Below are 125,127 nucleotides of genomic sequence, written 5' to 3'. Positions count from 1 at the left end.
TATTATAATAGTATTGTTTATAAAGAAGGGAAGGAAAAAAACGATATTAATGATTATTATAATTGTAAATTCAAAATTATTTTCCAGAATTATTATTTTTAAAGAAGGGAAGGAAAAACAATATTAATGATTATTATAATTGTAAATTCAAAATTATTTTCCAGAATTATTATTTTTCTTGAAAGACTTTTTTCAAGTAATTTACTTTTTATAAAAAAAAACCAACTTGGTTTTTATTTTCTTTTTACAATTTTTTTTGCTAATTTTTGAGTAACTTCTTCCGAAGTTGCTCATCACCTTTTAACTATGTTCTTGCAGAAATCAAGCTAATTTCCTCAGATCTCAAGGAGTTAAATTAGTTATGTGAAATCGGATAATTGTTAATTTCTGTTGTCATTTTCTTCTGTAACTCAAATGTCTGAAGATATATTGTCAAACGCTGATCTGTTTTTTTTCTGTGATTATTTTTTGTGCTTACTTTGATAGCATCTTTTACACCGTATACCGTCACAGAAGCTAAGATGATGTGCTGTGTATTCGGACTGCATCAAAACAGGTTTTATCCACCTAAAAAGACCCAACTAAAAAAATAATATCAGTTTAAGCGTCGCTATATTTGGAAATTTTCACCTCTTAACCGTACAAACTATTCTATCCCAGCAGCAGCAAACCAGCAACTCCCATGTTCTGCGAAGTAAATTACAGTTTTTGTCAAAGGAGTCTGGTTGCTTTCAGATTACAGCTTTAATCCTGATGGAAAAGGGCTGGCTAACGGCGAGGTGGAGCGGCGGCTAAAAACTAACCAACTGAGTCAGCGTTTGCTAAGCACCATTTCATTTTACGTGCATGACTCAGGTGTTTTCTACCTCGGAAGTTATTGTAAACAAACGAGCAAAAAGGGCCAATGATTTAGGCAAGACAATCTGTTTTTAGTTAGAATAAAACACCTTAAACCTTGAATTTTTGTCATATTTTAAATATTTTTCCATTTCCTTATAATCCCTCTGATTACCGCAGTTTTCCATAGTGTCCCTTCGTGTGTCTCTAATTAGTCCAAATCCGTCTCTCTCCCTCCGCCTGTCTACGAGCCAGATTCTCTGTTGGCATTTGGCTGAAATAACTCGCAGGACGGGGATGGAGAAAAAGAAAAAACAGGAATCTCTCCAGAGCTTGTGGCTGAGTGTAATCCTTCCCTGCCAAGTCGCAAACATCAGCATGTAATTATTCTGACAGCTGCTGCACTTCAATTAACTGTAATGTACACCAGAGAAATATTATTAGTAGCAGTCAGGGAGGCAGTTTGCCAGCAACATGCTGTAAAAAATACAGACACATACAAGATAACAGCAAATTAAAGACTTAAGGTGATGACGAATACAAACTATTTTCAGAGTTGTGTACTGTAATGAGGATTACAGATGCTTGAACCAGTGAGTATGTTTAATATTATTGTACTGTAGGACCTATAGAAACACGGCTGAAGATTTTTAAGGGTTGATTGTTTATTTTTTTACACCCTATGCTGAAAATCTACTTCATTATGGACCATTCATTGCACTGTATCGTTTCTAAAAACACTTCTAGTGTCATTAGTGGACATAAATGTATGCACCATAAAACCGTTATTAAAATATCATATATATTAACATTATTTTCCACTGACTTCAGTTTCAGTCCTAATCATAATTGCCAATTTCATTCAGTCAATTTTCATCATAAGTCAATGTAATTCTTTATTAATAAAAAAAAAACCAGTTTTAACAAAAATTGAATCATTTTTCTTTCAATAAATGCTAAGTAGATTTTTTTCCTGCAGTCTGGGATATGCCAAAGATTAGCAACAACACGGGCTGTAATGCATTTATATTTTTCATGCAGTTTCAAATTTGAACAAAATCTCCCTCTAAATAATTTCAGGCACAAAAATGGTATTTTTTTCACTTTCACTGACTTATATTTTTAAACCAACTTCAGTCCAAATACATACATAACAACATAACTACCACATATTAATTCACTCAGTTGTAACCCTTTATATGCCAGTGTGTTTAAATGACGCCACAGTTGTTATTTTATGAAAATGACACAAAATGTTATTATTTTCCCTACACTAAATGCTATGTGAAATTTTTGTTTTTATTTTTTCACAGTCTGGGATATGTCAATGATTAGTAACAACACTGAATTTGATCAAATATTATTTTTTTGTATAGTTACATATATAAGAAAAACCAAAACCTTCAAAGACAAAAAGGCCGTACAAAAAAAAAGCCATAAAAATACTAATAAATAATTATACATCTAAATTGCAAAATTTGTTTTTTTTTTTAAATCATTTTCTGCACTTTTTTCCCGGTCATTTTCGGGTGAGTTTTTGCTTTATACATTTCTACTTTTGCTCATTTTAAGGAAATTTTCTTGTAATTTTTTTACTATTTTTTTCCCCTTTTTCGGCCATGTGGTGTTAAGTTGCTCGTGGCCTTCTCCCCATTTGCTCAGGTTTCATAGGGTTAACACAGCCAAAATTATTGAAAAAGTAAAAAGCCAAAAGCCACAAAATGTCCCAGAGGATGCACAAGGGTTAAGAATAATTGTCAGAAGCTCACCCTTAGCGACACTTCACTAACAAAGACTCGTATTTGAGCCTCACAGCTGCCGCTCGGGTGCAGATTCTGCTCCTCTGCGTCTTTGTAACGGCTGCATTCCTCCACACTCACGGTGTTTCCTTCCTCTTTTTGGATGCTGTGCTCAATTGGGTGTGAAGGAGTGTTAATGTGTCTATCATGTTCGGGAGGAAGAGGGAGCAGCGTGATGTGGGGAGACGGTAATTGCTTTCTTGGGAGTTGGACCTTTGCAGACGTACGGGGAGAAAGTTACGACCGCACATAAAAGCCTACTGTAAAAAGGCTCTACGTGGTGGATTAGGAGCACGCCATTTTGTCTCAGATATTTATTTAACTTTGGCAGGCTTATGTCACGAACAAACGTGGAGATGCACTCATTGGCGTGTCCACACGTCTGTTGGTCGCCAGCAGAGCAGACCGTCAGGACACAACAGTCGCACTTGTGCGAGGCCTGAAGCCCGACCTCAGCCAAAGCGTGGCAGCATAACTTCATCACGCCACTGAGAATCTGCAGGCGCCCTCTGAGGTCATAACGATGCCATTTAAGACACCGGAGTGATCCAATGAAAACCCGCCGTTTTATGTTCGCTGCAGCTCCCACTTCAAACATTACACAGAAGTATGATGTCAATTGGTCTCGGATAATTTGGCTCAATCGTGTAACTGTCTACTCGAAAGTATGTAAAAATAAATACGACCAATGTTGAACAAAATCTTCATCCCTGCATGAAATATTCATAACTTACAACACGGTAAGGCGCATGCTGAAAGTTTACTGGAGTGAATTATACACACCAAAAGGTTTTCGGTTCATTACAGATGACTGCAAATCTAAAACATTACCTAACTGATTCCTATTTCCTCTTATTGGCACAATTAACCCTTCGAAACCTGAGCAACAAGGCTCGATTTATTTCAAATACTTGGGAAGAGGGTGATGAGCAACTTAACAGGAAAATGGCCCAAAAATGAGCAAGAAATTAGTAAAAGGTTACAAGAAAATTATTAACAAATAAGGAGGAAAAAAAAGATGTAAAAAGGACAAATAATAATAATAATATTAATAATAATAATAATAATAATTAATAATAATAATTTAATACATTTTACCATTTTGTAACATTATTCTAATAAATAATGAACTCCTATTTTTCAGATCATTTGTTTTTCACCTTTTACTATTTTTTTTTTTTTTTTTTTGCAGTTTGCAGGACATTTCTTGCATAGTTGCTCATTGTGTTTTTTTTCCCCGAATTTTCCACCGATGATGTCATTTTTTTACAATATTTGGCATATGGAGAAAATACGTGCTATTTCCACAAAGTACACTGTCACAATCCATGTTGCTGCAAATCACTGACATATCCCAGACTGTGATGGTAATAATAATAATAATAATAAAATCTCTTTTGCATGTAGTATATTGAAAATATTCTGTTTTGTATGGGGGTTTTTTTCGATCTAAAAATATAGTGGCATCAAAACTGAAACTCAAGGGTTAAAATTCTGTAAATTAATGAATATTTGATTTTTATGATTAGGACCAATGTTGATCAAAAAATAACTTAATGAAAGTGGAAAATAAAATGTAATGTATAATATTTTTTAAAGCTTGATTTAAAAAGTGCATTTTGTGTGCAGTGATACGAGTGTAAAGCAGACCCTAAAAATCCATGACTTTTCCAAAACTTTCAATGATTTCCAAAACTAATTCCATGACTTTTCCAGGCCTGAAAAATGTGATTGTGAAATTCCATGACGTTTCCAGGTTTTCCATGACCATATGGGGGAAATCTATAAATTAATGCAAGATTAATGCTGAATTTGGCAAAAAGCGACTTCTTCAGGATATTTGAAGATTCAATCAAATTTCTCCAACACACGCTTGATGGATTTTTGGCTCTTTTGACCTGTGACACACACACACACACACACACACACACACACACACACACACACACACACACACACACACACAGTGCCAAACTACCCAAACAAAAAGAGATATATGTCCTTTCACAGTGTTTTTTTAAAGGTCTCCTGGCTGCCGACTGTAGGTGTGTTCCAGCTAATATCAACAGTGGAGCTTGTGAACGCATCACAGAGGGACAGGAGTCAATGGTGTGTGATAGCATGTAGCGTTCTCCGACCGCTGCTGAGGAATGTGAGCGAGGAATTTACTGCACCTAACGGGGATGCTTCTGCTCCATGTGTTTTTCAGCTTTTGAAAGCATTGAAACTCAAACTCCCCACCGATGCTGCTGAATTATGAACAGGGACGAGAGTTATGGAGCCCTTTAATATGTTTAACGGTTGAACAAGTGCCGCTCGGATTTTAGCCATAACCTTCAAAAGTTTCGACTGCAGACAGAGAGAAGAAATTATCACATGTGTTTGCTTACAGATTATCGAGTTATGATTGCGCATGGCGAAGTCATTACTGTATATCCAAACAGTCTTACATAAGAGTGTTTGGATGTCGGAAGGAAAAACATACGTGGATGACAGCAAAGTCGAAACCACAGAGTCGTTGTCAAACAGAGCCGGGCTGCGTGCCAGCATGTTGTCATGTAGTCACACTAAAAGACGCCGCTAAGCTTCTGTCAGACCCACTTTTTATAATTGTTCACAGACCCTCGTTCCCTCAAAATGCAGGGTTCATACACACTTCTAGCAAAAGATTTCCATGACTTTTCCATGACTTTTAGGCAAATTTTCAAGACCATACATTCTCTGAAATGACCATCAATACTCTTTATTGGTTCTTTTTTATTTATATATATTTTTGTTTTAAATATATCTTATTAAAAAATATATATTGAACTCAGGAAAGTATTAAAATTGAATATTCCAATATAACATAGGAACTGTTTGTTATTTATGGCATGTATGAGGCATGTTAAATCATATTTTATTTTTTCCTTTTTTCCGGACATTTGAGGCAGACAACGGAAACTAGATATACGCCCAAATGATGTCCCAGATGTAAATGTCTGTTTCTGAACGTCTGACTCTGTATATCTGATCCTGAATGTCAATAAAAAATAAATTAAAAAAAAAAAAATCATATTTTAGACACTATGGAAGGACTTATGGGTTGCTTTTTTTAGGGGGGAATAAATCTTTAAATATCTGTATTTTGTATTCATTTTACTTCGGCTGGTTTGAAAGCCATGTTTTCTTTAAAAAATAAACTAAAATAAAATAAAAAGCCATTTTTTGTCTTTTTTAAATATTTTTTAAGGAAAAAAAGGATTTTTTTCTCTAAAAACTTTTTAAAGAAAAAAAATTTAATTTGAATGATTTTTAAATTAAATGTCTTTTTTTTCTTAAAAAAAAACACATTTTTATGGCATTTTTTCTTTAGTCATTTTTTCTTCAATGATTTTTGGTGATTTGAAAGAAAACATGCAGTAACAATGTGAAAACAGAAACTATTATTGGATTTCAAAATTTCCATTGGTCCTTGATTACATCAGATGTTATTATACGGGTTTGTGAGACAAAATTCCATGACTTTTCCAGAACTTTCAGGGTACACTTAGTTTTCCAACACTTTTTTTTTGAAATGGGGACAAACACTGACATATATGAACACTGTGACTGGATTATTCCTGCTTGTGCTGCAGACAGCACAAAGATGCACGATCCTGACGCTCAAATGCACACATTTTCTGTATGCAAGGATCGATTTCATTTTCCAGTTTTTGTTTTAACTGCATCACGAGCCAATTTGTCCTGAAATCCATTTGGGCTCAGCAGGACTCACAGTCTAACACCAAGCACAGTTTGGTGGTTTCGCTGGTTAATAGCAACCGTGCAATTACACCCATAAATTTCCAGAATCCCCCACTAAAACACGCATTAATATCTGCTGACACCATTTTCGGTGAAACCACAAGAGATTTGAGCACCTCATGGAGAAAATATGAGAGCATGTCAGAGTGCTTAACACAAACTTTTACTAGTAAATCTGACGACCACATTTGCTGATATTCTTGTGCAATATTTTTCATATCCTGGAGAGCTACTGAGCCTCTGCGAGCTTCTCCCCTCGCTGAGCTCTCTCTCTGGAGAAGCGATTGGACGACGGGGCAGCCAATGGGCGTCTGAGCAGCAGGTTATTTGAACTCTCCTCACACAGCTCAACTAAACCAGACAACATCCTCTGACTTTTCAAACATTATTCTCTCCTAAGAGCCTGTCATCATCTCAGAGGACGACCGGACACTTTCTTAATCTTTTTTTTTATTATCTTTGCGTTAATTCTATCCAGGATGGGAATCTGTTTCCTCTGTTCACATCTGGAGGTCTGCTCGTGCACCTGTTGATCTGTTGACTCTTGTGTGTTTAACAATGAACAAAGTTGCTGAGATGAAGTCTGACGCTCTGCTGCACTTGGAGGACAACATGAGAGCGGAGGACAGGAGCAGACTGAACTGTGCGGACTTACCAAAGAGCAGTTTAACAGACGGGCAGAACGCAGAGCTGCTGCGATGCCAGGAGACCACCGACGACAGCTCGGCTATCAAATACAGGAGATACGGGTACGCCCTTTTTGTCTGTGCTGGAAATGTCTGTTTCGAACAGTTAAAAAAGTGGTCGGATTTTAATTTATGGTAGTAAAATGTATGTGAATATGCAGGAAAATGTTCCTGTTCTGCCTTTTCATTAATTTTTTTTGCACTTCTTTAGAATTGGAAGTTGCAAAAAAAAATATTTAGCACTGTGTTGTTTCAAAGTGTGAGCAGAGGGGATTGTGGGTGGTCTTTGTGAATCTATGAGGCAACTTGTGATTCCTCCAGGTCTCGTCTGGGCGGGGTCAAAGTTCGCCACAAGAGACAGGTGCTGCAGGACATGGCCCGGCCGCTTAAACACTGGCTGTACAAACATCGGGACAACCCCTATCCCACCAAGACGGAGAAGGTCCTGCTGGCTCTGGGCTCGCACATGACGCTAGTGCAGGTTCGTGCAAGAAAGCAGGGAGGGTGCGATGACGGAAAAGTGACTTAAAGGGATAGTTCATGTTTTTTTAAGAGGAGTCATTTGGGGTTCTTATCCACAGATGCACGCCTCCGGTTTGGAGAAGCAGGCTGAGTGCGACATTTAAGCAAAGCAATGTGCTGCTGTGACAAAGTCAGCAACAAAACATATTTTACCCATCTACATTTTTTTCTTTATTGAGAGTTTTTTCATTGCTTTAGCCACCAGACATCAGCTGCTGGTCTACATCTGCTTCAATCAGTTTGTTAGTTATTAGCTATTTTGTGACTTTGGTAAATCCAAACTAAGCCTTTTAAATGCTAAAGAGACACAATAATGCAAAGAAAATAACTGACTGAAGCAGCGGTGGACCAGCAGCTCCTGTTTCAGCAAAGTTAACCCTTTGAAACCTGAGCAAATTGCCTTGATTCAGCAACTTAAAAACACATAGACCAAAAACAGACAAGACGTAAGTAAAAAGTTACAAGAAAATTACCTGAAAATAAGCAAAAAAAGGAGAGTAAAAACAAAAACTAACAGGAAAATAACTCATGTAATGACCCAAAAATTCGCTACAAACAATTTTTACTAAATATTACTAAAATATTACCTGAAAGTTAACAATAAAAGTAAAAAAAAAAATTAAAAAAATCATACAAAAAAATTCTTGAAAATAATTTTAAAAATATAACAAGAATAATCATAAATATATTTTTATGAACAATTTTTCCCTTTTTTAAATATAATTTTCTCTCTTTTAAAAACTACTCTTTTTTAGGTTGCATGTTGCCTTTTCTCGTGTTTTTGAAATAAATCAAACCAATCTGCTCAGGTTTTTCTCAGTGGAGTCTGGCTTTGAAGAGAGCGGCTTCATTTTCCTGTTAGAGACCCTCTGACATTAAGGTTAAGCAGTTAAAAATTCTCTCAGTAAAGTGTACACTTAACAAACATTCATTTTCCTTTTTTTGGCTAAAATACGTTCTGTTGTTGCGCCCGTCCACAGCTGTGCATTGCTTAGCTTCCTCCAGGCTGCTTCTCCAAAGTGGAGGCGCGCTGACAGACATCTCAAAAAAACCGAACTGTCCCTTTAAAGGACGTGCTGATATTAAATCTGGTGTGTGCTGTTGCATAACGAGGTGCATCTGTGCAGGTTTCAAACTGGTTTGCGAACGCCCGGCGGAGGCTGAAGAACACGGTGAGACAGCCAGACCTGAGCTGGGCCCTGAGGATCAAACTGTACAACAAATACATCCAGGGGAACGCTGAGAGACTGAGCGTGTGCAGCGATGACACCGACTCGGACGGTACGGGCCGCGAGATCATCTCTCAGTGTTTACTGCTTTTGTTTTTATAGATGGAACTATGGACCTAAAACTGTCCCCAATGAAACAGCAGTATTTATCATATTTTTAACACCTTTACCCTTTGAAAACTAAACCAACTGGCTTGATTTCTTAAAAAACAAACATGGGAAGAAGACAATGAGCAACTTAACAGGAAATTAGCAAAAAAAAAAAAAAAGAGAGAGAGAGAGAGAGAGAGAAAAAGGTTACCAAAGAATCACCTGAAAAATAGCAAAAAAGAAAGATTTAAAAAATACAAAAGAAATCACTTGAAAATTAGCAAGAAAAACAAAGTTTGAAAAAATAACAAGGCAAAATTTGCAGAAAAAGAGAAAGAGAAAAAAAGGTTACAAAAAAACACCTGAAATATAGCACACAAAAAAAGAGAGTAAAGAAATACAAAAAATCACTTGAAAATTAACAAGAAATAAAGTAAAAAAAACAAAACAACACAAGAAAATGGCTTGGAAAAAGTGACATTCAAATTATATTATTTTAATAATCATAGAAATAGTTTTCTGGACATTTTCCCTATTTTTAAAAATAATTTTCTAATAATTATCTTTCTCTCTTTTTTAATTTTTTTTTGTTTTTGTTTTTGTTTATGTTTTCAAAAGACAATAAACAGAAATGCTTGAGAGAAGCGTCTGAATTCAGCACAAGAAAACTGATCCACGTTTTAAAGGGTTAAATGATCACTGGAATCTGTGCAACATAAAAAAAGTTACATTTGTTTTGTTTTTGCTGCTATAGATGAAGAGTGTCCCCTACAAACTCCCATCAGCCAATCAGACTTCAGATCATCTTCCCACAAGAACGCGCTCCAGAAGCAGAGCGGCGTCCTCGCCATGGCGGACTCCGCCAACAGTGACGACAGCACGTCGCCCCCGTCCAAGTACAAGAGCAGTTTACTGAACCGGTACCTGAACGACACCCTGCGGCACATGATGGCAGCGAACGCCGATAACGTCGCCTCAGCCCGCAAGAGGAGGAGCCACTCCGAGTCGTTCAGCTCCAACGAGTGCGATCGAGACGTCGTCTCGCCGGCGTCGTCCTACGAGACAGAGGCCAACTTCGTCTACCAGATGGGTGAGCGATATCATCGTTTGTCTCTGTGCACGACAACATTACACGTTAAAGCAGCTGCAGATGATTTTGGCGACCCCTATGGACGAAAGCGCAGCGTTTCCACCCTCACTTCGTGTTGTTTAGATCTTCATCTGCATTGATTTTGGAAGTGAGTGAAAGATATTTTTAAAGGTTTAGTGTGTAGTGTTGAGTGCCATCTAGTGGTGACGCTGCAGATTGCAAACAACTGAAACTTTTTGTGCAAAGTGATGCAGTAAAGCGTAAACACAAATGGCTCTACAGCGAGTGCTGTGGATTATAAATGAATATTTTTGACCGTTACATTCTGTTTCAGCCAAAATAACCCCCTGAATCCCACACACTGGACCCTTGAGATTATTTTACTTTTTTTAAACACACTATTTGCAGGTCACAGCAGTGAGGTAACGTATCCAAATGTAATAACTGCAATATGAATGGTGGTATGGTGAAACAAAATAAACCTGGTTTTAGCCACCAGCGTAAATTCATATATTGATGTAAAACCAATAAAATTCAGGAATAAAATAGAAATATTACAGATATGTCAAGGAGGAAGAGGTGCAATTCATAACTGGTTTTAAATTCTTCACAATCCAGCAATCTGTCCAATGACAACAGGCTGACTCCTGTTTTCGCGGTCCTCTGTCAACGTCCCTTTTAGCGTTTCTTTTTTTTTTTTTTTTGTTCTTGGGTAAAGTCTTTTCCCTTTGCTGATCCTGTTCAAATTTCAGCCATAATCCCAAAATAAAATGTCAAGAAAAATCATCTCCTGCCTCTCTTCAATGTATCCTCATACAACAATTTGTACGACGTCTAACTGATTAGTGTCCCGTAAACAGCGCCGTCAAGTTACGTGCATAACATAAAGTTACATACTTAGTGTGGAGTGATGTAGTTCAGGTTTAGGCAAGTGTGGTTTACCAAAATCTGCACTGAATATGAGTACACAGAATCAGAGACAGAGTGTGAATTTGGGAGTAAAGTAGATGATAGCAGACCTCGTCCACTGAAATCATGAAATAATCTTCCTTGTTAATTGCAGATTTATGTTGAATGTGCTGTAAAATGACACTTTAACTACCCTGCTTCCACTCAGTTCCTTTTTAACACACCACAGCGTACAGTAAAATAAGAACAGACCCAACAGAAACGGCTCCTCAGAGCACCCCGACGTTAATAAATCTCTGGCATTTCACTGAAAGTCAGAAGCTCTGCGAGATTCAATTATGAAGTTACAGCGAATCTGGGAGGGAGTTTGACACCTGGGTGCCCTTTCAGACCTATAGGGAGCCCAGCTCACTGACAACCCTCAAATCCGCTGAAGGTACGGGAGCCAAAGCCTTTGCAAACATCACTAATAAAGACTCATGCAGACGCTGAAATCCCTCATTTTAAAATTGGACGGAGCTCACGCTGGCTGCCGCCGCACACCGCAAATATCATTTCCATATACGAGAATGTGCCATTTGTTCCGCTTCAGCTTCTTGCCATGGTGGAAATGTCCAGTCCAGTCTCAAGGACAATTACAGCATGTCTGAGACTTTATTCTTCCCAGGGTGAGAAGTGGGAACCTCGGCCAAACGCAGAAGTGGAGCAGTCTGTCAGTAAAGCGCAGAAGACGTCTCGTAGAGCGACTGTCAGAGCTGCCACTCATCTGTGAGACAACGCAGGTCGCTCGTGTCCATCTGGCCTTTTCCCGTCCCCGTTTGAGGTGCAGCTTCGCTTCCCTGACTCATGTGTGCTTTGGCAGGCGGCTGCTCCCAAGTGTTACTTTCCCACTCAGAATCAATCTAAATGTACATTACATTATGAGAGCTGTGAAAAGATTTTTGAAAGCGGCTCTGCTCTTTAGCATATCTCATCAGTTTCACTCTGAAAATGAAACAAGGCATGCTTTAAGTTCCTTTCTTTTATTATTTTAGGATCACTTTTCAGGCAAAAACTGAATCCTGGTCCCCGTTTAAAGACGTTATTTAATGGAAATTTTTATAGTCTGTGACGAGGTTCAATCTGTATCCGGGAAACTCAGGTTAACCTCAAACTGGCCTACAGACATGAATAATTAGGATAATTCATCACGCAGGCTTTATTTTAAACCAACGGTGAAAGAGTTAACCCTTTGACACCAGAGAAAATTGGCTTGATTTCTTCCAAAACAATGTGATGAAGGCAGTGAGCAACAAAAGAAGAAATGACCCAAAAATAAGCAAGAAATTAGTTTTTAAAAAATACAATAAAAATGCTTTAAAATTAGTTTGAAAAAATGAATGTGGCCTGAAAAAAGGTGCATCAAAAATTAAATCTAATAATTCTGTAAAATGATTGTAAATATGTCTTTATGATAATTAGCTGTAAACAGAGATTTTTTATTTTTCCCTGAACATTTTCCCCCAGCTTTTTTTTTTTAAAAAAAAATCTTAAACGATTAATTTCTTTACTAAAGTGTTTCTAAAAGATATCGCACAAATTTTCTCAAGTTTAAAGGTTTATTTACTTGTGAAAGGCGTCTGAAAGCAGCACAAGGAAAGTTGTGTTGATCCAGATTTCAAAGGGTTAAAATATTGACCCTAATTTTAACTTCTTCGTATACGATGCTAACTTGCGGACGGCAGCTACAGTTGCGTCATTCTCACCGAACAATGATTACAACAACAACAAAAAACAAAACACCCCACAGAAGTGTAATATTGCTTACGTGCAATATCCAAACTGCAGGAGCAGATCTGCAGCCTTCAGGGAAATACGAGGATTCAGAGATTATTTTGGGGAATAATTTCACATTCTGGGAAGTGTTCATTTTCTTGCCGAGACTTAAACCAATACAGTTTTCATGTTTTTAAGCTTAATATGAAGCTACAGCAAGCAGACAGTTAGCTTAGCTTAGCATAAAGAGAAAACAGCTATTTAACTCAGCTCGAAGGTACAACTAGCACCTCTAAATCAGAAATACTTTATTGATCCCCGGGGAGAAACTGCGGTTTGTTACAGTCGCTCTGATGCCACCAGAATTATAGTGGGTAGAAATAAGCACCAACACCAGAATATAAGAATATAAAATATAAAATATAAAAACAGTAAGAGCAAACAATTGGCACAGTATGGAAACATTTAAGTAATGTTAAAAAAAAACATGCAAATAAGGTGCATAAATATACAACTATACTAAAATGTATCAAACTAGTACGCAAGGTAAAAAGTTCACTAAAATCCATGACTCTCCCTGCACCATAAATAAACATATATGTGTTTGTATTCACACTAACTGGATTCAAAGCAACAAACAGCACAGAGAGAGTGGCTCAGAATAAAAGGAAAATTCAAAATAAAATCTCCTCTTTTTTCAGCCTATTTCTCACAGACATAACTGAGCCCATTTATCATCAATATGAAACTATTTATTCAAACTTCTCAAATTCAGCTCCTGAGAATCAGCTTTCTTCTTCTTTCAGCATCATAATAATTTAAGATCTTCAAAATGCTTGTTTTTCTTTCTCACTGCACTGATATGTATTTGTCTGAAATGATCAGCACTGGAGATAACCAGAAGTTAAATAATATTAATAACAATAACAGTAATAATAATGATAATAATAACAGGCCTGTAACAGAGCCTGCAGGATTTCTCAGTGATCAAATTCAAGTCTCTTTTCTGTGTATTTTATCTGTTCTCAGAGATTTCTCAATTCTGAGAAGCCTACGAGCACAACAAAAGAATTTCTGCTGATTTATTCTTTTGCTCTTTCTTTCTACAAAAAGGTTAGGACAAATAGATCAATAAAAATATATTTTATTTCTGACGAGACAAAGAAAGTGAGCAAAATTTTCCGCTGAGTGGGGTGTTTTTTGGTTTGTTTGTTGTTTTTATCTTGACTCTCTGTCCACCATAAATAACCATACAGCCTCGGTATTGGGGCCTATGCAACGATCAAACAGCACAGAAGGAGTGAGACAATTCACCAAAACAAACAATATCCTCAGAAAAATGCAAATCCTCCTTTAAATGCCTCATCACAAACTGTGTGCACTTCAGCAGCCACACAAACAAAACCTAATAAACCTTCACAGGGCACTCAGCCAGCATTACAAACACGTGCATTTATAACCATTTCCCCAAATAAACCCTCACAAGCACATCAGAGGCAGCAGCGGCCGGAACATTTTCACTATGATTTGACTCGGCGGCAAATATTAGATTTTAAAACTTACCGTTTGATGATCGAGAGTGAAAAGTTGAAAATCCTGAAGATGAAAAAGTCTTTTCACTGCTGTCATGCCTTCAGGAGATTAGTCCAAATGGGTTTTTACGACATTTTAAAGTGAGACATGTAGACTAATGTGCTTATCTCGGTTTTAAACGCAGATTTGTTTGTTTCCTGGCGGAAGCGTGCGTCGCACCTGATGTGTTCGAGTACCGTCGGAAATCGGATAATTTAACGATAATGTCCAGAAAACAAATTTCATATTTACTATTTTTAAAATGAATTTTTGAATTCTGCTACAGGTGTTTTAATCTATTTTTTTCATTTCTTGCATCACTTAATTTCAGCTTATGTTCTTACGTTTCTATTTTTTTTAATTAATTTCTTTCTAATCTTTTGGCCATGTCTTGTTAAGTTGCCCGTTGCCTTCTGTCCATTTTTTTTAAAGGAAATCAAACCATTTTGCCCAGTGTAAAGGGTTAAAAGAAAACCTTTCATACTGGAGCTGGGGGCTTAGAGGGTATTTAAAATGAAATATAACCTTTTAAATTTGCACGTCTCTCCCGTGAGCCAAAATATAAAATAAAATAAAAAAATAAAAAACAGCTACTTCCAGTGCTCAAAAAAACATTTGATATGTCTGCTCCATTTTTTAACCTCCAGACAACTGGCATAGCATAAAGAGAGGAAGCAGGAGGAGACGCCTAGCCCGACTCAGTCCAGGATAAAAAATATATACTGGTATATATTCTTACTGGGTTATTGGGCTTTTGGTCTAATGGGACATTTTCAGTATTAGGGTTTCAGAATAAAGGACCATCAGAACAATCAACAGTCTCTTTTCTCAACTGGTCGCAGTAACTTTGCTTCTTATCCGCTGATTTAACAAATAACGTAATTTAATGAGCTTCAGCTGCATTTTGGCTGGTAAATTGATTTTTTGCAGCTCAGTAGTTCACTCTGTTGGTTGTTGGTTCATTGGTCGTTCGGTCAGTCCACAAAAATGTCCATGTTGGCGTCCACAGTTTCCCTTGGAGACTGATACTTGGTATGAGGGTCAAGTGTGTGTGTGTGTGTGTGTGTGTGTGTGTGTGTGTGTGTAGCACAGTGTGTGTGTGTGTGTGTGGCACAGACTGAATAAATAATGGAAGTAGCTACCATGTCGTCACCCATTGGTTTTTGGAGTATCGGTTTGAAGCCTTGAGTTCTCATTTTGGTTTTCTGGAGTCAGAGCTGATGATATCTGGAGGAGAAGGTGAAGCTGTGGAGGAGCGAGGGATGGATCTGACTGACCACCAAGGTCACTAAGGTTGGCCCCGCCCTTCACTATGTGTAGCTTTTGGCTGTAATAAAACGTAAAAAGGGAGTTTTATAAAAATTCACCTCTTGAACAGTTGTCATGGATGTTGAAATTAACACTAGAGACCAAACTGTGTTTTGAACCAGGCTGTAAACATGTTCAATTCTGCTGTAAAGTTTTAGCACGGGGGTCTATGGGGACTGAGGCTGGTTTGGAGTCGGCCTCTAGTGGCCATTAGAGGAACTGCAATTTTAGGTACTTCTGCGTTGACTTTATTTTTCAGCCGCGAGTTCGGCAATGGTGTGAAGTTGTGTTTGTGTTCATGTCAGCTGGTTGAAAGGAGGAAGTGTGTTAGCGGTCTATCCCGAAAAGGTACATGACGGATTCACAGACTTCAAAAAAGTTCGTGGAAAGATTGTTTATGAGCCAAAGAACAGCTGATTACCCAGTTAGTGGGGAACGTTCCCACAACATTGACTAACGTTACCTACAAACTGCAATAATGTTCTAAAGAAAACATTTTAATCTAATGTTCAAAGAATGTTTTAAGGAAATTTATCATTTCAAAGAATGTTCCTTTAACGTTAAACGCTGACTAAGACGAGATTTTATAACTGAAACTCTGAGAATATTTTGGTGCAGTTGCAAAGTGACAGCTCATCAAATGTTTTTTTTTATAAAATGTTCCCACAATGTTACATGAGAACAAAGGAAGAACATTTTCAAAGCAACATTCATAAAATGTTATTTAGGCCAAAGATAACAGACCTTTTTATGAATGTAATTAAATTAAATGTAATTAACAATTTAAAAATAACACATTTTTAACGTTATTTTCTGTTATATAGAGAATGTTACCCGAACTTTAAGAAGAACATTCTGGGAACTAAAAGAAAACTTGCAGCTGAGAACGTTTCTAAAACATTGCATTGGTTGCATTGAACCATTCTCAGATCTTTTTTTGGGGTTACTTGATGTCATCACCACACACTTTGCAGCTGAAATGTTTGTGCAAACTTTTAATGCATCCCTGCTGGTCATATTAAGAGTGTTTTGCAATCCAGTACGGCTCCTCTGTGGAGGTGAAGTGGAAAGTGAAGCTGCCAGATTCATGACAGGCACTAACGCCATTAACACGCTTATACTCCGCTCAGGAGACGGCTAAAAGTCACCCTCAGCTGATGGACTAATAAGTGATGCCACCACACAGTGACTTACAAAGACATTTTAACCCCTCAAAATCTGGATTGACATCAGTTTTTTTGTGCTGCTTTCAGATAAGCAAATTAGTTTAATTTCTTTGAAAACATGGGTTAAAAGGCAATGAGGAACTTGGCAAGAAATGTCTGAGAAACTGCAAGAAATAAGTAGAGGGTGACAAGAAGACATAACTCAACAAAGGGCAAAATAAAATTAAAAAAAATGTCCAAAAAAACTAGATTTATAACTATTATAATTATATATTTAAAATCATCTTTCATCATTTAAAAAAAAAAAAAAAATTAATACATATTTTTTACTCAATATTCAGCAATTTTGGGGTCATTTTCTTGTTTATTTTTGTTTTTACTTTTCCTTTCTGCACATTTTCAGGGATTTATTTTCAATTAAATTTTTTATTTTTACTAATTTATTGGTAATTTTTTGGGGTCCTGACTTATTAAATTGTTCACTGTCTTCTCACCATGTATTTGAAAGAAAACAAAGCACTTTGCTCATTTTTCAAAGGATTAAACATGATCCGTCTGCGTCCCACAGGCAGTAAAAGTATAACGGAAAAGTATAGCGATGTTAATTTTTACTGTACAGGAATGTGAGGATGTTTTTACGCCATAAAATATGTTACTTGCATCAACATCAGTATTTCCCTCAAAAAGGCTGGAGAGCCATAAAAGTGACCAGAATCGTGTTTTATTGGACGCAGAGCGATGAAAAAACAAATCTGGACAACGCCTCGCTGCGTTTTCCATCCATTTTGTTTCAAATGAAAACATGCATGCTGAGGGGGAGTCTCCTGTTCGCGAATACGCGTCCGCATTGAGGAAATAAGATGTTTCAGTATTTTTTCAGGACGCAGTTGTTTCCAGCATGGATCCCAGTGACTCACCTGTGAGATGACTGATGGGATTTGAGCTGATATTGTAGGAAAACGCCCAGATAATTAAATCAGCTCATGTAGACATTATTTCATTAAGAGTGGTTTAAATGAGACACGGTCCAATGTCCCCCAGCTCCACATCCTCCTAATATGACTCATTACGGAGACCTTTCAAAAGATTTTATGTCCTTAACAATGTTTTTCTTTAGGTCAAATGTTCAGTGTATGTTTCCCTGGATCGGTGTGCTGAGTGTGCTGAATTTTCCTTCCTTCTTTTGCATTTTGAACTGCAAAACCTTTACAGATCTCTTACAATATTATCTTGGATCAAGAGACATAGGAACATTGAATTATAGGGATGCCCCAGACAAAATTAATGGTAGTAAATATAATGCTAAATCATCACATAATGTGCAGAAAATTGTTAATGTTTTATACAAATTGCAACACACTGTTAAGCCATAAACTAAAAGACTCTTATTTTCCTTTTTTATGGCTTATAATTATGCGATTTTAGTAGCAGAAGAAGGTAGGGGTGAGCCGATTAATAGGTGTCGTAACTCAGGCTCCTGCTGATGCAGGGAGAGAGAGAGATCCTGCCTCGCTCCAGTGTAATCAATTATTTATTATTATTATTATATTTATTGCAATTTTTAATTATTGTTTTACATGATATTTATGCTTTTTTTACATCATATTTATGCTATTTTTTTAAAATATTATTTGCAATAATAATTGAATTATTTTTTTAATCTAAGTTTTAAGCATAATCAATCAGTGTTATTGACTCATAATCATAATCAATCATCAATGATTAATTTCTCGCCAAGACATGAGAGGGGTGACACCTCTCAGAGGTTGATATCAATGTTGTTTTCTAACTCTCAGGGAAAAAAAGGAAATAAAAGTATTTCCCAAACAGCCCAGCTGCCCAGAAAAAAATGTTGGCATCGTACGTTTCTGCAAACCACGAATATGTTAACAAAACCGTGTGTTTCACTGAGTTGTTGCAGTTTTAAAGCCACCAAATTTGGGTGTTTTATAGTCATCCATCTGTGTTTTTCCAGTAGATTTTTTAGGCTCCAAGCGCAGGTGTTTTTTAAATGACCCCTCAGTGTTTTTTCAGCATTTTTATCGCCACCGAACAAGTTTTTTTTGTTTGTTTTGTTTTATTTTGTTTTGCAGTAAATGTCGTGGTTTGGTTTTGGTTTTGGTTTTTGGATTAACCTGCCTGTTTTCCAGCATCTGTTTAGGCTCTAAATGTGGGTGTTTTGGAATGAGTGGCCTGTGTTGTTACAGCAGATTTTTAGGTAACAAACATGAGCGCTATGTGTAGAAACCCATCAGTGTTTTTCCAGCAGATTTTTAGTCACCAAGCATGGGTGTTTTGGAGTGACCCCTCTGTCATAAACAGCTTTTTTAGGTTCCAAATTAGGGTGCTTTTGAGAGATCTGTCAATGCTTTTCGGGGGTCTTCTTATTTCCCAAACATGGTTGTTTTATAGTAACCAGTCAGCGTTTTTCCAGCAGCTTTTAGGCTCCAGACGTGGGTGTTTTGCAGCTACCCATCAGCAGAGAATAGTGCCACAAAAATTGGCTCTTTTTTTACACAGATATCACTGCTTTTCATGCTGACTTTTGACTTATCCGCTACATAATAAAGTGCAAATGTAAGATATCTGTGCTTCGCAGAGATGCACGATGCGGACATTTTAAAATATTTTAATATTCCACATTTTTGAATATAAAAGCTCAAACATGAAATTATAACTATTCTGCAGCTCAGTGTAATGTGTATAAAGAAAGCAGTGAGCAGCTTCATTACCCTTGTAAAGTTTAGTTGAAACTGATCCCTGCTGTAAATTTGAGACTCACCAGAGGTAAAACAATGTTTATTCACGGTAATAAATACAACAGAGGTACTGAAGTACTTTCTTGGCAAAGCATGTTATGGCTAAAGAGAGAAACGCTCGGGGACGTTCAGTAGCAAAAAAGTATAAAACGGCAAAATGATTTACTATCAGCAGGCAGTTGCTCTTGGCTCCAGGCTGGCTAAAGAAATCAGAGACGGGGATGTTTCGGGCTGTTAGCATTGAAAGTCTGCGTTTCACAGTGGGCCTCTAATTTCCCTGTCTATTGCTCTCTGATGAAAAATCACTTTTGACCAGCCTCTATCTGCTCCAATGAAAAAAGGCAATATTCCAAAACTGAGATGGAAAATAAGTCCTACACATGATGCACAGACCTCAAATAGAGATTGTGCAAGCAACGTGATATTACTCAAAAGTCCTATTTATTCTGCTCCTGCCTCGGAAAACAGCCAGAGATACTGTAGTTTCATTTCAGAGCCCGGAGAGAAAGACTACTCTCATGTTTTTATTCATATGACACTCCCCTGCCCGCTGGTAAAAGTTAATCAAGTGTCTTGGTCAAAAAAGATGGAGATGTGCAGGAGCAGGTTTTGGAAAGGAAAAAACACACACACGGACCAACTTTACAGGTGCTAGCAGAGCTCTGGAAACCTGAAAGCACAGTCAGTCCTCATGACACGATGCAGATATCAGATTTTTTTTCCCCACTCTTTAAAACTGAAGAGAAAACACTGTGTTGCATTTGTGTTGGCGAGAGCAGCGGAGCACAGTCAGACTGGTGCACCTCACCGAGTCAAAGCTTGTAAAACAAATCCAAAGAGACATCCTGGACAAGTAGTGACTGCAAGGCAGCAATTAAAATATATATTGGAGGGGACACAGCCACCAATAAAAAAATAAATTAAAAAAAAAAAACAGCTAGGCTACAACACACCACGCATAGCTGTCCAAAATGATAATTAGCAAATGTAATCATAATCACAAACTAACTTTACAAATGCCATTTTTATCATCAAATATTATCAGTTCAAGTATTGTGATATGGTTTGTACCAATGTTGTTTTCGTACCCCAGCAGAGGTTTTTGCTCAACTGCTGCGGGAACAATCAATTTTGAACACTGCACTGTCTCTCTGTGTCATAACTTGAAAATGTATTAATCAGTCCCTCCTGGATTTGGCAGGCTGTTTTAGGATTCTTGTGGCTTGAAACGCCTGATTTCATGACAAATTTTCTAAAGAAGTTTTTAATGCGTGTTGCAATGTGTACAGGCATTTCTTTCCAACGAAATTTCAGGGGCAAAGGAATATTACAAAAATATTCTCTAACAAGTAAACACGAGGTAACACAGCAGCAGCGGCTAACATCCAACACTGAGCCATAAAACGAGTTTAAATAAACTCATCCAGACACCAAAACGGCTCTTTCATTAAACCAGTGTTCAAAGGCAACCCAACCAGGCAAAGAGCTCACACTCCCACAGTTGTTGTCTCATGATAGACAGAGGGCCTTTTTAGACAGAGATCCCACAACAAAGTCCCTTCTTTCAGCAGCCTTTGCATTTTTACACAGAACCAAACGACAGCAGCATCATCCTGCTCCAGTTTGTGATTACAGACAGCATGCCGGCATTGTGGAATCAAAATTCAATTTTATTTACAAAGCTCAATATCTCAAATCACAATTTGCATCAAAGGGCTTTGCAGCACACGGCATCCCATCACCTTTGGACCCTCACACAAGACAAAACTCCCCAAAAAAACCCTTTAGAAGAAGAAGCTTGACAAGTAACACAACAGCGGCCTCAAATGTGACATAACATACGCACCGGTAGCATTTTTCTAAACAATAACAACGTCATAACATGAAAAAAAAACAATAATTTACAATCTCTGTTGTATGGCGGCTGACCTTGTCCTCATGAATCTTATTGTTTTCACAATTTGCAGACAATTATGACCACTGTTCTTCTTTTCTAAATTAGCTGCTACCTGCTAACAGCTACTTTCCAAATCTCCCATGGTCAGTTGCACACAAAACACGTTATCAAAACATCACACGTGCCGATTACGCTCTGATCCTTCTAGCTGTGTTGTTTATGCAGACACTGTTTCTGTGCTGAGGCAACACCGCCTCCTCTTTATGCTATCATACAAAACATTGAGGCGACATAACGGCACGATATTCCCACCCTGAACAGGCAGCGTAAAAAGTGCTAGAGAGAGACAGATGAGATTGTGAAAGTCAAATTTGTCGTAAAGTTGCAATGCTTAGACTAAATTGCAAGGTCGTGCAGAATGCATGGGGATTGGCTGAATTTGCAGTTATTATTGCAACACTGCAGCATCCTGGAGGGGCTGATTAAAAAGTGGAAAAATGTAAAATGAGTACAATTTGGGCTAAATCACTGTTGACTGTGATAAATTTATGAAAATGAAACATTTATGAATGTTTATGCTTTCGCAATGTTGTGCTAAATTCCTGTAATGTTAGCTCAGTAACATACATCACATGCATTAGCATGGGGCTCCAGACCCCCCCCAGCAGATTTTGTGCCCCCTAACGGCCCTTCTCTACAGCCTTGAACTGTACGCACAAAATCTAATATCCAGAGATGCACACTCTTGCTTTTGGGAACACCTTTCAAAGCAGATGCTGCATGATTGCCCATGAATACACAAAGATACTCACACACATGCTGCAAATTATAAACTCATGCGTTAATACTTGGTATCACTAACATACAGCCATAAAGCCTAATCCAGCATTGATTATATATTGTTTGCAATTTCACTGCTATCAAGTAAACTGATTCATGGCACATTTTGAGTCGTTTTCTTCTCTCTTGCAGACACAATGGACTATACTTCAACTCAATGTGACAGGTAAGTGCAATTATTCATTGCTCAATCTGCAATCGAATCAGCTGTTTGCACTTTTCAACTTTCATCAGCTTGAAAAGAAATACGCTTCATAATCCCTCTTGGAAGTTGCTCTTGAAATTGGACCGTCACCCCTAATTCATCCACATTATTCTGGCTTTATATCAAGAGGCAAAACAAAAATTGCTCTTGATTTTTTCCAGGTTAATTTAGGCTGGAGGTGAGATGGTGTTTAATAATCCACATCACATGCAGCTGTTTTTCTTTGATATATTCACAGGGCAGCAGCAGCAGGGCCGAGGCCAGCAGAGACGAGGCGATCAGGGCTGGCGGGAGATCCACGCCGCCGTGGCTCTCACCAACTTGGCCCAGGGGCAGAGCTGCACGGCGGAGCAGAGCAGCGTGACAGCGCCCAGAGCTGGCACGGGGCAGAGCTGCACCCGGGAGCCCTTCTCAGTTACGAGAACCACTATCATGGACAGGATGTGTGTCACAGGACCCACCGCCGCTCTGAGGCAGAGCTGCACCGTGGGGCCCACTCTCACCAGCCGCATCATCCAGAAGTCCTCTCACATCTCTGAGGTCCAGACTGTTAACGTGGCCCTGGCAAACAGCGTGTAGGCATTTCATTTGAGCATCTGGTCCATCGTTCCATATAGGAATACCAGATGCTTAAGTGCCTCACAGTATCTGTACAGCCTCTGTTATTTTGTAATGCTGATAAACTTTGACGTTTTCAATCATTTTTTACTTTGTAAAATGGAAAAACTAACCTAATGCAGTTGAATATTTTCTATAGTTTTTTGCCATGTTTCTAATGTCTTCCTATTGCCGTCTGTTGCAGTAAGTTATATTAACTTCAATGAGACTGGATGATCGTCCAATGCTTTAAGTCTGACAGCAGCTATTTGAATAAACCCAATGTGAAATCTTTTGACCAGTCGTTTGCTTTAAATCACTGCTTTGCAGCGGCGGGAGCTGCAGTTATGTTCTGCTGGACTGTATTTAGTGGTAGTTTTCATGTGTGCAATTGTGGGTCTCCTAGTTTCATTCTATACTTTCACATAGCTTTTTAAAAGGTTGTAATATGGGCAGAAGGGTGCAGACACGGTGGACTGAGCACAGAGACGCTTCTTTAAGTAGAGTACTGTGCTTTAAGCTTTTCTGAAGAGCAAGAGATGGTTGGACATTTTTTGTATTTGTTGAAAAACATGTCAAATTGAGTTTTCCAGCCCAGAACTTTACTGTATGAACGAACTTTTCGGCACTTTAACAGCCGACAGGTAGTTAGCAACAAGCCAGTGAACACAGAGTGGTGTGGTGGAGACCAAACACTGAGCTAAAAGGACGTTCATCACTACAAATGTGGCTCCAAATGAATGCCACGTGAGCTCTAATGGGCTTAAACTTTTAAAATATTGTCAACTTTTCTTTCTTTCATTCCAACCAAAATTTAACATCTGTCCAATGTAACTAAACCTGAGAGAATGCGGACGCAGTCGTGGCCGGGGAAGAGGCCAACTCGGCACACCAATTTTGCAGCCAGAGCTTAAGGTAAGTATTAGTATTTACTAGCAACATTTACTAGTTCTGCATATTAGTGCATCATTTCATGCTCCACTTCTGTTGGTTAGCAGACGTAGGTCGTAACAGCAGTCAAATATTGAGATTCTGATCCAAAATTTCCAGGATATGGAGCATCCAAGCAATTTCAATACCAAAAAAATCAAGCTGTTTTGGCTTCATGCACCACTGAAAGGGACCCCGGCTCCAGCACTGTATCCACTTCTCTTTATACATCCATGGTAAACAGTCATATAGCAGTCTGGCCATTATTGCTGTGTTTGCAGCTTGTTTCTGCTTCCCCCTAGTGGCCTAAAAGTTAGTTAATTTAAGTTCAAGTTTTTGGAGGTGTTCCTGATGAAACTGTGAATGTATTGCAATAAGATAAAATGTTAAGTTGCTCACAAATTCAATGGGATGTCGCTGTGACGAATAGATCTTCTGTATTTTATTGAACAGCAAACATCCTCAGATGATAAGAGACACACACAACTGTCATCTGTTTCTGATGTTTGAACACGACTTCAAATGCCAAATGAGATCTCAGGAATTTCCTGACCTCAATATGCAGCCAAAAACTCGTGTTACTGGAAATATAGAGTACACGATAAGCCTCGGGAGGACGTCTGACAGGGAGACTTGCGGTGAGCGTCCTCCATCTGGGGACATCCTGACACCAAACATAAGCTTGTAATCACACAAAGTCCTCAGGGACTATTTCACAAAACATGATTAACAGATTTTTCCACTCCCGCTTTTGGTCTGTTTTTTGACATTTTGAGCAAAGAATGTTTTCAGTCTTGCATGTACGGCAGACGAGTCATCAACAAAGTATTATGGAAAGAGCACCTCACTCCTGTTTCCACTGTAAACCTGCTTTTGATTAGTCGAGCTCCTGCACAACACGGAGACGTAATGGCAGCTCTCAAATGGCAATTAAGCAATAATTAGTCTGAGCGACCGCATCTCGAGGCTGTCGTTTATTTCAGTTTGAAACAATACAAACTTAACTGGACCTCAATGTCATTCAATGTTAAGGCAGATATCAATTTAACATATTGCTGGGTATGATTCAAGAGGCGCACAGCAAACGCAACAGGAAAAAAGGACAGGGATAAAGGTCAACATGATTTTAGACAACAGAAGAAATTCAAACAAATAATACATCAAATCCATATCATACAGCAGACAGGGAAGCTCTTAGGAATGCTCTCATACTATAATGTGTGAGAAATGCCTACAATGAGTCAGTGGGACATTATATGGACCACAGCACCACACAGAAACTGCAAAATAAATGGGAGAAAACAAGCTCACAGGGTCAAAGCAGAGACTACACGAACAAACTGCTTCCTTCGTTTTGCCAGATGAGATCAGGCAAAAAAGAGCTGCGAGCTCAAGTAAGTAAATATTTTATTGCAATAGCTCTTAAAGGAATACTCCACCCGCATAATGACCATTTGTATATCAAATACTTCCACACGGTACATTGAATTTCTGAAAAAAATTGAATCATGGGGGTCCAAGTTTAACAGCAGCAAAACATCACTTAACTAACTAACAACTCGTGCAGCATAATCCAGGTCTCAATTATCCAGTCGTACATCCCAAACACATTTTCACTAAACAATCCAAACTATAACATCTCTGCCTACAGGCAGCATGCTGCGTGCTTACTCTGCCGCACATGAGACTAAATGAGATTGACTGTACTGAACTCTTTAAAAATCAGGCTGAACAAATAGATGGGTTTCAGTCCAAATATAGTGCAAATGTTCACCACATTTTCAAAAAACTGTAATAAGAAAATGCTTTTTTTTTTTAAAATGTTGGGAGTTGGTTCATCAAGATAAGCTGTGGGTGGCGCCAATTCTCCAGTTAGAAGTCAGAAAAAGGAGGCGCAACAGCATTATATATATATATATATATATATATATATATATATAAGATTAAGATTTTAAGATTTTCTTGTACTTTTTGCTAATTTGTTGTAAATTTTGGGGTAGTTTCTTCTTGTTAAGTTGCTCGTTGCCTTCTTCCCAGTTTTGAAAAAAGTCAATCCAGTCTACTCAAGTTTTAAAGGGTTAAAATTACTTTTCCGAAACTTTTGGTCAGTTTTTGCTTATTCCATGTCTTTTCCAGGCCTGGAAAACATGTTTGTGAAATTCCATGATCTTGTCATGACCGTGGGAACCTGGACATAAAAACAGGTGGATGAAAACGCGACTGTTGATATACAAATGGTCATTTTGCAGGTAAAATTCTCTTTTAATACTGTAAACCTGTCACTTGAAGCTGTTGGGTCCAGATCAGACATGCAAAGACAAAGATTCGATTGCAGGAAATCCTAAAAGACAACGGCTACTTGTCTTGCATGAAAGACGGTACATCTGAAGCCTCTGAAACACATAATTTGATGGAAATCACCATCAAACGAATAAGAACTGGATTAACAGTAAAAATGAAGTTGTGTCAGTAACTGTAACCATTGTGAAATGTCGCATTTGGGATCATTCACAGTGTTGCGGTGCATAACGACAGATCACTCAAAGTCTTTTGCACCGAGTGACGTGTCATAAATGAAATAGAGTTTGCAAATGTCAGAACATTTTGTACTTTGCAGTTTTAGATAAGCAAAAGCAGAGAAGTATATTTTCTCTATGGAGGATTTGAAGGACTTATGTTTTGATTATCATGAATTTTTGGGGGTAAAATTTGACAAGCTACGTACTGTAAAACCTACAAATTGGTTCATGTAATAGGCACTACGCTATTCACCTGATGTCTTAATGTACAACAGAATCACTGCTGCCAATAAGAGAAATTGAAACCAGACGTACGCGTATGACGCAGCGTACACTTGGCGGTTCTGTCAATTAAAAACACTATACTTCCTTAGGCAAGAGGCTATTTTTGCATGATCCTTCCATTCATGTTTTTAACAGAAAGTAGTGACAGATGATGGTTGGAAAGGAAGTGTGCAAACAGCAAAGTCCTTTCGACCCGCAGCAGTACTACTCCAACATTTAACTTTTTTTAAAAAAGTACTCATCCAGCTCCACCTCTCTCTCTCTCTCTCACTGTTTCTGGTCCGTAGTCGCTCCTATCAGGTTCCCGTCTGTCCGGTTTCAGGGTATGGAACAGTATCCGCCACACGCCCTGCCGCTGCCCTGCTCCTGCGCCCCCAGACGGACACTCTGACCCTGGTTTTCGCTCTCCCAGAGCCCCGGAGTCTGCAGGATCTTCTCCACGAGCTCCTCAAAGGCACACTGGACGCCGTCTTTGGTCTTTGCACTGGCCTCTGCACAAAATCAAGATAACAATAGTAATATAATAAGAACCTGAACACCTTTACAAACAGATGTTTACAACGTGACAGACAGGGTCTCAGGGAGTTCAAAATAAACATCAACAAACATGCCAAACAGAGGAAGGTCGAGAGAAGTCAAACAAAAGGACAAGAAGAAAATGCAAACACAAAAGGTCAACAAAAAAAAAGCTAAATAAAAGGAATAAAAGTAGGAAAACTGGTGGATCCCAAAAGGTAGTTCAAGTACTAAATGGATGAAGTTTTTTTTTAAATGTAAGACTAAAAGTCATAAAAAAAAAAAATAATAATAATAATAACAATAATAATAATAATAATGATAATAATATGAGAAATAATATTAATAAATAATTTCTTTTTGTTTGTTTTTCATTACCTGAGGGTATGAAAGGCTGAGATGTGGTGAGAACAGATTAAGTTAATTTGTGCATTTTCATTGAAAAAACAACATTTCAGACAAAAAGCTGGAAAAAATCATTTTCAAGAGCGAAATAAATTTTTAGATTTTTTGTGTTTTCTTTCCCTCTTATGTCAACTCAGAGACACCGGCGGACAATGAGAGCGGAGCAGACATTTGGAGACACCGGCAGAGACACCGGAGGAGACACCGGCGGAGACACCGGCAGACATCACATGACATCACATAAAACCAAGTCTGTAAAAGTGAATTTTAATAAGTGATCTAAAAGAAGCCACTGATTCTGTGTGAGACTTATCTCCTCAGGCAGGTCGCTCCAGAGCTGAGGGCCCCTCGATCAAGATTTATGACACAGGCCAAAAAGATTACTTTCCAAAATGTTACAAAAAAAACATTACGTGAGCTTTTAAATCCAAAACATCTTCTTCTTCTTTTTTTTTTTTTACGGCGTACTAAAACTAAAACGACAGGCTTTAAAAATGTTCCCGGTGTTGACAAACATGACATATATAAAGTATGAAATGACTTCATTTAAGCAGCCGGAGACATCCAGCAGGATGAAGACATCCTCACAGCGGATTAAATCCACGACATCCTCTTGCCCAACCCTTTTCAAAACCCCTTAATTTAGCCTTTCTAAAATGGAAACTCCACAGAAAATGTTAACGTAATTTCCCAGAGAGGGGCAGATTGGAGATGAGAATCAGGAACACGTGTAGACATGGATCCGATAAATGAAAGCCCGCTAGATGTTAATCATAATGCAGTTCTGCTGGAGCGGCCGCATCTTTCAGCGCGAGACACTCGAAGATGCCAGCTCAGTATAAACAAGGCAACAAACCCAAAGTGACTGCATGACTTACTAAGTGATGTCCCGACTGCGTCCAAGTGCACAATTACAGCTCTGACTTTTAAACGCAGCACGGTGAGTTTTAATGGCTGTACAGTAAGTCACATTTTATGGCTCTATTAGTTTAAATGACCGTGTCTGATTTTACCCACCAATAAAAAAGCATGGAGTGTTTCCTCGCAAACTTCAGCCCCTCGTTTCTGTCCACTTCATGGTCATCCTGAAAAACCAAACACACTTCCTGTGTAATTTTCTCTGCGTGGAACACACATAATAAATGATTAGACATCATGGACAAGTGAGGCAACACCAAAAGCTGCTGAGCACATTTAGAAAACACTTTGGAGTATTTCTGGTGTCGCATGAGTTTTATTTTTTTACGTATAAAGCCGTGGCTGACATTAAAGGGGACTATTATGCTAATTTTCAGGTTCATATGTGTATTTAAGGGTTCTGCTGGACCATTTCATGCTTTAATGTTCAATAACACTTTATTTTACTCATACAAGGCGGGTTTCCATTAACCCATAAATTTAAAAACTTTATTTTGCAAAACTGCAATGGAAACACTTTTTAGTCTTTTCTAGGTCACATGATGCTGTGTCTTTGTGCTTGTCCGTAGGAACTGGCTCCCTCATGATGCAGCAGGAGCTACAAGAGCTGTTGTCGCATCACGTAACTCTGAGAAAGTCGAGCGGATCATCTGAAAGTTTTGAATCCACAATTCATCCGTGAAATCGTGGACTATCAGCTCCCAGAAATCCTTCATACGAGGCCGCTCCCACATATAAGGGGCTCGCCTTTCCATTATCGCTTGCATAACACACCTTCATCATCTTTGATCGGAAATTATGACCGTTAGTGTGATGGCTGCAATATAAATAAAGCTGCTAATGTCTTGAACATCCATCGCCATCCTTCTTAACCAACTTAACCGCTTAAACACCAAGAATATCATGAACATGACATCACAGGTCGTAACAACGAGCTCAAGAGTTCAATTTAAAGGCAGCATTTGTAACATAAACAAGTCTGTCACAGCTGACATCAGTTTGTCTCGACGGAAGAAAAAACAAACGATGGAAACAGAGTATTCAGAAGTTTTACTCACACACATTACTTTTAATTATATTTACCTCATCACTTGAAACTTTGGCCACATTTCATATAAATATCTGACATCTAAAAAAAGAAAGAAAAAGCATAATAGATCCCCTCTAAGGCCAAATTTGAGCCTTTGGCCGGTTTATCCAAAACAGAGCTGTTTAAACTGTTTAAAAATATGCTGCACGTGTGAAGCTGTTAGAAGCATCAGACTCACCCGATCAATTTTGTTCCCAACGAGCATTTTCACAATGTCATTGCGTGTTGTGTAGGTTTCCAGCTCATTCAGCCAGTTTTCAAGCTTCGTAAAAGTGTCGCGCTTTGTCACGTCATACACTGTTAAAACCAGAAAAACAAAAAAAGCAGTTAGACACGAGTGTGATAACATTTTATTATGATGAATATTTAGCTGCTGATTCACAGTTTTTATCCAAAGACACTTTCAGACTAATGTGTAAAGAAAGTGCTATAATAACCAGAGGATGTGATTCTTTCATGAAAAGAGAAAATTGTTTCTCGGTCGGTCTGGTATAAACGTGTTTTTTTTTAAACCATCAGTGTTTACCCAGAATGACTCCCTGTGCACCGCGGTAGTAGCTGGGTGTCAGGGTGCGAAATCTTTCCTGTCCGGCTGTGTCCTGCAAAAGTAAAAGACACCAAACTTTGAACAATAATAATAATAATAATAATAATAAACCTAATACATATAGCACTTTTCTTAACAAGATTACAAAATGCTTTTCACTAAAACAACAGATGAAAACAAGTCAGCAATAGAATGACAATAAAATAAAATGCAAACAACACAGTGATCATATATTAATACTGTGGGAAATTACTGAGGGATGATAAAACTTAGCAACATATTAAATATTCATAAATGCTACAAAAGAAAGTCTTAGGAAACTTTTCAGACCAACGGGTACACGAGGAAGCGTCCACACTCAGACTGAGTTTTACACGTGTTACAAAAGTCAGACTACGGAGCTAATCATTGTGAGTGAGCTCAGCACCTGTCATTATTTTTCTTGTTTTGACTGAGGAGGAGTTCAAATATTTTGAAACCTTTATTGATCAAAAGTTTTACTGCCAACACAGAATACATTTTTAAAGTACTGCAGTGCTTGTATCTAATCAGCAAATTAGATTCAAGCAAAAGCATTTCAGAGACTGTTTACAGAGTGTTGTTTAAAGTATTTTAACTTTTAACATGTGCACATGGTATGTGCACCTGGAGGCGAAGAGCAAAGATGGATTGTTCAGAATTACAAATATGGCCAGAAAATAATATTGAGAAAGAGCAGAAACAACTGGGATGTGTTCATAAAACGCAGTGGAAACCAGGGCCAAAAAAAATGTGGCTGATCCTGTTTGTCCTCTTTTTCGAGGATTCATAAAATCGCCTTCAGGATGACACAACAGAGCTGCTGCAGCAACCAGCATTTACAAAGTCCTTCATACCAGATGTCAGTTTTTCAACCAACAGAATACTCTTTTAATAAAAGCAATGCAGTACTTGTGTATTTGATCAGGAAATTATATTCATATAATATAAGTAAAAACATTCTGGAAACTGTGCACTTAAGTTTTGTTGAAACGTTTAACATGTTTTTGTGGTTGGTAAAAACTAAAAATTCTGGTTTATTCCCTTTTTCACCCTTTAAAACCTGAGCAAATTGATTTGATTTCTTTCAAAAACATGGGGAGAAGGCTATGAGCAACATAACAAGATGTGGCCCAAAATTTATCAAGAAATTAATTAAAAAAAAAAAAAAAGAATTACATGAAACTTAGCCATAAAAATGTAACAAAAAAAGAGGAAATTATCATGATAATAACGTTGAAATCAAGGATTTTTTTCAGGCACTTTTCTCTGAACCACATGTGACTTCACAAAGTCCTCTTTTCCTCATTAAGTATTTTGAGCTCCTCCGCACAAACTCATTTCTCCTAAAAAGGGAAATAAATGTGTAGGAGTTCAGTGTTTTGGGCTGAGGTTATGTTATGGCCTCCCTGTGTGTGCTTGCTGTGTTTTTATTTGACTACATGTTTTTCAGTCACCTTCCGTGTTCCTGCTGAGCAACGTCGCCATCTGGCGGATAAACACTGCAGATAAATCGTGTTTTTCTTGACAACTACAAATACTGAAAAGCAGAAAGTGACTTCAGTCTTACCCAGATGGCGAGTTTGGCTTTGTTTCCATCTATTGCGAGTGTCTTTACTTTGAAATCCACACCTGATCAGACACGAGAGGAAGACAGGAAAGAGAAAGGGCGTTAAATAACAAGCAGCGTGTATTATAAGTGTTATGTTCGTGTGTGTGTGTGTGTGTGTGTGTGTGTGTGTGTGTGTGTGTGTGTGTGTGTGTGTGTGTGTGTGTGTGTGTGTGTGTGTGTAACCTATTGTCGCTGACTGCTCTGGGTCAAAAGTATCATCTGTGAACCTCAGGAGGAGACTGACTGTTTGGAGAGATAAAATCGCATGGAAATGAGACGACACAATAGGCTTTTGTGAGCTGACTAAAAGGCTTTCACAATAATATTAACACAACAACAATAACACAGCTTTAAGCTGACTTTTCACTCAACAAACAGCAGTGTAAAGTTTTACTGATGCCTCTATGACGGTGACGTTATTTGTCACTTATTTGTCAACCTGTTAGCAGTAAGAATTTGTCAAAAGAAGGACAAAAACATCAGCAGCTAGCCGTATGAGCAGCTGCTGAGCGGAGGCTTTGCAACTTACGTAACAAGAAGAACATAAACAGTCTCAGCAGCTAGCTAACAGCTCGCTAAAAACACACACAAACCTCGACTTCCCGACTCCGCTTTCGCCAATTATCAACAGTTTCAGCGTCGTCAGCACGTCGTCATCCATATTCCTGCCGGAGGTAGTTTGACTCGCAGTCGGCGACGCTTTAATCGATTAATTTTACTCGTTTTTTGGGGAGCAGCAGGCAGCTAGCGGCTCCGGTGACAGCCTGCTGTTCACGCAACTTCCGCCCAAGCGTCCGACGCGTGACGTCACGGAGGATCACGAGGTAACATAACATAACATAACATAACGTAACATAAAATAAAATAAAATAAAATAAAATATAAAAAAAATAAACATAACATAACATAACATAACATAACATAACATAACATAACATAACATAACATAACATAAAATAAAATAAAATAACACAAAATAGAATAAAATAAAATAAAATAAAATAAAATAACATAACATAACATAACATAACATAACATAACATTACATAAAATAAAATTAAATTAAATTAAATTAAATAAAATAACATAACATAACATAACATAACATAAAATAGTGTGCGTCTGTACATCTGTTTATTTTCTTCTCATTTTTTATTTATGTATTCACCTGTTCATTCATTTTCTGGTCTGCTTATAATATTTGCACACTGTTTTTTTATAGGAATCTTTCAGATATCGTTTTATCTATTTGGTGGATACATTGTAAATTATCTTTTAAATATTATATTTATGTCATTATTATGGATTTATCAGGGTTTTTGTGACACTTAAAAAAAGCCTTTTCACATGTCTGTGTTTTTGACCACTGACTTCTGAAAGTACATCACAAAATGTGACACTGTGTTCATGGGTTGTACATGTATTTTAAACAGCTGCATATTCTTATCCTAGCTGTCCACTTCAGCCTGAAGCAAAACTGGATGAGGGATTCAGAGGAAGTCGGTGGGCAGGCAGAAAACAAACTAAACAAAGATCCTTAATGCATCTTTGTTCTGTGTTGCTACATTTCACCAATCTTTTAAAAAAGGCCCCAAAGTTTTCTGTTACCTCAGCCATCAGAAGGAATCACCTGGGGGTTAAGCAACTGGAAACCACTGACAGTGAGCACTGAAACGGAACCAGCGAGCCGCAATACACCAACTGGTCTTCAATGGGCTCTTTGACTGAGTCTTTCTTCAAACCTCATCAGCTTCTGTTCATTACAGAGCCGGCGACCCTGTTATTATGCAAATCTCATCTCATGAAGGAGCTGCAGCACAATAAATACAGCTGCTTCTGAACACTCACAGCTCTCTCTAATGTTGACACGGCAGAGAAAAGCTCTTTTATATTCCTTAAAGTAGCTTTTTGGCTGAAAACCAAACAGAAATCCAGATTTTCAAGGAGCAGGTTTTCTCAGCTATGGCCAGATTCCACTCAGACTGCATAGAGAAACCCCTGCGCATCTGTTTTGAGATGATGGGTCATTTCATCGCATCTCATCCTTGGTGGTTCTTAATCGCCCCCCTTATTCTCTCTGCAAGTCTTGGGAGTGGATTTTATCTTCTGGAGGACAGAATGTCAAACGACATCGAAGAGCAGTTCACACCTGTCGATGGACGAGCCAAACTGGAGAGGAAATACATCCAAGAGACGTTTCCAGGAAACGATTCCATGTTTTCACGGTTAAGACTGAGTACGGATGGGAATTATGCAGCTCTCATAGCTACGAGTGACAAAAATATTCTGACTGTGGAGTCACTCCGGGACATCCTAGACTTGGACTATAAAGTGAGGAGCATGGTCGTGCAGTTTGACAGCCAGTCATTCGGGTATGTGGATGTTTGTGCTGAAGCGATGGGATCCTGCACCTCCAACGACATTTTAGACATTATTGAACACAAAAGCAACAATATAGACACAGTGAATTTGACATATCCGTGGTACTTCTCTGATTTTAGGAGGTTCCCTTTATATCTAAGTCTGGGGAGTGTTAAACTGTGCAAAGAGAGCTCAAATGTTGAAAGTGCGAGAGCCATTCAGCTCCGTTACTATTTACGTGAGGAAAACAAAACAAAGACTGATGTTTGGTTGGAAAGCTTCATTAATTTGGTCTCAAACATATCGTCAACTTCTGTCCAGGTAAGCAGAACTTAAATATATTTTTTAAATGATCTGCTTTTGTTTTATTAAAGGAGCACTGTGTAAGATTTGGGGGATTGTAGATTACAGCTGTAACTTCTCCTGGTTAGATCTCTTCAGTGTTAATTGTTCAGGAGGTTTGTACCAGGAAGCCGAATTATCCACATAGGTCTCGTCCTCTCTAAAATAAATGGACGTTGTAATAAAAATTGCTAAAAACACAGAATAAAGCAGATTCCCATTAAAAAACAATGTTTCTTCTATGCAGTTTGGTCTGTCATAGAGGGAATGCTAGCCCAGCGCCTGCTCATGTGTGCTCACGTTATTTCTGATCCAGATGTTCAGGTGGATTTTATCGGTGGCTGAAATATCAGCAGAGGTCTCCAGAGCAAACTGTTGAGGTGATTAAAATCAGTGAAATCACAAGAATGAAGCTGTTTAATGTTACAAATCAGATTTTTTTTGCTGCTGTTTGGCTTGTAACAGCATGAAGCGTGAACCCAGCACCTGCTAATGTGTGTTCACCATTTTTCTCTGATAACGTTAAGATCCAGACTTTCAGAAAGTTTTTCCAGTAGCTGAATTCTCTGCCACAGCCTCTTCCTCTCCAAAACAAACAAACCAGGTGATCGAAACAGGTTAAAAAGCTGAATAAAGCAGTTACACGTTTAAATCAGTGTTTCTCCTATGCTGTTTGGCAAGTCACATGAAGGATGCTAGCCTAGCACCTGCTAATGCATGCTCAACTTATTTCTCATCCAGACATTTAGGAGGTTTTTTCCAGGAGCCAAATGATCCGCAAAAGACTCTTCCTCTCTAAAACAAATGGACCTGGCAGTTAAAACTGTTGAAAATACTGAACAAAGCGGTTTCACGTTAAAAATCAGTGTTTTCTCAATGCTGTTTGTCTGCAAACTATTGCGGCCAATACGAAAACAATAATTCCCTTATCTAGAGGTAGTGTTTGGTTTAACCATTCTAGTTTCATGTAGAAACATGTTGGACTCCGTAAATGAGGATGTGCTCCCTGTGTAGATATACACAGCTCACTCTAAGGTTACGAAAACACAACCACTTCTTTTCAGGTGATTATAAACCAAAGAAAACATACTTGTATTACATTTAATTTCTACCAAAATATCCCCCGAATATCCCCCGTTAAATGTACTAATAATCTTTCCAGGTGTCATTCTCCACCTCCATGTCAATGCAGTGGGAATTTAAAAAGTCTCCAGCCTCCGTCATCTATTTATTCTCCATCACCTATGCCATCGCCATCACATTCTCCATCATGTCTTGTTGGAGGTTGGTGAAGAAAAGTCTGAACATCATTTGTGATGAATTTGGGATGTTTGGCTCTTTTACATCTCTGATTTTCTCTCAGGTTGGATAATGTGAGGACGAAGGTGTGGGTGGCGGCCTGTGGGGTGCTCTCCACAGGTCTGGCAGTCCTGAGTGGTTTTGGTGCGCTGTTGTTGTTGGATCAACCTTTTGTCATGACTGTTGCCTCCTGTCCTTTCATGATATTAGGTAGGTTGTGTTAAAAATTCATAATAATTGTAATGTATGCGATGCAGTACTGTCCAAGAATAAATAAAAGAATAAAATTAGAAAGTACTCAAAAAACATGACTTTTTATTAATCTAAAATAATAATACCTGCATTGCAATGACACTGCAAATTTTTGATTTAAAAAGAAAATTACATATTTTGATATTTCTACTTTCCAGCACCAAGTTGCAATATTACAGAATACATTTCAATCATTTTTTAGACCAGATGTAATTTCATAAGCCATGTTCAAATCTCACAGTCTGGTATTAATACTGTTGTTGATATGCAAACTGGTTATTTTACTGTGCTATGGGTGGTAATTGAGGTTATTCGTGTTTATGTGTTTTGGTGCATGCATGTCTACAGCTGAGAAAGAAGAGAGAAAAGATGGAGCAAATAACAGGAATATGTAGGATATGGATAATGATAAGAGGGATATATACAATATGCAAATAATATTGCAGATACATAATAGTTAATAAAACAATAATACTTAAAAAAAGGAAAAATAAAAAAATAAACAAATAAATATAAGTTAAAATAATAGAATAAATAAATAAATAATCTATAAATGTTCCTAGTTCTTGCAGTGCAAACAATTTTTTTTAAAATGGGTTTTTAAAGCTAAGAAAGTTCCTCAGGCCCAAATTAATCTATTGATTGTCATGATGAACAGAAATATTAGAATCAAATGGCTGCCTGGAACAAAAGTGAAATTATCCCCGGACAATAGTCTATAGCCTGAAAATGCAAAGTAGTCAACACATCATTTGTTAAAGAGCTAACACTTTCAAAAACAGGGGGATAAAACATTTTTTAAAGTAAATCTAGGCAAATATTTTGTCAAAAAGAAAGTCTCGAGGACCAATCTCAGTTAATGTTGCACAACAAACAGTGAGAGTCGCATTTTAAACTCTCCTTTTTTCTGACTTTTATTCGAAAGGTATTGGACTCGATGATATGTTCATCATGATCTCTAGCTGGCAGAGGACCCGCGTCCTGGACAGCGTCCCCGACCGGCTGGCTGAGACCTACAAAGATGCTGCCGTCTCCATCTCCATCACCACCCTGACCGACGCTCTGGCGCTCTTCCTGGGCTGCAGCTCGCCCTTCGGCTCCGTCCGGTCCTTCTGCCTGTACGCCGGGATTTCTATCTGCTTCTGCTACCTGTACGCCATCACATTCTTGGGGGCGTTTATGGCTTTGAACGGACGGAGGGAGGCAGAGAACAAACACTGGTTCACCCGTGCCAAAATCCCAGAAGATTTACCCTCCGGGAGTTCAAACGCCTTCGGTGTGTGTTGCGTTGGAGGGAGATACGATCGGATCACCGAGAGGGAAGAAACAGGGCCCACGAGCCAGATGTTTGAGTGCTTCTATGGTCCGTTTCTAACTCACAAATGGATTAAAGCATGTGTATTCTTCATTTATGCATGCTATCTGGCTGTTAGCATCTATGGTTGCTGTATCTTACAGGAGGGACTTGACAGAAGGAATCTAGCTTTGGACGATTCCTACATCGTCAATTACTACAACAATCAAGAGGATCACTTCTCTGAGTACAGCCTTAATGTGATGGTAGCAGTGAAGCAGCCGTTTGCGTACTGGGATGAGGACGAACTGAAGAATCTGTGCATTTCGGATTTTGAGAATTTGAGCTTTGTCAACAGCACTTTTGCTTGGTTTCTTTCTTTTAAAGAGTTTGCAAACGCAACCAATCTAAATATAAGTTCTCAGGAGGCTTTCCAAACACATCTGACCCGTTTCTTAGAACTCAAATCCGTGTTTAGACAAGATATCAACTTCACCGCAGACAAAAAGATTCAGGCTTCTCGGTTTTTCATTCAGACGCTGAACAAAACCTCAACGAAAGACATGATGATAAGACTCAGGAGGATAGCTGAAGAGTGCCCAGTAGAGCTCCTGGTGTACCACCCTGCTTTCATCTACTTCGACCAGTATACCGTCATCCAGGACAACACCATTCAGACCATCCTGGTGGCTGTGGTCGTGATGCTGGTCGTCTCGCTCATCCTCATACCCAATCCTCTTTGCTCCCTGTGGGTGGCGTTCGCAGTTGTTTCGGTCATCGTCGGAGTGACGGGGTTCATGGCGCTGTGGGGTGTAAACCTGGACTCGATCTCCATGATCAACCTCGTCATGTGCATCGGGTTTTCTGTCGACTTTTCATCACATATTTCTTATGCTTTTGTTTCCAGCTCAAAGAGTGACGTCAATGAGAAAGCTGCGGATGCTTTGGCACGTTTAGGTTATCCGATATTTCAAGGAGCGATGTCCACTATTTTAGGAGTGGTGGTGCTGTCCGTGTCCGGGAGTTACATCTTCAGGACGTTCTTCAAGATCGTGTTTCTTGTGATTGCATTTGGGCTGCTCCACGGGTTAGTGTTCATCCCAGTGTTTCTGACTCTGTTTGGGGCCTGCGGGAAGTGGTGGTAAAGTGGGACTGTAGCTACAGTTTGTGAATGAAGTTTTGAAAACCAAACTGAAATTTGAATATTTCACACTTTTTCTTAAAAGAAATATCATTTAAAATGACACAGCAGCTGCTGTGAATAATCTACCGTTTTCAGTGGAACAGTTATTTTCTAAAGATATTTTTGTAAACTGTTAAAATGCCAGTAAGTAACATCATGCCAGCTTTGCCCATTTTTTTTTGTTTTTTAATATTTTGTCTTTTGTTATGTACTGTCAGTCATCTGCCTAAACCTTCAGAGACCGTTAAGCGCATTTCACACGCTTTTGATTCTTAATTTTTGAAAATTCAGATATTGAACCAATCAAATTACAGCGCTGACACAGTTGGAAGCAAAAATGTAAACTGACAAGAGAATAATTACACAGAGGGCTCCATCAGGGTATAAAAATAAATAAAATGTAAAAATAATCCTTTTTGTTAATCGTTATTTTGACCAAATAAGTGCAGAGGTCAGCATATGCTAGGATACATAAACGTTTTAATTTTAGCTTGACTTATTTTGAGATTTATTCAGTCTTGTTTAAACATTTGAATCCTGTGCATTGTATCTAATGTGTAATAAAGTTGTGTGCATTTTATAGTTACATAAAGACAAATTTGAAGGAAACTCCTTCTCAGATTCCAGACACCCAAAAAAATCTAGTTTTGGTTTGATTTTATTCATCTTGGCTGCACAAACATTCATCAATCATTTGCTGTCACATTGTTGAGAGACTTTGTCAATCAACAGCAGAGAGCCATTCAATGTCATCTCAGCATAAAAGCGTAACTATACATCTATATACAACGTTCCCATTACACCCACATCATATATGTACAGCTTACCATGGATAAAAGGCCAATTAACAGAAGAAATAGTGTCTGAAATAGAGGAAAAAAACAACAGAAAAGGGAACACTATGAATTACAACATACATTGGTGGTACTTTTGACAGGAGATATACTTTTAATTAAATGTTCAAAAAGCTAAAATACGGACTACAAACACTGCTGCTGTAATATTCACTTAGAAACTGGAAACATTTTAACAGAGGCATGTCTCTGCAAGTTTCTAACTTAAATCTGTGTTGAAAAAATGTTTTATTTCATGCCAAAGATATCAGTTTAGAGCTGACATCTTAACTTCCTGTATAAACACTGGCATCTTTCTTCCACTGCACTGTGCAAAATGCGCTGAAACAGAAACATACAGCTGTCAGAAATCTCTGTTTCAAGTAACGACAAAAGGAGACGCCACAGGACAATAACTGATAACTGGCCTTGTTGTTTGTCCGAATAATCTAAAGAGTCTTTAATCCACAAATTTGTACTTACAAGAAAAAATAATAATCTTCTAAGTCTCTAAATAATTTAGGCCAACATTACAACTTAAAAAACAAAGATCCCAATGATCTATCACGACACACACGCGGCTTTTATTTGTTGCATGCTGTTTGAGGCTGAGCAGCAGCTTTTGATTGATCTGTACACGCAGCATAAACGAAATAAATTACACGAAGAGTGCACAAGTGCTTTTTGAACACTTACCCAAAGTGCGGAGACGTTATAGTTTAACTTTATACACTTCCTTCTCCAAAAGGAAAGAAAAAAAATACATGTACAGTACATTCCCCAAAAGGCCACCTTAAGAAAAGTAACAGGGACATAATGCAGAGGGGCAGGAGATGAGATTTAGGTGAAGTCTGTTGGGTGCAGTGATTAAACAGAGGCTCTTTGGGTTAAAGATGCTGCTCCCACTGACAAAACAGGAATCTAAACAGACTTTGTTGAACAAAATTTGACCAAATTTCAACTCCATTTGTTTTTATAAAGAAATCCTACATCGATGCTTTTTTACATTCATGTGTTATTTCCTCTCACCAACTTATAAAGTGACCTGAGCAGCATCCTTTAAATTTCATCACATAGTGAATCTGTGCAACATTACCTCTGAACACAAGAAAGTCACGTTTAAGTGCGACACGAAACGAAAAACTACCAATCTGGGAATACTGGTGAGATTACAGGAAGGTGACACCATGACGACGTGACACAGTCCCACATGAGCATTTGTTAAGAGACTTCTTACTCTGATTAACTGCTCACGATCTGAGTCCATCCCTCCTTCACGACCCCTGAGCTTCTTCAAATCCCTCCCCCAGCCCGTCAATACCTCCTGATTGTTGCCCTCCTGTCACGTTTCATCTGGTCTCCAGCGTCTTGCCCTCCAGGACCAGCTGGATCTCTTTGGCGTCCAGAGTCTCGTACATGAGCAGAGCGTCTGCCAGGTTTTTGTGCTCTTTGGTGTGAGACTTCAGCAGAGCTTTGGCTCGCTCGTAAGACTCCTGGAGAGGGTAAGAGAAAAGATGGTTATAAAATAGGTTTAACAAGAGCTGCTTGGAGTTGTGTTTTGTTCTGCTGTCCTAAAAAAACACCACACAGACCTTTAATAAGATCCTGACTTCCTGCTCCACAGCTGCTTGTGTCTCTGGGCTCTGGGCCGTCATGTCGGTGTAAGTCATCACACCCAGCTGAGGGGACAACAAGAGGAAACTAATAAATGCACGCACAATTATGGCAAGGCTGTAGACTGTGATGCATGTGCAGTACGAATATTAACAGCTTTTAAAGTCCTTCTCAAGTTATCCTACCTTTTCACACATTCCATATCTGGTCACCATCATCTTAGCGATCTTTGTGGCGCTGTCAAAGTCGCTTGATGCACCTGGAAAAACAGATCCAACATGAGACGCATTTCAACTCAAAGTTTAAGGGACTTTTTCACCCAGTAAATGCTTTTCGAGGAGCTAAAAGGTTCGCTCAGCCCACTGTTATCTGCATTTCAACTGTGGTTCAAAGACCCCTGATGATCAGGCAAATTATTCCAGTAACGTATGAAAAAGCAGCGTGAGAGGATGAGGGCTGCTGCTGACTGCAGGACTGAACACACTCTGCAGCCTGCAGCTCAGTTTCACCAGAAAACATGTTAAAAATCCTCTCAGGTTTACTGCTGCTGAGTATTACTTTTAGTTGACGTCACAAATAAAATGCAGAGCAGGGGGAAAAAAAGAGCGTCTGGTCAGTAAATCGTCTGCTGAGTGTTTGATGATTATTTAATTGTGCTGTAGAATGTAGCCGTTGCAAAACCATCAGAAAATAACAATTAATTTCTCCCACTCACTGGCTTTCTCACACCTCAGAGCTGTCTCTTTCTCTCCACTCGCTGCTGCAATCTCTCTCTCTTTTCCTCTGTCTTTTCTTAAATGAGGCAGGAAGCCGACAGCAAAGCATAACTTTATTTATGTTATTACACCAAAAAAATTCCAAACCTCACACTGAAATGTCCAGTACTTTCAGAAAGTACTATCCCCCAACCAGGGACTTTTTGGTGTGCAAAACAATGTCCCCAGAACTCATTAAAGTACCTGTCCCTGCAGTCAAAATTCAATGAGTGTCTTGTCCCAGGGGACAGTTCATGCAGTCGATAAGTTGCCTTTTTAAATTCTAGCCTTTCAACCACCTTCTTCATGTAAAAGAATCAAAAGTTTCCCACATTGTACCTCTTATGTTAAAACATTTTTTGACCCGTTTAGGAACTCTTTCTTACCGGTTGTGATGTACTCATGGCCGAATATAATCTCCTCTGCCACACGGCCGCCCATGCTGACGTCCATCTGAGCCAGCAGCTGAGAGCGAGTCTCACTCCAGCGATCGTTTTCGGGGAGCATCGACACCTGAGGAGACGTAGAGGATGGAGTAAAAAATTAAGAGATGATAGGCTGTACGAACATTAAGGGAATGACGATTTGCACTAAAACTTGTGCATGCAGAGTTTAATGATTTAGTTTCTAATCTCTGGGTTTCCTTACATGTCCCAGACTGGGGCCTCTGGGCATGATGGTGGCCTTGTTAATCGGCATGGCGTCTTTGGTGTAGTAAGCTACAATGGCATGGCCTGATTCGTGGTACGCTGTGATGAGCTTGTTCTTCTTGTCTATTTCTGCACTCCTTCTCTCAGGGCCTAGAAAAAAAAGATACAAACAACATACAATCAGGACAAGGATTAGCAGAAAGATTAATCTTATGATCAAATTTGCAGGGAAACAGTGAAAGCCTCCTCAGTTCTCACCCATGAGGATTTTGTCTTTAGCAAACTCCAGCTCCTTTAAGGTCACCATGTCTTTGCCATCGACCGCTGCCTTCAGGGCAGCCTGGTTGACCAGATTTTCCAGGTCAGCGCCAGAGAAGCCCACTGTGCCCCGGGCAATTATTTTGGCCTCAATGGCTGCAGAGATAACATGCGACATCAGCAAAGATCTCACGGTATTTAAAAGGAGTCGACTACTGGGCGACTAATCTAATAAAATCAAAGTATATAGCAAACGTTCAGCCAATGAAGTCAGCTTAAAAAATGTGTTCTGTGTGTTCAGTGTCAGGACAACCGCACCACGGCATACACACAACTGTGGGCTCTGTCTTTTAGTGGTTTAAATATCTTAAACCTACAGAGCTCCGGAGGTGACATGGACGTGTGTTTGTTTTTTTTAAACACATGTGAGAATTACTACATGCGTCATTAGAGGCTGCAAAGTGTATTTTATTTGTTGCATTTGTCTTTTTTAAACAGGTAAAGGGGACTGGGTGGGCTATAATCTTTCAAATATAATCACTATTAATGAAATTAAGAAATTCTAAGACAGAAACAGCCTTTTAATGACAAGACAGGAGCTGCTATCACTTTTTGGCAGGTAAAAAAAGTGCATTTTATGTGTTTTGCAGTTGTAATAGTGATTCATGCGCGTGTTTAAAAAAAGAAAAAATCACATCCATCCATGTCAGAAATACCATACCAATAAATTTGTAAAAACAAAAATATATATATGTATTGTGGCAGATTCAGGATTATCAGATGCTGGTGTCACACCTGGATCCACTTTAATCTTCTTCAGATACCAGTTGAGGATCTCTGTGCGTCCCTTCACGTCTGGTTTGGGGACAGTCACCTGCATGTCGAAACGTCCCGGGCGGATCAGGGCGCTAAAAAACGAGATCAGCTGGTTAGTAAAATGCCAGCATCAACACAGTGCCGCTGCATCTAAAACAGCCTCTGGGTTTTTAGTCATTTCTTTGTTACTGAGAAGGAGAGCAGCAACTCTGAGGGTTGCAAAACTCGACGTAAATGTGCATCGTAAGCTGTGACATTTTCACAGGACGGAGAAAGATTCAGAGGTAAACATACTTATCCAAAGCCTCTGGGAAGTTGGTTGCTCCGATGATGATCACGCCTTCATTTGGCTTAAACCTGCAAAATAATATCACAGCGTGCATTCAAGTCAGTGTCTGCAATGCAAAAACTTTTTTCCACCATACAATAACCGTTATTCTGGCATTGTGTAGTTGTCTAATTCTCTCTTAGCTTGTTTTTATTTTCTTTTTTGTTGCTCTTTAATGTTTTATGTAGTGCACTTTGAATTGCCTTGCTGGTGAAATTGACCACATAAATAAACTTGGCCTACTTTAATTTATTTTTTGCTTCCAACGCCGACATGTACTGTATACATTTGTAATTCAAATATTATCTGTAGCTGTATAAGCCAAATACAGGTCAAGGTGCAAACAGTCAACAGGGTCCCTTAAAGGCTTGATTTTATTTGTCATACATTTAATTTACTGGCTTAGTTAAGAAAAAACATTCTTTTGTGGGTATTTTATGGATTCTTTATAAAAATGTATTTATATTTACAATACCAAAATATCACATTATCACACTATCACATCATAAAATTAAATATATCACAAGTGAAGATTTTAACCATAGCAGCAACTCTTCTGTGCACACATGCATTGTAAAGCGGTCTCTGTGAACATTTTCAAACGACAGCTAAAAACCTTTTTATGTAGTCTGGCTTTGAATTTATGTAATTTTAGTAATTATTATTTTATATAAATTCTCTAATTTTTACTACTCTTACTGGTCTCTGTACTTTTTACTTTTTATAAAAGTCTTTTATGTCTGTGTTTTGTTTGTCTTATTATTATTATTATTATTATAAACCTCCCATTAATGCGAAGACAAAAATTGCTTACAACAACTCCTCACTCGCTGCATGTGGAAAATATAAAAAATGCAACATGTAATTTTAGGAGATTACCCGTCCATCTCAGCAAGCAGCTGGTTGATCGTCTGTCTGGAGTAAGGGTGCATGGGAGACTCGATCCTTTTCCCACCAACACTGTCCAGTTCATCAATGAAGATCACACAGGGAGCATTAGCTTTAGCCTCCCCTAAAAAAAAAAAAAAGAAAAAAATTTAAAAAAAACAACCAAAAAAGGAAACCAAAACATTCAGCAGTATTATACAGCATATTAAACTGTAATAATTACTGTTCTTTGCCGCAATCATGCAGCACATGTATCAGCTGAACTCAAACTGCTCTCAAATGGTTTCTAATTGTAACTAAATTAAAAAGGCACTTTATTATTAAGTTGTATTTCCAGCTAATATTTGAGAATTTTCATTTTTTTAATTTTGTATTTAAATATTCTGTTGAGTACTTGTGAATTTCACCTCAATGAATTATTTTTATTTGCTGTTATCTTTATTTTCCTGTGGAAATTATCTTTTTTGCACTTCATTGCTTTTGTCATTTAAAGTCATTTTAACTGTTAATCTTATTTTATCTTGGTTTATATTGTTTACTGTGGTGAATCTGAAGCTACCCTGTAATTTTTTTCTAGACAGTAAAAGATGAGTTTTGATGATGCTTCATAGAACTTTTTGGGCATGATTTGTAACTAGTTGTGTCGCCGGATGTCAGGTGACGATTCATGTGTAAAATCTGTTGTTTAGGAGCTGAGGTGCAGAACGTGAGATGCAATTTATGCATCATTTTTGTCTTCTCCAGACCGAATTAAATGCCCGAAACCAGTCCTTGTGTCAGCCTCCATGCCCTAACCACATCCTTCACATAAAGAAAGGGAAACAAAAAGGTTGATTTTGATATTAAATATTAATAAAATCTCACTGAAAAGGTTCCTGATGCGGCTGGCTCCCACTCCAACAAACATCTCGTCAAACTCAGACCCTGAGGCGTAGTAGAACGGCACATCCGCCTCTCCCGCCACCGCTCTGGCCAGGAGGGTCTTTCCCGTCCCCGGAGGACCAACCAGTAAAACCCCTGAAGAAGAGGAGAAGGAAATGAGGAGTAATGAGAAAGAAATGCAGAAACAGACCTCTGAATGGAATCGTGCAATCACCACCTGAGCTGTAAACTCATCAAACTTTAACAAATATGCAAGTGAAGAATTTATGGAAATCACAGAACTTTTTGTCCAGTTTCAAATACAATATAAAGGACCGCCCTACCTTTTGGCAGCTTTCCTCCCAAAGCTGTGAACTTCTGCGGGTTCTTCAGGAACTCCACCACTTCCTGCAGCTCGTTCTTTGCTTCCTCCACCCCTTTGACGTGCTCAAAGGTCACGTTTTTCATCTGGACGGGGTCGACGGCAGAGTCCAGGCCTGATGTGGTTCGGAACCGTACTATCCAAAATGGTTAGATTAAAGTTCGAAATCACACTGCATGGCACGGTTAATGAACTCACACAAACACACACACACACACGCAGTGTCTGTTACTGAGGATTATTTAAAAGCTGCACCAAACGCATTTATAAGTGATTCAAAACTGCATGTTAGAGTTTGTTGCTGTTGTTGCCTGCAAAGTGCAGAAAGTGGCCGAGTTATAACGAGCATTATTCTTCTGTTTAAGAGTTAATACTCGAGCTGCAAAGATGAATCGATTAATTGCTGACTCATGACTGATGAAGGCCTAATGGCTGAAACGCACAGGCATGCTTTTATCGTTATAATGAGGCTCTGGCCCTCTTGAGTGCCTCAGATTTTTCCAATAATCCAGAAGGCTGTAGATCCCCAAACTGAAGAGCACCAGAGGGACACCTGCTTCTTTTTCCACAGCCGAGCAGCACTCCTTTCACTTTGTTTTTTTCAAGTCAGAAGAAGGTGTTTTATTTTGTTTTTGTTTTGTTTTTAGGGGTTCAAAGAACCACATCACTTTACTTTGGATCAACCTGAACACACAGACGCTGCTGCCATGAACATACTTTGCAAGGGGGTTTAGCAATGAGGAAATACTCCTGAAAATGTCTCTTCAAAGTCCGGATGCTGATAATAAGCTCTTGATTCTGGGCTACAATCAGGAGTATTTCCTTATCGCTAAGTTTATTTGCTGTGGGATTAATACACGGAAGATGCTCAATTTGAGTAATTTTTTCAGAGAAAAATGTCTAATTCCAGCTTCTAAAATGAGAATATTTTCTTTTTTCTGGTTAACTAAATTTCTTTGGGTTGTGGACAAAACAAGACATTTCAGGATGTCATCTTGGGCTTTGGGAAATACTGATAAAGATTTCTCACCATTTTCTAACATTTTATAGTACAAGCAACTAATCGATTAATCGAGAAAGTAATCAAAAGATGAATGAAGCAATGAAGCAAATCGTCAGTTGCAGCCTTCGTGAATGTGTGTTCAATATGCATCGATTAGTTAAGCAGTCAAATGCTGAGCTTCATTTTTAAGATTAATATCTTCATATATTAAAATGTTAACACTTCAGAGGTGCTTTCATGTACGTCATGAAATTCAAAAGCAGCTTTAGAGGAGAAAAGGAGCCTTTACCCGATATGAAGGGGGTCTTGGAGATACCGTAGAGTCCAACAAGCAGCAGCACCAGCAGGATGAGACGAGTCCTCCTCAGAGAGTCTGAGCAGGAAAACTACACATCAGTACTGTTTAAAGCTTAAAGCCTCTGGAAACAAAATAGTAAGAATACACAAATCATATCAAAGTGGAGTTTCTCATTATGTATCTACAAAAATCTGAGTCAAAATAAATATTCCCAGCTATTGGAAAGTAGAGTTCAAATCAGCTCATTTTGAGGATAAAAGCATTTTTAAAGACTGTGTGGGCATGACAGATCATGCTTTGATTGACACATCCTTTGGTCCCACCTTTGTCAACTGTCTCTCGTCTCCATGACGACAGCCATGGAGCAAAGAAGAGTCAGTGTGGTACAGCTCTGTCTTTTCCAGCCCTCTGACTCTGGCTGCGTTCGTAAATCCAATCTGATGCTCTACACTAAAGTGAGAGAGCTGCGGTTCGAAGCCACGGAGCGCTCTGTTTCTCCGTGAATCAACAAACGGCTAAGTTCATCACACGTTTGGCGTTTTGCTGCTGCTTCTCCTCAGACAGAGTCGCCCAGAGTCGCTCTGACACGCCCAGAGTGTGCTGCTCTGCAATACATGCAAAGAAAGTTCCAGTGTGGGAGGAACTTTTACTTTGTAAAACCTCAGGGAGCTATTTTTATTCATTTTTTTAATTTAAATTTTCACTGAACTTAATAATAAAAAGTTGCAGGAAACTCGCTGTATATGATGTTGAAAGTTTCTGTTTTGATAAAACATTTGCTAAATACATGTAAACACAGTTTTGTGTTGGAGTTTGTTGTATTCCAAAATTCAAAATTTTGACAGATTTTTATTTTTATTGTAAATGCATACCAGCTCCAAATATCAGTTATCGTCTCATTAACTGGTATTGGCCCTGAAATACCACTGTCGGTTCACCCCTACAAAGGAGAGTTGAGGGATTTCAGTTTGGCATTTTAAATTAATATCAACTGACACCTGACTTTGAATTTTTGATTGGCTTTATCCATATTATGTGATATGGATCGGGGATAACCACGCCCAAATCAACCCAGCTTCAGGAAACTGAAAAAACTAAAATGACAATATTTCAAATTTGGATTGAGGCTAATGTCTGATCATGTTTCAAGCTTTTTAATATGCCCTAAATTACATATTAAAAAGGTTTTGGGTGATTTGGGGTCCCAGAAGCTTTAAAAATAGAATAAAGGTTGAGTGATTTGTATTAAAACTTGCCTTGTGTGCGCTGTGTCAGCGCTTGGGCTTTCAGAAAACCCTCGGCGAAGCCCTTCTTGAACGCATCCTGCTGTCCGTCAGGTAAGTTCTTGCTCTTCAACAGGCTGTCGAGACTTTCAACTTCAAACCCCTTGTCACGTGTCAGGAAGCCCTGCAGCACGAGGTAATGTTGGTCAGCTTTATTCACAAAACTGAAATACACCACGACCTTTATCACACCTTTACTCTCAAGGCTACGATCTTGACACGCTTTGCAGGCCTGAAAACTGGAGTTGCACCTGCTCTGCCTTTATTTTTAGATTCCTGAAAGGGCAGAAAAGCTGGAGGCTCCTTCTGTGTTTGTGTCAACCTCAAAGCAAGCTGCTGTCAATTTTCTGAGGTAGCTGCATAACCGATAACTGATTAACTAAGAGAAAACATACTAACTGGTAACTATTTTAGTCATGAAATTTTAGGCCCGTTGACTCGGGGTAGACAAAACACCAATTGGCAACTCTTGCCCTCAATGTTTCTTGTGTGAAAGAGATCCAATGGGAGGCAGGCCCATCTCTGCTTCTATCTGACTAGAAAGCAGAGAAGAAAATGGCAATAATGTGGTGCAGCAGAAACATTCATTTTTTTAAGATCATCTGTCTCGTATACTATGATTAAGTTCTTGTTATACAGGTTACCAACTGTAGCTTAAAGCGTGAAAGCGTGTGAACATCTGAGTATTTACCCTCATGAAAGATGGTGTGAACCCTTCAGATTCCAGGGGGCGTTCAGGGGCTGACTGCAGTCGTCTGGTTTTGTTCCTTAAAGTTTTAAAGCCTCTGCTCGGGACCCAAACTGAAAATAAACAATAAGCATTTTAAAAAGACAACAGTGTTTCCACAGCGTTTAACTTTGCCAGATTAAATCAGAATGACAATCAGCTGGAATATTTATTATTCTGTCTGTAATGTCATTTACATACAAACCAGCTCTAATAATTCATTAGTAACAGCTGAAAGCTCCAGTATTTTACTGCATAATTACCTGGCCAGTGTTGCAGCTCTGTGCACACAGTCTGAAGAGGTGAAGGGTGCTGCCTGGTATAAGACAGGGGCATTGCACCACACGAGAAGCCTGGCAACAGAGGACAAAGTTAAACTGTTAACTCTAAGATACCTTTGGGAAAAAGTGGTAGCAGGGGCCTTGTTGCTTGTAATTCGAGACCTGAAAAAATTGGGTTGATTTCTTTAAAAAACATGGGAAAATAAATGAGCAACAAAAAAAGAAATGACTCAGAAATATATAAATAAATAAATAAAAGACCTAAAAATCAGTGTAAAAACAAAGAAAAAAAGTCAAAGTTAAAAACAAACAAGGATCTTGCCTAAAATTGTTTAAAATATTCTAATTTAAAAATTAAAATAATTTTCAAACATGATTTTAATGTGTTATTTTGATACTTAAAAATACTGCTTTTTCCCCAGCTTTTTTTATACCTAGACATTTATCCCTAGCTTTAAAAAAAATCTACATATTTTTTGCAATTTGTAGAACATTTCTTGTCACATTAACCCATGTTTTTGAAAGAAATCAAACCAATGTGCTCAGATTTCAAAGGTTTAAATAGTTGTGAAAGGCGTGTGAAAGCAACAAAAAAAAGTGATGTCACTCCAGGTTTCAACAGGCTGAGAGAGTGAAAGGATCTTGGGTTGCTTATCATCTCCACTAACTGAAAACTCTGTAATTTTACACAGTCAAGTGAAACACAATATTTTATCATCATACTTAAGCTTAAACAACACATTTAAACGCAGACTGCTGGATTCATTCATCGGAGATCATGAGAAAGTCGGGCAGGAGCACCAGCACCAGTACGGAGGGCCAGTTTAACACAAAGATGGAGATCCTCACCATGCTTATTGTAGTAAAAGGAGTATGAAGACAGATGTGACGTGTTCCAGGCCGTCTGTCCACCCAGTGGAAGTGGCGCCTCTTGCGAACTCAAGCGTGGTAACACACTGTTCACCAGCTCATCCAGCTGCCGCACTCCCAGGTCTGATAAGCCGAGCTCACGCAGGTTCCACGTGGGCTGCACACGCGTACATTACAACATGTAGTGGATGAGATTTGATTTACATTCCTCGCAAAGTTATTCTAGAACAAGTTTTTTATAAAAACATTTTTTTTTTATTGCAAAAAGAAAATAGTTTATTTTTATCTTCTTAAAATTATTTTAAAAATCAAAAAGAAATCAAAAATATTACTTAACAAGGTCAACAAAAAAGAATTAGCAAGAAATTGGTGAAAAGTTACAAGAAAATTATACTTGAAAAAACAAACAAGAAAATAAATCAAAAACTTGCCAGACAGTGCTACCAAAACATGAGCGAGACCAAACAATGGTAGATTTCAGAATAAAAACAATAAAGCCAATAAAACTAAACAATAAAAATGAAATGAAAATGACAAAAAGACAATATCACACCAAAAGTAAGCCTATAAAGATGGGTTTTTAAGAGGTGATGCAAAAGAAGTCACTGATCCGGGGAGACTCGTGCAGGTTCGTAAAAAGCCGAGGGGCCCTGATAGCAAAGGCTTAATTATCTTTAGATTTAAGCCAAGACTTTGAGACGGTAAGAAAGGCCTCATCTGGACATCTACAGCTGCAAACTGGCTCATATGGCATCAACATTTCTATTATGTAGCTTTGGGCCAGATGTTTAAAAGGGATCATCAAACTTTAATATAAATTCTAAAACGAACAGGGAGTGTGAGAGTATTGATTTAATTCTGGAGAAAAATTGATTATTTTAATGGCAGCATTGTACTGTCTCTGAATAGACACAGCAGTTACAGTTAAAGTCCCACTGAAGTTTACCTCTGTGCGGTGTAGGTCTGACTCTGAGGCATGCTCCTTGTGTTTTCTTGATTTGCAGGAGGTGCTGCTGCTGCTGCTGCTGCTGCTCCCCACGGAGCTCTTCATCGAGTGGAGGACATTGATGAGGTGGCTCAGAGGTACAGTCACCTGTAAGCAGACAGTCAGTAAATCACAGCTATCATTCATGTAAAATTATCGTCCCGCATCATATTGAATGTGAACGTGTGTATGTAGGGGTAGGAATAAATAAGTGCATTTCTTCCTACTCTTCTCGAACATGTGTTATTTGTTTATTGAGATTAATGTATAGGTTTTGTATAGGTCTCCTTTTATTTGTTGTTTTTTTTAATTGTGCTTGGCTGTCAGGCTTTTATTTGAGTGTTTTGTTTTGATTTTCTTCTTTTTTTTTAATGTTCGTGGTAAAGATTCATTCAAATTCAAATTTGTTATGTAGTCTGAAGGGAGATTACATTGAGACAACAGAAACTACTCACATGAAAAGTACATCAGCTAGCTGGTGTTACGGTCAGCATGATCTAAATAAAGCTTATAATCTACCCAGCACCAAAAAAAACAACAAAAAAGCCACATACAGGTGATTACCACCTGTCACTAGAAAGGTTGGCTGAACTGTTTTTATATAAATACATAAATCCATTATTTTTCTTTAGAAATCAGTCAGTTCATATATGACTTAAGCAAAGTTAGAGATTCAATCAGATAACAAAAAACAAACAAAACAAAACGGAACACTGCAAACGAGACAATAATAACAAAAAAGAAAGAAGAAACAAACCATGCAGGACAAACGATAAACAGCTATATATATATATATATATTATATATATATATAAACATGTGGACTAGCGAACCAAAGTATCCGACAAAAAAATATGATTTTAAAAGTGTCCAGTGTTTTCTCAGCTTTGTCATCTTTCAGTCCATGTAGTGTTTATAAATTATGTCTATATCTATTTTGAATGTATGTATTTTCGGTTTCTTTTGAATCCATATACATTTAAGAAATACGTTAATTTAAAAACATATTTTTCTCGACTATTAACTCCATTCTCATACAAAATTATCATTATCAATATCTCTTGAACCAGTCAATGCTTTTAAGAAATGTTCTGTTTCTATCCAAAGTAATAACAAAAATACTTTCACTTTCATTCTTACATAAGACACAAGCTTCATCCACATTTCTACATTTATGAAGTGATACTTATAATATTTATAAACGTGTAAATCACCAGTCAAACACGTCGCTCATTGACGCAGTTCCGCATCTGACAGCAGCTAAGGACACTGAGCGCTGACCACAACAGAAGCTAACGTTAGCTCAAACTTATCCCAACTCTCAGTCTTTATTTAGCTCAATAACAGGTAAATAGAAAGATGACAATATTGCCACAATGTCCACTGACGTGAAGGTAAATCCTTGTCAAATCAACAGAGGTCGACAGCAGTTTGGGTCTTAAGAGAACAAGCTAAGGTTAAATTAGCTCGCTAGCAGGCTAACGCTAAACTCAGCGGAGTTAGAACCAAAACAACAACAGTGCTAACGTTAGCTCGGCCTAACGGCTCTTACCTGCGGCTGGACAGTCATTGACAGAGAAAACATTTTTTAATCCTCGCTGGTACACGACAGCCGATACGCTACGCAACTTTCCCCGCTGCCCCTGGGAGTTAAAGGTCCGTATTTCTGCCGCTTTATCTCTCTGTAGCAGGCATAGCAGGACGAGCTGCGAACTTCAGCGGCACCAAATAAACCGGAAGTGACCTCGAGGTGTTGCGACAAATTTGGTATCCTCGGTAAAATGTGTTCCCGTTTTTCTTGGCTAAGTTTATAGTTCCGCTAAACTTTTAAATCCCGAGCAAACTGGTTAGATTTCTTTCAAAAACATGGGGGAAATGCCATTAATAACTTGGTAAGAAATGTTACACAAATTAGTAGATTAAAAACTATATATAAAGAAATAAAAGCTTGGGCAAAACTATTTTTTAATATTATTAAGGCATTATTTCTTTCTTTCTATTGCGCGATTATTTAAATTTTGTACACACACACACACACATATTGTTTTAGAGAAGTTGTAATGAGGACATAATATATACATGTATTGCTTTATGTCGCTGTATGAAGATACAAAGAATACAGAAAACATGTACAATGTTTTAAAACAGCAAAAAAGTCAAAACAAAATGGCTTATTCTGACTGAAGTCAACATTTAGTGTGAAACACGAAATCATATAACCATAACAAAAGGTAGCTCAAACAATCAGTACTGAGCTTTGGACATATTTTGAATGCTACCTGTTGTAAACACACCAGAAGATTAGTATAGTAAATCCCATACTGCCTGAGAGTGTGAATTGTTTCAATATGAAATGTTAATTTACTCAGCAGAATATTAGGTGAGAAGACATATATGTGTTAAAACAGCATGCTGTTGGGGGTTTAAATGACTACATGTTGAAACAGCCACTGAATGAATATGTACTTTTTTTAACGTCAGTATGAATAAAACCAAAGTGAGGTCAGCCTGCAATCATGGCAGAGCAAAATATGCCTTACCTTTATGAATGATGTTTTTATATATTTCATTTCCAGCTGCTTCAAAGTGCATTTTTCCCCCCGTGGGATTGCACCTACATGAAAATCAAAATGTATTTAATCTATCACTTTTTCACCTGTATGCTATGATTTTAATAAAGTGCAGTTCATGTTAAGTCAATGGACACGTGCATTCAAACTTATGTGTTGACCCAAATGACTCAGACAGGACTTTTTCTCATTAGTTGCTGCAACTGTGTGACTTTTCTTTCTAAACATGGGCTCATATTCTCCACAGGCAGCATGAGGACCTCTAGTCCCCAGAGAGATGGAGGTAAGGGTAAAGGACTGTTATTTTAGCTAAGGACACAAAGCATTATTTACGATGGACATGAAACATTTCTCATCAGTCAGGGAAAGATTACACAGCTCGATTAAATTCTATGCAAAAAAAATCAAGGTTTTTTTACAGATCAACACTAAGGATTTTTGCTTAGTTCAATGTCACTTTGACTCTGCTGCCACCCCCTGGTCACACATCAAAAATAAACTCCAGAATAACCAAAACAAGTTTGTCACGCTCATTTCCATTTTGATTCGGCATTTTTTTGGCAACTTATTTGGCCTCCAGTTGGAAGAATAGTCATACACGTTTTACTGCTGCCCCCGTCCACAGCAGAACATGTGGCATGACTCCTGCCTGCTGACTCACATCTACTGGACTCATAAAGGGCTCCCACATGTTTTTCCAAAACTTTCCCATAACTTTTTATTAATATTTTATCCCATTTCCATGACTTTGAAACATGCATATCCCATGCATTGCGAATAAACAATACTCAATTTATGGCCTGCAGGCCAAATCTAAGGTGCCAGAGTGCATGAAACAGCATCAAAATAGAGCTAAATCAAAAAAAGTGCATGTGGAGGATCCCTGCACCCCCCAGACTGAGGTCCCAGTTAAGACCCGAATGTCCTTAAAATCCTAAAGATTTCCTGAAATCCCTAAAACATCCTAAAATCCGAGAAATGCCATCATTTTTTTCTCTCTTCTTTTCTTTGCTGGAATCCTAATTAGGGACAGGAGTTGGAAACCAGCAATAGCTATAATGTCTTATTAATTAAATTATTTACATTGTCCCTAACAAATAAACTATATAAATAAATAAATAAATAAATCCTAGAAATGGCCTAAAATCTGAAATGTCTAAAAATCCCCCAAAAAGTCCTGAAGTCCTAGAACCATGCTAAAATCCAAGAAATGCCCTAAAATCCTAAAAATGTCCTAAAGTCTGAAGAATGTCCTAAATTCTGACAAATATCCTAAAATCTGAGAAATGTCCTAAAATCCTAGAAACATGCCAAAATCCGAGAAATGTGATAAAATCTTAGAAACGTCCAAAAATTCTAGAAAAGCGTCACAATTCAAGAAATGTCATAAAATCTGAGAAAAGTCCTGAAATCCTAGAAACATGTATGAGGCTGCTGCGACAAAGCAGCTCGAGCATCTCTACCAGGTAAAGCGGTACTACGTGTATTTTATAATCATCAGATAAATTAACCTCAGGACAAGAAATACACACAGCTGTGTTCATTGTTTCAATGAGCTGTTTATTACAAAAAGACTGTACATAAATTTCAATGAACACATCCTATGTACAAACTGAGAGGAGAAGACAAATATTGGATTTTGTTCCCATGAACATTTAAGTTACTGATTTTTTTTTTAACCCCCCACATTTCATCATTAAGAAAACACACATCAAAGAAAGGCGCCTTGACCTGTGATGCCCTGAAATGCTAGACGTTAAGTGGTAAACATTACAAAGTTCTGCACGTCAGTGGTTGTCTCATGATTTCTCTATGAAAAAAGTATAAATAAATCCTTAACATACAAACTGCTAGCGAACCTTCTTCAGCAGTCTCTGACACAAAAAAACGACGCAAAGCTAAAAATACATTAGGTAGAAAAAGTTTTCACAAAAATTACTTCATGATGGAAAAAATACAATCAAGAATGGGATGTAGTGGCAAATCATTCACTGTTATGACGAAACCTTCATGCACGATGAATACTGCTCGTTTGACCGAGTCATTGTCCTTTCTAGTCCGAGTGGAAACCTGAAACCTGAAAATGTTACAGCTGGATGATTTCCTCCCTCACCACATCAGCTAGTCTGCATCCATTTCAAAATAAAAGCTTGCGTTCAATGCCCATTAGTCCCAAAGTAGATATGATTATGTTTGTTTATGCGACTTGTTAGGGACTGTGCGTTATTTTTGAGCGAGGAGGGGGTGATGCATAGCGGGGGAGGCACTTCAAATAATTCTTTAGGGAGGGAGTTTTTTAATCACGCTTTTGTTGTAAAAACAAAAAAAAGAAGTCAGAATTGCACCATTATCATAGTTTAAACAGAAATTATTAGCAGCTGATAAAGTTATCTGTGTACAAAAAGCTCGTTAGTATCATGGAGTCAATGGTCAAAATAAAATATAGAAACACTGAAGATTGTAACGTTTTTCTTAATATGATTTACTTTCCAAAGTTTTATCGACATTATGCCGGCGAATCACGGTCAGTCTCTCGTTTTTGGCTGATGTTCAGGTGCTCACTCAAAACTACAGAGAGAAAGCAGCCTCTTACACTGCCTGTTAACGGCGGGAATATCGCGTCGTTACCCCGCCTCGGCCTTCTGTATATACGGTACGATGGCAGAATTAGGGTACAGAGTTGTGTCGCCTTTGAGCCACGACGAGGGGTTTTAACAGCTCCGTAAATGAGTTGTTTCGTTGTGAGTAAAAGTGCAAAGGCGGCACAAACAAAAAGGGACTTCATAGCAGCTCTACAGTGTGATCTCTGAGCAAAAAAGGGCTTAAAATATTTTTTTTTGAAAGTTACATTCATAACTTTTAAGAAATCAGCAGTTTGTTTTGGTGATGGCTTTCTCCGTGCTGTTTGCTTTTTGCATTGGCTCCATAACTATATTTTTGGTGAAAATGGTTATTTATGGCGTAGAGAAGATAATGCTGTATTTGTAGCTCCAGAAAGGGTCGATGAAGTCACAACCAAACAACCCCTCGTCCTCTGATAAATAAAGTACAGTCCCTTACAAACAGCCGACATAAATATTAGCTTCCATCTAAAAGTGGGTTTAATTCGCACCAACAATCACTTCGTAAGAGCAGGCATCTTATTTTGTAAAAGTAGTAGAAATGAGAAGAGACGTTTTCGTATCGGCACTATTTTTAAGACCTCGGGATTGAAATTCATTCCTTCACTGCAGCTGTCATTCATACGCAGCACAGACTTTATCTGCGTGTAGCTCGACAAAAAAACAAACTGTAAGACTGAATCTAGCTTTAGTACATTACTGCTGAAGCCTACATTCACTAAAATTCAGAGGTGATTGACGACAAATCTGATGCACGAGACTAAAATCCCTTGTTAAGTTTCTGCAGTGCGTAGAGCAGTCTTAGTTTGAGGTTGTTTGGGTTGGTGATTATGGTTATTGAGCACCAATGTAAAGCACCACACCAGCAACCACTGAAAGAACGAGTGTAAAGGTTAGTTCTGGATAGCAACCTTCGTGTAAAAAAAATCTAATCAGTGACGGAAATCGTAACAGTTGTTGATAACTAATCAGTGCAGCTATTCCAACACAAAGGAAATCGACATGAAAACACACAAAGTTAGTCCTTCCTCTGCTTCTTATGTCGAAGCAATCTCAGAGCTCTGCTACAGTAGCTGGACAGCATCACCGAATATAGTGATCAAAAATGATATAGCTGTGACTCAACATAGAAAAATAAATGTTTATACACGGCCACTTTGCCCCCGTAAAGTTAAAATGGCACTGTGAGTGATGGATAAAATTGATATTCAAGTAAAAAATGAACAAAATTAAAAAAAAAACCTAACAAAAAACGACATCCAATCTCGGCATCACCTCCACTGACGCTGATGGGAGCTCACAGGTGAAACACACTAACCGACAAATGTACTGTACTGGCAGCTTCTCACGTTACAGTTTATATACAAGTTAGAGAACAGAAAGAAACTCCACCAGAAAGAAGAAACTGTTGTCTTTTTTTTGTAATTCATTCTATACACTCAGTTCACCCTTTTTAAACAGCATCAGCTACGGAAGCCCATTTACGCCCGCGTGACAGGAAAAAAACATCATGCAGGTCATCGTGCGAAATGTTCTAAAATACTGACTCACTTTTCTCTAAGTGACATTGTTTCTCATTACTTTGAGAAAATTTCTCTTTTTATTAAGTTTCCCATTATTTTAAGAAACTAACTCATTAGTTTGAGATAAGAGTTATTTGTTTGAGAAAGTTTCTCATTATTTGGAGAAAGTTTCTCATTATTTTGAGATAAGTCGTTTTTTGAGAAAGTTTCATATTTTAAAAATTTCTCATTATTTTGAGATAAGAGTTATTTGTTTGAGAAAGTTTCTCATTATTTTGAGAAAGTTTCTCATTATTTTCAGTAGTTTCTCATTATTTTGAGATACTAAATTACTGTTTGAAAGTTTCTGATTACTTTGAGATGAGTATTTTTTTTGAGAAACCTTCACATCATTTTGATACCAGTCTTTGTTTTGAGATAAACCTGAAAGTTTCTGATTATTTTCGGAAGTCATGATATTAAAAAGCCTACTCATTATTTGAGATAAGTCATTATTTTGAGAAAATTATGAGAACATTTTGAGAAGTCTTTTTAAAGTTTCTCATTACTTTGAGAAGTTATTTTGAGAGAGTTTCTCATCATATTGAGATAATTTGAGAAAGTTTGTCATCATTTCAAGAGTTTTTCACTATTTTGTGGTAAGTAATTTGTTTCACAAAGTGTCTATTTTTTTCAAAATAGGTCGATATTTTGAGAAGTTGGTCTTTTTTTTGTTTGTTTGTTGTATTTTTACAAAGTTTAACATTATTTTGAGATATTAACTCATTTTGTTTTTATAACGTTTCTCTATTTTGAGATATTAACTTATTACTTCTAAAAAGTGTCGCATATATTGACTTACAGGACCTTTTTTTCGTCACACGGGAGGTAATGAGCTTCCATACGTCCCTACAGACACAGAGCATAGTAAATACACAACTCAAGGTTGCTTTTGTTCCCCCTTTAACATCTTGTGATTTGGACATCGACGGCATCGAACATTCAGTCGTGTCCTAATGCACTTGTTGATGCCAGTTTGTCCTTTTAATCTTTTATTTTTTTTGTAAGGTAAAGATGGATGTTTTTGAAAGGAGGGAAGGGTTGGTCTGCTGGTCTACAGTGCAAATAAACGGGTAGGAGCATGTGCGCAGCATTTTATCCTAAAAATGCTACACTGCCTCATCTAGTTACGAAATCCTAGTAATACTTCACTGTCTAGATCCACTGCATACTGTAAATACTGGACATGATGGCTGCACATACACAAATTAATACTAAGTCTAGATCACTTGGCTTTCTTAAAATTCTGTAATTTCTTATGAGGCAAAATGTGACTGTTAAAAGTTTGAAAAGTGCTACCTGACCACCACAGATGTAACAGTGGAAGCTAGAAGGCGTTTTTCTCCTCCCTTTCGTCAACAGTGTAAACTAACAGACCGTAGTCCAAAGCTTCAGCCACCTCCTTTTTTGTGCGACACTTTTTTTTTTTGAGCATAATAAACCGTGCAAGCACAAGTTCCCCCCAAAAGAAAAAACTATTTGTAAATCAATCATGGCACTTCATTAAAAACGGGGGCTGTTTGAAGTGCAGTCACTGGACTGCACACATCTGTACATCTTCACGGTTTTACCTTTGTTCAAAACTGCAGTGCCTTTTTGGGTGTTTTTTAATATTTTTTTAGTCAGCATAGTGCATGATAGACTCGACATAATTTCCTGGAAAGAGTCCGGTGACGCCGTTACAGACCCCTTCGAACCAGCCGTCATCGTTTTTCTTGATTATATAGATGATGGCTCCTTCCATGAAGGACAGCTCATCCTCCTTGTCCTTACTGTAGTCATAGATGGCCACGACTGAGAAAAATAGAATTAAAAGAAGGTAATGTTACAAAAATACAAACAAAAATTTAGCTTTTTATTTTTCCAGAAAAAAAGGAAAACTGTCACTAACCTTTCTCTAAATAAGCCTTGGGGGCCCAGTGGGGGTCTCCGTCAGCATAGGGATCGCTATAATGAACCACTGCAGCCTCCTCTTCCTCATAGTCCACAGGTGGGGGAGGAGGAGGGGGAGAGGGCTCCTCAAACACACCCATGTCCTCTGGGGGAGGTGGAGGAGGCGGGGCGGGGCTGTCTGTTACTGCAACACACAGCAGAGGAGATGGAGAATCAGAGAGAGGACGGAAAAATCAAGAGAGAGGAAAGAGTGCACAGATAATGTGTTTGCTCTGCTGATTTAATCTCTCACTGCACTAAATTAATTCTTTTTTTTGTTGCAGCTGCGTGATCACATTTTTGAAATGCAATGCTTTTTCACGATTTATTTATTTATTTGATGTATCAGGTAAGATTCCTACATGGAAGAGCAATCTGTAGCAATGATTTGATCCTATAATTACATTTGGAAAAAACAAATGTCACAGTGGGGCCATATTTCCATTTTCCTAAAAGTGTCCAGACTTTAAACTAGTATTAATATTTTCATATTAATTATTCTGTATTGACAGCCATCACCGAGACCACGGCTGCTTTCAGCCCCGAGCAAAATGAGGCACAGCATTTATTTCCACTATACTGACATTTTTATGGTGTTTACAAAAACCTGGTTAGTATGAATTAGTCATGGTATGTTCGATGACTTGCTATAGATTGACTTTTTGGCAAAATTTTTGATGACATGCAGTGGTATGACTTTTTGGCAAACTTTTGGACGATATGCTACTGCATGACTTTTTTGTGCAATTTTGGATGACATGCTATAATGTGACTTTTTGGTGAGATACTGGACTACATGCTTCAGTATGATGCTTTGGTGCGATTTCTGACGACATCCTGCAGTATTACTTTTTGGCACGATTTTAGACAACATGCTGTTGTATGACTTTTTGGACAGAATTGGATCTACATGCTATATTATTACTTATGGCGCAAGTTTGGATGAAATGCTGTAGTATGACTTTTTGGTGTGATTTAGGACCAAATGCTATAGTTTGACTTTTAAGATCAATTTTGGTTGAGATAGTATAGTATGACTTTGGCCAGCATGCTATAGTATATCATTTTGGGGTTATTGTGGACGACATACTATATTATGACTTTTTGGCGCTCTTTTAGATGACATAGTATAGTATGAGTTTTTGGCACAATTTTGGACCACATGTTATAGTATGACTCATTGGTGAGATTTTGGATGACATGTCATAGTATGACTTTCTGGCATGGATTTTAACCACATGCTATGATATGACTTATTGGTGCTATTTTTGACTCCATGCTATAGTATGAATTTTCGGCGCAATTTTGTACGACACTATGACTTTCTTATGCTATTTTCAATGGCTTAATTTAATATGACATTTTCATGCTATTTCATACAATATTCCATAATATATCCCTGGTGAGGGAGAACTGGGGGGTTCCCCGGCCTTTAAAAAAGGCACCTACAGCTTGCTCACATTTTACTGGAATTTTGAAGGGTAAGCGTGAACACCTTTGTAAAAACAATATGGACAGGTACAATTCAAGCTACATTAAAAGATGGTCATTTTGAGGCAGATTACCTTAAAACTTTCACAAACGTGTATGATTGGTAGTTTAGTTTTACCCCTGATAAATAGCAGTGGCATTTTAAGCATAGACTTAGAAACATAACCTGAATGTTCCCTTGAGTCAATTTTGGGTGAATGTGTGAATTTACTCATACAGCCAAAGTGCTCCTGGGTCTGAGGGCTAAAAGTTCAGCAGAAAAGGAATCATCACATCTGTCTGCATGTCAACACAAGCAGGTGGTATATTTGGTGGACTGGTGTTTAATTCAGAGGGTGATTATTAAAGCCTGACTCTCCTCCACTGGCTCTGCAGTCTTCAGTCCTTTATACACATCTGTGCATGTGATACAAGTGTTCTCCTGGAGTGAGTCCCTCTTCAGGCTCACACCCAAAAGTGCAGGGATAAAAGGAAAGCTGCACCTCATATCTAACTAATTCATAAGCCCGCTCTTGAATTAAACAAACTGCAAAAATGCAGCAGAGGTCTGAATTTAATGGATCCCCTCAATTCAAATCTGTTTATGTACTGTTTTTCCCATTGGTCTTACAACCAACTTCAAATCTGTTTCAGGCATTAAGAGCTAAAAAAGCTTCACTATATAACAATAGCTGTCTTGGATTTTATTAGTCCAGTCCATTACAACTCCTTAAAGGCTGTGTAAATGCAGCAAACATTACATTAAGTCAGAGTCTGCTGTATATTTGGCAATAACAATATCTAATCAATCATTGCTTAGAAAAAAACCTGCCTGTATTGTAATTTACTATTATTACAGACAGAAAAAGCAAGACATTCTCTATTATAAATGCATTAAAAAAGCATGTCTGGAAACCCAGTTTTATGTGATATCAACATTTCTCAGTCCATTGCTGTAATGTTTTTGCACTTGTGAAACATTTGTGTGTTCAGTGCCTTGACCTCATTTTAACTGCGGCACTCTTTTCTTTGTCTGTTCGATCCAGGCAGAAAGTGCTAGTCATACTAACTACCCAGTTCTTCCTGCATTTACATATTAATCTCCATTTCTGGTGCAGGAAATGTAAAAAGAAAAAGTCTCTACTGAGAAAGTTTTTCCAGAAACTGGCTGTGTAGAAGAATAAAAACAGAGGCTTGATTACTAAAGGTTTACAATTCTTTATAAAAAATGTGCTAATGTGCCTGTTTTAAGGCATAAGCTGTTCCTTATTAGACTGTATGACTCATATCCAGCAGTGTGCTTCAGTTTCGTGTGACGGCAGCCTGCCGTTGTGTTTCACCAGACAGATACAGACAGTCAGATCGCCACGCGGCTGCATCTCTGCAGACAGGCGGATGGTGAATCAGGACACGGCATCAGGTCACATTTCTCTCCTCAGCGGACAGAAAGATCAGGACGCACGCTTTCAGTGATCCATCACCATGGCAACAGACGGTCATCCGAGGGGCGTGTGCTCCCCCTTCGACCCCCGAATACAGTGCAAGGAAAGGTGTGCCGAGTGAAGCAAGCCACAGAGAAGAGTGTAAAAAGTGAAGCAGTGTGTGGAAAGCACTGATAAAAGATGTGATGAAAAGGTGTCTCTTCAAAGTTATGCTTACACACATTGAGACCTAAATATTGGCAATATGACCTAAAATCTGTACCGAGACAAATTAACACATTTGATGATGATTATTGTACCAATCTGTTACTTCATTTCTAATGCTGGCTTATTGAACACCTGGTTACACGTCTTTGGCTGCTGTAGGTTTTCTCACTTCAGAGAAAACTGTGATTTGAGTAAATTATGGTCAATAAGAGATTTATAATATATGTTACTCAATACATTAACTTTACACTGACACTGTAACACTGACAGTACACTGCTACACTGACCACGGACGCTGCCGAACACTGTGGAGCAGGTATAAAATCCCAGCTGGCTTACGTGACGTGTTGCATCCGTGCCCTGTTTATTTCAGCAGTTATTGTTGGGCCCTGCTCGTGTGTAGTTCATACAGTGGATCTGATTGTACTCATGCATGCATATGTACTTATGAGAGTGTGCATGCATGTGTACTTACTGCTCTCCTGCATTCTGGCCACAAAGCCGGTCAGAGGGATCTGTGGGGTCAGCTGGACCATTGGAGGAGGAGGCGGAGGAGCCACAGACACTGGAGCAACAACACCCAGGGAGGCAGACAAAGCAGCAGAGAGACAGAGAGCGACGGAGGTGGTGGGCAGGGAGACAGACAATGACAAGAGAAGAGCAAATAGACACAACAGAGGAGATGAAGTCCAAACACAGAATGGAAAAAAGAGAGGATAAAAAAAGAAAACAAAAAGCCTGTGAGTGAGCGAAACAGTGCAGGAAGCATTGCTGAGCAACTCATTTACACATCTCCAATCAGTGTCCTTTTGTGCTGCAGTTTTCAAGCTGGGCTAAAGAGGCATTCGTCTCATCTCAGTCTGAGAATCTACCTCATCAGCATCCATTTCGCATCAAAAGCAAAGGCTGTAGCCACAGTCTGAGAGCTGCAAAGCACTACACAGACCCAAAATCACGACGGTAGCAAGACGCAGCTCAGTGGCTGTGTGGTAGGAATAACAAAGCAGAGATCCCAAAGCACTTTCAGGTAGAGCTGCAGCTTCTCTTATATCATTAAATGCAGAAAGTGGTGCGTGGTATATCTGGATCAAGAGCAAAATTCGGTTCAATCACACCCTTCACTGCAGTGATACTTAACTTACGGCCCAATTTCTAATTCAAAATAAATATAAAGTGAGTCACACAGGGAACTATGTGTAATTTGTACTTTTAGTGTACATAAAGTGCATAAAACAGCATCAAATGTTCTGAAAACGTCCTAATGTTCTCTAATGTCCTCAAATCCTACAAATGTCTTTAAATCTGAGAAATGTCCTAAAATTCTAAAAATGTCCTAAAATCCAAGAAATGTTCTAAAATCCATGAAATATCCTAAAATCTTGGAAAGATCCTAAATCCAGAGTAATGTCCTAAAATCCTAAAAATGTTCTAAAATCCTTGAAACATCCTTAAATTCTAGAAATGTGCCCAAATCCCAGAAATGTGCTAAAATTCTAGAAATATCCTAAAATCCTAGCAATGTGTTTAAGTCCTAGAGATGTAATAAAATCCAAAATTCCAAAAGTTATAGAAACATCATAAAATCTGAAAAAATACTAAAATCATAGACACATATTTGGGGTTGCTGCGAGTGTCACTTTGCAAAAGTGTCCCACAAGCAAAGTAAGCTGAGTGTCCCTGTTTTACTGAATGTCACAGCATTCCTAAAATCTCCATGTGCTGCCTCTGACAGTGTTTTTGCTGTATTGTTTTAAAACAGGAGGTACATGAATAGACAAAGACAAACACAGCTGTCCTCACTCAAAGACATGATGTCACGCACATGCACGCCAGGTCTGACTCATGAATCACATGTAATGGAGGAGCGTCTGTAATCTCGCTGGGCAGTAATGTCTTTTTATTCCACCCTGTCCTCTCCACAGACACACATCCATCCACAGCTTTAGCACGCCTCCTGAGATCAATGAGCTCCCTCAGGTGCCGGAACTAGCTTTTTGCTCTGTAAAAACCTCCATTACATTCGCCAGGAATACAAATGTATCTTTCACTTTAATTAAATTTCAATGAGTCGACATCACAGAGATCATATGATGTCCCAGTTTAAGTCCCTGGTTGATGCGGCTCTGCATCATTGTCTCTCTTCTCTCAGACAAGACAGACATCCTCCTCCTTCTGTGCCAAGGAAGACGCTCGTCCTTTGAGAGGAAGAAGCCATTAGAGGAGAATGGCTCAGAGTGATGCCTGCCAAAATAAATTCTACTCTTCTGACAGAAAATATGCATATGTCCTGGGTTTCCCCTTGTCTGGTAGCTATTTATTGTAAGTGTCGTGTCTCCTGAACGAGAAGCCCCCTCCAGCTGACTAAAACAATAATGTCATAACTCAATTACTAATGTAATGAAACACTGTGCACAGCAGGGCTGAGGTGGGAAGGTTTCAACAACCCTGACATCAGTAATTATCATTCATAATTAATTTTCATTAACTTCTGGAAGGGGCTAGCCCGTGCATATATTTTAGACCCAGAGGACTCAAAAACACTGGCAATAGTCAAGAACGGATGATACAATTATACAGCCTTTATCTCTGCTTTATCTACTGTAAAGGCTCTTTTTAGCTCCCTTTATGTGCCAAAAATAGATGTATCCGTTTCGAACGTCCCTGCCCTCATACTTTTATGCGTGATATATGATAACATTGATACAGCCAACAGATGGCACTAGAGGGTAGAGACGAAAGTTTCTGGCAACAACAAAAGAGACGATAGTTGAGGAGGTGGTTAAAATTGACCTTTTAACAGAGGAAGCATTGTAGACAGCAGTGGTCAGTAAGACTATTTATAATTATTATTAAAAATAAATAAAAAAAGAATGATTTTTTAATATGATAATTCAATAACCTAAATAGCGTGACCAACTATCCCTGACAATAAGTGCAGCACACTGTTTATAAAATACAAACGTTCTTGATGAAAACACGTATTAGACCTGAGTTACCGGAGTTTTGTGGGTAGGCAGGACCTCCGTTGATGTGAGGCTGCTGGGAGGAGACGGAGGGCGCGCGGCGGTACGTGCCAGTGGCCGACACCATAGAGGCCGAGGAGGTGGTGGAGGAGTTGTGACGGGAGATCTGGCGGGAGATGGTGCCGAACTGGGACATTGGTATGGGGCCCAAGCCGGGGCCCTGGGGCACTGAGGCTGAGGACGTCGCCACTGCAGGAGAGGAGAGATAAAGGCTCATAACACTAAAATCTCAGCCTGAGGAGTCACTTTTGGTATAATAAAAGGGTTTACATTTGATTTACTTCAGTCAACACCATCAAACATCAAATAACCTACATTAAAAAAAAACCTTTAATGCAAAAACACTGATAATTTATTCTTAATCACATTAATATTTTTTAAAGAAATTAGGAAAGAAAATTATGAAAATGAGCAAAAAGAGAAAAGCAAAAAACTGACCCGCAAGAATGTTGGTTTATTTTAAAATAAATGTGTCATATTTTCTTCATTATAATTTTCAAATGAATTAGTACTAATAATAAATATTGCTTTCCAGACATGTTTCCCAACTAACTTTGAGGTCACCTTCTTTTCACTTATTACTAATTTCTTAAAATTTCTGGGGCAAATATTTGCCAAGTTGGTCACTGCCTTTTTTTCCCTACATTTTTTCAAATAAAATTATATCACTTTGCTCATTTTTTCAAGGGTTAAAAAGCTTGTGAAAGGCATCTGAATGCAGCAAAACTGATGTCAAGAGTTAAGAGGTTACCAAACAAGCTAAGGTTCTAAAATAAGGCCTGAATAAAGCTAAATGCTGACAATTGTTATTGGATTTATAAAAATGTCTTTAATATTAAGTGAAATTTTATGAGTGGAACTATTTTTCTCAAGAAATTGTTATTGTCACAGTATTATCTGTCTGCATTTGAAATAATGTGATGATGTTGAGTGAGACAAAATGCCCAGGACAATAATGGAGAATATAAAGAGCCTGCAAAAATCCATAACTGTAAAACGGCAGAGCGAACACCTGTGATGGGCAGTGAGGTCACAGCTGCTGGGACTCACCTTGCCCCATACTGGGAGGGGACGGAGTGGGAACTGCTAAAGGGATACCGACCCCACTGCCTCCGCTGTTCTCCCTGCCGCCACTTCCACCACTGCTGCCACTGCAGAGAGAGGGAGAGAGACGAGTCTCTGTGGTGATCATTAGAGGATGTGCGAGACAAACTTAATTACACGACAGTGTTTGACATCCCATCATTATTCCCTCATATGTCATTCTGTCATAACAATGTTCTCGTCACTGTGGCAACAGATTCACAGCTCTGTGGATGTGCACCGTCTGGCACACTCGCACATGAATACTGGGCACTAATCTGGGAGCACACAGTCACATTCACAGTTACACAGTGTAACAACAACAAAACGAGAGCCAAGCCTTGTTCTGAACGCTACAGGGACCGTGTTCAAATCTCAAAGGCTCAGACTAACAGGAGCTGTTACACTTTGTCTATAATTGCTGGATTGTACATTAAACAAATAATTTATCACTTTGAATTGGAAATATTAGTGTAGTTATCATAAGCAAGCAATAGCAGATAAGCTTGGAGACAATTAATTTTATAGGCAAAGTCTGTATTTTACTAAAATTTTCTCACATTTTAAGCTAGATATGATGTCAAGGCTCTGTGAACCATCCACTTCTCGCACGACAAGTGCTGAATTTGGACCCAAAATGCTGTCAAAACTTTCATTATAATTGCAGAGGAAGCCTCCATATTTCTCAAAAAGGTAAAGCGGCAGAGAGGAGGGCGCTTAGACAAAAAAATACAACCCCATATCACAGAGATGCCAATTGACATGGGACTAATATAGAAATATGGTAAGTAATTTGCTATGGAGCTTTTACTTAACTAATTATGGACATGGCAAATTTACAAGGGATTAAAATAACAGATGACCTCCACAATTATTACAAATTACCAGAAGTCCCCAGGTAATACTAGTCCTGTGCGAACAGGGCTTAAGAGAATAAAATTGTCCAGTAATTACAGATATAACTGAGCAGTTGAAGATTAAATATTACAATTTAAAAGCCAAGTGCACCCACACAGGTTTTTATTTCACCCGATCTGACAGATTATGTGTCCTCTCAGGATTAGGATCTGTGGGTCTGTTGCAAATTTAAAGCTATACATAAAAGTAAAATACCCTAACAGAAGCTAAGATGAAAGTGGGGATGATAAGAAAGGTCAATCAATAAACATCGTCTGTGCATGCACACACAGTCTACTGAAAACACTTGTGGGGGAAAATGTGGCTTTTAGAGCCTTTAGTGAAATAAGTCACAGGTAAAGGTTTGTTTTCTCAGAGGACATGTTGACGTGTCGCAGCAGGAAAGGCACGGGTGTCAACAATTTAATTAACAATGGTTAAAGTCCATTTAGTTGTAAAGATCACCATTTAACTTTATACTTTATTTAAAATCTTAAAAGCATTTTATTAAACTTTATCATAACAGTAGTTTATGTGCATTTATTTTATGGCAGTAGCTACTGTAACTGTAGATCATTTAATAATTTTGTATTTTAGTCGTTAACAGTAGTTTAGAGATTTCAAAATATTGATATATATTATGTAACACGATATAGCCATATCATCCAGCTCTAGCTACATGTCTATTTTACACTGCATGTTTCCAGGTTTTTTGTTGAAGTCTGGTTTAATGTGAATTGTTGTCAGGTTGGTCTCCACTCTGATGATAATTGTAGGCGTCATTTCTACCTGTGTGTCCTGGGCCTCTGGTTGAGAGAGGCTGTGCGTGCAGGGCTGTGCTGGTTGCCCAGTCGAGCCGGGCTCGTCATGTAGTCATTGGGCACCACTGGAGGCTTCACCGGCTCCAGGGTCTTGTAGGGAGTGTTACGCCTGGACAGAGATAAACAGACAGAAAACACAGTCAATATCAATGTTTTTTCTGTTTGTAAAGGAATACAAACACAGAATGAGAAGAATCAAAATCATTTTAACACTTTCCCCACCACTGATGAGATTTTCTGTCATTTACAACACAACAGTCATTTAATGATCTTACTGTAGGGGAGAGAACAAACATTTCTGTGTCCCAAAACAACGAGCAAGACGATCCCAAAGTAACAGGAGGAGAGGACTGCTAACTTGAAGACTTTATCACTATTAGTGTCTTTTCAGACCGTCTTAGTGATGTAATATTTTTTAAAGGCAACAAGAGACTCATTTAGCAACTTATTCAGATCATCAGGGAACGAGGAGGAAATATACTGTCATTTATTCTCATGCTCGCTGCTCACAATAACCGCAGAGCACCGCTGTCAGTGGCCATCAGGACAGCGTCTCCCTCAGTCTGTGTGTGTGTGTGTGTGAGACGGTGACAGGCAGGACGAGAGGAGACACTGCCCGCAGTGTGGGTTTGGTTATAGTGACTTTATTACCTGGTTATGTTGAAAGAATAAACTGATCTCTGACTGTATGATTCCTGCCAACTCCCAACAAGCAGAACGATATGTAAATATGCAGAGTTTGCAAAAAAGCCCTTGCTTGCTGACATTTTGGGGATTGTTCCACTCTATAAGCTCGAACAAGATATTATTTTCAGTATAATTTTTGTTCAATTCAAGTTGACATAAGAAAATAAGAGGGGGGAAAAAAAGACTTGAAAATGATTTTCTTTGACAAAAAAGTGATTTTCTCCATTTTTTGCCCCATATGTTTTTTTTGCCAGGGGGAAGGGGTAAAATGAAAATGCACAAATTCAGGTGTTGCTAAAAAAGGAATGGAGGAAGCTGGAATACAATTTAGTTTTTTTGTATTCATTGTTTATATATTCGAAACACAAAATATTCTTGGGGTCTTGAAAGATTAGTAAATATGACCAAAAATGCTGATGCTGGCTGGCAACTTAGTAGTAGCCTAATACTCTGGTGGGGAACGTGTTAAAAAATACTATTACGGCTGTATGTCCTTACCCCAGGGTACCACGACCTGCCATGGGGGGACTTGGGGGTTTCTGTGTGGGTGGGGTGGTCCTGGAAAGCGTCCCTCCTCTTCCTGCCGCATTGTTCCCATGTTGCTGGAAGAGCAAAGACGAGTTAAAATGCTGCTTTTGTATCATCTGAGGAGCTGACACCAGTGTTTCCCCTGCCAATGAATATTAAGGCCGAGGAGTCACTTAAACCCATAATGATCGAGCCAAACTTGAATTAGTTTCAAATGAGCATCTCATCTGAAGTTCCAACCAGGCACAATTCTTTGGAGAAACACTGGCACAAAGGCTTTTCTGTCCACAGACAAATACAAAGACACAGAACAGGAGACAAAGACTGATATGAAAGGAGAAAGAGAACAGAAGGAGGCACTTAGTGGGTGACTGTTGAGAAATTATGCATGTAAAATGAGATGTCACTCAGTACTTGGATGAAGATATAAAAGGGATATAGGAATATGTGTTACGAGAGTAAATTCTAAATATAATATTTCATTTAAATGTTTTTTACATACAATAAAAAAATGCTAATACAGAGGTGGAAACCCCCAAATACGAAGAGTTAAATAAAAGGTCAATTTTACTTCTGGAGTATCAATACCAGCAAAATTTGTAAAACATATAGGCACATATGGATGAGATGCATCTATGTATGAATGATTTATCATATAAATTATATATACTCTGCATAAAACTAAATAAAAATTTTATCACAAAAAAAATGACATTATAAAAAATAAAACACTGGGTTATCAAATAAGTGATTGAATAAATTAAATTTTTGGTATTTCTCACCAGGTTTATAATGGAAATAGTTAAGTTGAAAAAGTTAAAGGGTAACTATGTTATTTTTCAAAATAGGCCTTATTTTCCCGTTTTTGTGTTTAAATAATTTCAATAACCATTGTTGCCATTAGTAACTTAGACACAGAGACATAAGACATTAGGGTCCACTTTACAAAAATACCAACATTTCCCTTTTAATGAAAACTGGTGACATTGTGAATGTGAAAACAGAAACTTCCTATTCCTGTTCCACGTTCTTGTACAAGTTTTTACAAATGAAAGATGTGTTTCATGGGTGCATGGATACCTTGGCAAGTTTTTTCTTTCTTTTTTTTTACATTACATGACAAAAAGAAGAGAAAGACAACCATCTCTTACCTTGGCCTTAAGCCACTGAGTGCAAGCAGGCAAAAAGAGAAGACAGAAAACAAGATAAGCTCATTGGTTAATGGTTAAAAAAGTGAGTTTAGTGTACCAGTATGAACCCCATCTAGTCTTCATTAATACATTTTTATATACAGTGGATAAAATTAAAAGAGCATCCTGAAGAGCAAAGTAAGGAAGAAAAGAAAGGGAGCTGAATATCAAAGACAGTAATCAAGTATACGGAAACATACAGGTGTAAAAATGAGTGTATGAATCAACAGTTACATCGAACCAAAGGGGCTGAAGCTGATGATGGTTTCAATATTATTTAATCACTTTAGTTTATAAATTATCAGGAAAAGAAGCAGAAAATTGTTTCCCAAAGAAGCATATTCAAACTGCTTGTTTTGCCAACCGAAAGCCCAAAATCTAAAGAAATTCATATTAAAATGATATAAAATAAAGAAAAGCAGCACATTGTTACATTTAAGTAAATGTCACATGATGTTATTTAGTTGACCACTAACTTAAATTACTAATTGATTAACATTCAGTCACATTTTATTAAACATTCATTGATATTTGGCATGTTACCGGTTAAAATAAACCTCTTCTCTTATAATGTCAGTCACCTGTAGTTACACTCTTGAAACCTGCCGGCCGCAAACAAAACCCACAACAAACAACCCAGTTTAGGTTTTATGCTGCAAAGAGGAAGAATTTACTTCCTGTTGTTCCACTTTGTAAACAAAAGTTTTGGGGAAAAAAGGAGCAGAAAAAGGTGAAATCACCCCATCACATACACACAGTGAAGCTGAGTCTGTTTCAGTGTCTAGACTTGTGTAATAGACTGTAATCAGAAAGAGAATCACTTAAATCACTAGATGCACTAGAAGTAATGAGCAGTGTGTGAGCTACATGCGGCTGCGCTGATGTGTTTCACTCAGTAACAAAAAAAAAGACGAGGCAGTAAAGCACAGCGAGGTCATAAATAACAGCGGCGAGGTGTTCAGACTGTCGGAGTGGCTGTAATGTGGCTGAAACGATGTCACCCTGGTTACTGCCAGTAATGCCAATAAAGGCTGTTAAAGGTGACGGGGTGAGCACAGTCATCCGTAAATGTGTGAATGGATCTTTCCGTGCTCGAAAACTTCCCATCTATCCATGGGTGAGTTCCCCTGGTTATGTGGCTGAAAGGCTGAGGGGCGATGATCACGCCTTAAACGCTTGAGGGAATCCACCACAGCCAGGAGGAAATAGGCTGTAAGGATGTGCTAATAAGCTGCCATTTCCCCACACAGCATAACCATGCGTATGTACGCAGATGCAAATACAACGACAAAAATATCCACACAAATGCATTAATACACTTCCCACAACACGGTGCATTTCTGTCTCACGTCTGAGGAAGTATGAAATGATATCAATAAATTATTCACAGACGTGTGTGAGCTGGAGAAAGTGTTCTGGGGGAGAAATATGGAATCTGATATGCATTTTTGTCTGCGCCCAGCCAGACAAATGCACATCCATGACCGAAAATGCAGCTTCACACACACACAAACGCGCGCGCACACACACACACACACACACACACACACACACACACATAAAAGGCCAGACAGTGAAATCACAGAGAATTTGAAATGAACCAGTAGCCAGGGAGTCTCCAATCCCCACAAGTTTTCTTCCTTTCTGATATGATGATCTAACCCTTAGCGATGTCGTGATAACAATATTGTAAAAGTCTGCTACTGACAAGCCAACCACAGGGGATGGCAGCAACCTCCACAACTGTTTTTTCTTGAGAGATTATGCTACAAATGCCAACAGCGTGACGAGGCGCAAAGCTCTATTCTGCAGCATGTTTGCCATTTTTATTGTTGTTGCAGAGTTTAAAAATATTCAACTTTAGGTAAAACACAGAGAAGGTAGTGCGCCTGACTTTGAATTCAATTTTTGTAGATACCAAATGTGGGATTACGTCTGAATCTGTCACCGATGCCATTGAAGCCATGAAGACGTTTTTCCATTGATTTACATTGTAAAAGATACATATATAAATCAGTAGATGTATTTTGCAGTCTACAAGAGCTGCACGTATAAAAAAGTCTGTTTATTGCTGCTTTCACATGCTCCTCGGAAATATTGTATTTATGAGTTACGGGCACATGACGGCCTCCCAAAGTCGTGATTACAATCAGGAAACATTAGCAGGTTTATTTCCATTGCAGCTACAACACTATCCTATCGAAGGCAACGGCGGGTGTGTTATGGAGCGATAATGGAAAGGTGAGCCTCTTTTTACGTGGGAGCGGCCATGTATGAGAGATTTCTGGGAGGGGACAGTCGACAATTTCAGAGAAGAATTGCAGCTATAAAACTTCCGGATGATTCGCTTCTTCTGAAGTTAGTGAGAAATATGGCTTTTTTGAATTGCCTGAAATACCACCTCATGCAGGTAAAAAAAACTTTTTGTGATTTTTCTTTTTTTTTTTATTAAACTGACGTGTTTCCATTAGGTGTATTTTATATTCTCATTTTCAATTTTTGCAATTTGAGGGTTAATGGAAACCCGCCCCCTGTTTTGCAATGAACAACCAAAAGAAAAACATGCTGGCATCGATCAAAGAATTGATAAGCTCGGAGGCATATGATTTCTATGGATCAGACAAATTGAAACTGGTACTCAACTTGAGCCAGTTTTTAATTCCCATCCCCATTTAAAACGGTGTCATATTTGTCATTTACAACCGCAATACACCAATTGTGACATAACAATGAAGCTTATTTATAAAGCAGTGAAATATGTATAAATGAAGTGATTTGCAAACCAACAGAAATGGCGGTAATAAGGGATATCACTCTGTTAAGTTACCCTTAATTACTGCACACAACGCCACAGTTCTACAACCCTCATCAGAATAACTCAGCTTTATTAAATTAAAGGTGCTTCCCAAAGACTCCCAAAATGAGTGATACTACAGATGTCTGAGTTGTGTCTTTTAAGTGCTGCTTTTTGGTTTATGCAGGTATGTTTGAAAAGAAAAAAAAGGCTTACACATTTTGTAGCATCGACACAGATCTGCACTGATTTCTGCAGAGATCCATCATTTCCAGCATCCATGAATGATGCTTCATTTGCATAGCGGCCCATGCCAAATCTGTCTCAGTGCGAGCCAGCTCTCAGAGGAGGAAACACTGGCTTTTGAATTTGAATCAGCGGATGTTTGAAAATCAGGGGACGGCCACTATCTCGACAGACACAGACATGGGGCTGGGCATGAAGAGGACATCTCAAACGAGCTGCGGAAATGTGTGACACCAGCAATCAATGCGTATAACTGTGTGTATGCACACACACACAAGCAAAAAAGCAGACTGTTATATAAAAGAGGAAAAGAAGAAAAAGTGGGGAGAGGAGAAGGCAGATGGATCATGTGGAGAGGGAATAAAAAATTGAAAAATGAGCCGGAAAAGGGTTGAGAGAATATTTTCCCACAATTCAGTAGAGGATGTGATGGTGTGAGTAGCTGCACTTGGCCAAGATGTCCTTTTTGTTCACGCTCTGGATGCAACACCCACACAAAAACACACACTTTTTCATTAACTTCCAGCTTCGGAAGTTGTTACTGGGCCAGAACAAAACCTCTGACCACCAGCACAGCTTTTTTAGCCACAGTCAGCCACCAGCTTCATATCTCATTCTTGGGCGAGTGTTTCTAGGTGTTTCTGTGTTTAATTAACTAAAAGGCCAATGTATTGATCGGCTTGCACTTGCAGTGTGAGTGAATTATGAAAGGAGACAGTCGGCGTGTTCACATGAAAGTGCAAAGTGTGAATTCGGCTAAGTATGTGTTTTCCTGTCTAGTAAAATTGATTAACACTGGAAATCGAGACGATGTATCAAGGTAATGACTTTGGGATTCAGCTGCAACACTCTGGCTGTGAAAAGCAAGAAAAACAGAAGTGCTTTTTGAAAAACCAGTATCTGAACAAAAACTAAGATGCCCTTGATATCAGTGAATAAAGACATTTTGATTTATCCTGTTTGCCTTCACTAAAGTCTGTTTAATTTGCACTAAAACAAACTATGAGGGTTATATTTTGAGTTTATGACCAACAAACGTCTTACTTTGACGCCATGTCCCACATCATCGAGCAGTGTGTAGTCGATGGGCTTTCGGATGTAGCGCACTGGCCGCTCCATGTTGCCTGGGGCGATGATCTTGTGGGTACGAGAGGTGTTCTTATTTGTGGTCAGGATGCCAATCTCTCGACGTGCCACTTTCTCCTTGTGGATATCCACCGTCTACAAGACAGAAAAATTAAGCAGGATATGAGTGGTGGTAAAAAACAGACCTAAAATTTGCAAATACACAAATGTATTGCACTTAGTTCAAACAGGTTATGATCTGAGACATGTGTGATTTATAATTTGCCCTGTTTTGTTAAGAGATTGGATCATATTATATATACTAAAAGGTCTCCCCAGTGCCTGTTATACTAATTTGCTTTTAATGCAAACCCAATACTTCCTCCATCTGTTTCACATTAAAAGCCTCCCAGGAGCTCAGGGGGCATAATCACCTACCTCCCCCTTCCTGGTGAGATTTTATCATAAAATACCTCCAAGAATTGTTCTTTTTCATAACGGCAGCTAAGCACTGCAACAGCAGAGTGAGGTATTCATGAAGAATCATTCAGCATCCATCATGAAATGGATGCAACAGGAACATGCCCCCGTTTGGAATAAGAACACCTGTGGAGTCCCTCAGGGCTAAGTTTGAGGCCTATTTTTATTGTCCCAATTTTTAATATAAGCATATTTAGTATTACCGCACATAGTATTTATTTAACCCTTAGGGCCTGCTATAATATCACCCACACTCGTATCTCTTTGTGGACAAAATTCATTTTTTAAAATAAACCTTTGAAAATATTGTACATTAAAACAATTTCCTACTTTCATTGAGTTAATTTTTAACCAACATAAGGCCTTCTCATAAATCTCAAATATTAATTATGAGAATTACAATCCTTTAAATGCCATTTTTTTTTTCATGATGAAACTATGTTTTAGATTACAAAAAACACAAAAATTAATTATTTTCAATTTACGACATGCTAAATAGATATTTTTTTAGATGATCACAGACTGGGATGTTAATGATTTGCAGCAACGTTGATTGTGACAGTGCACCTAGTAGAAATAACATGCATTTCCTCTATATGCCAAATATGGTAGAAATTATGTCATTGGGTGAAAAATAGCAGAAATGACAAATTCCAAGGCAAAAGCCCAGAATGACAAACAGAAATAATACAATGCATGTTTGTATGTCTTGATGGCTGTGGCATCAAAAATGGCAGTTTGAATGGTTCAATTGAATGGGCTTCAATGGTGCATCTTTTGCACTTAACAGTATGAATGTAACAATTGTATTTACACAGTGTAATTTAGACTTATTGTAGGAGCTGAGCTGGAAATTCACAAATTCCAAGTGATTTAAGTGATTGGATCACAATCTGTCTTGGTGGTCATTTACGAATTTAAGGCTATCTACTTGTGATCTAACCATCAAAGATGCATGTTAATACCAGGTATAAACTGGCTCTATATTTTATACCTGCTACACTTTACAATTACAGCTAAGCATTTCATACCCCGACCCTGTCAGTGCATGTTTTGTGATATCAATTAGCAACACAAAGCAGCAAAATTATCATTTATTTCTATATAAAAACATTTTTTTAAAAACAACAATCATGGTTTTTTGAACTTCACCCAGTTTATTCCTCTGTGGTTTTTAATTCCCCAAGCCTCCAACTGCTTGGACACACACTATGGGTTCATGCTCTGAACTCCTACTGACCCAGCTTTTTGCTCTATTGGCCTACACCCTGGGGCCCATTTGACGGAGCTCTCCTCTGACCCCTCACACCAGGAGTAATTGAAAATACCAGTGACCTCCATTTCTTCTGCGATTACAGTCATTATCACTCACAGCACCCATTCACAGCAGGCGCCTTAGCACTGGCCTTCAATTTATGAATGATACATGAAACTGGAGGGAGAGGGATTACAGGAGGGAGGGGAGGCTGAATGAAAGGTGGGGAAGAATGAGGGAGGACAGACGGCTTCATCTCAGGAAAATGATGTCTCTCTTCGAAGAAGAGTGTTATGAAGGCTTGAGTGAGACACAGGAATCCATGACTGTAGTTAATCGCACTGCACATAACGTTTCTCCCCCTCGCTTGGGAGGTATCATGGTATTACAGTATTTAAGTGTGTTTAGAAATACTGGAGGTATGTTTTTCCATACCATCATAAATACATGTGCTCCTCTTTCTGTTGAACTCACTGTATGTTGTGCGCAGCACGCACCACCAGAGCTCAGTTTCTACTGGTGGAACAGGCAACTGAGCTACAAAACACAACAATAGCTAGTGGTAGAGGGAGAAGTTACAGGACTATAAACAGCTGGTGGCGAGCAGGAAAGGAATACGGCATGTTTTTTACATCTAACTTGGTGAATTAAGGATTTATTTTGACCAAAATGGAGCTGGTGATTGTTGGAACATTGGACTTACTAACTAGATTACTTGCAAGAGTAGTCAAGACAATATGGGTGTTTTGTTTCTGTCGACTTTAAATGAAGTGTGTTTTATGATGAGTTCACCAAGCAGTTACGCCTCGTCAACCTTCAGTGACATAGGGAAAGTTGAGTTCAAAAGGTGTACAGTTGTATTTCTCAGCATGAAAATGTGTAATATATTTGTGATCTGCTTAATGTATATGTGAATGCATGTTTTGCAAGTACAGTCTATTTGCCAGCTTATACAACCCTATTATGAACCCGCAAATGTTGAGCATCCCTAAGTTTTATATAATATAGTATTGGTCCCCAGCATTAAAAAAACGGTCTAATGCTAACTTGCATATGTTAGGCAGTTTACACAATTTAACATTAGCTTGGTGGCTTTGGGGATTATTTAGGATGCTGAATCCATTTTTGATATTTTCAAATTGTTTTTTTTAACTGCAGTTGGGCTGATTACGATGAAATTTTATTCAATTTAGATGTTTTGGAGTAAACTGAATTGTGTGGATTAAACTTAATTAACTTACTATCTATACTTTCCATTTTATGTTAATAATATAAATAAATTGAAATCACTTAAAAATTGTACATGTCAGAAATGGATTCAGCATTCTCAGAAACCACTAAAACCAGCAGGATGATGTCCCAATTGGCCAAGCAGTTGCTTATGCACTGTCAAAATATGCAATTATGCAAACTTATGCAAATTTGGTAAATTGTGCAAATTGCCCAATATATGAAAGTGAGCATCCAGCAGTTTTGTAATGCTAGGGACCCATACTATACATTTATACCATACAACTCTGGGGTACTCAACATTTTTTGGGTTGGCTTTGCTGGCAAGTAGACTAGTAGACTAGACGTGAGTTCATGTTTGCACAAGACCCACACAGCAACAAGGTCAGGCATCAATCACCACTCAGCCATCTCACTCAGTCGACCTGACAGCTCCTCTGCTGCGACCGCCTCTCTCTGAGCGCTGGAGATGAAGAATCCAACTGAGAGATTGAAAAGTCTGATGTGTGTCATGAAGCTGACCCTCGCATGCCGCTCCCACTGCTACTGTGTACGATGTGAATGTTCTGCATGTGAGATATATATAGAGGACATGCTAGGCTCCTTTTTTTAGGAGAGGAAACTGAAGTGACACGCCTAGCTTCAGCTGGGAAATAAGAAAAAACAAAAAGGCCCGCCTATTTCCTGCCAGTGATAGGCGAGTGGAGGTGGAGTGCAGATTAGAGAAAGCGAGAACACCAAAACTCAAAAGGACACAAAGGCACAGACAGTTTGAGATAGGATGAGACAGAGAGAAAAAAATACTGTATGTGAAACTAGCAGCTGATTCTGCAGGGCTGTCATGATCAAAAAGAAACGATGAGGAAAGTAAAATGGGGATGGGATAGATGCTGAGAACATTTCTGGTCACCACATTTAAGCTGACATCATTTAAAATGTGCAGTTTTACCAAACAACAAATATTGTCACAGCCAATCCTCTGTCCCAATACTATAATGTTGTTAAAGTGTGACTCTATAAACAGTATAGAAAAACTGAAGCAGCGGTGCAGCAAGCATGGAACAAATCTGTAGGTGACGACTATATTTCAGCATTTCTTCTGCACGTAGAAGACTTAAAAAGGAAGTTATGTGAGGCAATCGTCATGAAACATCAAATAACTGTTACCTAATCATTGATGACAGACCCCTGTCTGCCCTTCCTGCACTATCTCAATGTCATTTTCTTTTGTAATCTGTTTTTGTAATACACATCTGGCAGTCTGCTCAGCCTCTGCAGCGTGTTTCTCAGAGCAGATGGTACAGCAGTCGTTTTCACTGCTGGATCTATATCTTAGTTTCAGCCTAATAAATCTGTGTTTTAGCAAATGATGAGTCTCTGAAGTACGGACAAAACTAGTTGTACTTTTTTTACTCTTGTTGAAGTGTTGTAAAATATGAGGAAAATATGATGTAGTGTTGAGACTCTAAGGCGTGTCAGCAGATGTGTGATTTCATACATCAGTGATCTCATATTGGGCTCAGAAACAAGTCTACAAATTAAGCCAATGCAACACTCGACAGAATATTCTGAAGATATGAATGAAACTTCAAAACTGTGTCTTTATCGTTTGTTTTTTTGTTTGTTTGTGTGTTTGTTTTTTCAGTTTACAGTAGGATTTGGCACTTTTAAGAATCCAACTGACTACCAGTTCACATTAAATTATTTGATGCATTCTGGTACTTGAGAGATCCCGAATGACGGGATTCAAGTCGTGACACATCAGGCCGACAGTGTCCCCGCGGCCCTCGTCGCTGCGGTATGTCCCATGGTAGTCTGCTTTTTTTTTCAGCCGTCAAGCCCACCAGCAAATGAAATCACTCTAAAATATAAACAAAGATTGTTTTTCTTCTGCCATTGAGCTCGTAACAGAAAACGTTTCCTTTAGTTGTTTATGTTGTTGTTCACTGACACACAGTAAATATGATTTGCTCTCTCAATTTTGTGTTGTGTAAAGAAATAAATGGCTTTTTTGAATAACTTTTACAAATGACCACCATCTGATGATATGAAGGGGTATCTCCTTTCTCGCTAGAAGAGAACATACATGCTGAATTGCTGTCAGATGATCAAAACACGGCGTCGTGAAGCGACGCAGAAGGGGGGCTTTCATCGCCGCTAGTTCTCAGATTTTGGCTTGGTGTGTCATGCCCTTCAGAAAAGAGGCAGAGGCTCCAAAACCGCCTTGAAAGCCAGTGATGGAGCTCCAAGGCCGACAACAGAGATTCGCAGACTGGCCAAGTTGAACCTCAGACAGGAGGAGGAAGCACTCCTCTGTCAGCTTCTCAGCAAGCCAAAACTATCGCTGTAGCACCGATCTGCTGCAGTCATTTTGGTGTCCGCTCTATTTTCTCTTCTATATTATTTAAGCGATAGCCGAGGATCTGTTTAAACCTTCAAACAAAATCTTAAGACACATCTTTTTACCATTGCTCTTCTCTGAAATGTGTTTTTTTTGTTTTATCTTAGCTTAGGCTGCAGTTTCAACTACATTTGATGTTATTTTTTTGTAGTTTTCATCATCCGATTTTATCTTCTTTTTCCTATTACAAATGTTTTTATGTTTTCCTATGTTCAGCACTTATTGTTGTATTTCATGCACGGATTGTGCCACATAAAGAAACTTATTAATATTATCACTGCTAGATGAGGAGACACACACACACACACACACACACACACACACACACACACACACACACACACACACACACACACACACACACACACACAAAAGCAGACAGACATAGACAGAGGATTAGCTTTTTGTCTGACTAGAAAAGAGCACAGGAGCAGAATTGGGGTTTAGTCTACTACGTCTCCCTTCCACCTTGTTCAAAAATTACACTTGCTATTACAGAAAACTAAAGTAACAAACAAAATGCTAGCATTGGGTACCAGATTACAGGTACCAGCAGCAGTACCTCATCAGCCGATGCCTTAGGGTGCAGGGTGGCTATATTCAAATGTGAATGGCGCTCAGCCCTAATTTACACTCAGATATAACTCTAGGTCCATTCTGCCCTTGAGAGGATCTGACCGGCTGAAATGGAGCAGAAAGAGACACAAGTGGGTCATTGAGCTGATTAATGACAACTTCTGAGAAATAACCAGCAGACGAATCAGAGAGCAAACTGGCAAACAGCAGGACTCAAGGAAATGGAAAAGAGGAGTAAAGAGACTCAAGGGAAGCTGCTTGTGTTTCGTATCACAACAGAATCCCTCGCAGCAGTTTGGGTTAAGGGAACACACACAAATATTTAAGCACAACCATTTACGTTAACTGATTCGCACAGAGAGGAGAAACGGCTTCAACAGCTCTGCTTTGATTAAACACGCTGTCGTTTTACTTTTAGTAGCATTTCTTGTTGAACTCTGAGACAGCCTCCTCTGCTGTGGGCTTTTAAATCCTACGGAGATGGAGCTTGGATTTGGCAGCAGCGTTTGGCTACCTTCACTTTCTAATCTCATTTTAACTCTTTCAAGTCGCAACAGTTCGCACAGACTAAGCCAAAAAAACACTTGGCACGAGCAAGCAAAGTTAAAATTTATTTTTTTGGATACTAGTATGAAATAATGAATCAAAGCCCTGCAGACGCACCTTAAAGGAAATTTGGTTTGTCTACAGGTATCACATTTTTCATCCTTTTTTAAGACCTTTTAAGGCTGATTGTTTTTAACTAATCATCCTTTTCTTACTGAAGCACTGCAGGTGGTATAAAGGTTAAGTAGTATGTAGTCCTGTTGGAGTATGGTTACTAGAGTGAGTTAAGTTACTCTTCATTTTGCCAAAAGGTCAGCGCAAGTCAAAATAAAAAGACTAATAGGTTCAGTGGTGGGAAATCAGAAATGTGGACTTCAAGCAGAAGAGCTGGACTCATTTTGACAAAAAGAATTCAAAGATGGATAAAATACATTTGATAAATTGTTTCTGGAAATCAATTCAATTCAAATATAAGACTATTTAATTACTTTAAGGCATAATAATCTTTATAAAATTGAAATAAAGACACTTTAAGACCCACAGATACCCTTAAATTAACGTCTCTGGATTCAGACAATATGATGTGTTCCAGCCCATCTGTGTGCGATACCCAGTTTGAGACGGGGGTTAATGTACGTCTCTCCTCGATTGGCTCTAGGCAAAAGCTCTCAGTACCAACTATAGTTAAAAGAACAGTTCACAAAAAAATAAAAAAATACATATTTGTCCTCTGACCCGTGGAACTATTTATCCAACAAGATTGTTTTGATGTGGGTTGCCGAGCGTTGTAGACATCGGTTGAAGAGAAGTCTGTCTTCTCTCTAATGTAATTGAACTAGATGGTACTCAGCTTGTGGTGCTCAAAGTGCCAAAATATTATATTTACAAACTCTAATTATAAAAACTCAAAATCATGTCCCGGTCACTCAAGATAATCCACAGACCTTTAAACCAATCCTCAGAGTTGCAGAACATTGTCAGCAGAAGGAAGCAAGATTTCGTCTCGGTAACTCTGTAGGTGGATTGATAAATGCGTCCCTCAGGGAGACACATTTTCCTGATTCCAGTCTTACTGAAGCGCCACCAGATCAACACCAAAAGACAAGCATTGCTGTTGAGTTTTTGAAATGTATTTTTTGGCACTTTGAGAACCACAAGCTGAGTGACATCTAGTTCCATTATACTGGAGAGAAGTCAGACATCTCCACGGCCGATATCTCGCTCAGCAACTCACACCAAAACTATCTAGATTGATAAATAGCATTACAGGTAAGAGGGGAAATATTTTTGAATTTGGGGGTGAACTGTCCCTTTAACTGACCATGCTGACTCAACAGTTTTATTACTGGGGTGCTGTCAAGTGTTTACATCAGTGTGGTTCAAAGGCTCTATATCTGAAGCTGAAATATCAACCACCAGCAGCCATATAAGCGTCACTAAAAGACTCTGGTTGTTCTTCATTAGACTAAACGCTCTGTACTCCACCCTGCAGCCTGCAGAGTGAAGCGGGAGCTGAAAAAAAAAAAAAAAGTGCTAACCAGGCGATAGAGCTGGCGTCAGGATTTCACTTCATCCCTGACAGGCTTAATGAAGCACACAGGGAGGGGACGGGGACATTCACTGGCTGACAGGCAGGGTGGCCGTGTGAAGCGCACACAGAGGGAAAGAGAGACAGAGAGAGGACTGCTGATGAAGCAAGAGGGACTGAAGAGGGGCTGCGGAGGTTTGGCAGCTCCAGCATGATCCATGCCCCTGCTGTATCTGTCTGTCTTTATAAAGTGTGAATGTGTCATTGTGCACTTCAAATAATACTAGCGGGTTTGTACTTTATTGTACTTGAATGTGTTTAATCATCAGATGACAGTCCTCAAAGCTACACCTTGATCAATCAAAATTCCTCTCTATGGAAAGAAGTGAAAATAATCAGTGAATTAAAACAGTATTTCTGTTAAAGATGAGAATTTGGAGGCGAGTGTGACGTGAACGCTGTAGAAATATACATTATCGTGGATTTACAGACAACAGGTAGAAGTTTTGAGTTTGCAAACTGATAAAACAGGAGAATAACAGATAAAAGGGAGACATCTTACGAAAACATGATATATATTCAAACAGAGGAAATTAGTAACTCAATCAGAAATGGTGTAAACATAGACTGTATATACAGATGGACAACATGACAGCTCCCCAAAAGTGTAACTTTTCAATTTCGATCTTCCCTCTATATTAGTGAATGGACATAAGCCAAACTAAAAACTCAAAGTAAACGCCAAATAAATGACTGACGGTAGTTCTCATCACTCTGATGTTTGTTCAAGTGATTGTTTTTACAAAAAGTTTGGTTTTAATAAGTTATTTAATTCTACAAAAAGGGGCTTTTCCGCCATGATTGGCAGCTGTGACAGCCAATCGGTGTGCTCCCATTCAACGGCGCTGATCGCAATTGGTAGGACGTGCGGAAACTCCCCCACCGTAGATATGACTACTGCGCAAGCTCCGGCTCTCAATGACATCATCCGCACAAGATGAAAATGCCTGTATCTCGGATATTTTAACCTCACTTAAGCATAACGGGGGGGTAAGTGGGGGCGTGTCGTACATCTTTATATACAGTCTTTGAGTGTACAATTAGCCTGTGGATGCTAGCTGAAGCCAAGACCTGTTGCCATAGTAATAATAAACATCCGGGTAAGGAGTGAGGCATGAGAGAGGGCAGGAAGGGGTTACATTGTCAATATAAAGTAGATACATTGTATTTTGCAAACAATGGGTTAAAATAGCAATGGAAACCTAAAGGAAACGGTTAGTTTAATTTTTAACATGGACAGTTAAATCCAGTGCAATCTTTGATTGAATTTATTATTTCTGTAAATATACTAAGAATTTTAGATAAAGGAATGTTTAAATACATTTTTTACATATAGAAATCTGTTTAACACTTCTATGATTAGAATAAATGTTATTGATTCGGGCCGGATGAGTCGGCCGGTGAAAACAGTTAATCTAGAGAAAACGTGCAGATTTTTGTTCCTCCATTGATTGGCTGAAGAGAAGGTAGGATTTCAGTCAGCTAAGATTTTCTTTGGTTGGCTTCAGTCCTAACGTGTATCTTGGAGCTCTGTGGTGCGTACCTGGGAGATGTGGTTGATGGAGGACTCCATGCGTCGTAGTTGCGAGGCCTGGATGTCCAGCAGCTGCAGCACATTGTTAGCTAAGGCATTGATCTGGTAGGCCACGCTGGCCAGAGACTGGGTGGTGTAGGCCTTGGTCTCCTCCAGGGCCTTCTTCTTGTCTTGAGCCTGACAGAGAGACAGAGAGAGGAAATAAGGACGGAGGGGAAGAGAAAACTCTCGCAGAAAAATCAGTGGAAGGATGTGTGGGTGGCTGAAATGGAAAGGTTGGCAGAGGGAAGTAAGGTATAATCTCCAAAAGAAAAAAACTCAAGAGGAAATGCTGCACTCTCATTGTTACTCCAATCAGTTGTGTGAGCGGGGAGTGAGAGGGCAGATTTCTGCAGGGAGCTGCATTTGACAGGGTCATTTTTTTCAAACCGCACAGCCCCGTTACAATCTGAGGGGAGGTGAACTGCAGTTCATGATTCTCAGAGGGAATTATTTTGTGGATGCAAAGCAGCCTGGAACTGGACAAGAGCTTCTGAACAACTCGAACGGACGACACGGGACAGGTGCGTGGTGGGAGTTGAGCTCAGTGAGCAGGAATGCCAAGACATTTCCTAGGATCCCAAATCTCTGCCCGGCTGCGCAAACCATCTGTTTCTGAATGCCTTTAAATAGCGAAGGGACTGAATGGACATATTTATAGTTTGGAAACAAAACAGGGATAATGACGCGGCACAGAGAGCCACTCCGACAGGGACTGCCAGTCTTCTCCAAGAAACTGGAAGCAGAATTACTACAACTTGCAATTATTTTAGAAATCATTCCACTTTGTTATTAATAATTTCCTTATTTAGAGTATGAAAGCACATTTAAAGGACCTTAATTTGTTTCGCCAAAAAAAACACAAGTCCTCAATTTACATAGATATTAAATACAGTTAAATATGCAAATCTTTACCATGTTACCTGCTGTGACTAGATCAACAAATTGACTGACCACTTCAGTGCTAGTTGGATCTCATCCAAGGTATTCCTGAAGCCTCATGGAGTGAGACGTATTCAAGTAGTAGTTTACTTATAAATACCATCACTGTTTTATACATGTACACAGCAGCTATGCTGTGGATTAAACACTGGTGTATAATCACCTGAAAACAAGAATCTTTGCATTTTTGTTACCTTAGAAGGACAAGTATATATCTACATATGAGGGGTGATAACAGTTAATCGACGATCGTTAAGAATTTAACGGAATGTGAAATTTAATCTATCAACTGATGTAATGCTGTTAAAGTATATGCAATACACAGCTGTGAGTATTGCTTGAGTTTTGTATTGTGAGTAATGTTATCTGGTATTGTTTGAAATAAGAGAAGTTTTAAAGCTGTTTTTCTTTTTCAAACAACGATTCATCGATTAATCAATTGTTAATTTTACCAATAATTAAGAAAAGTGCTTATGATTTGCAACCTTACTACATACGAAGCAGGTCTTCTTCCACCAAGTCTGCCATGCTATTTCTACAGTAGCCAAGAACGGACAAATCAAACACTGGCTCTAGATCGAGCCATTTGTGTTTTTGCATCAGTCACTGTAGTTCTCCTACACGCTTGGCACACAAGAGAAGTTTCACTTAGCTGCAATCTGCAGCCTCACCTCTAGATGCTACTACATAAACAGAGATGTGAAAAAAAAAAAAAAAAAAAGTTGTGGTTTTGCAGGAAGTCGTGTGCTGAAACACCCTACCTATTTCCCTGTTTCCTGTATTTATTCAGATGAGCTAATCATCTCATAGCTCTAGTTTCACATCTAATGAACAGATATAAGAGTGATATCAATCGTTTCATGCAGTCAAAAAAAGCAAGTTTTTCAAATGTCAAACCATTCCAATAAAAGACTTTCACCCACTGAGTTCGATCTGCTGTTTCTTAAGCTGTTCAATCGATAGGATTATTTTTTGCCTATTTTTAAAGCTCTAATGTAGAATCCCCTAAACACACTGTGCCACAATGACATTGGCTAAGATATACCGGCTGTTACCAGGCAACACTTTGGTTTCTGTGTGTGGTAGCAGGAAGCTAACAGCTTGCACCATGACACCACTCTACAGCAGGACCACCTGCCCACCTGCTACCCTGCAAACCACCTGCAGCAGCAGTATCTGTTGCAGATGTCTGCTGGGACCTGCAGGTCGGCCCGTCCTGTGCAGATCTTAAACTGCCGGTTTGTAAAACAGAGTCAGAGAAGGAAACGCTGTTGGCTTACTCAGCATTATCACAGAGAAAACGCCGACTCATGTTTCCAAGGACATGTGCAAACTACTAAAACACCTTGCATTTTACTATTCTCATAAGCTACATGCACAAATACTAAAGGGTTTCCCACACATGGTCATGGACAAAACTTTTCCATGACTTTTCAAGATCCCCAATTTTTTTTGGTCTTGCTTCACTGCCCGGCGTCTTTTCCAAACATATAAGATTCAAATTCTATTCAAACACAATTTCAGCATCCCACATAATGTGTTCAAAAACCTTCAGATATTTGAAAATCCAATAATATTTTCTGTTTTTACAGTTTTTGGCTATGATAAATGGTGTCATTTTGATAATTAAAAAAAAAAACATGCCTTTCAAAAATTTAAGAAACAAAATCACCCAAATTTTTAAGTTTTCCCCAAATTTTTGGGGTGCCAAAAATCTAAAGAAAAAAAAACTAAAACTTTTAAAAGAACACATGCTTTCCAAACAAGTTTTCTATGAATATCGCAAAAAAAGAAAAAAAATTAAAAATTAAAAATCATCAGGGAAAATTTAAAATCTTTCTTGATGAACAAATAAACAAAAATTTAACATATTAGAGCTGCATTACACTGTCAGCTACAGAAAATAAATTCAGTTACGTTACATTAATGTAACTTTTGATGACTTTCACTAGTTTCATCACCTTTCCAGGTCTGGAAAATGTGACTGTGAAATTCCATGACTTTTCCAGGTTTTCCATGACTGTGGGAACCCCATCACTACAAAAATGTCCATAATCAATAACATTAGACGTAGATACACAATGCTATCATTAACAAAGTGCAATGCACATATGAGAGGGAAATGGAAAAAGAAAATGCACAAACTGGGATTTAAAAAGAAGTTAAAACTTTCCATGGAATCAAACTAATTAAAAAAGCCTGAAAATATTCTGCACAGAAAACACGTGATAATTATAGCCTACATCTCCCTAATACACATTATTCATTATGGATCTTTCCCTCTCTCTCACTCACTCACTTTCTGCTGCTCGGGATATTATGTTTCATGATAAGCTTACAAAAAGCTTTTTGTACAGGCTCCACTTGGTATTTCTTTGTTTGTTGAGCAGCAGACTCAACCTTAACATACTATTAAAACAAAGCAATTTCCAAGCTTTGTCTGATAGTGGAATATCGTGAACATCGTGAGTCATGAATGAAACAGCTATGAGTCAGAGGGGTATGGTGTGAACTGACAGGGGGGATTTTTTGTGCAGTCAACATCAGGGAAATATCAAGTAGATTCGTGGGTTTCCATCTAACACCCCTTTCTGAGCACCTCCTTGCAAAGAGGAAAAGCTATTTCTCTACTTATTTTTCAAACTGAACCATATTTTTCCATGTTTTGTATCTAAGTGACAAATTAAAACAACTTTTTCTGAAATTGAGCCACAAGACTGTAGCTGGCAGTAGCAAAATGGGCTGTAATGTAACCACTCGAGGCATATTTGCACCCTCATTTACACTTTAAGCTGTTGTTTTTGCCACTGACGGGCTCAGATTGTTATTGGTTTGGCAGCATGATGTTAAGGATCCCTATAAGGATAGACTTTTTTGTTATAAGGAGTAAGATCCTTTTTGTTTAACCAGAAACAGCTCAAAAATCCCCACAGCCAAACCCACAGTTAAAGAAACATTATTTTTGCGTCTACAGAGCCAGCATATTTTCACATCTAACTGAGTGAATTAAGGGTGTATTTCAACCAAACCAATGTTGTTCAGTGTTGGAACAATGGAAAGACTGACCGAGATGGAGTACATCAATTATTCCAATATTTTTGACCAAATACCTCACTATCGACATTGAGATGGCAATACTGTAGGGGTAAATATTGGTGATTTAAATTAGTTTTGAATTACATTAGTTCACTGTAATGCAGCATTTGAAACTAGGAAAAGACAACATTTACGATATTGTGATGTCCAAAACCTAAGACATATCTACCCTCATATTTCGATATCAATGTAGTATTGACATATTGACTAACCCTACTGTCAGCTTTGAATGAAGTGGGTTTTTTCGTTTGTTTTTGTTTTTTTGTGAATGACAAAATTGCTGTTTTTTGGTGGGTTTGTCGAGAGCTATATGGGGGCTCTGATTCTTTAACAAAAAGGTCTATCATTGTAAGGATCCTTTCAATAATTTTGTCAAACACTTAAAATAACAATCTGAGCCTGTCAGTTGCAATAGTAAGCACTTTCAATGACATAAATAAGATAAAAAATGAAAAATAAATTGATACACAGTTCCATAATTCCCCATCAATGCTGCACTGAAGCCTGCTCTGCCGCTGACATCTGCAGCCCTCTCTCTCAGTACTGAAACAATTTCAAAAATTGTCACGTAGACACAAAAACATGGAGAATAGGTCAAAAAAATTCAAGTCACCTTTTAACTTGGAAACAAAAACTGGAATTGATTAGTCCATTCAATAAAGCACCACTCAAACATATTGATTAAAACTGTGTGGTTGCGATATGCAAACCATGTTTTCAAACAAAACGAAGACAGCAGTGTTCATTTTAAGATGTAGCTTTTTTTTTAAACCTAAACCCATTTACACACAAATAAACAGCAAAGGCCCATCCAAAAACAGCCCTGTTCAATGTTACAACAGGGAGTTGCTATTTTAGTACACAAAGGCCTTAAGACAGGCACTTACAAAGCTGAGTGCTGCTTTCATGACACCAATCATTTTGTAGGTGACAGTTTTTGAAATGGCTCATTTCAAATATTTCATCTAAGAATAAAACTGAATATTTTTCTCCAGCATCACAGAGTGGATTTACATATCAGGGCATGCAAAGCCAGTGTGGTGTATTGAGAAATTCAGCTACTCTGGTTGATGGTGTGAATACATAAACTGCATTTATAAAAGTGTTATCCCCACAAAATTATGCAAATCTGTGTCACATCTAGACAGCCAGGTATCATTTTACGGTGTGTGACTAAAGAGATTTAAAAGCAATGGTTAGCCACTGGGAGCTAAATTTAGGATTGTATTCAGACACAGAAACATACTTCACGTCCAAAATCACTGCTCACAATCTCAGCATAAGCTCTAATGGCCTCCTTACTCTTAACTCCCTGTTGTGTTTGTCGAGTGTATTCACAAGCATGCAAGCTAATGTTTTTAATGTCCCTGAAGAAATCAATATTCAGGAGAAAGCACATACATGCATCTTCATATTCCAGGCAATATTTTTAGATATTGCTGCAGAAAGTGACACTATAGGCCTCTGCAAACTAGCAGAGAAGAGGATTAAAAGCATTGTGCATCCACTTTTTGTAAGAACTTATACATAATATAGGATGCTGTCAATTGAATGTCCTAATTTTCTCAAAATAATAAAGTAATAGATTAATAAATCTATGACCTAAATGGTAAAAAAAATACCTTAGTCCATGCATGAAAGCAGGACTGCAACGGATGATTATTTACATTATCGGCTAATATTTTCACTATGAATGGGCTAATCCTTTAGTCTATTAAATGTCAAAAAATGTGAAAGAAGCTCATCACAATTTTCCAGAACCCAAAGTGGCATCTTCGATTTGCTTCTATTGTCCAGGCCACAGCCCCAAACCAAAAGTCTCTTCATTTACTGTCAAAAATGACAACAAGAATCAGTAAATCCTCACATTTACGAAGCTGAAACCTGCAACATTTCACATTTTTGCTTGAAACATGACTGAAAAGATTATTCAGTTATCAGAACAGCTGGGGATTCATTTTCTTTCAGTCAATTTATCCATCAAACGTTGCAGCTATACATGAAACTATTTGTCATTGTGTTTGTCTCATTTAGCTACACATAAAAGCAGCAACAATGAGGGTAATAAGTCTTATTTCTTATGATGCCAGCTCTCTCTAAAACCTGGATATGCTGGGCATTAGTAAGGCATGATATAATTACTGATTTTAAAATTAGAGATGTGTGGGGTTCGTAGAATCATCCATTAAACGTTTTCACCCTTAATCAGCACCAGAAATACTTGTCAATCAAACTTATTAAAATTATTATTTAATGCAATTGCATTCACCCAGTGTTAATGCTGTTTTAATGATTAGAAAAAACTGAAGATTGATGTTCCTGAAGAATCCGGTTTACAATAAAAAATTTTTTGTTAACTTCTGTTTGTGAATTGTTGTCATGTTTTGTATGATAAAATGACACATTTCATCAGTACTTCAATGTGATTTGGTTGTTGAAATGTGATTAACAACGCTATTTTTGCTAAAAACAGCTCTATTTTTCAGACAATGTTTACCTTTAAAGATTAGACTAGATTTACTAGATTAGATTTAGACTAGTAAATTGATGATAGGACCGTCCCTTTTACACAGAGGTTATGTGATTTGATGTGAATGGACATCGCTTTAAGAATCTATGATAAAGCCATGCAGCATTTTCTTGATGTCCACAACAAATACACACTTGTTTTATCAGCCTCACCTCCACCCTTGCTTCATGCAGTGTGGTATAAAATTTTCACAACATGTCAGTGATTTTTCTCTTGATTTGAACACTCTTGTTATATGTGATACCAATCACACATCAAAATCAGACTTGAGCAATTCTGTTGCTGCAACACCTCACATCATGTGCAGTCTTCCATTTCCTTTAGCCGTGACTCAGTGTATGAATTTCAATGCATCAGAGTTGAAAGCAAATTACAAACTAATGATTTGTGCGCATCATCAATCAGCAAGAATATTTAAATAATTTGGAGCTGAGGTGCAGAAAGCTTGGTTCCTATTATTGCTAGCTATTTTTATGTATTCACAATTTTATGAAAGACACTGAATCTTTTTTTTTCTTATTCACTGCATATGCAGTTTTAAGTTAGTACGGCTATTATTTTTGAGCTGTATCAAAGGTTTAGATATAGTAAGGATACTTGTCAATATTGTAAATACTGCCATCATTATTTTGAATGTTATTAATTTATTCTTTTATTTTTTTTGTAGATTTCCTGTTTTCTTGTTTTTCATTCTTTTTTGCCTTGGATTTTAAACTATATGTTATATGATGTAATGTTTACATCATGATGAAGAGCTGTTGTGACCCTGGTACTGGCTAATGGGGATGAATACATTTTGGCCAAGTGGTGACACAGAAGGGTCTAGCTGTCAACTTTTTGTTCCTTACAAGATGTAGTCGGCCAAAATGGTCATTTTATAATCCAGATTATTTCATTGTAAAAAAAAATAACCAAGTAAACACATATTAATTTATGTATCAGCAACCTCTAACCCATAGCTTCTATTAATAGGTATGTTCACCAACAGAGGCATGCATACATTTCCTCTAACTCAACTGAACAGTGTACAAAGGGGGGCGTACCTTTGAGAGCATAAACAATATGTGACAATATCACAACCTTTGAGCTTAATATTAAAATTCTCAGCCAGCTTTCTGCATAATGATATTGGGACGAGCAAACTCCAACAGAGACGATAACGCCTGCCTATGTCTACGCAATCATTCAAGCAGTGTTAACCTACATTGCACTTTTGACAACAAGCAGGGAGAAGCGATCTGATGTGTTATCACACCAAACTGTGGGCTTTCTCAGGACCACAGTCAAAAAATTACCAAGCTGGAGCACAGCGGGGTTTCTGGTGTGTGTGCTGCTCTGGCAACAGACGTTGCTTTTCACACCGGACCATTCAACCTGGTGATGGTCTGAGCTCACGCTCTCGCCCACATTAACTGAACACATTCTCACCGTGGCAAAGAGATTTATTGTGAGTAACTCTTCAGGCTAGAAATCCCCCAAAATGATTTAATATTTTATGCACGTTGGGCCATGGATCATTGGGATTTTGTCTGAGGGAGACCACAAACCTGAGGAAACTTTGCTGTTGTGCATGCACTGAATGCAAATGTTACAGTATTTTTACGAGATAACACTGTAGTAATAATGACCAGCTTCAAAACAGTTACTTCCAATCAATTGAATAAATTAACGAGAGAATCTGCTGCTTGCAATATAGCTGAGACTTGTATTTGATCACTGAGACAAAATTCTGATGACACTTTACACGTTCATTTTTAAGCACATCTAGTTTTCTTTTGTATTTTACTAGGCAGGCACAGAATTTAAGTGATATTTTTTAAATGTTGATAAAACACAATTGCGAGATGACTGCGTTTCCACAGAGTGATGTTTTGCGACTTCTCTGACAATAACATTCCAGTTACCATGGTGATGGACGTTCAAAACATTAGCAGGTTTATTTCTATTGAAGCCACCGCACTAGCCGTCATTATTTCAAATCAAAGGCGACGTAGGCTTGTTCTGCGAGCAATAACAGAAAGGCAAGACCCTTATACGTGGGAGCGACCACTTATGAGGGATTTCTGGGGGGTGATAGTCCACGATTTCACAGAGGCACTGTCGATTCAAAACTTCCAGATGGTCCCCTCGACTTTTGAACAGTTACGTGATGCAATAACAGCTCTTGTAGCGCCTGCTGCATCATGAGGGAGCCAGTTCCTACTGACAAGCAAATAGCCATAGCATCATGTGACCTAGAAAAGCTGAAAAGGTGTCTCTGTTGCAGTTTGCAAAATATGGCTTTTTCACTGAAATTACCACCTTATGCAAGTGCAAAAACTTTTCTTTTTTTTGAAAAACTGACATTTTATATTTGCAATTTCAATTTGTGCAATTTGAGGGTTAATGGAAACCCACCTACTGTTATGTCAAGAGCTGATTATTTCAGACAACTAAAGATCAACACTGTAAGAGAGAAAAGGAGACGTTTTAAGATCTTAAATTGGGATTGAATTGGAAGGATATTTCTCGGGAGCTGATTTTATGAAAATAATTGTCAAAATCTCACATTGATGTTACAGTGCTCACATTGATGAGCTCAGTTGTGTCTAGGAGACAAAGGCCGAACAAAGAAGAGTTCTTATTTTGAATTTTCCTTTCCTTTGTGTTAACCCCAGTTTGGGAGCCACTGCTTCTGACTCATACTTTGCCTGACACTGATTTAACATTCAGTCTGAGTATGCAAAAGGCAGCTTGCACCACGCATTTGATTACAAGCAAATGATCCATGCACATGCTCTGGTGCCCTGTTTTCAGCACTGTAGAAAGCAGACACATGATATCTGCATCGAGAGTACTACACATCTCGAGTCTGCAATGTTTTGTGTTTTCCCTCTAAAAGTCTTTAAGGACTTGACCTATATAGTGATATCCACTAATAAGCAACCAAACAGTTGGAGTCTACATTAGTTGCTCATGGGAAAGGTGGGCTGCTAAAAGAGGGAGGCATGGCAAATAAATGTTTAAGCAATTAAGCAATTAAGGGGAAGGTATGTCAAAATCATCTTTAAAAAAAAGCAATCACAAAAATTACACAATTTATCATAGCTAGCAACTTTAAAAAGAGAAAATATCATTGGATTTTCACATTTCCAATGAGCCCTGAAACATCATGTGAGTCGAAGGCTTTTATAACCACATCTGAGCTTAAAATAGTGATATTTCATCAATATAACTTTATATTAGTCTGGTTCGATCAATTTTACTATTTCATTTTATTTTTTATTGATGTGAACTTAGGTGTGTTTTAACATGGTTGCTGTTTGTACAGGGTTCCTACAGCTCAAGGCAAATCCAATTTAATAATTTTTAAGACTTTTGTAATGCCACTCAGAATGAAATTTAAGACCAATTTTACAATAACCAAAACTGAAAAAAAATGACCCATGAACCAACCTTTCTTTCTTTCTTTACCTTTCTTGTCCAAATGTTTATTGTTACATAAAACATCACATTTTAAGTTCACTGAAAAAAATTGATATGGTTAGATTTGGGAAAAACCTAGCATGTATTGGTGAATTCTATCATTGATTTTGTGTGTCTCACTCTGAGATTAATCCACTGTTCATCGTAAAGAGTTTAAGAGGAGGATGATTTTCATTTATTTATTTAATTGAAAACAAGTTTCTGATTATTTTAAGATTTTACCATGCAATGTCAGAAAAGGCACGTTTGAAAAAGAGATTTAAGACTTTTGAAAGATTGATTCAAGACATTTTAATACCAATTAAGGCCTTATTTTTAGATTAACCCTTAAACACCTAGATCGGCATCAGTTTTCTTGTGCTGCATTCAGATGCTCTTTCTAGCATGTAAACTTCTTTAACTTGTTTTAATTTCTTTCAAAAACACATTAGAAAAAACAAAAACACCATGAGCAACTTGGCAAAAAAAAAAAAAAAAAGAATAAAGAACAAAATATAAATGACAAGCAATGCGATCAGAAAAAGTGACCAGTCAGTAAACAGTACTCCAATAAAAAACCAATAAATACATAGAGCGCAATGCAGAAAGAAGAACATACAAACACACACATCAAGAAATAATTAGATGTCATGAATTAAATGTAATGATGACTTCAGCACAATGCAGAAAATGTGATTCCCTGAAATTCACAATTGAGTTTTACAGAGATATGATAGTTCTTGCATGGTTTCACAACGTTTTCCTCATAAATAATTTAGGATAAAGCTCGAACACCTTATTTTTGCTCTGTAAGGCACAACCTCACAACACTACATTTCCCACACATCACCGCGGTTTAAATCCCTGCTCAGAGGGGTTTGTGGGACTTGAAGTAGTGCACGTTGCGTTTTAACCGGTTGTACGTCGTCATTTTGTTCCGTAAAAACTACATTAACCAGATATATTTGGTAATCAGACGTTGACTGTTTGGCTCATCCTTGACCGGAGTCGAAATTGGCTTTCTGCTGCATATTGCAGACAAACACCGGGCTAATGAAATAATTATTACACTGGCGAATATGAACTTTGAGGTGAGTTTATATTAGATCAGCCATACGGATTATCATTCATGTTAAATAATATAGTTTATTGGCGCTAAACCGACCAGGGTTTATTAAATAGACCAAATTTATGCTAAAATCTCCCAGATTAAAGAGAAAACAGTCTTCCTCCTTAGATAAGACAAGTGGCAACCAGCTGCAGTGATGCCAAAATTAGGCTGAAGTGTCCCTTTGCTGCACACTTCCTGATCTGCCTTGATTTTTTTTCCCATTAATTGCTTGATATTGTTGTTAAAGATGTGAGGACTCCTTCATGTCATCCTCGTTGGGGCTCAGCATGGCGCAGGAGGAGGACAAACGCAGCCTGGAGGCGAAATTTGTTGCTGCAGTTAAAGTGATCCGGAGTTTGCCTGAAGAAGGTGATGATAGCTGACTTTATTGTCCTGTAACCTGAATGAAAATTGATTATACTGGTGCTCAGCTATGTGTGAAGTGTGTGCTTCTTTGTGTGTAAATACTCCAGGTGATTGACCTACATACATGCAGAGTATTTGAGACCTGTCATTGATAAAGCTGCTGCCAGGATAAGAGCTGATTACCTGAATCAGTCATTTCTTAAGTCTAGTAAAACTCAGCGTAACATTTTGCATATGTTTTCAAGCTGTCCTCCACACGTATGTTTTTCTTTTAATTTCTCAGGTCCTTTCCAGCCGTCTGATGACATGATGCTGATGTTCTACAGTTACTTCAAGCAGGCCACCCTGGGGCCCTGCAACATCCCCAGACCAAGCGGCTTTTGGGACACTCGAGGAAAAGCCAAATGGTACATTATATATTTATTTATAGTTTATTTAAAGGGGCACAGCATATTATTGAACAACAGCATAAAATACATAAATAAATGTAAATATGCCAGTTAGCTGGACTGATAATTTACATCCATAGTTGCTTGGCAGGTAGCAGACAGTAGAAGTATCAAGAAAGGAAGAAAAATGGGGAAAAAAAGACGCAAAAAAATACAATAATTAATACAGAGGATAAACATGCAGTAACTGTAAACTGTATGGCATAAAGTGCATTGTGCAGAGTGCCATATCTATGTGCAAAGTGCAGAATTCAACACGTGTTGGTTGCAGACATGTCTCATGGATCACTGGATAAAAGGACAAGGAGCTATTTTGCAGATACAGTGTATAAGAAGAATCCATTTGTTCATTTTTATTCATTTCAGTTAATTTTAAGTGCTGTAGCTTTTCCAGTCCATCCCACATGGGATTAAAAGACACTGTGATAGTCATCCTCTGGTATTGGATGTACAAAACAAGAAATGTGGATAAAGAAAAGAAACACAAAAAAATGAAAAATAAAACAAAAGAAAACAAAATAAACTACCAAATTTGTATCATCTTGACCAAGATAAAGATTTAGTTTTGCACATAAATAAATACATGTGCATATTTTGAAAAAGTAAACTGAAATCTCAGAGTTGTGAAAAAAATCAATATCTATTTTTAATCTCACAAACAAAGCTTCACACAGTTCACAATAAAAAAACGTATTTTCTATGTCATTTAGACAGCACATTGGACGGATCAGCTTTGTTATTCTAAATTTACATACTTTTGTTACTTCTAATGTACTTGTGATATGTCGGTAATATGCACATTACCTTGTTTTATATATTGTTATATTCCACATCTAAATTCAGAGTTATGGAGTCAGAGCAAGTGCAGTTTCATGTTTTGCAGTAACTTTAAAAAATAAACATTTCAAATGACATGTTTTTATTTATCGCTGCACAATACTGCAGGCCGATCAATCAGATATACGTAATAGATTTCTGCACCATTTGAACCGGCTGTAGCTGCACATTTCCAGTTATTCAGTGTTCACTTTCCCATCTGGGTTCAAATGTTGAAGTGAGACTTTGTGTTTCCAGGGACGCATGGAGCTCTTTAGGAAATATGACAAAGGAGGAAGCCATGAAGAATTATATTGAGAACATCCAGCTGGTAAGTCCTTTCAGTGGAAACTAAAGCTATAAAGAGGCAGTTTGCATAATAATAAAAAAAGTCAATAAACTTGGAACTCACATCTCTCTGTGCATTAATGTTTTTATGTGGTAAGAAAAGTGTGTGTGTGTCTATAACACACACAGTACCAACATGCATGTTTAAAATATATTGTGTGTTTATGGAGGCTAACCGTTTTTCTAATGCAAAAGTTGGTTAGTTTTTTAGTTTTTTTTTTCGGAGTCTTTACAGACACTGCCAATATTTTTATTACGATAATTTTGGGGCTTTTTTGGCCTTTATTAGATAGGACAGCTATTGCATGAAAAAGAGAGAATGAGAAGGGATGACATGCAACAAAGGGCCAAGAGGGGAATCAAACCCGCGGCTGCTGCAGCAAAACATAACCTTTGAACATGGGGTGCCCGCTCTATTTGGTGAGCTAGTGAGTGCCCCCAGCATGTGGCTTTCTTTGAACTGTAATAACTGTGTTTTAGGCAGTTAATGTTTGAGAGGCTATGACGTCACCAACCAGTTAGAGCGTTTACTGGTCCGGTGCGGCGCAGTGCATTCTGGTGGTTGTCTGGTTGTTTTCTCTGGTTATGTAGCACCATTTTCAAAATTATTTGTGTCTTTTTTGCTGAGTAGACCGCCTTAAATAACAACAGAAACTGCCTTTGTAAATTTTGTATTTTTTTCACCTGAGTGGCGTTCAGGCACAACAGCAGCTGTTTTTAATCAGCTTTAATTAACTTTTCCATCGGACTGAATCAGTCCGCCTTTTCTATGTGTAATTATATCTAATTAACTTGTTTTCTTTTGACTTGTTGACAGTTTTGCCACACCTGTTTTTGCAAAAGCAAGCATCTTGTTGTGACAATTTGAAATTACGTTGAAATGGATTGGGAGAATATGCATAAACGGGTATTATTTGTGCGTTATGTCAGATTTTGGAGACCATTCCGATCTCAGATGAAGTGTCAGACCTGATTCAGAAGCTGGATAACTTCTACGCAGAGGTAGACGGAAGAGGAGAGGAAGATGAAGAAAATGTGGTGGACAGGAGAGCCTTCACCAGGCCTTTTGCAAATCATTCAGGTAAAAAACACGATCAGAGATGGCAGAATAAAAACAGAATACAGTCCAAGGAGAAAACTGCTGCTCAGGTGGGATTTAGTGCTGATGTTAATTCTCTTTGTTAGTCACACAGACGACATTTTTTCTGTACTGAGCCTGTCTTACTTGTGTTTTTATCATTAGATGAGCTGATCAGACAGTGTCACAAACCAACAATGGAAGGCAAGTCTTTGTTGTTTGCAGTAGCAGTGGAGTTTGATAGACTGTTCCCGCAGTGTATTTTAAGCGTATTTTAATAGAATTCAGTTGCTTTGTTTGACTGATAAAACACAGATGAGTGCATGTTGTCTTTGGCTTCAAATGCAGGAACTGATGGATTCTTAGATAGATGAAAATCTCTTGTTTTCTTGTTTGCACTGTGGTTAGAGTGTCAGTTGTTTGCTCACGTCGTAATTTGCACTCTGTGGTGTAGATGTAGAAGCCGTGAGGTGCAAAATGTTCTGTCAGCCGACTGTGTGTGTGTCTTTACTCTGTGTGGATGTACAACGTGCAGCACGAGCTGTGCCAAAGAGTTAATCACGAGTGTTTCCCTCATCGCTCAGGCTATGGGGATCTGTGGGATGATATACAAAACCTCCAGGAAAATGACAGCAGTGCTCATGGCGTAAGTGTCAGTAGCGAGGAGGCAGAGGGAAGCAAAGAAAATAGTGAAGTGGAGAGAAATGAGGAGAGTAGTGATTGGAGGAAAAGTGAGGAAGAGGAGAATGGGGATGAAGAAGACAATACTGACGACGAAGACAAGGAGGAAGAGGAGGAGGAGGAAAAAGGTACCATCTGTAGTTATTATTGTAGTTACTGTTGTAGCTGTTTTGTGCTGTGATATTTGCTGTGTTGTGAAACTTACACTCTGCTGTTTTTAACATCATTTAAAGGGTGAAGCTGTTGAATTTTTATAGTGAATTTTTCTTGAAAGAATACTTCATCCCCCAAATGATCATTTGTATGTCAATTACTCGCCTTGTGTTACGCTAAGAAATCTTTTCTGGTGAATGAATTCTCCGAAAATTCTTGATGAATTAAGTAATCGGGGTCCATATATAACAACAGCTTAACTAGGCCCACATCAAAACATCTTTTTACAATCCCACAATTCTTCAATAATTACATTTACACCATAAATTGACGCCCTTTGAATTAATTTTGCATGTAGTTTCTATTAAAAGTAATTGAATGTGATGTGTTTTGAATACACACATATGAATGAGAGCAGTATTTCAGTGAGATAAAGAAAACTGTAATTCGCACTAACTACATCCACGGAGCGAGATATGGCTAGAAACATTAAAAAAAAAAAAGAACTGCACTTTTTAATTATTCTTTGTCATACTCTCACTCTTTCTCGCCTGTGTACTCTCTCAGACTGGAGGCCCAATCCGAGGCTGCTGATGGTGGACAAGAGGTGGAGGTCCGACACCAGGGGCTCCAGCAGCAGCGTGGAGCCCAGCATGTCCTCCCCGACCAACGGGACGCACAGCTCCCTCAACAGCGAGGTGGAGGAGGAGGAGCTGAGCTGCTCCATAGAGCCCAGTGTGCAGTACGACTCCTACATGCACTTTAACGGACACCTGAGTGGTAAGAGTACACATTATATAATACTGCATGTATATAAAAGCACAGTATTTGACAATGTGTATCTCAAACTAGTTTAATAATGACATTGCTCTTCTAGATTCATTTAGTGTAAAACTTTAACCCTTTGAAACCTTAGCTTCCTTCAGTAAATGGGAGGAAGACCCAAAAATTAGAAGGAAAAAAAAATCATCAAAAAGTACAAGAAGATACCTGAAAGTTTGTTTTTGGTTTTTTTTTATCTGAAAGACATTTTACCCTAAAAAACAGAAAATCTCAAACTGTTACGTTTTTGCAATTTGTCATACCAAGATGGTCACTGACTTTTTTTTTTTTTTGTTAACAAAAAAACGCACCAATTTGCTCAGATTTTAAAGGTTTAACTTAAAGGTTTAACTATGTAAGAAAGGCATCTGAAAGCAGCACAAGAAAAGTGATGTTGCTCCAGGTTTCAAGGTGTTCAAATATTAAGATATGGTGAAACATTTTAAATATCACATAAATACAACAAATAAATGTTTATTATGTGTAAGTACTTTAAAAAAACGACATCATTTAGCATATTGTCTGTGTTCAGGTCACAGCGATGCCGTTCATGAGAAAAATCACAGATCCACAGACTCGGATAACGAGGAATTTTGTGACTCACTCATTAAATTTCTGTTTTACTTTAATTCATTACCCCCCTCTCTTGCGGGTGCACCACATTAAAGAATTAACTTGACACAGATATCAACTTTATTTTTAAGCCCTAAATGAGATGATGCCACTCTCATTCCTCCATCCTAAATACGTAGCCATAACCAGAAGAAGTGGACGCAGAGGGAAAGAGCTGCCTAATTATTATTCAACAAAACTATTATAGTAAATCTTTTGGGAAGTGACGGATTCCTTTAATAGAGAGAGATGAGAAAGATATTCATTTTCTCATGTATTTCCTAAAAATGTCAAACTATTCCTTTAATGATGGCAACACAACAAAAGAAAGTCATAATGAATTAAAGTAAAACAGAAATTTAATGAGTTTTTAATCTAATGGAGGCTGTTCAAACGGTCTAACTTTTTTTTCAAGCAAAAACAGAGAAAAGTGCGCACACGTCAGCTCCCCTTGCAGCTTTTATTGAGCTAAATGTTCTTCAGACTTGATAAACAATAAATATAAAGCAACCATCTCATATAAGCCCAAGCCTCACCTGCATAAAACGCCGCAAATAGTATTTACATAGAAAATACCGTCATCTAATTAAAAAAGAACCCCCCAAAAAAGGCTGTATATAATATCATAGAAATGTAGAAAAACATAAAAATACCTCTCAGCATAACTGACAACCATCAGGCGATCAACCATCATACTTTCAATAATGCTGGATGTAAATAGAGGCGGCTCCATATCTATGCTAACAGTACAACTCAAATAAGATTTCTATAGTCTAACAGCACCATACCCACAGATGAAAGTGTCAAAAAAAGATAATAAAAATAATAATAAAATAAAAAAATACTACAATAGAGAGAGATAAGAAAGGTATCAATTTTCTCATGTGTTCCCTAAAATGTAAAACTATTCCTTTAATCATGGCAACACAACAGAAAGAAAGGCATAACGAATTAAGGTAAAACACAAATTTAATGAGTTTTTAAACTAATGACGGAAGAATAAAGAATATAGTTATACAGTTGCTGTCATGTGAAATCCTATAAAGGAAAACAGAGAAGGGTGCAGAGACCCTCTAGACTCGCCTTATAAAGGCTTTATCTGCTGCTCTTATTGTTTTATTATGTTTTCATTTTCCTTATTGTTACTGAAACAGATACCAATAATGGTATTTTTGTTATTGCTGGACTAAAAATGTTGAAGGCTTGAACACTGCTTTGTTGCTGAAGCCAACAAGAATGTTTTATTTTTATTTTTTTGCAATATTGTAGAAAATTGTAACATAACTGTAACAGGAATACTGTCACTGTGCGCCAGTACTTTATACTACTTTACTGTTATTTAAACTAAAGATTTTGAATGCTTGAACGCTTGTTTTTGTCTCTTTTGCCTGGGTTGAATGTGACAAAACCCTTGGCCCCAGCCTGGCCCCCCCAGTGAAACTGGTCTAGAACCGCCACTGAACGGCTGTTTGAACTGTCTAACTTTTTTTTTTCCCAAAACAAGGGGCTGTCTACGTCCAAAATACTGTCAGCTGGATCAGGAGCGGCCTCAGTGAGGCAAAGGGATCTTTGGTTCGAGAGCAGCACCACGCTGAATGGAGGAGAGGATCAAGCCCTCCTGGGAGATTCCTACCTTAAAGACGGGATTAGTACGAGCCAGCACAACAGCTCCTTGTCAAGAAGAGGGAGAGGTGAGACTGTCCACTTTGATTTAAACTGACACTGTGTCCCTAATTAACCTTCCTCCTTACATGTGCTCTTAAATCATCCTCCTAAGCATTCAGAGGCATCAAGCACACTTAAACAGTTTTCATTGTTTTGGTTTCAGGTTCGCAGTCGCCAAGGGCTACCTGCAGCTCTCCGCGGCGCGGCAGCGTCGATGCTGCCTGCTGTTGTGTGCCACAGAGCCGACACACCGGCGGCGTTGCCAGGGGAAACGTCAATGAGCAAATAGCAACAGCTCTGCTGAGGCTGCAGCACGACATGGCCACGGTGCTGCACAGGCTGCACGCTCTGGAGGCGCTGACGGTGTCGCAGGTGAGAGACCAGAGGTGTTAACCACAGTGTTTACCGAAATGTAACATTGTTGACGACAGTGTCCATGACAACATATTATATATAGATTTGTTTTTCAGTCAAGATCATCTTCACCAAGGCAGGAGGATTCCCTACCTGTAGCACAAAAGGTCTTTATTAGATATTTCTACAACATTCATGTTTTTCTGCTCCTTAAAGGTCCAGCGTGCAGGATTTAGGGGCGTCTATTTGCAGAAATAGGCCTATATAATATTCGTAACTATGTTATATAAGTTTAAAATGACTAAAACTGTTCTCTTTTCCTTAGAATAAGCAGTTTATGTCTGCATACAAAGCGAGTCCTCTTCCACAGATCCTGTTATATTTCTACAGTAGCCCAGAACAAACAAACTTAATTTTATCTCTAGTTTGCGACATTCACATTTTCACATTTTTTAATCTGCCAATATAGTTTGCTAATTGTTTGGCGCACAGTAGAAGTTTCAGTCATGAAGTGATTACTCAGGGGTCCTACCGGGCTCAGGCTCAGGCTCAGGGTCTCAGGGGCCCTCGTGACTTTTACTCGAAAAAAGGCCCCCCAGATTAATACTTACTGACCAGGAAGAGATTCAAAATGGCCAAAAAGACACATAAAATATACCACAAACAAAGCAAAACAGAAATCTAGAATATATAGAAGGCAATACAACAACAGAAAGCCAAACAGTCCTATTGGTAGAGTTTGGATAAAATTACAACAAGAGAACAAACAATGCACGATGCAGGACACAAAATGTCAATATAAAATAATACAAATAATAGACCAAAAACAATAGAAGCAAATAAAATCTGATAATAATTGGGATAAATAATAGGGATAAATCTGCAGATAAAAGTAAATAAAATAGGTACACAAAAGCAAGTCTAAAAAAATAGGTTTTAAAAAGTGATTTAAAAGACGTCACTTATTTTACGAGCTATATTTCCTCGTGCAAGTCGTTCGAAAGCACGGTCACCTCTAGTTTTAAGCCTCGACTTTGGATCGGCCAGAAGGGCCCAACCTGAAGATCCAAGGCTGCGAAGTCGCTCATATGGGGTCAATATTTCTGTTATGTAGACTGGATCCAGAAGGGTTTTAAAAGTGATCAGTAAAATCGTAAAATCAACTGTAAAATGAACAGGGAATGGAGGGAAGTGAGGATTGGGGTGATGTGATGTCTGTTAGGGGTGCAAGATGTACATAGTTTCCAGTGAAAGTTATTGAATGTGATGCGTTTTCCCACTAAATGCATCCATATAAATGAGAACATGTGAGATAAAGGGAAAAAAGGAAAATATGTGCACTCTTGTCTGAGATATGCCAAACTCAACGCTAGCTACCACAAATTCCTACACACTGGACCTTTAAGTTGTAATTTTATGACCGAGTTGTGTCCAATCATGTAACAGACAGTCACTTTAATTAAAGTTTCTGTTTTTGCAGTTCCTGAGACCGTCCTGGTGGCCTTTTGACTTCTCTCCACTCACAGCAGTGCTGACTGCTCTCTGGCCTCTGATTTCTCATTGGCTCGTGCAGCTTTATTTACAGCGGAGGAGAAGGTGAGCCGAAAACCAAAAAATGTCGATTATCACTAATTACTTTTTGCTTTATAGCCACACTGCAGACTACCAAAACTCAGTTTGACCTTTTCTCCTGACAGGAAAATCCCCTGAGAACATGAATTTGGGATGATTTTTGCACTTTTGTTGCTCTGTGGCTTTTTCAAGCCACCAACACAGACGGAGTATAAAGAGGCGCCTATTGAAACGGAAAGGCTACCTTTGATAAAAGAACGACCGCACTGGAGTGTAAAGGGAAACTCTACATCATAATGTAGCATTTTGACTTCACAGATACTTTTTAGGTGTTAAAGAAAGGGGGGATTTGTGCATTATAGACGCCGGCACATTTTCTTTGTTACAGTGAGCGTAGCATTAGGAGGTGATCTTATTTATGACATGTTTCACAGATCACCGGGAACTCATTATACACAAAACTCACATAACTGAGTCATCTTTTAATAAAAATGAATTCACAATCATACAGTAGACTTTATGTGATGCCCGACTGTCACCGTCAGTTATTTTACTATTGCACATTTCTTTTTATCTTTTTGTCAAACATTATTTTTTTCCTGATAACTAAGGACTTTTATATTTATTGTTCAAAATATAGAAATATTTTAGGCGCATTTCTGAATAGACCAAATAGACATAGAGGTCAATATTGTTATTTATGTGTGAATGTGTATGTTTAATTTATTGCTTCACCGAAACTGTATCAAAGATTGCACTTTTGCAGAAGAGACACAAAGTATAAGGACAATCCATATATTCATTCTTGTTAGCTGTATAGTGGAAATTAAAGGTTTTCTGTTAAAGCCAGGGTGTGGTGCTTTCAAATTGTTTAACATAAGCATATAAAGCAAGTTTTGACATGCAATAAACACATTATTGAGTCAAACACATTTATTGTTGTGAATCTTTGATTTTGATGTTAACAGTTGAAAAAAAATGACTGAATTTTTAATGTATCTAAAGGGGACAGTGCAGTTTATTTCTAAAAGACTGTTGTGTAACTTTGTGTATTCATTTTTGTTTTTAATACCTTCATGACATCCCAGGAGCTAAATATTTTTCATTGAGCCTCTCTGACTGATTGGAAAATTTCATGACCCTCCCCCCAACATAAGTAAACATGAGAAAACATGCCTTTTAAAGCACGTTGACAGGGGCAGGTTTTATTTTTGGGGGGGCCTGGTGCCCCGGCCTAACCGCCCTGCTTTGATTTCACCCATTCTCTAAGTGGAAATGATGGTGGGCTGTTAGCAGCTGAGGAAGTTATACTGTATACTGTGTACTGTTACACTCAAACTATTACAGACTAGTGCAGGTGATGAAGAGTTTCCACCTTATGACCCTGATATCAGCAGAGCAGACAGATTTATCAGCCGACATTTTATTTTAGCCATAAAAGTCAAATGTCACCTGTCCCAGATAAGACTTGAACCAGCAACCTCAGGCACACCAACCACCTGATTTACCCACTGAGCCAAACCTCCGGACACTTTATATGTTTTAGACGCTCTGTTGAACTTAAACTTGCAATCTCATGGTTTAAGTGTTTTAACAGACCGAGCCAATGCAGCTGACACTTCACCTGTGTTGTACTTTGAATAACGCTCTTTGCTTTGGGCAACTGGCTTTAAAATTCACCTGCCGTGGATAAGAATCAAAGTCTCAACCTCATGAATCCCAAACCTCAATTACAGCTGCAAGCAGTGATGAAAGGGCCCTCGCACCCCCATGTACGTTGGAGTAATGGCAAACGTTCATTTCTGTAAAGTCGGATAATGCACGCAGAGAGTTTGAACCCTGGAGTGAGATATTTAACATGGTGTAGTACTTCCAGCAGCCAGTAGATGGCTTTGGAGGGCACATACATTTTTTATGTCATGTTGGTGTACATAATTTAATTTAAATTAAAACATAATTGTGTGGCAAGGTTTACTTCCTGCTGCCACTAGGTGGCGCTATTACAACTAATGACTATTGTCTTACAGATGTGTCCAGGGTGGGATCCTTATCAAACCTATGAAGTTTCGGTCAGATTGGACAATGTACACCAAAGTTACAATATTTTCCAGTTTGCCAGTAGGTGGCGCAGTGAGTATCATAGTTAATTGACGTGTTGATGTGTTCAGGGCTGCAGCCTGATCACACCTGTGAAATTTGGGGCCAGTCGGACAATACAAAGTGAAGTTGCAACAATTTCCTGTTTGGCTGTAAATTCTGCGTAACCACCGGTGTCAAAGGAAAACTCACAACCGTAAAAGTTTTGCACAGACCTTTGATAACTTTTCATCACTAACGGGCTAAGACTTGGACACGTGCTGTTTTTTTATTACCTGTTGAATTTTTTTGACTGTCTCCCTGTGTGTTAAGTGCATTTTATAAGGTGTTTATATTGAGTTTTATGTGAAGTGTGTGTATTGTGTTCAGCCTGTCAAAGGAGAATTTCTGTCACCATTTGGGACAGTCAATAAAGTTTATCTATCTATCTATCTTAGCTATTCAGTGCTTGAAGGAGACATTCAGTGAAGAAAAAGGCTGTAGTTTTTGTAACATACTGTAATATACTGGCCTTGCTTTAATGTGTAAACTCACCTTTGACAGCAGCAGAGGTTTGATGGCTGGAGGCTCTCTTCACTGCAGCCTGGTAGTTCTCATACAGCACAGTCCCGTACTGCACACACACACAGAGGACACACACCTGATTAACTCTTTGTGTCACTCCAAATGTTAAAGTGACTTGTGTCACAGTGTTGAATCTGACCTTTGCTATCCTGATGGAGTTGACCCAAAGCAACATGGCGTGTTCGTTGTCACAGCACAGAAACTTGATGTAGTGCGACTCTTTCTGGATGCAGGGATGCTGGAAAGAAAAAAAAAGACAGAGAGAACAGTGGCGTTAAACATGCACTCCTGTGATTTAGTGTTTCCCTTCCATAAAGTCACATGACTTGTCAGAGACAAAGTGCCTTTTTTTTTTTTTTTTTTTTTTTGTATTTGTATTTGCAGTTCACACAAGAGCCAGCAGAGGTCAGCCGACACCAAGCTGCGACTGCACTGTGAATCATAAACACTAGTTTAACTGGTAACAAGATCTGTTTTTCAGTAGAAAAGAGGCTTTTGATTAATTTAATTTGATTTAATTTAAAATAAACAGACAAACAAACAATGGAAACCCTAAAACAAACAGGGAGTCATTGGAGAGAAGCAAGGACTGGAGTGATGTGTCTGTTAAACCCCAGTGAGAAGCCGAGCGGCTGCATCCTGGACTAGCTGAAATATTCAATTTTATTTCACAAAATGTACATAATGGAACATAAAAAATAAAAACACACTGCAAGAATAAACAGAAACGGAACTTCAAAATAAAAGCTCTGTGCTGGAAATTCACTGTTCTTCAACATAAAGTGTTTTTTACAAACTGGATTTCACTTTCGGTCCATTCAGAAATGACACATGACTTACTTTTGGACTGGTAAAAGCAGCTGGGAACCACTACGGCACCAGGGTACATTCATTTGTTGTTTTGTCACAGGTTAAAAAGGCAAAAACCAGTCGAGGTTTTCTGGTTCTTCTTCAGTCATCTCACTTCCCCTCGACATGACTAAGTGGTCACTGTCAGCAGCCCTTACTACATCTCCTCCTGACACTTGATCTTTATCTGCTGCAGTGCAGGAGAGCAGCTGTAGCATCCTGCTCGTCATTTTCAGCCTTTTTGTCATATATTTCTCTAACTAACTACTAATTTCTAGCAATTTGTGAGACATTTCATGCCAGGTTGCTCATTGCCTCCCCCCCCCCTGCTTTTGAAAGAAAAAAAAAATTTCCACGGTTTTCAAAGGTTTTTAAAAACTCGTGAGCACAGCAAAAGAAGACGTCACTCCAGGTTTCAAAGGGTTAAAACGCAAAAACTACCAACAGGTTGACTTTTCAGAGCATCGTCTCTGAAAGGAGTACTATTATACAACTCTGTATGTCCTTAACATGGAACAATACTACACACCCACACACTCACACCCACACCAACACCTACACACCACGAAACAAACCCACACACACACACCAACACACCAGCAGCAGCAGCAGCAGCAGCAGCAGCTACATGCTGTTCCACTCTGTTCAGGCCTTTGGCCCAAATTAAAATGTAATTTACATGATAAAATACCACCAAAGGGCTGCAACCACCATGAAACTCTGCTTCTGTTCACTCTGAGCAGCTAACAACCTCTCTGCTTTTTGTTCGCTTCTCTTTTCCATCCCAGTTGTCGCTTTCTCGTCTCAAAAACATGATAATCTAAACTGCATGGGACTGCAAATATGTGGACGCTCTCCTTCAGAGCCTCGAGTGCTCAAAACAGATTTATCTAAACCAGCCCGGCCACCACATTAACACGTTGGCGTTGTACGTTTCTGCAAACGACATGTTACATAGTATTCTTCATTCATATCATATCGTCTCTAGAGTGATGTACTTCAGATTACATGTAAATGAGTTTTTCATCAGAAGGAGGACGGACGGTAAACGACACCTTGGCGAGGCGGCTGCCAGGCAGCAGAACAGCTGTTTGAGACCAACAAAGACAAAAACTGGTGTTTTTAACGGCACATCAGGACATTTCAAGCTGTTTGTTGGGACAAAAATTCAGTATTTTAAGCCAAAACATGAAGTTTTTTCTAAACCTAATCAAGTGGTATTTGTGCTCAAACCCACGACTCGTTTTAGTGATTTGTCAGAAAATGAAGTTGAAAATTAAAACTTGAAACAGTCTGCCTGAAGGTCTTAGGGGTCTAAATCTGCTGAAACTTTCAAACAAAATCTTAAGACACATGACAATGTTCTATGTTCTTTTATATTCAGGACTTTGTGTTGAATTTTATGCATGAAATGGGCCACATAAATACATTAATAATATAACATTACATATATAAACTATATCCCTGCATATTTTTCTTTGTAGTTTGCCATTTTACCACAGAAATATTGTACACATTTTTCTAGCACATCTTTCATATTTTTGCTGCAATTTTTTCTATTCTATCTTTGTTTCTTGATTTTTGCAATACTTGTTTTGATTTTAATTTAATTTTTCCTTCAAAATGTGTATGTTATGCACCATTTCACCAAAGCAAATTCCTTGTATGAAGTGTATATAAAACCTACTTGGCATAATATGGATTTGGTCAAAATGCTGTTTGTTAAAGACTTATAAAAAATCTTTTATTTCATCAAAGTTTCAGCAGATCTGTTCCATATGAAATGTACAAATGTAAAACATCAATGGACTGCAGAAACATACACGGCAACTGGATCGTTAAAACATGAACAAACTGAGACGTCTCTGACCGTGACGGAGAGACTCAACACGTTCTCATTCCCCGCCCGTCAAATTAAAACACTTACACACGGGACCCTTTAGCATCGTGTACAGCTGAAAAGACATTCAGTTGTTACATGTTAGATTTCTTTTTTTTTTTGATAATTTTGTGGGGATTTTTCTCTTTATTGACAGGATAGCTAAAAATTGACAGGAAATGGGGGAAGAGAGGGAGCGGATGACATGCAGCAAAGGGCCTCAGGCTGGAATCAAACCTGAGCCGCTGCAAAAGGCTGCAGCATTTCGGGTGCACACACTGCCAGGTGAGCTGGAGGTTGCCACGAAAAATTCAACTCACTAAAACTGGACTAAATCGAATTTCTCAAAGTGGGAGTAACACGCCGAGATCATTGGTTGGGGAGCAATTTAAGCATTCGTGTATACGCCTCAATCACACCTGAACTGGCCGAGGTGTTCGGGGTTTGACCTGTAAGTCGAGCAGCATCAGTTTGGAGAAGAAAGAAGGAAAAAATAAAAGAAGAGGGGGAAGAAAACAAAACAAGATAAAGGTGAAAAAAATGTTCTAATCGAGCTGTAACTGTAGCTCCACTTATCTGTGCTAGTGTAACGTGAAAAATGTCGTGAAACACTCAGGTTTAAGCAACAAAACTACGTGGTTAGGTTTAAAAAACGTCACGTTTTGGTGTTAAAACAAGCATGTTTGTGATTGACCAATAACACAATGAGGCGTAAATACTAAGGGTGTAATGATACATTGATATGTATCGATATCAATTCAGTGATCAGATAAAATCGATGCAAAGCGGGCGCCTTTGGAGTCGATATCAAACACAGAGAGGAGTGAGAAAGTGTCAGTATTTGGAGATCTGGGGCTGAGAGACGAGCTATGTGTCAGGAAGAATGAAAATCTTGTTTTAAGAGTATATGAACACAAGTTTTTATATTAATTCAGATGTTTCTGATTTCCTCACTGTGTCTCTGATTGGCACCTGATGTTGGAGAACACAGAGAGGTTTTAGTGCAGGATGACGATCAAGAACCGACAACTTTTATATCTCTCAAAAGCTTGTTTGTGTTTTGTGTTTAACAGAAAAATAAATCAGAAACAAACAAAGAGAAAGAAAGTAAACTAGTTCCATTTGAACGGTTTGATTTGTAAACCAGTAAAAACACAGATGGGTTGGTAAGATTTTTAAGAAGGAAAAATGTAGCACATCTTCTCCATGAAACATATGCTGCTTGTTACTTATTGTTTCAGACATCACCCTGTGTTCATTTCTCTCTTTTCTTGTCAAACCAGGACAACTTTTCTCCAACGACACAGGTTAACCCTTTGAAACCTGGAGCAGCATCACTTTTCTTGTGCTCATTTCAGGCGCCTTTCACAAGTATTTAAACCTTTTAAAGCTGCGCAAATTGGTGGGATTTCTTAAAAAACATGGAAAAAAGACAATGAGCTTTGTGAGAAAAGTTCCACAAACTGCAAGACATGAGTAGATATAGATTCTATTTTTTTTATTATTATTATCATGATTATTTTTTTTTTTTTAAGTTTCTTCAAATTTTTAAGCTCTTTCTCCATTTTTCCAAGTGAATTCCTTTTTTAACATTTTCTGTATTTTTTATAATTCATTTTTTCAACTAATTTTCAGTTAATTTTCTTGGACTTGTTTTTCAAATTTCTTCAAAGGGTTGAAATATCTAAAATGGGGGATGAAGACTTTGGAGTGGTTTAACAGTGCAAAGAATAAACATGCACCACCCACTCAGCGTTTGAGTTATATAAATGTGCTCTTTCATGTCTTTACCTCTTTAAACTCTCTGTGATCGCGTGTGTCGATCTTACCTTCAACAGGAAGCAGAAGTCGGTGGGCGCTCTGTATTTCTGCTTGTAGTTGTTGGTGGTATAGATGTTGACTTTTTCAAAATGCACAAAGCAGACGAGATCACTGGAGGACTGTCGGACAGAGAAAAAAAAACATACAATATTATAAAGTGGAACATATTCACTCACCAACTCAGGTGTTTATATAATGATAATACATCTCCGGTTATCCACAGCAGAGCGATCAGGTGCTTGGGAGGAAAAGTGGAACAATTACCATACTGACATCACTGCATATTATGTTTTTGTATATAAAATCATTTTTAAATCAGACATGGTTATCAAAAATACTGACATTTGTAATGTTTAAAAGCTGCCAATCCAAAACAGTTGACATTTAATAAGTAACTGAAACTGGAGCAGCACATGCAGATGCAGCAGCCTGTAGCTCCTCAAATTTAATTTGCTACAATTGCTATATTTTTGTATTTTTTCGACTTCAAGGCCCCTTCTGCCGAAGCACGACTTTTCTACGATGGAGAAGCACTTATTAACATCGGGAAAAGTTTTGTGGGTTTTGGACTGAATGCAGCAAACTGCAAGAGGATCTCCACCAACGGCATACGCCAAGTGGCCAGTCAGACCAGAGGGGAGAAACGAAACCGAAATCATCAGACGAAGAAAGGGAGGAGAGCCGGCATCAGGGTGAGGCTGACCCGACTTGGACAGAGAGCCACTCCCCTACCAAGACTTCTTCCGACGACGTAAATGTCACATTGAGTTCTGCATGGCTACTCAGTCTGAGGTCACATTTTTTTTTTAAAATCTGATCTGTATCTGATTTAGAAGCACATATGGAAGAGCCCCAAATCTGATCTGAAAAGATCAGATCCAGTGTGATCTGCTGTGTCATGTGTCTGGGTCACATGGGGGGCAAAAAAATAATCAGATTTGGTCCACTTGGTGCTGCAGTGTGAATGTGGTGTTAGATTCAGACCCACTTGTCTCCTATAGTAGGTGATCTTCTGAAACGGACAGCTGGTGCAGATGAAAACACATCTTTAAGAAGAGGTTCGCTTTTTTGATTTTCTAATTATAGTTGCGGATTTGCTTTATTTTCTCTGTGTTGTATTCCTTTAAATTGGATCAGGCTACATGCTGACTCTTCCATTATCTGATCCTCGTTGTTTTTCAGCATGTTTTGCAGAAGAAATAAATGTTCTCTCTGTCATTGTATGGTAGGCATTAGGGATTAAAACACTTCAAAGAAGTGCGAGGCCATTTGTCTTTATTTCACTCTCAAATAAAGTCCAAACGACGCTCCATGACAGAGGAAAGATTGTTTTTCTTTCTGCAGCATTGTAACATTCCTTACATTTTTTTATTTCAAGCAGAAACACATCGTGTTCACACATTTTACCACACTGACAGAGACGCTGTTGTTCACTGGAAAATACAGAGTCAAACTTCCTGGAATTGGAGGTGACCCGTGCAGGACTGCGTTTTCACTCTCGTCTTTGTTTCTTTGTGACTTCATCACGCTCCTTTGTCCACTTTTCTTCTTCCATCTCTTTGATAATAACAGTGTCTTGTCTTCAGTCCACCTCAGGCTGCAATAAAACCTCAGTTACGCTCTTTTCTGTCCAATTTGGCCATTTTTCCTCCCTTTACCTAATGAACTATCCCTTCCAATTCTTCGTCCGCTTCATTCACGTGTCCTTGGCCTCAGATGATTCCTGCAGCTCTCTTATGTTTGCGATTTGCACATCTGCCTCGCACAGTTTCGCCCTCCATCTATTTCTCCCTCTTGGATAATTTTTTTGTTGGAGTTAGCCTGAAAGGACTTTTTTTGTTTTCCGCCCCGTCTCAGTGACACAACGACATGCTGCTCTTTTTAACAGCGATGAGGCCTTAATTCACACTGTCCATCTTCATTTCTCCGGCACTTCTTCTTCTTCGTGCCTTTCTGCCTCGGCCACGCATGAGCGCTCAGATGTAACCCATCATACTCTGCACACAGGGGTAAAAATCTCGTCTCTCTGTTTAAGGATTATTGCCGCACTCATTTTTTTCCCCTCAAGTGGACAGCTGTTAATAGTTTGCATGAAAAAAATTACACCATTTGTCAACACTGCAAATGTACAAATAACAAAGTGTCAGCATCAGATGAACAAACGTAAAATCTTCATTATTTTGCACACTGACCTAAAATACCTACTTGCCAATCATTAAGTACGTTTACATGCACAGTTTAGTTTAGTCCAGCTCCAGTCATAGTTCGATCAGGCCATTTAACTGGAACACTGTCCTGTCGGTTTAAATGTATATTTAGAATATTTTCACTGCTTTACTTTGCCATAAAACAGCCCTTACTGTCGGGGATTTGAAGCTGTTACATCAAAAACACCAGACTACGCTGAGAAAACACTTATTTTACTCTATTTTATTTTACTCCAGTGGAGGAGCTGCTCTACCGCTGCCTCCATCAGCTGTTATGGAAGAGGAGAAAATATTAAAATATAGTGAACACTTACACTGATATTAATTTTTTTAGGTGGCTAAAAGATGTTCTGCTGCATCCCCGTCCACAGCAGTGCATCTCTTAGCGTCTGTGCCGGTGTTGTGGGACTGTACTTTATTTATCAGGGGGGTGGGGGGGACTTTTTTATTCAAATAAATATAAATTGCTAACTTTTTAAGTTGTATGTCTTAAACCAAAATCAAAAACCCAAGCCTCTCCTCGGTGCATACATTTTTTGTTAATGCCTGACCCGTTTTGTAGCTCCTCTTCCTCTCTCATAAGTAATGAACAGTCCCTAACCCGAACCATTGAGGGAGGCTGGTGCGGCAACTAGGAGCACGCCATGAACGCTGAGTCCGACTGAGTTTACATGACAGAATAGCTCAACTTCACTAAAATTATCTGGGTGTGTTGAGAAATATGATCTAGTCTAAATTTAAGGCAGATTAACATGATTTCATGAATTTTAAAAGTGTAGTTTTAGTCGGTCTAACACAATAATTTGACTTTTTCTAACATCATGTAAACATACTGACAGTAACTGTTTCTCTGGGTGTTAAAATCCAGGTGGCAAGGTCTGACACCTTTCTGCTTGCTATGAATAAGATAGTGAATAAGATGCAAATGAGCAGTTTCTTTTTTTTTGTCTTTGGTGCCAAAAACCAGCTCGTGAAACATGAACCATCACTGAGTCTTAATCTGTTTCACTGACATGACATCAGCCCACCAGAGTCGTCTCAGGCTGTGTGTGTGGGAGACGGTTTTGCCCACACAGGTTGCTAAATTGCACATGTAATCTCACACCTACTTGTTGTCTCTAGAGCAACAATACATTAGTGTCAACAGTGCACCACGAACAAGCCTGAATTTAAAGTGAAATATGATGTAGATCACTTTCATCAGTTAAAAATGTATTTGATGCACCACACCTTTGTCTTTCCTTTGGGCTCCTTTGGGTTCTAAAAATGTCACCATTTTTAGTTTGTGAAATGACACACATTAACCCTCTGAAACCTGAGCAAATTGATTTCTTTCAAAAAACAACATGGGAAGAAGGCGACATGCAACAAGAAATGGTCCGAAAAATTAGCAAGAAATTAGTGAAAAAGTAACAAGAAAATTACCTGAAAATCAGCCAAAAAAAGTAAAAGAAAAATAAATAAATAAATATTAATAATTACTAAAAGGAAAAAAAAAAGAAAAGCCCTAAATAAGGACTGAAAAAGAATTATATATATAGTTTCCTGGATATTATTTCTCATTTTCAAATCATATCTACTTATCCACCCAACTAATCTGCAGATTATTTTTTGCAGCTTGCAGGACATTTCTTGCTTAGTCGCTCAGTATGTTTTTTTCCTGTGTTTTTAAACGAAATCAAAACAATTTTCTCAGTTATACGAGGTTGCTAAATTGCAGATGTAATCTCACACCTACCTGCTGTCTCTAAAGCAACAATACATCGCTGTCAACAGTGCACCACAAACAAGCCTGAATTTAAAATGAAATATGATGTAGATCCTTTGTTGTTCAAAACCTGACACCATACCTTTGTCTTTCCTTTGGGAACATAGTAGATGCCCGAGGCTCTGAGCACGAAGTATCGAGGTTTCCAACTCTTCTTCCCATCTTCCTTCAGGTACAGCGTGCCCTCAAGATTAGGAACGATGAGGGTGGAGCCTCCAAAATGCTCCTGCAGGGTCAGAGGACAAAGATTACATGCAAAATTAGATTAGATCGTTTGATTGATGATTCTAATCAAATAAGATAAATATTGATGACAGTGGAGTTAATTTGTTTATCAAAGTTTAGGAATCAGTAATAATGTATTTCTTGCATGGGAATGTAAAATTCAATAGGCAGGTTTCCATGACAGATTTGATTATAACTTAATAATACATTAACCCTTTGAAACCTCATCGAAATTGATTTCTTTAAAAAAAAAAAAAAAAAAAACATGGGAAGGAGATGAGCATCTTAACAAGAGATGGCCCTAAAATGAGCAAAAAAATCAGTAAAATAAGTAAGTAAGTAAAAAAAAAAATAATAATTACCTAAAAAAATGAAAAGCATAAAAAAAGAAAAGTAAAAAAATTAAAAAAGAAAAAAAAAGAAGAAGAAAAACAAACATTTCTTTAAAAGTGTTGAAAAAAATATTTTTTTAAATATAAACATTATTTTAATATAATATATAAAATAAAACTTACTTTTTGGTCATTTTCCTAACTAATTTGAATTTTTTTTTTGGTCACGGTTTACTTATTTTATATGCTTGCGGGACTATTCTTGCTGAGTTGCTGATTTTGTTTTTTCCCATGTTTTTTGAAAAAAACATTTTTTTTATTTAAGGGGTTTATATACTAATGTAAGGCATCTGAATACAGTACAAGAAAACCAGTGTTGATGCACATGTGAAAGGGTTAACGTGAGTAATATAAATAATCAGTAATATGGCAAGTTAACTGACCTTGATTAAGAGCTGTTTGGCTTGCTCGTTTATCCCGCTCAAACATGCCTTCTTCTTCTTCCACATGTAAAATAACTTCAGGGGGAGAAAAGCATAGTTTCATCTACTGACTGGGTATTAAAACATGTAATAAAACTTTGGCAAGAAGAAAACAAAACGCTCGCACTCACCTGAGGGTCTGTGAACATCACATACTTCTGAGGTTTTGACACAAAATAGATTTTGTTTTCACTGAGGCGAGTCCACGCAGACAGGGGCTCCACTAAGTGTTCGTGGTCCTCAAAACCTCGTTCTGAAACGGTGAGAAAAACATGTGCAACAGTCAGCGTTAACATTTTTACTCATACATTTACACGATTTTTGCTTGACTGTTTCATGTCTTTTCCATGACTTTGAGGCAACTTTTAAATACCATACATCCTCTAAAAAAAATCATCAAACCGATTATTGATGATTAATTAACAACTCTCACATTTAAAACAGACATTTCAAATCACTGAACAATTCAGGATAAAATAAAAAGATCATGTCTGACAGTCCGCTCCAGCCCGCGGACACGGACAGTCCGCTGCAGTGCACGGACATGTCCAACAGCCCACTCCAGTGTGCGGACATGTCCAACAGCCCACTCCAGTCTGCAGACATGTCCAACAGCCCGCTCCAGTGTGCGGACATGTCCAACAGCCCGCTCCAGTGTGTGGACATGTCCAATAGCCCGCTCCGACTGAAGCAGTTTAACAAACTGTGTGATTTTATTTAAAAGTGTTATATCTGTTGCATATGATTTGGGGACAGCATGTCTCACCGATCTGCAGCTCAGGGTTGGTCTCACACAGGCTCCAGTCCATGCTGCAGTCACAGTGCGTCTTCTCAAACAGCTTGTCCAAAACCTCTCGGACCGTCTGTCTCTCATCCACCATCAGCGTCTTTGAGCTGCCGTCACTCATCAGCACCTTTACAATCAACTAGAAAAGACAGCGAGTTTGTTTTAACTTTATCTGTGTGACTGCAGGAAAAACTCAAAAAAACATGCAGACTTTACCTTCCTCACTTTGGCTTCTTTCAGCTTCTCCAGAGCCAGTTTGATTTTATCTGTCTTTGTCTGGGGTTCGCTCTGCAAACACAATAAAGGTAATATTTTCTTCATGACTTTACAACTTAATTTTTATGATCAGTAACAGATTTTTGGTTACCATCTGCAGCCCTGCGGAGGATCCAGCAGAGTTGGACAGTGGAGGAGGGCAGCTGCTGGCTCAGGTTCCTGCGTCACGGCTGTGTGTTGATCTGTGGGGAGAAGCTCTTCTGAGGTGGATGATTTTGATCTGAGGTCAGCAACCAGAGCATCCAGGTCGTGGTCCTCCAGTTCATTCAGAGACTCTGTGTGGAGAAAATGGTTGTTGAGGCCTGAAGGTTAGACGAGCGGCCGCGTGAAGGTGCCGGTCCAAAGACAACCTCACACTGACGACAAGACCGTCGGAACCAGCCTTGATGTTTACTGCCATTATTATTATTACTATTAATTATTATCATGCCTCCAATATCAATATACACATATGGCTATTATCGCCACTTACATCAACTGCAATATTTGCATGTAACAATACATGCTATCATAAATCATATTTATCATTTTTATGTCTGTTACGATTGTCATGTCATGTTTTTGTTACTGTTATTATTGCTGTGCATTTCTCCTTAGTATCAACATCTACTGCACGTTTGTCAGTCCTGGAAGAGGGATCCTTCCTCAGTCGCTCCTCCTGAGGTTTCTATCATTTTTCCTGTTATAAGGTTTTTTGGGTGAGTTTTTCCTCAGTCGGTGTGAGGGTCTAAGGACAAACTACAGCTAGGCTCAGAGGAAAAGCGGATCGTCCTACATTTGGAAGGTTAGCGGCTCGATCCCTGACTCCTCCAGTCAATATCCTGAAGTATCCTTGGGCAAGATACCAAACCCCAAATTGCTTCATATTGAATTGACAAACATTCTTGGTACCAAGCTCCTGATTTAACTGCTAGTAAGAAGGCAAACAGGTGCATTTCCCCAGCTACTAGGTCACTGAGACCTTGCATTCGTCTTATTCTTGTAAACTCAATAACTCAAGAACACCGTGAGAGAATTTCTTCAAATTTTGACACCAACATTCGCTGGGACTCAGCAATGAGGTGATTACATTTTGGCGTTTGAAGTTGAAGGTCACAGCTGTCTTGCATCCGTCTTAATTTTGTGAATGTGATATCTAAAGAAGGCATTAAGGTAGTTCACTCAAATTTGGCTCGTACGTCCAGTTGGATTCAAGAATGAACTAATTAGAATCTGAAGGTCAAAGGTCAAGGTTACGGACACCTCATAAAACATGTTATGGACCATAACTCATGAACCTTGGGTTATGATTGTTTAGATCTTCTTTGCTGCCAGGAGGAAGATGCGTGAGAAGCATTTAAGTGCAGTTTGACTCGTGAACTTTCTCACAATTTAATTTATCTGTTTATCTAATTTATTCATAGTTCTAAAAATTTGTCATCCTTACTTATGCCAAAGAATTTGGTGTTTTTTTTCAGTCGTCCCACAACCATCTGTTTGTTTTTCATTTCCAAAACTGATAAATCTACTCTTTTATGCCCCCTGGTTTTCTGAAGGACTGCATGACCTTGTGGAGAAAAACAGTCACTCCCCATGTCCAAACACACATCTTTTGAAGGACTGCCTCACATCTTCCACCGCCCACTTCAGGGCAGCGTGACTTTTAGCTGTGTACTTTTTTTTTTTTTTTTGGATGACTAAAGACTCACCATGTAGGTCTGTGAAGCCGACAGAGAAGGTACTCTCCGTCTGTGAGGCAGGATCCACCTCTGGAGCGTCCACTGAAGACATTAAACTCTGCAACGAAAAGAATTAGACTGCAAATTAACAACATCTCCCGTCAGAGGTGGGGCCTCACCCGCACCCATAAATGACAGTTGTATATGGTGAAAAAATAAATACATTTTAAACAGAAGTCATGTGTTTGACAGGAGCTACAGTTTTCAGTCTCATATAACACTTCGAATCAAAGATCAGCCCGTCAAAACCAGAGTGAGCCACATGTGTCCTTGAAGTGCTCGTTTAAGTATGTTACACGAGCCTGTTTACTGATCAGAGACTTTTGTTTCCCTGCATTTTATCATGCTCTGTGTTCAAGCTGCACCGCTGATACAGAACATATTGCACTCCGCTTCTGCACAGACGGTAAATCATACATCAGCTCATTAAGAAAAACTGATATGTCAAAACTGTGATGTTGCGGTCTCCGTCTCTTTCATTTATCTGGACAAGCCGTGCATCCAGACTCTGGTGAATCTGTGTCTTTGCGAACCCTTTGACACCTGGAGCGAAATTATGCTTCTTGAATGGCTTTCACAAGTGTTTTAAGTCTGAGTAAATATGTGCGATTTCATTCAAAAACTTGGAAAAAAGTAGAAAGTAGGTGAAAAATTATCCACAAATTGCAAAAAAAACTGTAGATTTAGAAAAAAAAAAATTATTATTTATTAAAAAAATTATTAGAATAATAGATTATTCTACATTATATATAATAATATTATATTATATATAATATTATTAGATATAATATTATATTATATATATTAATATTATATTTAATTTCAGTCTGTTGTTTTTCTGTTTTCAGTTTCTGATCCTGCCTCACAGAGAGCACCTTCTCAATGGACTTCAATGTTTGTTTGTTTTTTCTATTTTTGAAAAAAATACATATACTTCATTACACAATTAATATAATTTTACAAATTTATTATAATTTTTCAGCTCTTTTCCCAAGTCATTTCCTTGTTTTATTGTTTGTTTGTTTTTTTTCGTTACTAATTTTTGCCTTCTACCCATGTATAAATATACTAAAATACATATTTAAAAATTATTTTTTATTTTTTTATTATATTATTTTTTTCCAAGTCATTTCCTTTTTCTATCAATTTTTCACATTTTTTTAAAACAGGGAAATTCTTGATTTTTCCTCGAATATATATATATAGAATTATTTACATATTTTGAATTATTAGATATATATATTATATATTTTGGGGGGGGCATTTCCTCTTTTGTTGCTCACTGCTTTCTACCCATGTTAAAAAAAAAATTAAATTTAAAAATAAAAAAAACTCATGCCAACTTTCTCAGGTTTTGGAGGGTTACAGGACTCGAATATCACAAAGAAAAGAGCTAATATCCAGACGGCAATATCTTAATTATTAACACAAGTCTCCACAATCATATTCTGTAAACACGCTCGGCAGACAGCCAACCTGCACGCAAACTGATTCCCGCCAGCGTGCAGTTGGACCCTGACGACTGTGTCTGAAAACACATGTCGTCATGCCGGAGCTGCTGCTTAAATGACACCTCCGAGCTCCTTCAGTCGGGGATAAAAAAATGCTCCTTTTTGTCTTGTGGCTCCGAGGCAGTAAAGCAGAGATGGACCCAATCAAGGCGATGAGTGGAATCACTTTAAATCCTTTTTGTTTCTGCGACTCTGAGAGGATCAATGCTTTAATCAAAATGCTTCTCTTGCTAACTCTGGTAATAGTCTGTGGAGTAGTGTTTGTCACTGTGATGGTTTTCCAGGAGGCCGCATGCCAAAGTGACATATAGATCCTTTTTCTGGTTTGGCTGATGTAATGTTGCAGATTGATCCCACTCTGGGGGCTGCTCTCGTTTAGCTTACATAGAGATTTAAAACGGACTATAATGAATTGCGCCTCGGGCCGAGATTGCATCAGTTAGAAGTGTGTAATGTTTTTCTTGGCGGGCCCGACCTGATATGATGAGCAGCTTATGTGTGCTTAAAGGGGAATCTGCGGCGATCGCCCACGGTCCGATCCAGATGCGACGACTTCACATCACAGCGTCGCCTTACATTTTTCTGTCTGATGCTCCGGTTTCAAAACAAAGACTGCCATGTGCAATCAGATAATGTCCAGATTAGCGAGGTAAACACGGAGCGATTTGTCTGATTCACGTCTTGTAACCTGCACCTACTTCAAAAGCGCTGACGGGACCGTCAGAGCGCAGCGCCGCAGCTCATCTGGTCGTGTTTTGAGAAAGAATGCGACCAAAGATGTTTGATTTCTCACAGTGCCACATTAAATTTACTAACATATCATGGGATATGTAGTGTGATAAGCACGGCAACAGTCTCCTAGAGATTACATTTGTTGTGAAAGACGTATGCTGTCTTTATTTCATTGTTGTGGTAACGCAATCACTGCCCGGACTATTGCTGCATTCATATTTAGTAGAAAAAAATAATTCTTTTTTTGTAATTTTCAGCATTTTTTAAGGTTTTGATTGTTTTTGTTTTTACCTTTTTTTCCAGGTAATTTTCTTGTAACTTTTTACAATTTTTTTTGCAAATTTTTGAGTTACATCTTGGTAAGTTGCCCCATTGCTTTCTCCCTATGTTTTTCAAAGAAACAAATCCACTTTGCTCAGACCTCATGGGGTTAAATGAACTGTGTCACCACATGAGACGGAAAGAATTGTCATTGTTTGTGTGATCAATCTGCTGATGGATGTCTGAAACAGACCCACCCAAATCATCACATGTTGCATCTTTCCGGTTGCCAAATATCTTCGTGTTGTGATCACTTTATTTCTGGCATTGTAGCGTTGGGCGGGAAATGTGAGCGCATCTCTGATCAACCACAAACATCATCCGTGCACACTATTCATTAACTCACTGTCCTTTATTCCCCCTCCTTCTTTATCTGTCCATCTTTTTCTCCTGCACCTTAGGAGCTCTCTTAACCCTTTGAAACCTGAATCGACGTCAGTTTCCTTGTGCTGCATTGAGATGCCTTTCACAAGCATTTAAACCTTTAAAACCCAAGAAAACTGTTTGATTCCTTTTGAAAACAATGAAAAAAGGCAATGAGAAACTTGGTAGGGATGTCCTGCAAATTGCAAGAAATTAGTAAAAGGTGTCCAAAAATGACTTAAAAAATGAGAGAAAATTATCAAAAAAATAATTTAATTTTTTTTTTTACAAAAATAACTACTTAAATTCATTTAATATTGTACAGAAACATATTAATATTTTAATTCATCACTTTTTTTCCAGGTCATTTTCTTTTTTAAAAAAACTTTTCTTTAATGCAAATTTTCAGGAAATTGTCTTGTAACTTAATTTTTTTTTTAATCATTTCTAGTAAAGCTGCTGATCACCTTCTTCTAATGTTGCTAAAAAAGAAAGAGAAATAAGGCCAACTTGTTCAGTTTCAAAGACGGATAAACATGCTTTGTCAATAACTTTTATCTTTACCAGGAACTCGATTTAATTGTAAGAGGAAATTCTTTGAAGACTTTGTATTCTTTGTAATTCTCAGACGGCAGAAGTCTTTGTTCGAGGAAGCTTAATAAATTCGGCCCCAGCATGTTAGCATCATCACAGTGAGCACTGTACAATGTTGGTGTTCCTGCACAACTCACCTGAGAGAGATGATCCATCTCTCCAAGCAGGTCACTGAACATGGCGTCTATGTCGTCCATCTGAGAAGACAGAACAAAACATTTTAGATTTTAGCAGCAGCACAGAGTTAAAACACAATGTAGAGAGTCGATTACAGGACACAGCAGGAACTCAAAAATGTTGAATAATCTCAGTTCAGTTAAAATTCAGCTTCTACTAGCACCAGTGCTTACAGGGACAGTTCACTAAAATCAGAAATACATATTTCTCCTATTACCGGAGTGTTATTTGTCACTCTGTTGTTTTGGTGTGAGTTGCCGAGTGGAGATATCAGCTGTGGAAATGTCTGCCTGCTCCCCAATATAAAGAAACTAGACGGCACTCAGCTCATGGTGCTCAAAGCACCAAAGAGAACATTTGAAAACTCAACAGCAATGTCTCTGTCCAGAAATCATGACCCTGTGACTCTAGATAGTCCACAGATCTTGTGAGTAGTTTTGTGTAGGAACTATTTTCTTTTTATCAACTACACCCATTAACCGTATCACCATGCGGAAGGAACATGGATTACTGAACGTGCCTACCAGTAGGTCCAAAATGACCACAAAGGGATGCAGAGCAACTGCAGAGGAACTCAAAATGGCATTAAAAATGACAGGGAGACATGATGACTACAAAATGGCATAAATCAACCACAAAGAGATGCAAAAAGACCACAAAGAGATGCCAAAGATCTGCAAAAAGACTCAAAATGACCAGAAAATAACATAGAACAACCACAAGAAAAATCAAAATGACAAAAAGGGACACAGAACATCTAAAAAAAGACAACAACAAAAAAATACCTCAGAGAGATGCAAAACCACAAAAAGATGCAAAACAACAACAAAGACACAAAACAAACACCTGTGTGTCTCTAATATAATTAAACTAAAAAAACTATTTTTCTGTACTTCAAAATAAATTGTGATTTTTTTTACAAACTTGAAGTACAGACTACAAACTCGCATTCGGGTGTCTCTTTGATGTAATTTTTTGTCTGTTTCAGTTGTTTTGTGTCCTTTTTAGTCATTCTGTATCCCCCTGTGGTTGTTTTATGTCATTCTGAGTCTGCAGCTCACACCAAAACTATGTAGATTGATAAAAAGCACCACAGGTAAGAGGACAAATTTGTATTTTTGATTTCGGGGTAAACTGTCCCTTTAAAT

At 38.3% G+C, this 125,127-nt stretch overlaps 6 protein-coding genes and 1 pseudogene across 7 annotated transcripts; 3 read left to right on the top strand and 4 right to left on the bottom strand.

The window, feature by feature from the left end:
• The first annotated feature begins 6,974 nt into the window (after window positions 1-6,974).
• Window positions 6,975-23,801, top strand: LOC121951733 (annotated as a pseudogene).
• A 3,184-nt stretch (window positions 23,802-26,985) lies between these two features.
• LOC121951065 (ras-related protein Rab-18-B-like) lies at window positions 26,986-32,657 on the bottom strand. Its single transcript, XM_042497253.1, has 7 exons — window positions 32,481-32,657; window positions 32,071-32,126; window positions 31,846-31,907; window positions 30,237-30,309; window positions 29,889-30,007; window positions 28,716-28,787; window positions 26,986-27,270 (listed from the first exon to the last, which is right to left on the bottom strand). The coding sequence occupies exons 1-7, from the start codon at window positions 32,546-32,548 to the stop codon at window positions 27,100-27,102; spliced, it is 621 nt and encodes a 206-aa protein (XP_042353187.1). The 5' UTR covers window positions 32,549-32,657; the 3' UTR covers window positions 26,986-27,099.
• Window positions 32,658-33,849: 1,192 nt separating this feature from the next.
• Window positions 33,850-38,580, top strand: LOC121951190 (patched domain-containing protein 3). The gene is made up of 4 exons (XM_042497427.1): window positions 33,850-34,569; window positions 35,753-35,874; window positions 35,954-36,099; window positions 37,067-38,580. The coding sequence occupies exons 1-4, from the start codon at window positions 33,850-33,852 to the stop codon at window positions 38,578-38,580; spliced, it is 2,502 nt and encodes an 833-aa protein (XP_042353361.1).
• Window positions 38,581-39,260: 680 nt separating this feature from the next.
• On the bottom strand, window positions 39,261-53,176 carry LOC121951064 (ATP-dependent zinc metalloprotease YME1L1-like). Of its 2 annotated transcripts, none has more exons than XM_042497251.1 (18): window positions 53,003-53,176; window positions 51,412-51,558; window positions 50,445-50,622; window positions 49,578-49,667; window positions 49,279-49,388; window positions 48,561-48,711; window positions 47,296-47,379; window positions 45,966-46,139; window positions 45,625-45,777; window positions 44,752-44,884; window positions 43,839-43,901; window positions 43,524-43,636; window positions 42,729-42,884; window positions 42,469-42,620; window positions 42,207-42,333; window positions 41,251-41,324; window positions 41,044-41,130; window positions 39,261-40,944 (listed from the first exon to the last, which is right to left on the bottom strand). In XM_042497251.1, exons 1-18 carry the CDS (start codon window positions 53,033-53,035, stop codon window positions 40,801-40,803), a joined length of 2,169 nt encoding a protein of 722 aa, XP_042353185.1. In that variant the 5' UTR covers window positions 53,036-53,176; the 3' UTR covers window positions 39,261-40,800. The 2 variants fall into 2 exon arrangements, with proteins under 2 accessions (XP_042353185.1, XP_042353186.1); XM_042497252.1 differs by having other exon boundaries at window positions 45,966-46,118.
• Window positions 53,177-58,910: 5,734 nt separating this feature from the next.
• Window positions 58,911-89,450, bottom strand: LOC121951188 (abl interactor 1-like). The gene is made up of 10 exons (XM_042497426.1): window positions 89,445-89,450; window positions 85,208-85,375; window positions 75,568-75,744; window positions 70,264-70,367; window positions 69,047-69,187; window positions 67,328-67,428; window positions 66,251-66,466; window positions 63,730-63,819; window positions 60,095-60,280; window positions 58,911-59,997 (listed from the first exon to the last, which is right to left on the bottom strand). Exons 1-10 carry the CDS (start codon window positions 89,448-89,450, stop codon window positions 59,822-59,824), a joined length of 1,365 nt encoding a protein of 454 aa, XP_042353360.1. The 3' UTR covers window positions 58,911-59,821.
• A 6,314-nt stretch (window positions 89,451-95,764) lies between these two features.
• LOC121951901 (acyl-CoA-binding domain-containing protein 5A-like) lies at window positions 95,765-106,208 on the top strand. Its single transcript, XM_042498391.1, has 13 exons — window positions 95,765-96,729; window positions 97,010-97,133; window positions 98,250-98,322; window positions 99,270-99,420; window positions 99,583-99,621; window positions 100,002-100,226; window positions 100,819-101,031; window positions 101,606-101,679; window positions 103,169-103,376; window positions 103,514-103,722; window positions 103,821-103,871; window positions 105,185-105,300; window positions 105,402-106,208. Exons 1-13 carry the CDS (start codon window positions 96,624-96,626, stop codon window positions 105,412-105,414), a joined length of 1,602 nt encoding a protein of 533 aa, XP_042354325.1. The 5' UTR covers window positions 95,765-96,623; the 3' UTR covers window positions 105,415-106,208.
• LOC121951900 (amyloid beta A4 precursor protein-binding family B member 1-interacting protein-like) lies at window positions 100,954-123,999 on the bottom strand. Its single transcript, XM_042498390.1, is given in 11 exon segments — window positions 100,954-101,024; window positions 107,908-107,986; window positions 108,077-108,175; window positions 112,495-112,605; window positions 116,544-116,687; window positions 117,462-117,536; window positions 117,632-117,753; window positions 118,267-118,426; window positions 118,504-118,838; window positions 120,252-120,339; window positions 123,940-123,999. Coding segments are annotated over 11 exon segments (1,284 nt in total). The 3' UTR covers window positions 100,954-101,013.
• Window positions 124,000-125,127: the final 1,128 nt, after the last annotated feature.

This window comes from Plectropomus leopardus, chromosome 12 (assembly GCF_008729295.1).
Source record: "Plectropomus leopardus isolate mb chromosome 12, YSFRI_Pleo_2.0, whole genome shotgun sequence".
Lineage (NCBI taxonomy): Eukaryota > Metazoa > Chordata > Actinopteri > Perciformes > Serranidae > Plectropomus > Plectropomus leopardus.
The sequence above is the reverse complement of the archived record's forward strand: the minus strand, read 5'-3'. Positions and strand labels throughout refer to the sequence as shown.

Excerpts from the sequence above, each read along its gene's own strand:
- LOC121951188 (XM_042497426.1), bottom strand. Across the intron at positions 75,745-85,207 it reads CCATCAACCACATCTCCCAG|ACGGTGGATATCCACAAGGA; the intron begins GTACGCACCACA and ends TCTGTCTTGTAG. Across the intron at positions 70,368-75,567 it reads ATGTGGGACATGGCGTCAAA|CAACATGGGAACAATGCGGC; the intron begins GTAAGACGTTTG and ends TTGCTCTTCCAG.
- LOC121951901 (XM_042498391.1), top strand. The coding sequence starts at position 96,624 with ATGTCATCCTCGTTGGGGCTCAGCATGGCGCAGGAGGAGGACAAACGC. Across the intron at positions 99,421-99,582 it reads GCCTTTTGCAAATCATTCAG|ATGAGCTGATCAGACAGTGT; the intron begins GTAAAAAACACG and ends TTTTATCATTAG. Across the intron at positions 101,680-103,168 it reads AGGAATTTTGTGACTCACTC|TTTTTTTTTTCCCAAAACAA; the intron begins ATTAAATTTCTG and ends GAACTGTCTAAC.
- LOC121951190 (XM_042497427.1), top strand. The coding sequence starts at position 33,850 with ATGGCCAGATTCCACTCAGACTGCATAGAGAAACCCCTGCGCATCTGT. Across the intron at positions 34,570-35,752 it reads TATCGTCAACTTCTGTCCAG|GTGTCATTCTCCACCTCCAT; the intron begins GTAAGCAGAACT and ends TAATCTTTCCAG. Across the intron at positions 35,875-35,953 it reads TCCATCATGTCTTGTTGGAG|GTTGGATAATGTGAGGACGA; the intron begins GTTGGTGAAGAA and ends ATTTTCTCTCAG.
- LOC121951065 (XM_042497253.1), bottom strand. The coding sequence starts at position 32,548 with ATGGATGACGACGTGCTGACGACGCTGAAACTGTTGATAATTGGCGAA. Across the intron at positions 30,008-30,236 it reads TGCACAGGGAGTCATTCTGG|TGTATGACGTGACAAAGCGC; the intron begins GTAAACACTGAT and ends TGGTTTTAACAG. Across the intron at positions 28,788-29,888 it reads TTGGGAACAAAATTGATCGG|GATGACCATGAAGTGGACAG; the intron begins GTGAGTCTGATG and ends TTGGTTTTTCAG.
- LOC121951064 (XM_042497251.1), bottom strand. The coding sequence starts at position 53,035 with ATGTTTTCTCTGTCAATGACTGTCCAGCCGCAG. Across the intron at positions 46,140-47,295 it reads CAAGACCCCCTTCATATCGG|TACGGTTCCGAACCACATCA; the intron begins GTAAAGGCTCCT and ends CATTTTGGATAG. Across the intron at positions 42,334-42,468 it reads GAGGCCCCAGTCTGGGACAT|GTGTCGATGCTCCCCGAAAA; the intron begins GTAAGGAAACCC and ends ACGTCTCCTCAG.